Source organism: Manis javanica, chromosome 12 (genome assembly GCF_040802235.1).
Source record: "Manis javanica isolate MJ-LG chromosome 12, MJ_LKY, whole genome shotgun sequence".
NCBI lineage: Eukaryota > Metazoa > Chordata > Mammalia > Pholidota > Manidae > Manis > Manis javanica.
The window spans coordinates 62,280,137-62,410,185 of record NC_133167.1 but is presented as its reverse complement, the minus strand read 5'-3'; the positions used below and the strand labels follow the sequence as shown (position 1 = coordinate 62,410,185).

The 130,049-nt window shown below is 36.7% G+C and overlaps 1 protein-coding gene across 3 annotated transcripts; it reads right to left on the bottom strand.

Moving 5' to 3' along the window:
• Window positions 1-11,745: 11,745 nt before the first annotated feature.
• On the bottom strand, window positions 11,746-100,461 carry SLC25A12 (solute carrier family 25 member 12). 3 transcript variants are annotated; one of them, XM_017655970.3, is made up of 18 exons: window positions 100,158-100,461; window positions 99,171-99,224; window positions 84,491-84,633; window positions 76,791-76,906; window positions 68,631-68,770; window positions 55,096-55,242; window positions 52,821-52,959; window positions 52,066-52,159; window positions 51,416-51,500; window positions 42,363-42,444; window positions 40,944-41,102; window positions 37,884-37,936; window positions 37,557-37,637; window positions 18,499-18,639; window positions 16,526-16,664; window positions 13,870-14,028; window positions 13,654-13,744; window positions 11,746-12,379 (listed from the first exon to the last, which is right to left on the bottom strand). In XM_017655970.3, the coding sequence occupies exons 1-18, from the start codon at window positions 100,167-100,169 to the stop codon at window positions 12,181-12,183; spliced, it is 2,034 nt and encodes a 677-aa protein (XP_017511459.1). In that variant the 5' UTR covers window positions 100,170-100,461; the 3' UTR covers window positions 11,746-12,180. The 3 variants fall into 3 exon arrangements, with proteins under 3 accessions (XP_017511459.1, XP_017511461.1, XP_017511460.1); XM_017655972.3 differs by lacking the exon at window positions 100,158-100,461 and adding an exon at window positions 99,493-99,824; XM_017655971.3 differs by lacking the exons at window positions 84,491-84,633; window positions 99,171-99,224; window positions 100,158-100,461 and adding an exon at window positions 72,110-72,213.
• Window positions 100,462-130,049: the final 29,588 nt, after the last annotated feature.

The following is a 130,049-nucleotide window of genomic DNA, read 5'->3' as shown; positions in this document are numbered from 1 at the left end:
AAAGAGAAATCAGGAAAACAATTCCATTCACAATTGCATCAAAAAGAATAAAATACCTAGGAATAAACCTAACCAAGGAAGTGAAAGACCTATACCCTGAAAACTATAAGACACTCTTAAGAGAAATTAAAGAGGTCACTAACAAATGGAAATTCATCCCATGCTCGTGGCTAGGAAGAATTAATATCGTCAAAATGGCCATCCTGCCCAAAGCAATATACAGATGTGATGCAATCCCTATCAAATTACCAACATTTTCAATGAACTGGAACAAATAGTTCAAAAATTCATATAAAAACACCAAAGATGCCGAATAGCAAAGCAATCCTGAGAAGGAAGAATAAAGTGGGGGGGGATCTCGCTCCCCAACTTCAAGCTCTACTACAAAGCCATAGTAATCAAGACAGTTTGGTTCTGGCACAAGAACAGAGCCACAGACCAGTGGAACAGAATAGAGACTCCAGACATTAACCCAAACATATATGGTCAATTAATATATGATAAAGGAGCCATGGACATACAATGGGGAAATGACAGTCTCTTCAACAGATGGTGCTGGCAAAACTGGACAGCTACATGTAGGAGAATGAAACTGGATCACTGTCTAACCCCATACACAAAAGTAAATTCAAAATGGATCAAAGACCTGAATGTAAGTCATGAAACCAAAAAACTCTTAGAAAAAAACATAGGCAAAAATCTCTTGGAGTTACACATGAGTGACTTCTTCATAAACATATCTCCCTGGGCAAGGAATACAAAAGCAAAAATGAACAAGTGGGACTACATCAAGCTGAAAAGCTTCTGTACAGTAAAGGACACCATCAATAAAACAAAAAGGTACCCTACAGTATGGGAGAACATATTCATAAATGACAGATCCAATAAAGGCTTGACATCTAAAGTATATAAAGAGCTCACACACCTCAACAAACAAAAAGCAAATAATCCAATTAAAAAATGGACAGAGAAGCTGAGCAGACAGTTCTCCAAAGAAGATATTCAGATGGCCAACAGACACATGAAAAGATGCTCCACATCACTAGTTATCAGAGAAATGCAAATTAAAACCACAATGAGATATCACCTCACACCAGTAAGGATGGCTACCATCCAAAAGACAAACAACAACAAATGTTGGCGAGGTTGTGGAAAAAGAGGAACCCTCCTACACTGCTGGTGGGAATGTAAATTAGTTCAAGCATTGTGGAAAGCAGTACGGAGGTTCCTCAAAATGCTCAAAATAGGCATACCATTTAACCCAGGAATTCTACTTCTAGGAATTTACCCTAAGAATGCAGCAGCCCAGTTTGGAAAAGACAGATGCACCCCTATGTTTATCGCAGCACTATTTACAATAGCCAAGATATGGAAGCAACCTAAGTGTCCATCAGTAGGTGAATGAATAAAGATGTGGTACATATACACAATGGAATATTCTTCAGCCATAAGAAGAAAACAAATCCTACCATTTGCAACATCATGGATGGAGCTAGAGGGTATTATGCTCAGTGAAATAAGCCAAGCAGAGAGAGACAAATACCAAATGATTTCACTCATCTGTGGAGTATAAGAACAAAGAAAAACTGAAGGAACAAAACAGCAGCAGAATCACAGAACCCAAGAATGGACTAACAGTTACCAAAGGGAAAGGGACTGGGAGGGATGGGTGTGAAGGGAGGGATAAGAGCGGGGAAGAAGAAAGGGGGTATTACGATTAGAATGTATAATGTGGGGTGGGGGGAAATGGAGGGCTGTGCAACACAGAGAAGACAAGTAGTGATTCTACAACATCTTATTACGCTGATGGCAGTGACTGTAATGGGGTTTGTGGGGGGGACTTCATGAAGGGAGGAGCCTAGTAAACATAATGTTCTTCATGTAATTGTAGATTAATGATAACAACAAAAAATACCAGCTAATAAATGAAAAAGGGATAATATAAAAAAATTGAGGAATTTGTTGTCAGTGGAACTGCCTTGCAATAAATGTTAAGAAGTTCTTTAGAGAAAAAAACGATACAGGTCAATAACTCTGATCTACATAAAGAGAGAGCATCAGTGAAGCAATAGTGAATATAAAATGAAAAGCTTCATTTTTCTTATTAATTGATCTAACAGTTAAGTTTTTTCAAAATAAGAGCAACACTGTATTCACCCATGTATGCTTGTGTGTGTCTGAATATGTACAAGGGAAATGAGTGACAGCAATGATAGAGGGCATGAGTGAGGAATTAGGATTATTTTGTTATAAGGTACTCTCTACCCATGAAGTGATATAGTAGTACTTGAAAGTGGACTTAGGTTGTAAATTTATATTGCAAATTCTAGGGCATCCTTTTTGTGTGTGTGTGTTTCCTCTCCTTTATTCTCTACCCTAATTTTTAATTTTGGTATCATTAATCTACAATTAGAAGGAATATTATGTTTACTAGACTCTCCCCCTTCACCACATCCTTTATTTTTATAAAGGTTACTAAAAGTGTAACTGATATGGCAAGAAAGGAAAGAAAATGTAATTATGTAAAATGCCCAACTACGTTTAAAAAATCAGGAAAGAAGAGGATAAAAATAGGAACAAAGAAGAAGAGCAAGGAATAGAAAACAGTAACAAATATAGTAGATATTAATCCAAATATATCAATAGTAACTTTGAGCATCAGTAGTCTAAGTGTACAAATCATAAGATTGTCAGATATGACTGAAGAATAATACCCAACTATATGTTGTCTACATGAAAGCCACTTTAATGGTAAAGATGACATATGTAGGTCAAAAGTAAATGGGTGGGGAAAAATATACCATGTTAACACTAATCAAAAGAAAGCAGTAGTAGCTATATTAATTTCAGATAGAGCAGACTTCAAGAAGTTGTCAGGATTAAAGGCATTACATAATGATAAAGGGATCAATTCTCCAAAAAGACCTAATAAACCTTAGTGTGTATGCACTTAACAGAGGATAAAATGTGAGGCAAAACCCAGAATTTCATAGAGAAATTAGGTGAATTTTCAAAGAAAATAGGTGAATCCACTATCATAGTTGGAGACTTTAACCCCTTCTCTCAGAAAGGGACAGATCCAGCAGGCAGAAAATCCGGAAGGACATAGCTGAACTCGGCAGCACTATCAATCAACTGGATATAATCAATTCCTACAGACTACTTCATTCCAGAACAGAATACACATTCTTCTCAAGCTAATATGAACATTCCCCCAAGACAGAGCACATTCTGGGCCATAAAGCACACATGAAGGAAACTTCAAGGAATAGAAATCATACAATGTCTACCCTCAGACCACAATGTAATTTAAACTACAAGTTAATAACAGAAAGATAACTGGAAAATCCCAAAGTATTTGGAAATTAAATAGTACACTTCAAACAACGCATGGGTCAAAAAAGAAATCTTGATAAATCTTAAAAGTATTTTTAATTAGGTGAAAATACAACTTATCAAAATTTGTGGAATGCAGAAAAAGCAGTGCTTACAAGAACATTAAAACTCTGCTTTAAGGAACCAGGAAAAGAGGATGTTAAACCCAAAGTAAGCATTAAAAAATAATAAAAACAAAATCAATAGAAAAAAAAATCAATGAAACAAAAAAACTATCTTCTAACAAGACTAGTAGTATTGATAATGCTCTAGCCAGGGTAGGGAAAAAAGAAACTAATATTAGAAATGAGAAAGGAAACATCACTACAGATCCTGAGGACACTAAAAGGATAATAAAGTTATACTGTGAATACCTTTGTGCCCACATATTTTATATTCTAGATGAAACAGACTAATTCTTTGAAAGACACTATTTGCCAAAACTAAAAAAGATGAAATAGGTAATCTGAATAGGTTTATATCAAAGAAATTGAATCAACAATTAGTAACCCTCCAAAACAGAAAACACAAGACCCAGAAGGGCTTACTGGTGAATTCTACCTAACTTTTAAGATTTTACACTAATTCTCTACAATCTCTTTCAAAGGATAGAAAAAGGGAATATTTATAACTCATTCTATAAAGCTAGCATTATCCTAATAATTACAAGAAATGAAAACTATAGACCAGTATCTCTTATAGATACATAAGTCCTCAATAAAACATTAGGAAACCAAATTAAAAATGTATTAAAATGAATTATACAGCACAAACAGTTGGGATTTATCCCAGGCATGCAAGACTGGTTCAGCATTCAAAAATCAATGTAATCAGTCGCAACAGGCTAAAAAAAAAATCACATGATCATATAAATAGATGCAGAAAAAATGCCTGACAAAATCTGACACTCATTCTTGATAAATTCTCAGTAAACAAGGAATAGAACTTCAACTTGATTTTTTAAAAAAATCCTACAGCTAACATCATACTTAATGATGAGAAACGTCAAGCTTTCCCAGTAAGAGGAAGAACGAAAGGATGTCCTCTCGCCACTGTATTTCAACATTGTACTGGAAGTGTTAGCTATGCAACAAGAAAAAGAAATAAAAGGCACACAGATTTGGAAGGAAGAAATAAAATTCTTTTTGAAGATGACATGATTGGCTTTCTACAAAACCTGAAAGGAGTGACGAAAAAAAAAAAAAAAAACCCTGGACCTAATAAACAATTATACCAAGGTTGAAGGATACAGGGTTAATGTACAAAAGTCAATTCCTTTCCTATGTTCCAGCAATGAACAAGTGGTATTTGCAATAACAAACGATGTGATTTACATTAGTGCCCCCAAAACTGAAATGTTGAGGTATAAACTCAACAAGATATGCACAAGATCTACATGAGAAAAATGACAAAATGATTAACAATCAAAATAAATAGAAGTTCCAAGCTCATGAATAGGAAGTTCAATATTGTCAAAGTGTCAGTTCTTCCCACTTTGAGCTATAGATTCAATGCAAGCCTGATCAAAATCCCAATAAGCTATTTTGGGGATATCATCAAGCTATCTCTAAAGTTTATATGGAGAGGCAAAAAGGGAAAAGCCAACACACACAATACTGAAGAACAAAGTTGGAAGCCTGACACTACCTGACTTCAAGACTTACTATAAAGCTATAGTAACCAAGACAATGTGGTATTGGTTAAAGAGTAGACAAATAGGTCAATGGAACAGAATAGAGGGCCCAGAAATAAACCTGCATAGAAAAAATTAATGAAACCAAGAGCTGGTTCTTTGAGAAAATAAAAAAATACATAAACCACTAGCCAGACTTATCAAGAAAAAAAGAGAATCAACACAAACAGAACCAGAAATGAGAAAGGAAAAATCACTACGGAAACCACAGAAATACAAAGAATTATTAGAGAATACTATGAAAAATGTTATGCTAACAAACTGGATAACCTAGAAGAAATGGAAAACTTTCCAGAAAAAAGAACCTTCCAAGGCTGACCCAGGAAGAAACAGAAAATGTAAACAGACCAATTACCAGCAAAGAAATTGAATTGGTAATAAAAAAAACTACCTAAGAACAAAACCCCTGGACCAGATGGCTTCACTGCTGAATTTTATCAAACATTTAGTGAAGACCTAATAACCATCCTCCTTAAAGTTTTCCAAAAAGTAGAAGAGGAGGGAATACTCCTCTTTTCCAAACTCATTCTATGAGGCCAGCATGACTAATACCAAAACCAGGCAAAGACACTACGAAAAAAGAAAATTACAGACCAATATCCCTGATGAATATATATGCAAAAATGCTCAACAAAATATTAGCAAACTGAATTCAAAAATACAGCAAAAAGATCATCCACCATGATCAAGTAAGATTTATTCCAGGGATGCAAGGATGGTACAACACTAGAAAATCCATCAACATCATCCACCACATCAACAAAAAGGACAAAAACCACATGATCATCTCCATAGATGCCGAAAAAGCATTTGGGAAAATTCAACATCCATTCCTGATAAAAACTCTCAACAAAATGGGTATAGAGGGCAAGTACCTCAACATAATAAAACCCATGTATGACAAACCCACAGCCAACATCATACTTAACAGCAATAAGCTGAAAACTTTTCCTTTAAGATCAGGAACAAGACAAGGATGCCCACTCTCCCCACTTTTATTCAACACAGTTCTGGAGGTCCTAGCCACGGCAATCAGACAATACAAAGAAATAAAAGGCATCCAGATTGGCAAGGAAGAAGTTAAGCTGTCCCTGTTTGCAGATGACATGATATTCTACATAAAAAACCCTAAAGAATCCACTCTAACTAATATCTGAATTCAGCAAAGTTGCAGGATACAAAATTAATACACAGAAATCTGTTGCTTTCCTATACACTAACGATGAACTAACAGAAAGAGAAATCAGGGAAACAATTCCATTCACAATTGCATTAAAAAGAATAGAATACCTAGGAAGAAACCTAACCAAGGAAGTAAAAAAACCTATACCCTGAAAACTACAAGACACTTCTGAAAGAAATTAAAGAAAATACTAATAAATAGAAACATATCCCATGCTGGATAGGAAGAATTTATCTGTTGCAGTCAGGTACCACAAAAATGAGAAACCAAGTCAGAATGACATTTTAAGCAGAGGGCTTAGACTTCCTCTGTAGACTAAGCACCAAGTCAGTGCTCCCCTGTGCTTTTATTAAGTTACAGCAAGCAAAAAGACAGGCATCAATTAATGATTATAGGATGAGTTTTTTCATCAAGCTAAATAATTGCAAGCTAATCACCTCTAAAGTTTCTCTTCTCTCTCATCAAGTCATCCGGCCATGTGAATCTCATGGTGTGTTCCTTATTCAGGTTTGACTCAGAAAATATCAGAACTGTTTGCAGTTCTTGTCATACTGCTCATGACTCACACCAGATTCCACTCTTAGATTCACTCTTAGATTAGTTTCGGCTATAGATTAAGCTTAAGCAGGAACTAAATTACAGCAAAGTTAACTTCTGGGGTATCTACAATTGTCAAAATGGCCACACTGCCAAAAGCAATCTACAGATTCAATGCAATCCCTATCAAAATACGAAACAGCATTCTTCAATGAACTAGAGCAAACAGTTCTGAAATTCATATGGAACCTCAAAAGACCTTAAATAGCCAAAGTAATCTTGAGAAGGAAAAATAAAGCTGGGGGATTAAGCTCCCCAACTTCAAACTCTACTACAAAGCCACAGTAATCAAGACAATTTGGTACTGGCACAGAACAGACCATAGATCAATGGAACAGTCTAGAGGACCCATATATAAACCCAAGCATATATGGTCAATTAATATAAGATAAAGGAGCCATGGACATACAATGGGGAAATGACAGCCTCTTCAACACCTGGTGTGGGCAAAACTGGGCAACTATATGCAAGAGAATGCAACTCAATTATTGTCTAACACCATACACAAAACTCAAAATGGATCAAAGACCTGAATGTAAGTCATGAAACCATAAAACTCTTAGAAGAAAACATAGGCAAAAATCTCTTGATTATAAACATAAGCAACTTTTTCCTGAATGTATCTCCTTGGGCAAGGGAAACTAAAGCAAAAATGAACAAATGGGACTACATCAGAGTAAAAAGCTTCTGTTCAGCAAAGGACACCATCAGCAGAACAAAAAGGCATCTTATAGTATGGGAGAATATATTTGTAAATGACATATCCCACAAGGGGTTAACATCCAAAATATATAAAGAACTCACATGCCTCAATACCCAAATAGCAAATAACCCTATTAAAAAATGGACGAAGAATATGAACAGATGCTTCTCCAAATAAGAAATTCAGATAGCCAATAGGCACATGAAAAGTTGCTCCTCATCGCTAATTATCAGGGAAATGCAAATTAAAACCACAATGAGATATCACCTCATCAGTTAGGATGGCCAACAGCAAAAATACTAGGAACAAGAAATGCTGGTGAGGATGTGGAGAAAGGGGAATCCTCCTACACTGCTAGTGGGAATGTAAACTAGTTCAACCATTGTGGAAAGCAGTATGGAGGTTCCTCAAAAAACTAAAAATAGAAATCCCATTTGATCCAGGAATTCCACTCCCAGGAATTTACCTAAAGAAAACAACTCAGATTCAAGAAGACATATGCACCCCTATGTTTATTGCAGCACTATTTATGATAGCCAAGATATGGAAGCAACCTAAGTGTCCATCAGTAGATGAATGGATAAAGATGAGGTGGTACATATACATAATGGAATACTACTCAGCCATAAGAAAGAAACAAATCCTACCATTTGCAGCAACATGGATGGAGCGAGAGAGTATTATGTTCAGTGAAGTAAGTCAGGCAGAGACAAATACCAAATGATTTCCCTCATTTGTGGAGTATAGCAATGAAGCAAAACTGAAGGAACAAAACAGCAGCAGACTCACAGACTCTCAAGAAGGGACTAGTGGTTACCAAAGAGGAGGAATGGGGGAAGGTAGGTGGGATGGAGGGAAAGAGGATTGTCGAGTGTCATGATTAGTGCACAGGGTGTGTGGGGGGGATTATGGGGAAGACAGTGTAGCACAGAGAAAGACAAGTAGGGACTCTGTGGCATCTTACTACACTGATGGACAGTGACTGCAATGGGCTATGGGCGGGGACTTGATAATAAGGGTGAATATTGTAACCACATTGTTTTTCTTGTGAAACCTTCACAAGAGTGTATATCAATGATACTTTAATAAAAAAAACTCAATGTATTTGGTGTTTAGTACTGAGGAGAAAACTGACAAGCTGTTTCTAAAATGGATATAAATTAACAAGCAGCCGAGAGCAGTCACAAGCTCTTGAATGACTAGGTGAAACAACTTGCTGTACTATGTATTAAAACTTTCTTTAAGAGTAACGAAAAGAGTGTATATTGGCACAGAAAAGGACCAGTTAAGTCAAAATAAAAGTCCAGAAGTAGATATTTGCATATATCAACCCCTAATATATGAGAAGGCTTTTCAAAGTGGTAGGGAAAGGAAGTTATTTTCAATAAACCGTGCTGGGACAACAAATCAACCATAAAAAGCACAAAAATTACCTCAGGCCACATGCCACAATACTAGGATGAATCCTCAATGTGAGAGAGGCAGTACTAAAATTGTAAAGGGGTAATATATGAAGAACCCGCTGCAGACTATTAAGGAAAATGTACAACAGACTTCAACACACGCCTCAGTCACCAAAGATGAAAGCCCAATAGCCAGTAAACATACTGGCATTCTCATATGCTGCCAATAGGAAAGTTAAAGTCTTTTTGAAGAACAATATGGTAATATATATGGACATTTGAAAAGTGTTTAGCCTCATTTGATAATTGATATAAGGAAAATACTAATTAAAACTCAATGAGATAACATTATACAAACCAACAGATTAGTAAAAATTAAAAAGCCTATATGCCCTTGGAGGAATGTGAATCAGTACAAAGATCTCTGGAAAATAGTTTGGCATGATCTAGCAAAGGTGCATCTAATACCCCCTGTGCCTCTGTGGTTCTGCTCATAGGTATATTTCCTTTTAAAAAGGCGTATTCCAACATAAATGTAAAGAGCAGCACTGTTTGTAATATCCCCAAATTAGAAACAACACAGATGTCTGGAGCAAAATGGAAAAATGAATAATATACAATGGAATATGCAAACTGTAGCTACATACAATTATATGGATGAATCTTACAATGGTAACAAAAGGAACAAGTCTCAAATGTATACAATTTGATTCATACAAATTTCAAAAATGAACTAATATTGTTTATGATGTATATGGGTGTAAAACTGCAAAGAAAAGCAAAGAAATGAAGAGTAGGAATGGTGGTGAAGAGGAGAAGGGGGGTTGTGACAGGACAGAGCATGTGGGGGACCTTCGGAGGCATTCTGGGAATACTCTGTCTCTACCTGGGTGGTCACTTCACAACTGTTTGAAACGTATATGTGTGTCTGTGTCTGTGTCTACTTATATATGTGCCACATGTACTTTCTTTATTCTACAATAAGAAAGTATAGAAATGGCCAGTAAATATAAAAAGACATTCAACCTCACTAGTAATTAGGAAAATGAAAATTAAAATAGTGATCATCTATCATGATTTACCTAAAATGTAAGATTGGTAAGACCCGTTTTTGCTGAAGTTGCAAACAGGCCTTCTCATACACTGTCAGTAGAAAAATAAATTAGTAAAGCCTTTTTGGAGAACAATACAGCAACACATATAAAAGTGTAAAACCCATACATATCAATTCCAATTTTACATATCCTAATGAAAAAGCACATGTACTCAAAATATGTGTACAAAAATGTTTACTGTTCACTACGGCATTGCTTGAAATAGTGGGAAAAAAGTGAATAAATCAATATGGGAGTATTTCTGAGAGGTATTGTGATCTATACAATGGAATACTATGCAGCTATTAAAAATTAAATCTTACAAACTGACATGGAAAGATCTTAAAGACATTTAGTGAACAAAAGTAAGCCACAGAACAACACATATATAGCATTATTCTGCTTTTAGAGTATAACTATGTACATATATTTATATAGACAGATATATGAAAAACAAACTACAAATTTATATTCTAACCAGTCAGCAGTGATTACCTCTGGGGCAGGGAGTGGCAAAAGGAGAAGCAAAGACAGCATTTTCACATCTTACTCTATATACACGTCTATTATACGAATATTTTGTAAAAACATATCCAGATTACTTGCATATTTTTAACAGGTGGTAATAGCAAAACAACTGTATTGCTATTTATTCATTCTAATGAGAACAGAACACATTTGGAAGTAAGTTGCTTTCAAAGCTAATTCTTTTGTTCCTGGAGGGCCCTGAGAGAGCCTGTAGCTGTGTCACAGAGCTGTCAGCCATCAACTGATGAGCCCTGGGTAGGATACTAAGTGAGTTGGTCCATCTTCAGGCTTGCCTCATGAACGTATTTGCATACATTCTCATATCCCAGCTCATTGGCAGTAGCAATAATGTTTTCCCAAAGCACTTTGCTAATATAAATTCTGATGCTACACATCAAATCACTACCATAGCAAACTGTAGATGTGGCTGTCAAGATGCATGTTTAGATCTAAATTAGTAATCACACTCTTGGTGAGTGACTTTTGGAGTAAGTAGTCTGGGTTCAGAAGGAAGAATTCAGACCCTCACAAAATTACAAAAAAGAGCTTTTCTCTTTCGTCTTCCTCCCCTCATTCCACCATAGCCCTTTCCAAATCAAACTATTTCCTATAAAAGCAGGAGAGAGGGAAACCTGATAGTGAATTATTTGGCAATGGCAGCCAATCAAAATAAAAAGCACTACTGTTTTGTTTATGGAGGAAAATCAACTACATGCATACATTTTGGTGTGCACTTTATTTTTTATTGGAATCATATTCATGAGAAGGAAAACTACCAAAGTATCCTTTACTCTTCTGAAGGCCAGGCCCTTGCCATGTCAGAGGAAGGCAAAATTAAAGCAGGAATGCTGCTGACATCCCTGTTTCCATATGCACACTGACAGGAGAGGAGCTGTCTAGGAAATGCCTTTTGATTGATGAACACAGATGGATCACACACATTAAGTACAAATGGAAATACATCAGCACATGCCAGTCATTAGCCTGGCCCTCTAGCATCACTGGCATGCATCTTTTCCAAAGAATCTCTTTTATTCAATGGTGTCAGCACTTGTTCTCAGTTATGCCCCTTATCAGCCAATACCTTTTTATTCCAGATTGGTGAACAAGCTAGGAATTTAATATATACAATATTGATGCTCTATTTCCATAAGTCACCAACAAGAGAATGAATTTAATTTTAATACATTTATTTTTGTGTGATTCTTAATAAAACACTTTCAAAACATTCTGTACATTCAAGCCACTCAGAACTGCAATACATTCTGTAAATGTGATTTGTTGAGATGAGGTGCCAAGACGTCTCTGTACAAAGATGTACAATATGTACAGTCACTGTAAGTGCAAGCTGTGCATAGCAGTCTACAACACTAATTCAGGCCAAGGCTTAGAAAACATTTCAACACAAAAGACTAAAGCTTGAAATTGCATTTGTTGTTGGGTTTTTTTCCTGGACAAATGATTACTTTATAAACAAATATATGTATATGTCGTATAGAAAGAAGTTTGACTCCTCAGCTCAGCCAGCACCATGCAGCTGGCTGGAGTTGCTGGCCTAGGCTTCTCTCCAGGGCGCCCTTTTGCCACACTCAATGGTCTCCTCATCACTGAACTGTGGCCGCCACTTTGGGTTGAACCACAGTGATACCAGGAGATTTAAATTTGGGGAGATAAAGGCCAAACTTGTTTTCAATACCAGCAAAAGTGGCTGTGGCAAGTCTGTATCCACCGATGTGATCAGGATTAACGGGAGGAAGGTCTGCAATGCGTGACTTAGGCGTTGGTTCTGAGCCAGAGGGTTTGCTGTTGACAGGAAAAGGCCAAAGCCAGCGGTTAGCAGGATGAGGACTGAGGAGGACGGCGCGAAAGAACATTTTCAGTCCAACCCATGTGCCACAAAGAAGGGTGTTGACTATTTCCTTGTCATCTACGCTGCATTAGTCATGATTTACAGCTGCTTTGAAAGCAACACATTCACAGATTTGATCGAGACTGAAATGGCCTCAATTTCAATGCTTGTATACAATTATATACAAACAAATCAGAAATAGGTCAGAAAAAAGTACACTTAAATATTAACACTCTCTGAGAAGTAAGGTTATGGATGATTTTTATACTTTTCTGTTTTCCAAGTTTTCAGCACTGATCATAAATTCATCATAAAAACTTTACATTTTAATTTTATTTTGACAATTTTAAAAGCCAAGTTTTGAAACTGTAGACTCATAAAGGTCATTACAAAAATTATCTAAAGAGAAATAGATGCAATTCTTACTTTTACAGAAGTGAAAGCACAGAAAAGCCTGGAAAAGTGTAAGATTTTTATTCTTTCTTTGCAAAAGTCCCTCTACTTCTCGGTTCAACAGCTAATTCCCTACTTGGTCTTTAAGGAGGAAAGCAGTTGACAGAATTCTAAGGTGAAGATTCAGGATTTGGCATCTGATCTGCTGAAGAGCTGATAATTGCTTGCTTTGGATACAACCTCCCCCACCCAGCACACTCAACAGGTGATTCTTTGACTTTCCAGCACAAGTTCCCAGTGGCCTAATTGCTGGCCTAGATCTCACCAGTGATTATGTCCATGGGCATGACCTCTCTTTGAAACTCTCTTTTTATTAGTTCTAAGAACATCTGCACCTATCTAATAATAAAGTATGATGCATAAAGAGATCTTGGTGGTGTGAAAGGTGATTAAATCTTCGAAAGAGAGTTCACAGAAGTGTTCTTAACACAAATTTACATTATTTCTGGTGAAAAGGCCATATAACAAAATCCAAATAATAAAGATCTGAATCCATGAAGCTTAGTGTTTTCTTAAACTAACAAAGACAATTACTTACATAACCTTTTAGTTTGCTACCTGCTTAAACTTTCCCCAAGTAGCTGCTTAATAATGTGGATGATGCTACCCTGTTGGGGTCTTACCCCCATCACCAAAGCTTCTCAAGCCCCCCATTTGTTTTACATGCATCAGTCCTGTAGGATTTCTAAGAGTCCCAAAAATGCCTCTGCAAGCCAAACAGACTTGTTTTGGTTTTGGCGCTTTCTGTATAAAGGAGTTGAAAAGATGCACTTACAGGCCTCCGAAATCAATGTAAAACCACCGCTGGAGAAGTTCGTAGGTGACCAGAGTAACTCCAAACTGGGGAGAGGACCGAAACACTCGAGCTGAAAAAGAGGGACAGGAGTCAGGGTGCTTAGCACCAGGATGGCTGGGCAAAGAAAGATGCCTAGTGCGTCTTGGGAGCAGGCCCCTGACAGCAGCCAGCCACTCCGTACGGCCTCAGCCCTACCTGCAGTCCCTTTCCAAAATGCAGAGGGCCCTTCTTCCCGTAGAATTTTCCTGAAACAGTCAATGACACCACTGTACGTCGTCTGGCCTGCACGGGCAGCCACTTGAAGTCTTGTCTTGATGACGTCAGCCGGAGTCACCAAAGAAGCAGCAGGCACACCTTTCAGGAGAATGACACATTTAATTCATCCAGCGTAAGGGCAGAAATACTGGTAATGTCAAAAAATACAATTAGCAACTTAAACCACTTTAACTCAAAGCTTCTTAAATAGATGTCTGAGCACTAATGGAAAAAGCAATGTATAAGACTATGAGCTGATTCAGCGTGGTCAGGGCAAAATTCTCTTTCCACTCTGAATTAGGGGACTTACACTGTATGAACTCAAAGAATTGTCACAGTAAAAAAAATGCTGCAGTATTACTAAGACAATTCCCACATGTTCCCCTTTAGGTTTCAATTATTTTAGCTCCTTTTTTCCTTAAATAAGATGCAAGTGTTTTCATGTATAATAAGAAATGAGGATAATGTCAACTTAATGAGTTGCTAAATATATCTGAAACCAGACTAGTGTTTTTTGCTGATTCTTCTCACCTTACTGTGTGAGGTGAACATCATATCCACTCACCTGTTTGAGGGGCTAACTTAAAAGCTGACTGTGACTCCTTCCAGATATGCTTACAAGACAGAGCTCACTACAACTGGAGCAGAGGCGGCCAGGCAATCAGGTGAGAAACAATAGGAGAACAGACCATCAAAAGGCTTTACTGTCGATCCCCTCTACCAGAGCTCCCCTGGGGTCATGGTGAGACTGAGCAGCAGCAGAGCACACAAGATCGATTTTGCAACCAAGGAGCAAGACAACCTTCCTCAGGGGGAAGAAATTCAGTTTGGCTCAAGCATCACCAAAGCATCACCAGGTAGACGGAGCTGGCAGGCTCGTGGGGGCTCTGTTAGAGAACGATGCAAACATCCCCCCTCCACACAGCCCTGCACCTTTCTTGGAAAAAACTAGATAAACTGTCTGCCTTTGGAATGTCTATTAGCAAAGCTTTCCTGATAAAAAAAATTAGAGGAATTCATATGTCATTCTGAAAACTGGTATCAGATATCTGTGGGCAAGAAGTTGGTACTGGCAGTTGCATGGAAATGTTTACCTGGTTCCATCGAACACTGGTAAAATGCCTGTCCATGACTGAACTGGTTTGGGCTCTTTTTTGCTACTGAATGAACAGCACAGAGAGATTGAAGGGAAAATCTGATGGCCCCCATTTAAAACTGGGAGACTTTGGTGAGGACTGGAAAGGGGCTGGAAGAGCACATACTGCTTAGATTGGAACAGGTAGCTTTACTGGCTTCCACATGTACAACTGACTGAAGTTACAAACGCCAGAAGATGAGGGATTTGCCAGACCCTAAATTAGGGCTCAAAGTTCCCTGGTAGAGTATCTTATCACAAGTCACTCCCTGTTTTCATCAATGACACCAACAACGTGGTCTGCCCCAACACGCTCAGAACCAAGGGCTCCTGCCACACCACAAATGCCACACTTCAGGAAGGGCTCAAGCCACCCTCCTGCGTTTGGCCACCGCACCAGAAGGAAGCCAGTGGGAGCCATGGGCAGCACCAGGAGCCTGGGCAGGCACTTGCCCTGAACTGCTGGAGGTGGCGCTTGGGTTTGTGTGCACGCCTTCCGTTCCCCCCACTGACTGACTGCAGTGGAAAGCCAATGCGCTCTTTCCATCCCCTGCCGTTTAGGAGCCAAGGATGCCTGGCCCTCCCGTTGTACCCCAAGTCAGCTCCTTCACAACTCTAGAAGGCTAGACCTGTGAGATCAGAAAGAAGCATCTTAGGACCTTTCTGCATTTTTTAGGCTCCTCTTTCTGATAAAATCTCTTCAGTGCTTAATCTGGTATCTTAGACCAAATGAAGGTTTTCATTTTTTCCACTGACATTTATTGAGTGTCTATTATTACTATACTTGCTATTACTATACTGCGGAGGGAAAACAAGGATGAATGGAATGAGACTCCTGCCCTGGAGCGGCCAGTCTAGTAAGGGGATAAAACTTATACAAACAACAATTACTAAAAGACAAAAAGGGTTAAGGGACAGAGAAGAGATGCCAGTCGAGCACTAGGCAGTTTGCTGGGGAAGTATGACTTCCTTTGGTCTAATGAGGATGACGGTAGAAGGAACAGGGACAGTTTCATGAAGAAAAGTCAATTTTGAGCCAAATCATGTAGATTGCAATATACAGAAAGAGAAAGTGAGGGCATGCTAGACTGGTGCATCAGCATGAGATATAACAAAGCAACTGATATGATGAAGAATTCTTCCATCTTAGTGCTTAGCTTGGCTGCACCCTAGGCTCCAGGCATACAGGAGGGTTAAGAAACATATCAGTGACGACAGCCCAATTTAGACGGGCACAACTAGTTTGCCTCCAAGTTGCTAAGCTGCATTAAGCTGTTTATCCACATTATGCAGAAAATTAACTCTCATCAGAATTACAGCACACCCCACAAAAGAGAAAAAGTAATCATATTTAAACTAAAGTCAGATATAAACAATAACCCTTAAGGGAAAAAATACATAGAGAGTCCGTACTTCTTAAAAGAGAACAGGGGGCAGGGAGTTTAAACAAATGGGAGTTACCTGCCATGGCTCCAGCTGCAAGGAGATTCACACCTCCCACGTGTCCATTTTCATCAGCCAGAAGTAGCTTGCAATGAGCATAAACAGGAAAATAGATCGCAGAGAAGGGAATGTCTCGGAGGAAACATGCTTTGGCACCCTGTCACAAGTGAGAAAATAGTGCAAAGCACTTGTGTAAACAGGATGTGAATGCTCACAAGGGACCCTTGGGCACAAGCCTGAGGTGTCACTCAAACAACATTGGGACTGAGGTGGAGGGGAAATGAGGAGATCCAATGAGCCATCAGGGAACCCACGTGGCTCAAAGTTTGGGAAAGGCCAGGGTATCCTGGTGTTCTTAGCTATGTAATGATGTCATTCTGACAACTAAGAGTTTTGCAGCATTCCCAGTATCAATTCAGTTTTTAAGGTTAATAAAAATTCAATTCTCAAACCTCCAGGCTGCTTGTTCTGTTTGGCCTTGATGGGCATGAAGGGGAAGGGGCATGGGTGGACTTGGAAACCTAATGTCAATAGCTTGATTCCAAAGCAACCAGCAAGGGCAGCGCCCACCACCACCCAATCACCCATCCAACCTACATCGCTTTAGCAGCGCTGAAGCGCCAGGTCAAAGTTACAGGCAGCGGCAGTGGGAATGGAAGGTGACTGTCCTCGGGTAGGGGAAAAAGGACCCACCAATCTTCTTTCTCATTCCCCATGTTCTAAACAGCTGAGGACCAGGAGGAACCCAGACCAAAAGCCTCTGCAGGAGGTTTCTACGTGAGTGGAAAGCCACCCAGGGACAGCTCGTCTCAGTGACCCAGGGCTCAACAGACGCCGTCCTTGGCTCGGTCGCCCCCCAACGTCCCCCCCCTCCCCCCGACCCCGCTCCCCGGCCTCCTGCGCAGGGCGTCAGCTCGCCGGCGAGTACGCCACCCTTGGCGCACTTCTTTCCCTAATGGCTTTATGTTTTAAAAGACAAACTCAAACATTAAATAAAATTCCAGGGACTCTCTGCAAGATGATACAGAGAGAAACACTAATGAGTTTAGCTCTCAAAGAGAAGTCCAAAAGGACAGACACTAGGGGCTGCGGGAAGGGCGTGTGCACCAAACGCTCTCAAGACAGACATCCTTGGTTTACTGGTCTCCTAAAGGCCCCGGAGCTCTGTGGTTCTACAGAATTTCTGATTTCTAACGTGCAGCTACAGAAGCCAATTTACACATTTCTGCAATGGTGGATCGATAAGTAAATGAGATGCTGTGGAACCACAGTTGTCCATAACAGCTAAATTTACTTATTCCTCTTGTATACCAGGCAAAAGAATGGAAAGAAATACCCTCCCTTGTTTAAGAAAAATAATAGGTTTCTGCTCCATTACATCTGATCTGTAATGATGGGAGTTTAAGTATACCTGCAGGGAAGGAATCTGTTGACTGGCATTTTGCTAAAGTACAATACACTCTGGCTTTTTTTTTTTAATGGAATTCATTATTGACAAATCCCACCACTTAACTTCTTAAAGACCTGAATGCTACCAAACTCTACTACTGTTTCACTGTGGTCAAATAATTAAGACAAAGAGAAACTCCTACTGAGGAAGACAACAATAGAAATAACTCAGACACAACATAAACATAAGACTGTTTTAAAGCCCTCAACCAGCCAAGAGAACACCAAAGAAAGTTTTCCCAAACCCGCTGTCAAATAAAAGGCTGTGAGCCCGAAGCCAGGGTGTCTGCGGTGCTGGCCTCGCTGCCGCCGGCTTCACGAAAGCCTGAAGCCGATAACAGGAGAGCATGTGCGGATACCCCACTGCCTCTAATAAAGTATCCTGATTTTTTCTTTTTGTTTGATTTTCCTACCCAGGGACTACCCTGCTGAACAAATTGCTTTTTCACTTGTGGGGGAAGTGTAGTTTCCACATCCTTTCACATTTCTTGTGGGTACATCACAACTTTTCTACGGAGGTAACACCAGGGAAATCTACCCACCTTATACAGACCAAAAAGTCCCAGGTCCCTCAGCACGTTCAGGGCGCTGACCCTGGGTCCTGTGGTGATCTCTCCTGCTACCTGCAAGCGAATCTTCACTATCTCCAGGGGGTTAGTAAAGATGACCTGAGAGCCGCCAGCCTGCAGGCAGAGGAGGACAGACGGAAACAGATCTGCAAATCAGAGCCAGACTACTAGTGCAGCCGAGAAACACTCAGAGAAGCCCCCGCATCACATGTCTCCCTTTATTGTGGGGACGGGAGTCTGGCGCTTTGGCTGATGCTGGTGGGGCCCACAGGCACGGTCCCAACCTCTGTCTCAAGGCATTCTATGTTTGGGTTCGCTTCTATTTGTAATGTCAAGAGTGTTTCTCAGACCAGCCTTTCCAGGGTCAACCCAGCATATCCAAAATGGCAAAACTAATAAACACATTTGGAAAACAGAAGTGGAGCCAGATGTGGCAGTCAGAACTCCCCAGTGAAAGGAGATACACAGTAGAAGACTGGATGTTCTTTCACAAGCTGGAGCTAAGATTCAGACCTACAGCAGTTTCTTTCCTCTTAGCAAGCATACTCTTCAGCAGAGCCACTTGCTTCCGCTTCCTTAAATTATAGAGCAATTAACACAACTTTGCCCCAGTGAGGTACCTTAAGTCTGAGGGGAAAGTCTCTTCTGGTTCAAATTCTAAAATGTATTATCCTGAGCAGAACTCCAAGACAGATACACAGCTACTCCCACACAAAAGGAGAGAATTTAAAAAGACAATTTCAGTATCATTTCAAGACAAAACCAGAAAAGCTTCCACACAGAACTGGGAAATGGAACATCTAGTTTCCATGAGTACACCACGAGCAAATCAAAGTCACACTCCACACTCTCTTGTCCTGAGTGAAAGAGATTTGAATTTGGATAATGAGGTTGTATTTGCATCTGAAACCTGTTAATTAGTAGGGGGAGGGCGGAGGTGGGGTGGGGGGAGGAACACTCAACGAAACTGCTACCAACTCCTTTTGGTCTCTGTAAGAAAGAAAATATGTTTGTATATGTGTACATGGATATATAAGAAACACATTTTAAAAAACATATATATCCTCATAAAGTGAAAAAACCTCATTTGCACATCATCACAACTGTAACTTTATATTACATATCATAATTATATAATCATCACTTCACTGCAGTAGCATGTCACACGTGGAATAGGGAATGTGTGCCTCCTCTTTGGAGCACTGCAATTCCACAGGTATAGAAAACCTGCAAACAATACCCACAAAACTCATGTGCAGCATTCAATGCCACTTCAACACTCTATCTTCAATCATATTCCTGTTCATTTTTCTAAAACTCACAGCCCTGCCAGGCCCCCTTCCAGGGCGCAGCAACCCATCCCAGCCCATTCTCCTAACTGGCCTGGGGCTATAACTCGCTCAGCCACTCCTGCTCCAGTCCTGACCCCTTGTTCCTGTCGATGTCCGACTGACAACACCGACACAAGATTCCTTTCCTCTTTGTGGGAAGCTAATTGTCCTGGAGTCCCCAGGGACCTAATCCCCCTTTTGTCCACGAAGCGCAGGGGTGTGGTGATTTGCTGTCTCTCTCTGGGTTTCCCACAGCTCCCAGCTCAACGCAAGCCAGACAACAGGCACATGGGGCCCTGAGCAACAACTGACCCAGTTTTACATGTTGAGTTTGCCATGCTTCTTTCTCTTTTAATTTGTTGCACTGCAGGCAGGAAGAAGTATTTCAATGTTTCAATCTAAGCAAACAACACTTTCAAAAGGATTGCTGGGTGAAAAATTATGTTAAAATGATAATCCAAGTAATTGCTCCCGGAGCCAGTATTAAAAACCAAACCAAGTGAAAAAGCTCATACTTCCCTGAAATCTCATTTAAATAATGGTTACAAGACTGTCTGTGAGAGAATGCACTTTATGTTCTCAAATACTAAAAAGCAGATCTTAAAAAAAGAACAGAACCACAAATTTTTATTATAATCCCAAAAATCTGCCACCACTAGATGATGTCAACCGTGAGTGTCACTTATTAAATGTAGACACTGTGTTTAAATAAATACAAAGCTCTTTCCTGTGTTTAGTCACTAGTAAAGGGTCACATCCTTCAGAGCGGCAGTGCTCCAGCCAGCACTGCCCCCGCCCTACCAGGCCCTCCACCCAATCCCTCGCAGACCCTTTCGGAAATGTATTGAGTTTGTACTCTTTTAATATTTGTACTCTTCAAGTTTCTTTCTCAGTGTACATATAATAGGCTTTCTCATAAAACATGCCAATTAAGGATGAAATGACTACATTTGAAAACATCAACACAGTCTAACTGTTACATGCTTTTAAGATTTGTTACCTGGAATACATACTAAGTCCCAACAATAAATTTGGATGTAACAACAAAACTAAATTCATGTGCATTTATATACATACACACATACAGATACACATCACACTATGTTTTTATATATATAACTTGACAAGTGAGTGTATAAACAATGAAACAATGACTATAATAAAGCATACACTTATGAGTTTCACACCTATGTACTTACTGTATTTCAGGGAGCAAACTAGCAATTACATAGTCTGTATATGAATATACATTTTTTAAACTTTGATAGCCTAGGAATATGTAGGCAAATACTATCTAGAAACATTGAATAATTTTTAAAAAAAGATTGCCATTTAATTTGTCTAAAACTTTGGATATTTTATGACAAACATTTAAATAGAGACATACATGGCAAATATGCACTGTCCTTTTTTAAACTCTGAGGTTGACCACTATTATCTCATACATATTACACTGGGGACAGGAGGAATGGAGAAGAAAATATCATTCTTCTCTATTTTAAGACTCTTGATTATAAGTGACATCATTATTTTAATAACAGATTTTTACAGGGAAAAAGCACTGCCTATAGTAAATATAATCATTGAATATATAGAATTTCAGAAGTGTTAAACTGTGAAATAAAAATATGGTAACTTTTCAATAAATAAAATACCTGTATTTTCACAAACATGCTGATCTTGCTATTTTAAAAAGCAACAAAATTAAACAGAAAAAATTTAAATGCCCAGTAAGGAAATAATTAAGTAGGAGCAATTACATGCTGTTAATCAGGCAGCAAGATTAAGTAATAAAATCATGCAACGAGAACATAAAATATTAGGTACCCTTTCATCACAAATATGCCAAAATTCACCCAAGTTTATCAAAATCAGAATATCTTAGAGACTAAAATTTTGGCTGCCTTCTGGAAAGAGAAACGAATAGCTAGAAAAAAATTTCAAAATATAACCCATTGCGTCTTTTAAATTCTGAATCATATGAATGTAAACTACTCAGAAACAAAAAACAAAACAACTCCCTGACCACCACCAAATAAAAAAAAACAAGCGAACTGGTCTTAGAAACTATGGCTTCTTTTACTGAGTGGGTCCTCTCTCTCACATTCTTCCACATATTTGGTAATTCATATATTTTACATGCATTTTAAATATATTTTAATCAGTACTAGTTATCTGCAGATCCAAAACTTTAAAAAGGTTTATCTACCTAGGTATATATGCACATCAAGAAAATCTAACCAAAATACAGCTAGTGATCTGATTTAAACACATAGATACATAAAATTTCAAATTAAACCATGATGATATACAACTACATAGTCTTAACAGACACTAACTCGACATTTTGCTACTGCTTCTACTGACGCTTATATAAGGTAATCTACCAGCCCGTAAAATGCCTTCAGTGAATTCTGTCACTCACCAAACCACCAGATTAACTCCTACCCTACCAGTTGCTAAATTTCCATCTTCAGGTGGCCACTTATTTTTTTAAAGAGAGGGAAGCATTAACATAAAAACTGACTTAGATGCTTTCAGTTTTCAGCATTATTTTGTCATTTCTTTGTTCTAGAAATGAATAACAAAAGACACACTAAAAAGAAACAAATCTCACTTTGAAGGGTACCTATATATAACAGAAATGAAATGAATGTAAAAACTTCCATTTAAACTTGTGTCACTTATTTTAATGAAAAAATTAATTAACTAAAACTGACATCAACAGTCAGGTGGAGAAGGATGCGATATCCAGGTGTCAGCATGCCCTTGATGCGCCTGAGGCCAAGGGGCTGCCCACAGGCTCAGGGCTCTTCACCCTCCTGTCCTCACAATCTGCCCCAGGGGTAGAGTCCAAAAAGAGGCAGGGGACCAGGCCATACTTGCACCAAGTCCCCTCTTTACTTCCTTCTTTGATCTGTTGTCTCCTGTAGTTTGGAACTCTTTCTCTACAAACATACAACATCCAATCTCAACAGTTCTTTATTAAGTATTACCTTACAGAGACAGTTGAAAATTTAATTCCAATTTAAGGCCACACCAGCAACTTGAACAGATGTACAAAATATGTGCATTTACAATAAGCAGACAAACTAATAAAAGTCACAGAACTAGTTGTCACTAGGACTGACTCAAAAGGAAGAGGAACATCATCACACCCCAGGAACCATTCTTAGGTATTTTACAAAGCAATAGAAAATGCTATGGTTCTTTCTAGAATGATCCAGGACAGTGATAGTTTAAAAGAAATAAACTGCAATTTGTGCACTGCTGAGTGATATATGCCAGGTTGTTAGTATATAAAGTAGTTAAAACTACACACACCCCTAACTAGGGTAAAGGAAAAATCAAAATCCTGTGTACCTATCATAAACCACTTAGACATAAATATGTATGGACTTTTAACTTGTGTGTGCATGCTTGTATGCAAGCATAAAGTTGGGACCATGCTGATTCCTACGGATGGGAGTTGAAGAAACTATTTCCAAACTCTTTAGAGATGTGCAAAGTCAGGTTACTGAGGAAGACACAAAACAGGGAGCTGGCTAGCTACATATCTTGGCTCCCAAGATTAATAATGCTCCAAATACCAAGAGGGCCTCATACTGTACCTATATGAGTATAGCATATGCATGCATGGGTTGAAGGGAGGAAGCATGAAAGAGTGGAAAGATTTTAGGTTTGGAAAGCTATTGACCTATTTTGATATTAACTTTGTGACCTTGGATAGGTCATAAGCTTTCCATTCCTTGGTTTCTTAATGATGATGTGGATCCCAACAACCACCTTACATACCTCACATAGCACTTGTGCACTAATGTGAGAGTGCTAAACTGCTTGAAAACAAGATATCAAGGAAAGGAATGTGTTCTCTAGGAGGAATGTTCCCACAGGTCTAAGGAAACACCTGCAACATGATGGGATTACATTAGCCCTTTGCTGAACAATAAATGCATTTTGAGATTAATGACTTCTATCCATTCAAAATTATATGCTCTCTAAAAGAGGTAACGTGACCTCTGTAAGTGCTCTGGCTAGAATTTAGCAATGTAAAAACAAGTATGTATCAGATGTTTAGAAAATACATATATGGGACTTCCTGAAAGATGGCAGCATGAGTAGTGTGGTGGAAATCTCCTCCCAAAAACACATATATTTTGAAAATACAGCAAATACAACTTTTCCTAAAAGATTGACCAGAAGATACAGTACAACAGCCAGTCTACATCTGGGAGAAGTCAACATCTCACAGAAAAGTGTAAGGTAAAAAGCTGCAATCCGATAGGACCCAAGCATTCCCCCCAATCATAACTGGGAGGAAAAGAATCAGAGCAGGGAGGAAGTGGAAGCACAGGACTGCTAAATACTCAGCCCTAGAAATCTACCCCAGCAGTACAGACCCACATTGCATGGTGCTCTAGAGATTAGCTGAGCTGAAAAGCAAAGGCTGAGACTAAGACTGAGAAAACGTTCCCATAACCGGCTGCCCTGGGACAGCAGAGGCTTTAAAAGTCTTAAAGGGGCAAGGGTTTAACAGGTGGACAAAATCATCATGACACACTAGGCGCAGCAGGTTGGGAACTTTCAGGAGCTTCAGGCATCCTATCCTCCTGGTTGGCAATGCAGCCCCAAGGCCCTTCACCACGGTAAGCAGCCTGGGGTTCCTTCCTCCATGCCAGCACCTGTGCACAAACCAGCTGTTCCTGCCATTGCTGCAGACCAGCTGGAGGGCAGCCCCACCAACAGCAACCACACAGTTTAACGCAGAGGCATCCCCCTGCATGTGGCTAACTGGCCCAGACCCAGAGGCTGCTCTCTGGCATGATTGAAAGGCACAGACAGAGGAGATGGGCGCTGACATGGGGAAGCACAAAAGGGCTTTGTTCTCGTAGCAGACTCCTGCACTGCTCGCCTGTGACCCCCACTAGCATCCTAGGCCATCCCGAGGGATACCCAGCACACAACAGCTTAGGGGATTAAGCCAGAGGCTGCTCCCTGTGCGAGCTTAACGAGCACAGACAGTGGAGACAGGCATGGTGACCGACAAGCAGGAAGGAACTTTGTCCTCCCAGTTGACATTGGCGCCATTTGCCAGTGACCAATCTCATTGCTCCAGAACCATAAAAGACAGAAGAACCTTGTTCAATCCAAAATCCCTCAAACACTATCTAAGGCTTGGTGAGACAGAAAACACTAATTTTCCTGGAAAAGAATTCAAAATAAAGTCATAAGCATGCTGAAGGAGCTAAAGAAAAATATTCAAGATTAAAGGGACGAATTCAGGAGGGAGATAACAGAAATGAAACAAACAATGAAGGGACTTAAAAGCAGATTAGATGAGGTAGAGGAAACTGTTAATGGACAGAAATCAGAGAAGAGGAATACAGAGAAACTGAGGCAGAGAGAGATAAAAGGATCTCCAGGAATGAAATAATATTAAGAGAACTGTGTGACCAATCCAAATGGAATAATTTTTGCATTATAGGGGTACCAGAAGAAAAAGAGAGAGAAAAATGGATAGAAAGTGTCTTTGAAGAAATAATTGCTAAAAAAATTCCCCAGTCTGGGGAAGGAAATAGTCTCTCAGCAATGGAAGTCCACAGATCTCCCAACACAAGCGACCCAAGGAGGAAAACACCAAGACATATAATAATTGAAATGACAAAGATCAAAGACAAAGACAGACTATTAAAAGCAGCCAGAGAGAGAAAAAAGATCACCTATAAAGGAAAACCCATCAGGCTATCATCACACTTCTCAGCAGAAACCTTACAGGCCAGAAGAGAATGGCATGATATATTTAATGCAATGAAACAGAAGGGCCTTGAACTAGGAATACTGTATTCAGCATGATTATCATTTAAATATGAATGAGGGATTAAACAATTCCCAGACAAGCAAAAGTTGAGAGAATTTGCCTCCCACAAACCACCTCTATAGGGTATTTTAAAGGGACTGCTCTAGATGGAAGTGTGTATAAGGCTAAATAGCTGTAATAAGAGAAAATAAAACCAAAGTAAAGGAAGTAGAACAACTAAATACTAACCAAATGCAAATTAAATCAGCTACCCATAAAATCAGCCAAGGGATACACAAAGAGTACAGAATAAAACACCTAACATATAAAGAGTGGAGAAGGAAAAAAAAGAAGGGAGAGAAATAAAGAATCATCAGAATGTGTTTATAATACCATACTAAGTGAGTTAAGTTAGATGGTTAGATACTAAAGAAGCTACCCTTGAACCTTTAGAAACCACGAATCCAAAGCCTGCAATGGCAATAAGTATGTATCGATTGATAATCACCCTAAATGTAAATGGACTGAATGCCCCAATCAAAAGACATAGAGTCACTGAATGGATAAAATAGCGAGATCTATCCATATGCTGCTTACAAGAGACTCACTTCAAACCCAAAGACATACACAGATTAAAAGTCAGGGGATGGAAAAAGATATTTCATGCAAACATTAGGGAGAAAAAGCAGGAGTTGCAGAACTTATTATACCAGACAAAATAGACTTCAAAACAAAAAGAAAGTAACAATAAAGAAGGACATTACACAAAGATAAAAGGGTCAGTTTAACAAGAGCATATAACCATTATACATATCTATGCAGCCAACACAGGAGCACCCAAATATGTGCAACAAATACTAACAGAATTAAAGAGGGAAATAGAAAGCAATGCATTCATTTTAGATTTCAACATACCACAAACTCCAAAGGACAGATCAGCCAGACAGAAAATAAGTAAAGACACAGAAGCACTGAAGAACACACTAGAACAGATGGACCTAACAGACATCCACAGAACACTCTACCCAAAAGCAGCAGGATACACATTCTTCTCAAGTGCACATGGAACATCTTCCAGAATAGACCAGAATAGGCCACAAAAAAAGCCTCAGTCATTTAAAAAAGACTGGAATTGTACCAACCAGCTTCTCAGATCACAAAGGTATAAAGCTAGAAATAAATTGTACAAAGCAAACAAAAAGGCTCACAAACACATGGAGGCCAAACAACATGCTCCAAAATAATCAATGGATCATTGACCAAATTAAAACAGAGATCAAGCAATATATGCAGACAAATAAAAACAACAGCACAACGCCCCAACTACTGTGGGACACAGAGAAGGCAGTTCTAAGAGGAAAGCATACACCAGTCCAGGCCTATTTAAAGAAGGAAGAACAATCCCAAATAAATAGACTAAATTCACAATTACTGAAACTGAAAAAGAAGAACAAATGATGCCCAAAGTCAGCAGCAGGAGGGACAAAACAAAGGTCAAAGAAGAAATAAATAAAATTGAGAAAAATAAAACAATAGAAAAAATTAATGAAACCAAGAGCTGGTCCTTTGAGAAAATAAACAAGATAACCCCTAGCCAGACTTCTCAAGAAAAAAAGAGAGTCAACACACATAGCCAGAATTAAAAATGAGGAAGGAAAAATCAGTACAGATACGACATAAATACAAAGAATTATTAGAGAATACTATGAAAAATTATATGCTAACAAACTAGATAACACAGAAGAAATGGACAACCTTCCAAGACTGACCCAGGAAGAAACAGAAAATCTGAACAGACTAATAACCAGCAATGAAATTGAATCGGCAATCAAAAAACTACCCAAGAAAAAAACCTCTGGAACAGATGGCTTCACCACTGAATTTTATCAGACATTTAGAGAAGACATAATACCCATTCTACTTATAGTTTTCCAAAAAACAGAAGAGGAGGGACTAATTCCAAACTCATTTTATGAAGCCAGCATCACTCTAATATCCAAACCAGGCAAAGATGCCACAAATAAAGAAAATTACAGACCAATATCCCTGAAGAACATAGATGCAAAAACAACAAAATATTAGCAAATCGAATTCAAAAATTCATCAAGGGGATCGATCATACACCATGATCAAGTGGGACTCATCTCAGGGATGAAGGATGGTACAACATTCAAAAATCCATCAACATCATCCACCACATAAACAAAAAGAAGGACAAAAACCACATGATCATCTCCATAGATGCTGAAAAAGCATGACAAAATTCAACATCCATTCCTGATAAAAACTCTCAACAAAATGGGTATAGAGGGCAAGTACCTCAACATAATAAAGCCCATATACGACAAACCCACAGCCAACATCATACTTAACAGCAAAAAGCTGAAAGCTTTTCCTCTAAGATAGGGAATAAGATAAGGATGCCCACTCTCCCCACTTTTATTCAACATAGTTCTGGACGTCCTAGCCATGGCAATCAGACAACACAAAGAAATAAAAGGCATCCAGATTGGTAAGGAAGAAGGCAAACTGCACTATTTGCAGATGACATGATATTCTACATAAAAAACCCTAAAGAATCCATTCCAAAACTACTAGAACTAACATCTGAATTCAGCAAAGTTGCAGGACACAAAATTAATACACAGAAATCTGTTGCTTTCCTATATACTAACAATGAACTAGCAGAAACAGAAATCAGGAAAACAATTTCATTCACAATTGCATCAAAAAGAATAAAATACGTAGGAATAAACTTAACCAAGGAAGTGAAAGACTTATACTTTGAAAACTACAAGACACTCTTGAGAGAAACTAAAGAGGACACTAATAAATGGAAATTCATCCCATGCTCTTGGGTATAAGAAGAATTAATACTGTCAAAATGGCCATCCTGCCTAAAACAATCTACAGATTCAATGCTATCCCTATCAAAATACTGACATCATTCTTCAACAAATTGGAACAAAGACAATTTGGTACTGACACAAGAACAGACCCAAAGACCAGTGGAACAGAACAGTCTCTAGAAATTAACACAAACATATATGGTCAATTAATATATGTAGAGGACCCATGGATATACAATGGGGAAATGACAGCCTCTTCAACAGCTGGTGTTGGCAAAACTGGATTATTGTCTAACCCAATACACAAAAGTAAACTCAAAATGGGTCAAAGACCTGAACGTAACTTGTGAAACCATAAAACTCTAAGAAGAAAACAGGCAATGTCTCTTGGACATAAACATGAACAATTTCATGAACATATCTCCCTTGGCAAGGGAAACAAATGCAAAAATGAACAAGTGGGACTATATCAAACTAAGAAGCTTCTGTACAGCAAAGGACACCATCAGTAGAACAAAAAGGCATCCTACAGTCTGGGAGAATACGGATCTATAAATGACAGATCTGATAGAGGGTTGACATCCAAAATATACAAAGAGCTCATGCATCTCAACAACCAAAAAGCAAATAATCCAATTAATAAATGGGCAGAGGATCTGAACAGACACTTCTCCAAAGAGGAAATTCAGATGGCCAACAGACACATGAAAAGATGCTCCATATTACTAATCATCAGAGAAATGCAAATTAAAACCACAATGAGATATCACCTCACCCCAGTTAGGATGGACAACATCCAAAAGACAAACAACAAATGCTGGCGAGGATGTGGAGAAAGGGGAACCCTCCTACATTGCTGGTGGGAATGTAAAATTACTTCAACCATTGTGGAAAGCAGTATTGAGGTTCCTCAGCATACTCAAAATAGAAATACCATTTGACCCAGGAATTCACTCCTAGGAATTCACCCTAAGAATTCAAGATACCAGATTCAAAAAGACATATGTACCCCTATGTTTATTGCAGCACTATTTAATAGCCAAGAAATGGAAGCAACCTAAGTGTCCATCAGTAGATGAATGGATACAAAAGATGTGGTACATATATACACAATGGAATATTATTCAGCCATAAGAAGAAAACAAATCCTACCATTTGCAACAACATGGATGGAGCTAGAGGGTATTATGCTCAGTGAAATAAGCCAAGTGGAGAAAGACACATACCAAATGATTTCACTCATCTGTAGAGTATAACAACAAAACAAAAACTGAACGAACGAAACAGCAGCAGACTCACAGAATCCAAGAATGGAGGGATAGGGGGACTATGGGGCATTATGATTAGCACACATAGTATAGTGGGGGAATGCACAGGGAAGACAAGTAGTGATTCTATAGCATCTTACTATGCTGATGGACAGTGACTGTAATAGGGTATGTAGTGGGAACTTGATAATGGGGGAGTCTAGTAAGTATAATGTTGCTCATGTGATTGTACATTAATGATACCATAAAAGAAAAAAAAGAAAATACATATATGCAGATTGTCTACAGTTTTAAACTTTCTCCTTTGTTGCCTTGGAAATAAATTAAATTTTTCTCACTTAAGGTTATGGATATTTCTAACAAATTTTACGTGAGCTTTCTCTTTTAAAAAAACCATAAAGGCAAAACTATAAACAAAATGGGTATGTAAGGAATGTACCTCAATGTAATAAAGACCATATACAACAACATATTAATATCATACTCAACGGTGAAAAGCTAAAAGCTTTTCCCCTAAAATCAGGAGACAAGGATATCCACTCTCACCACTTTTATTTAACACAGTATTGCAGGTCCTAGCCACCATGATAATCAGCCAAGATAAATAGATAAAAGGCATCCAAATTGGTAAGGAAGAAGTTAAACTGTCAATATATGCAGATGGCATGATACTGTTTATAGAAAACCTCAAATACTCCATGAAAAAAACCAGTAGAACTAATAGCTGGATTCAGCAAAGTTGCAGGATACAGAATTAATAAACAGAAATGTTACATTCCTAGATCCTAGCAATAAACTAGCAGAAAGAGAAATCAGGAAAACAATTCCATTTTTACAACTGCATCAAAAAGAATAAAATACCTAGGAATAAACCTAACCAAGGAGGTGAAGACCTGTATAAGACACTCATGAGAGAAATTAAAGAATGCACAAATAGAAATCTATCCTATGCTCATAAATAGGAAAAATTAATATTGTCAAAATAGCCATCCTTCCCAAAGCAATTTACAGATTAATGCAATCCCTATCAAAATACCAACAGCATTCATCAATGGATTAGAGCAAATAATCCTAAAATTCACATGGAACCACAAAAAGATCCCAAATAGCCACAGAAATCCTGAGAAAGAACAACAAAGCTGGGAGTATTACACTCCCTGACTTCAAGCTATACTACAAATCTAAAGTAATCAAGACGGTATGGTACTGGCATAAGAACAGACCCATAGACCAATGGAACATAGTAGAGAGCCCAGATATAAATCTATGCATATACAGTCAATTAACATATAATAAAAGAGCCATGAAAGTACAATGGGGAAAAGACAGTCTCTTCAATAACTGATGTTGGAAAAACTGGACAGCTACATGCAAGAGAATGAAACTGGATTACTATCTAACTCCATACACAAAAATAAACTTGAAATGGATTAAAGACCTAAATGTATGACATGAAACTACAAATTCTTAGAAGAAAACAAAGGCAAAAATCTGCTGAACATAAGCATGAACACTTTTTCTGGACACATCTCCTTGGGCAAGGGAAACGAAATAAAAAATGAACAAGTGGGACTACATAAAACTAAAAAGCTTCTGTACAGCAAAGGACACCATCAGCAGCACAAAAAGACAACCTAAAGTATGAGATAATATATTTATAAATGTTTTATCTGATAAGGGGTTAACATCCAAAATATATAAAAATTCATACACCTCAACACCAAAAAACAAATAACCCAATTAGAAAATGGGCCAAGGATCTGAAGACAGTTTTCCAAAGAAGAAATAGAGATGGTCAACAGACACATGAAAAGATGACCCCCATCTATCATCAGGGAAATGCAAATTAAAACTACAATGAGATATCACCTCACACCAGTTAGAATGGCCACTATCCAAAAGGGAAGAAATAACAAGTGTCAGTGAGGATGTGGAGAAAAGGGAACCTTCCTACATGGATGGTGAGAATGTAAATTGGTGCAACCACTGTGGAAAGCAGTACAGAGGTTCCTCAGAAAACTGAAAAAGAAATATCACATACAACCCCATAATTCCATTCCTAGGAATTTACCCAAAGAAAATAAAGTCCCTTATTTGAAAAGATACATGCACCCCTATGTTTATTGCCACATTATTTACAGTAGCCATGAGACGGAAGTAACCACCATGTCCCTCAGTAGTTGAATGGATAAAGAAGATGTGCTACATATACCCAATGGAATATTATTCAGCCATACAAAGAAAAGAAATCCTGCTATGTGCAACATGGATGAATCTAAAGAGTATTCTGCTAAGTGAAATACACCAGGCAGAAAAAGACAAATACCATATGATTTCACTTATTCATGAATCTAAAAACAAAAAAAAATAGAATAAACAAAATAGCAGCAGACTCATGGACACTGAGAAGTGACTGTTGGTTGCCATGGGGGAGGGGTTCAAAAGGGTGGGTGAAAGGGAGAGGGGGACAAAAGGACACAACAATTCTCAGTCATATAAGCTGGTCACAGGGATGGCAGTACAGCATGGAGAATACAGCCAATGATTTTGTAATATCCTTCTATGTTGACAGATAATAACTGCACTAGGGGTAACAATTTAATAATGTGGGTAACTGGTAATATAATTGTTATATACCTGAAAACAACATAAGATTATATAACAATGATAGTTCTAATTTTAAGAACTTATTAAACTCATGTCTAGGATCTGTTTTTGCATTAATTATACCTAAAAAGAAACATATAAGCTGGTGCATAAATTCAGGTGTCAATTTTTTCATTTTGAGTATGTGTTTTGTATATATATTTTTATATATTCATATCATAAAGAAAAAGAAAGAAAAGTTACTAAGAAGTGAATGGGCTCACCTAGATTTATTTGACACATGGAGAAGGCCTTGATTTGATTTCCCAAGACAACATTAGAGAATAAAAGGAACTGGTCTTGAAATCAAAACACTTGGGCTCATATAAAACCTGCAGCATATATTGGCTGTGTAATTTGGGATGACAGAATTAACCCTTCTGAACTTCTCTTCTTCATCCACCTATTTCAGAGGAGATGACAACACTACGTTAATGTACTTTGAAAATTCTAAGTTGACACTATAAGTATTATTCTTGTCCACAACGAACATCATAATTAAACAGTTACATTTATTGTGATATGGACATTTAGTACATCTGTGTATATATAAATGTATGCATTTACACATATTCAAAGAGAGACTTTCTAATAGAAAAATAAAGACATCTGGCCTGTTAAGAATGGTTTACCTATGAAAACAATGGAAAAAAAATATTTGAAACCTATTGTTACATATACACTACACATACAGCATCCGTAACAGATAATATACTGATTAACTGTGTATACATACATGTACTGTTATCCCATCCTCACCTAAAGAAGGATCAAGCAATTATTAAGCCCAAAGCTCAGATAAAACAAAAAAAAGTATGCTAGCACATCTCAATTATCATAAATTCTGAACTGGTAACTCTTTTTTAGAAAGTTTCCATATAGAAATTTTAAAAGTTTGGTTAATGTTCACAATGAAGATATAAAATCTGAAAACACCCACCCTATTTATATGCCTATTCCCAAAGGTTATATTCTATTTCTAAAGTGAGTTCTGCTGTGATTCCCTGCAGCCTTTAGAAAGGGAAATCTGTTTTCATTTCCAGTCAGGAAGTCAGAGTCAACAAAACTTCTGTGGTTTAAAAAGAATGTGTGTGTCTGTGTCTGTGTGCACATGTGCACAAGCAGGTGTGTGTGCACATGAAAACATCAGAAAGAAATACATCAAAATGGTGACAATGAAAAATTAAATTGTTACTTGGTAATCTCTCTGCTCAAGGCAAAAGATCCTAAAAAATTAAGGTTAAAAATTTGTGTGAAAGATCAAAGACCTAAAACTATAAAAGTCATAGAAGAAAACAGGTATAAATCTTTATGATCTTGTGGCAGAAGGGACTTGATAATATGGGTGAATGTTGAAACTACAATGTTGTTCATGTGAAACCTTCATAAGATTGTATATCAAAGATGCCTTAATTTAAAAAAAATCTTTATGATCTTGGATTAGGCAATAAATTCTTAGATATGACACCAAAAGCACAAAGCAACAAAGAAAATATAAATAAATTTGAGTTCATTAAAATCAAAGTCCAATTATTCAAAGGACACAGTCAAGAAAATGAAAATATTTACAAATCAAATATTTGATATGGGACTCTCAACATATAATGAGCTCTTATAATTTAGTAATGAAAGACAAACAATTTACAAGGTTTAAAATGGGTGAAGATTCTAAACAGACACTTCTCCAAAGAAGAAATATGATGCCAATACATTCATGAAAAGATACTCAACACTGTCAGTCATTAGATCATGATAAGATACCACTTCACACCCACTAGGAAAGCTATAGTGAAAAGACAGATAATAAAAAGTGTTAGCAAGAATGTAAAGAAATCAGAACCCTCATATACAGGAATGCAAAATGGTGCAGCCACTTTGGGAAACAGTCTGGCAGTTCCTCAAAAGGTATACATATATACCCAAGAGAAATGAGAACATATGTCCCCACAAAACTTTTTACATTAATGTTCACAGCAGTATTATTCATAAAAGCTAAAAAGTGGGAACAACCTAATGATCAACAACTGATGAATGGATAAACAATGGATGAATGTGATATATCTATATAGTGGAATATTATTCAGCAATAAAAAGGCCTGAAATACAATACATGCTACAACATGGATGAACCTTGAAAACATGCTGAGTCAAAGAAGCCAGTCATAAAAGGCCACATATTGTATGATTCCATTTATATGAAATGCCCAGAACTAGTGACTGTCTGGAGATGGAAAATTTATCAGTGGCTGTATAAAGCTTGGCAGGGAAGGAAGGGAAGATTGGGAAGCAAAATCTAAAGGACACCAGGCTTCTTTCTGGGGTGATAAAAATGTTCTAAAATCGATTGTTATTATAGCTGCACAACTCTGTGAATATATTAAAAATTGCTGAATTGTACACTTTCAAATGGGGGAAACTGTATGGTATGTGAATTATATCTCAATAAAACAGTTATTCAAAAAATTTTCCTGGAACACAGGCATTCAATGAGGGAGAGAATGAATAAATGAAAGAATGAATTAAAGGGAACATATACCAAAAATGAAAAAATATGGATTGGGAGACCAAAGTGGTTTGAATCTCGGTTTTTCCATTTACTAAGTCCTGGATTTTATTTCTTCAACTCTAGTTGGGAATAATAATGTGATAATTCCTATAAAATGTTCATCCTAGTAGGAAAAGTCCCTAATGCTCATTTTAATCTAACAGATTCAAGCTATTTTAAAAGCAAAAAACAGTGTCATTGGGAGTAGTACTATTTGGTTGAGTGACAGGTTCATGGATGCCCTTTTTATTATTACTTTTTATATCTATACAGTCTACTCTTTTGCATGTACCAAATATCACATACTTTTAAAAACATCATAAAACAAAACACGCAACAACAAAACATATACGGCTTTAAGGACTGGATGTTTTTACTTCGTGGTCACTTCGCGATCTAGTCGGTGCACACCATTCTCCCTGAAGGGCAGCGCAGGCATTTCTGCAGCAGTGAAACTTCTCTCCCATACACTGAGAACTCAAGGCCCAGGTCTTAGCTGGGGAAAAAAACTATAGAGCCAATATTGACCACTCACTTTGAGCCATTTCTTCTGAATTACCCCGCATAAGGTTAACACGTTAGGTCTGTCTTTAAAATGGAGTGACTTTTGGAAGACAGCAGCACTCTTCTCCCCTGAGGGCAGGGACAGCGTCACCAAATACCCCCGGCTGCTGCGCGTTCTAGCACCCCGCCACGCAGGATAGAGGGGGTTCTCGTGGCCAGGCTCCCCCGTGTGTATCTAGTGGCTGCTTACCAAGTCTCATTTCAGTAAAGATACTACTTCTATGTTCCACAGGACCTGATGTTCTATAAGAAAGGCTCATCCTTTTTGTTTAAGGCATTATTCTCTGTTGAAATACATAGACTTTTGGGAGAAGTAGAGATTATGGTTTAACAATCATTTACACTGTATTGTGATTGAATTCATCAGTAGAAACTCAATAATTACACATTTTCTTTCCTCCCTTCATGAAGAGATTTAGAGGGAAGAGGGAAGCAGAAAATGTTCAAGGTGAAGAAGCGCAGACAACCTAATCATTCTGCCTAGAGCCCAACCTTTTTTTTGTGCTGTCAATTTCTGGCTAGACAATCCATCAAAGCTTCCAGAAATGAGTCATGACTAAGGAAGAGATTTAGAGTGTCAGCTAAACCCTCCAGGCACCCCAGACTTCAATAGAAATTCCCAAGGTTCAAACCTAGAAACAGGGTCCATTCCTACGAAGAACAAAGAAGCCAAATATTCGATTATGCTTTAACCACATAGGTCACATGCCAGACTAGGGAACAGATCAGTTTCATGGGCAAATACCTCTGAATACTACAAACAGACACAAAATAATTCACTCCATGGAACAGAGAAAGTATGACAGATTTCTGGCAAATGTATACATGTGCTGTGGCGAAACTCAGGAAACTTCTTAACCAAACTGAAATTAAAGCCATTGAGAAAAAGAACATTTATTACTTATTTGCAATGATTCTCTCACTAGAAGAGAACAATTACAGAATCTAATTGAGGTAAAGGAAGAGAAGAATTTTTGGTGATCTGCATTTTTGGTGATCTGCCTAAACAAAGGCTTTATTCTATGTCCATTATTTGTCCTTTGTGAAAAAAGAAAGTTAGCCAAAGAGGCAAGTGTCCTCCTGAGAATGCACATGCTCATGCAAGCAGGCACACGTGCAAATGCACATACATAAGTACACACACACACACTCCCCAAGCCACCTCTTCCATTAGAACTTTGGCTGCAGAAAGGTGAGGACCCAGGTATGCACCAGGCTGACAAATCTCAACAAGAATCCAGAGCACCCTCTCTCTCTGACCCTTGGGGCATCTTCTCTGAAGTAAAAGCTGCAAAGGTCATCAACCTCATCACCTACAGTTCCACAGGCAACTGAGGAGGGTTTAGCCAATACTGTCAGCCAATTCAACTGGAAGTTATTAAGTGTTTCAGGTACAAAACAAACTAAATAATTAGTCTTATACAAATAATATATTACCAAATGTGAAATGAACACTACATATAAAATTACTTGAGCTGCAAACATACTTAGATCTGAGAATTGGTCTAAATCCAATGTCATGCTCACACTTTAAATTTAGAAACCTTTATGCTCTAAGTAAATATAATCTGAATCTCTGCATTCAGAATTGTTAGTAGCCTCAGCATAGGTAAGCTTACTCTCTGGTCCCTACAGAAGGAAAATTATAATGCCACATTGGCCTATTCAATTCCACACCTAAAATATAATGGCTCAATTTGCCAGCCATCTCACACTTATTTGAAAGTTCCAATCAATATAAATGTTGGGTAACTCTACCCCTACTCTATTTTCTGTGATTCTTAAGAAGAATTAGAACTTTAAAAAGTGTGGATGGTATTGCTTTAGGAGCTTCTAAGAAACTGACCTGACATAGACACTACTCTGTTCAGTTGGATTATGAAATGAAATTTAAAAATCATTCCATATGATCACTGAGCAATCTCAGAATCCCTTGAGTTCAAGGGGAGTATCACTCAGATACTCTATCTAATGTGAAAAAAGGCTAAAGGAACATATTTGGTATGAGAAATATCCAGTATTAATACTTACACAACCTCCAGCAAGGACTTCAGCTAGAAGTGGAATGGAGCCATCTCTTTTGGTGAATTTGTCTCGGACAAAATCATTAACCTAATTAGAGAGATAACACCAGTTTATCAGAATTCCCAACCATTTCCTCTACTGGCACATTATTGGTTTTCTAAGGCAGCAAAATACCTGGCTTGTGATCAAATTAAAAATTATCAAATGTCTACATATAAATTTAAAATTTTACAAATGCCTTGATAGTGTGCCACTCTCAGCAGTATCAGTTTTCATTTTTGGCTTACTGGTGATCTAAGCAAATGATATAAATTCAATGAGAAAGAAACTTACAGTCAGTTTAATGGCTTTTTCTGGGGCAACCCCTATAAGTTGTGGTATCAGACCTAGGTAAATTGAGAAAATTGTTAGCAATATCAATGCACTAAAAATGAATACACAAGCTCAACATGAAACAGCTTTCCCCATATTTTTTACCCCAAACATTTTAGGGGTTTCATTAAAATGGGAAAAAACAGATTACCCTAAGAACGCTCTATATGAACGTAATAATTATTTATGTCAAATATAATTTTATGTTTTCTTGAGGCTATAAATCCTTTTCTTAAGCATGCTTCTTTAAAACTTGGTTATCTAACACCTCCCAAAAAGTACATGAGGAAGGAATGGAGCTCATGGACCTTCTCTACTCCTAGAACACTGTCACTAACAGTGTAACTAAATTCCTTCCCTTTCCAACCAACAACATACAAACACACACAGACACTTTAGAGAAGCCATGTTCTATGCTTGGAGAAGCTCTGCAAAGCATGCTGTTAAGCAGACCCAAATTTTGCCATAAATGATGCCACCCATGTAACAGCCTACACAGGCTTGGTTTTTATAGAATTCCAACTCCCATAATCTTCTCTTTAGAGAAACCCTGAATTCAGTACTCATTTATTTAAAGGGAAGCCAAAACTGCAGAGAAAAATGAAATTTTAAGTATCATTTAATGTATGTCTTCTACAAGCAAAAACATACGCCTACTGTATTCCTATTTACTAATACATGTCAAACTTAAGACATTTCAAAAGAGTTCTTTCGAAACAAAGGAAATCATTATTGTTAGAAAGCTACGTTTCCGCGGCTGGCTGAAAACCAGAAAAGAAAAAATATATAAACAATCCAACATCTGTAGATACTCATAGGGATCGGCTTTCTAAAGCACACAGATTATCCAAATTGTTAGCATACATTTTTAAAGATGCTAACAATAAACATTTTACATCCTTTAAATCACCCAGCCAAGGGGGGGTTATGTATGTGTTTTCACGCTTACTGCTGATCTTAATCCTACTTTAAGGATACTGCTGAGTGATTTTCTATGAGTTGAAAGCCAGCAAATAATCTTACATACAGGCTACTGTCAGTCAAACTGAATTATCAGTGACAAACACAAACCTGCACACACCTTTAATGGGTAGCAGCCTGATTTAAAAGAATAAATCAGCAGATGGCAGTCTTAACTTTCTAACCCTCATGATTACCAGGCCCGATTACTTTCCCATACAACAATGTCAGCATGTGTATTTGTTTTACAACCTGCCTCAATAAAGCTCATGGAATTTTAATGAAGTACTGATTTAAATAATTTTATCATTTTCGCCTGCAAAGAAATTTAGGCTAATCTGTCAACAATTTTGTCTGTCATCTGACAGAATAATGGACCAGTTCTAAGCAATATAGGACAATCTCAATAATCATAGTGTTCACATACAGGACTCCTACAATCTTCTCCCTAATACAAGAGTCTCTCATTTAAAGGACTGATTTTATCAGCTCACATCCTGAATAAAGCTAAGAATCCCTCTGCTTCCCCTCCCCTTCAACCTGCCATAGCAGACCCTTTTAATTAACATGATATCTCTCCCAAATGAAATCTGTGAGTGCCCATACATTGAGGAGGCTATACTGTGCAGTAGTAATCTAGGTTTCTTCTAACAGAAGACAGTCTCTTTAAAAGTATATACCAAGGAGGAAGAAAGGCCATTTATTCAACAAAGAAAGACTGAAGATGGCAAAGAAAAAAACAGCCTCGTACCATATCCAACCCTCAGATTCCCTATGAAATAAAATCTACATATGCAGGGATTACTATACTTTAAAACAAGCATTCACATGCACAGATCTACATTCTGGACAATGCACACCTCTTCCCATGGAGTACAGCTAGAATTTAGAGAGGACAGAGTTCTGAATATCTGAGCAAAATTAAATTACATTCATTCTCAGGAGAAGGGTATTTGAATCTAGCTTGATTTCAGAACAATCCTCCTCTCTTTTTCTCTATATATAATGCCAAAATTGATCATCATCATGACCATTCCCCTTCCTTCCAATATAAGTTACCAGAACTACATTTTTCACTTGAATATCTGCACATAATGCTAACCAAAGGTGTATTTCTCCTGTCCATGAGCACAAAGCTTTGTTCAGGTCCAGTCTTTCTTTCGAAGGAGGAGGTTCTAAGCCAAACAGTCTACAGAGCTCAGAATGAGCTAGGGATTAATGAGACTGTGGGCAAACAAACAAGTACAGTAAATTATGTAAACGCTCTGGACTTGAGCACGTAAAGAGTATTTTCAAAGAATTCCAAGTGGCGCCCAAAGGGATTAAAAAATTAATCTTCCTCCCAAAGGAAACCCTAAATTCTAATGTGAAAATATGTACATGAAAGTCACTCCCTCTCTAAAGAGAACAAGTTCCTACAAAGCCAATGGGAGGGGGCCGATTTCTGCATGGGGCTGCTGCCCTGATGCTGACAGCACTGTGCTCAGCCTGGACTTGGTAACGTTCTCTGCAAAAGAAAATCTCTCTTTCACTCAGTGCCTCTCAGCTAAGGGGAGGAAAGGAGCAAAAATGAGGCGTGTAGCCAAAAGGTTTTCTTTTATTTTTTTTTAAACTTCAGATGACTCACTGGAAAATGGTCTCCCTGGAAGAGAAAAAACACGTGATACTTCTTTCAGTTAGAACAAGTGGATGGAGGGTAAACTCACCTTCAAGTAGCAGCCTGGTTTCTGTTTCATAGAGAAGAGGTATCATCCTCGTATTCCACCTGCACACATGTGCCTTACTTTGTAATAGCACAGTGACCATAGAACCACATTGGGACAAACCCAGGACTTCAAGAAATACAGATAGCACCAAGAAGAAATGAAGACACTGTTGGCAAACTAATATTGCTAGTTACCAGGAAGAATGTAACCCCGGAAACGAGCAATGAGACAATAAAAGGAGAGAAAAAGCCCTAGTTTGACTGGGCAGGCTACACACTGATTTTCATGAATGAGTTAAAATCTGTTGCTGGTGAGATCAGTCACTAAATTCAGGAAGTAAGATTTGCTTACTTACCCCGGTAGAGTCCAAAGAAGCCCTCATAACGCAAGACTTTCTTAAAACAGTCAAAACTGTTCTTGTACATCAGCTCCCCAACAACAGAGCCACTGCCACGCTGGTTTTGCATGCGGGTCTTCACCAGATCTATAGGATATACTGCAGTGGCTCCTACAGCTACAAATAAAACAATTTGTAGGCTTAAAAGAGAGCACAATTAAATAAAGAATCTATAAGGACAACAAATCTCATCTCAAAGGACTAGAAAATAAAACACAGTATCTATTCTCACAAAAGAGACTTGATGTTATTTCTCCATCACTCCTACACAGCTGAAGGACAACAGGCCGGCAACACTGGGATCCACAAACACAGCTGCTACAGAGAACAACTGCAGGAGTTTTTCAAGTCATCACCAACATTAAATAATCAACACTTGATTTTCTATGACAATATCAAAATATTATATAACATATTTCTTTATATTTTCTACTAAATGCTTATATATTATACCAGTTACCCCTTAAAAATGACTATATATGTACATATACAGGTGGCTATGATTTTAAAATTTAGTTCACTAAAGCATTTTGGTAAATAACCTTAGTTAAAACCATGATATTGGAAACAAATCTCAGTGTGACCCTATCTCTATATACAGAATTTTGTTTTCTTAAAAAAAGACCAGGCTTTAATATTTCTTAGGGACTGAAAAATTTATAACATAAAATATAGTTTTTGACTGTTGAAAACCAAAACATGCTTTGCAACTTCTAAAATTGAGACTGAAAAGAAAAAACAGTAGTTTCATCAGTTCAGGCTTGTTTTGAAAAATCATATTTTAACCACACCTGTGAGGTTCTTCTCAACAAAGCAACTTCAGATTCTACACATTTTTTATGGAAAGACTTTTAGCAAAAATAAATCTCTCAAATTTTGCCCAAAGCAGGGAGGAGAAGTTTTTAGCAAAATCAAGTAGAAGTCTAGTAATTCTTCAACCAATGAAAGGGAAAGGGGGGGAAAAAAAACCAAGCAGAAAAGCAAAAAGAGGTGGTTTTATCTCATAACCTTCTGGAATTTATACCCCAAATCTTGATTTCCTACCTATCCTCACCCCCAACACCACACACACAGTCTTAACTCTCCACTTCTTCATACTAGCTTTAACCAGTTTCATTATACTGGTTAGTGCAGCACTGCCTCCAAGATTTTCATGTTATCACAGAGGTTTTGTTCTGAAGACGGACTGGCGCCAGAAGGGCTGTGGCCATGCCATGACAAGTCCTCTGATCATAGGTATAAATAAAGAACACTTCAGAAAGCCCTGTAGTCATGACCCACGGGAACAATGAACTGCACCTTTACCAATCTGTCCCAGCCTAGGAGATAGTATTACATTAACACAAGTTTGGAACAGCACATAGGCAGGTCACTCACCTCCAGCCACTGAACCCAGAGTGAATCTATAAGCAGACTCGGCAATCTGGAGCCAGATAGGCCTGCCTAAACCATGAGATTGCTGGTGGGAGAAAGAAAACGTAAAAAGTTTTATAAAAGCTTATCAATGAAAAAAGCTACAATTTGGCTATTTTAAGATTTTTAAGTAGATACCTCTATTACTAGCATTTTAAAACCATAGCCAGCTAAACTGACACAGTTGGGTTCCACACACACACACACTTTTTTACAATCCTATTTTGTTTCATTTATCTGCTACTATTAAGGAATACATGCTATCATTCTACAGAAGTGAACCTTTCAGGTAAAAAAAAATTACAGGTATAAAATCTTTCCTCACTTCTTTACTTTAACCAACAGAAAATCTTTAAATGTTTCTAAAATGTACAAAAATTATCTTCATTCTCAAATCAGAATACTGATCATAATTACTACCTCATATTCATATGTCCATCAATTACTGCATCAAGATCTAATACAGCTGATGTACTATCTTCCCATGCCTTGAAGCTATTGCATCTTTTACCAATAGCCACCTAATTTGATTTTGCCACCTCTCATCTGTTAGGGCTGGAGAAATCACAATAACTAGGATTGTTAGAATTGTATGTAAAGTAAAGTCAAGGACTTCTCTTTTGAGCTAAAGTGAAAATTTTTAATCAACTGTTTCAAGGGTTCAGAGTCTTTGCTCCCTTATTTCTGGCTTTGCAGTTCAACTACTGAAGTTATTGCTACATAAATATAGTATTTCTGACCTAATAGCACTTGGTCCCTAGACCTATGTATTCCCCAAATCTACCAATGCAACAAAATCAACTAAGGAGCTTAAAAAAATAAATCCCTGGAGCTTATGTGTTTTTTAAAGGCCTCAAATCATTCTGTTATGTAATCAGTTGGAGAATCACTGTCCTAGCCACATCTAGTTCTAACATAAAATCTTTGATGATAATAAAGCAAAGGGAAAAATCCGTTATGATTCAGAATTTGATTTCATGGGTATCCCACCGCATGAGGAATCCGAAATAATTTGTATTGGTGTGTTAGTCTTGTTCTTTAACATTTTCATTATGAAAATAGTAGTTATACTATATAGAGTCTGAAATGAAGAAACAAACCATTTATCATAAGGAAAAATTGAAAAACATTAACTCGTAATGAGCTTTTTAAAAACAGAAATTATTTAGATAGTCTCATTGTAATAATTTAGAGGAGAGAGAATCCAAGCCTAAAATCTAGAAGGAGAAAAGTAAGCCAGTCTATTCTGATTGACTTTCATCTGTACAATCTCTTCAAAGCTCAATTAACCAAGCTAAACATGACAAAGTCAGATAGTTACAACTTGTGAAGCAGCCTACTGAAAGGTTTTATCTGCCTTGTTTTCTAAATTTTTTACCACAATTAGCACCATTTCTGTTTTAACCAAAGCATCAGATATCTAAATATTTAATGTTTGATTGTAATCGCTGTAGATAGACATTTTTTAAAAGCTCATTAGGCTTGCCATAGTGCTGTGGCTCAATAAATTCTATAGTAAAAAGGAAAATAAGTAATACTTGATGAAAAGTCAAAATGAAACCCTTAGAAAATCTGGCGATTAGTAAAACACCATTACTTCAAATAATATCACTACATATTTTATAAATGTCAACTATCCTAAATAACAACTTTATTATAATCAAATTAGGTGAAAGCATATGTCTGTTACATCCAAAACTGAATTCAAAACATTGGAAGAAGCCATCATTAAAAAAGGTGGAAATTTCACACACTACAACATAATCATGATCTTGTAGGGGATACATTTTTTTCTTATCAAGTTAGCCCAAGCAACTAAACAGCCATCCAGTAAATTGGATTTATATGCTGTAACAAAAGTGAACAATTAATAATTTGAAATTGACATTTTTATCTGAAATCTAATAAGGGAAAGAGCAGGATATTTTAACAAAACCTTGTATATAATCCTAATTTTGACACATTCACAGAACAGTAAAAAATGTGCCATCCAAAGAGATAATTACTTTTCATTTTGTTTACTACCATAATAATAATAATAATAATAACAATAACAATAATAATAATTTTAGTCTGCTTAGAGATTTGCTGTCTCCCAAAGGTGAAAATACTTTACCAGCACCCACGACCTGTACCCTATGCAGCCCTCAGGGGTCCAATGTTTTTCAATCTCCTGTAAATAAATTCCCTTGTGAGACCATCAGGAGGATGCTGACTCAGCAATTTCTACACAGTGAGATAACACTGTACTAGTTTGTCAGTCAGTCCACTGCACATGCAAAGGCAGGGTGGCCATACTGTGGACAGGCCAGGTGACTTGCCAAATGTCTAACTGTGAGATGAGGAATAAGCAGAGTGACGGCCCTGGTCACCCCACTGCATTCTCCACCATTCTTTAAGTTAACAGTCTCCAATAACTCTTTATGATTGAACACTCTGGTCAGGCAAAGATTTTAAGGACTTACTCCCCAAATATTATTCCATTTATAAATTATATGCATGTTCTACTGTACTTGTTATATATAGAAAGATTTATATAAATATACATATATTTATCTAATATATATTACAAAATTACATATAAATTTTAAACATATACAAAAATAGAAATTATAAAAGAATGAGATTAAGTTATTTCTAAATTTTTACTTTTCATTCATTAATTCAAAAACCTTTTTGGTATCACTTTAAAGTATTATATTGACTGAATATGCTTCAGTTAATTTTTTAAATGTTGCTGAACACAGTGAGGCCAACCAGTTCTGATACTCTGTTTTAAAAACAACAATAGCTGAAAACACAATCTGTATCTTCAAGGTAAAGATGATGTATTTACATCATCCTTCAAGGTAAACAACATGTATTTTGAGGAAACCAAGTTATGATTTTGTGGCTTAGGTTTAAATTTTATTTTTTTAAAGAATGTGGCTGTTATGCCACCTTTTAAACAGATAGCCTACATGTTTTTAACATGTACAGAAAATTTTTTTCCAAAACTCAAATTACTCAGTCACACAACTGGGTGAAAATAAACCTCATTCTCATAGATTATAAATTATTTTCAATCATGTTCCATTTCAAAAGAATATGTTGAATTAAGACACATAGAATAAAAGGGCTGTAATGCCAAATAAGAATCAGGTAACCACTAATCATGATCTTGTAGGGGTCATATAAATCCTTATTCATGTAAAAGGTTTCTCCTATGTTCAACATATATTTACTTTATCCTCTCTTCCTTTAAAGATTATTTGTTAGTCCTACAAAATCCTCTGAAAACTGAAGGATTATACTGTGCTTTAATTCTTAGCTAAAAACATTTCTAACTATAATACCCAAATCCCTTTTGGCCTATGCCCTTATTAAATAGTACTTAATTTAAAAAATATACAATATATGGCTACTAAGGTTTTTTTCTTTTTTAGGCTTAGCTATCACTATAACTTACGGTTCACTTGTATTCAGGTATGTAAATGAATGTAATTAATGCTATGGATCTCACTTCATGAATATTCATAACTAGAATGCTATTGTAGCTGTCATCCCTATTAATGACTGTGTACTGCATTTTTAGCATTTAGGCTGAAAGAAAATACTCAGCACTAAGACCGCCTACCGTGAGCAAATAGGCCAAAGGAAAAGGCACTCTATCCCTTAAAGTTATGATTATGATCATGAAGGTGATATTTAACAAGATTAATTAAGTGTTTTTCAAAGCAAAATAAGAGTTGAGAATTTTAAATGACTTTTAACCTGTTCTCTAAGCATGTATATGATAGGAAATGACTTGAGACCTCACTGGGATAAGACAAAGTTCTTTTACTTTTGTTGCTGAAATGAGAATATAAATCTCTATGAGAATTAGACAAGGCAAGACTATGCCACTTAACAAGGCAAGCGGCCTGCCCAAACCGAGATGTCTCATGTAGGATGCTGACCCAATAAAGAGAGCTGCCTTTCCAAATGGCACACTATTAATGGCTGGAAGAAAAGGGAGGAAAAGCTGACGTCTTTCATACTGAACACAGGAGTGGTGAAAAAAGGCTAGATTTTATACCAACTAAAATGTATGACTGGGATGGTAAAATAAGGCTAGAGAAAATAAAATTATTTTGTCGGCAAATCACATCTATGAATTTAGCATGCCTAGATTTGAACTCAATATTCTTGGCCTTACAAACAAGATTAAACCCAAAGGCATGAAAGTCTAGGAGATGGAGGTTAAAAAAAAAGAAAAAGGAAATTTCTCCCAAATGCTAAACAATACATACTTTTCTCTCAGTAAAGAGGGGAGTTAAATTAAGACTGTAATAAGTCTTTAAAACTAATAATTTAAATGAGGTAAGTGGCTAATAAAACTAATATATAAACCCAATTTCCTCTTTTTTGAGACTAGACTTCCATTTTTGGTAAAATTATCACAGGTGAAAAAGTAAAAAGTTCCCCAAAAAGGGAACTAGTAAGTGAACTGTAATGCTTTCTCTTTACTCGTGAATCCAAAGTTCAAAGAAGGTCCATGAGAATGCAAAATACACAAAAGAGATAAAGTCCTATGTTTAAGGAATATTATACATGAAATAGGAAAATCATTCTAAGAGTGTTTTAGCAAAACCCAACCCAGCTTACCAAAAGTTCTTTGTGTGAGTGGTCTATAGCTTGAGTACAATTTTCCACACAAACAAAAATTTTTTTCAAAGTATGTATATGCCCAAGGAGGTCTATCACAGATCACTTATCCCATACAGTTGAAAAAGTAATTATGTGATATACACTAAAGAAGTTTGTTTACCCATTCCCTTTGACCTGGTTTTAACCTCCAAAAAAAAGACCTTCATGCTCCAAAAATGTCACACCCTCTTCTCTCTGAAACCAGTCTCCTTTATTTAACTCACTTTTCCCAAATGAACATTTCCACTTTTCTCACTGGTCATCCTACATTACAACATACTTACCCATTCTACTGTTGAAGAATATTGGAAAATTGTTTTCAGTTTTTTGCTATTGCAAATAATGCTGCTATACGTATTTTCGTATATGTCTTTTAATCAACATAAGTCATTCCTGTTATACCCAGGAAAGGAACTGTTAGGTCACTGGGTATATGTATTTTTAACTGCAGCTAATATGCCAGATAGTTCCCAAAGTTGTGATGCCAGCAGTTTATGACAGTTACCAATTCTTCCACCTCGTGAACAACACTTGCCATTGTCAGTTTAATTTTGGTCAATCTGAGCAGTGTAAATAGCATCTGATTATAGTTTGAAAGCATATTTTCTCTCTTTACTTAATGATATCAAAATTTTCTTTCTTTCTTCCTTTCTTTTTCTATTTGGATATCCTCCATTTTCCTTATGTGTAGCTTATTTTTTCACCCTTTTAGTAATAGGTTTTAACAAACAAAAGTTTGTACATTAAATGAAGTTCAACTTATTAATCTTTCAGCCAGATAAAAAGATGTAATTTCTTCCTTACTTTCTATCCCCTTCTACCTAAAGAATGTAGATGTAGGAGATTCTCAAGATGGCGGTGTGAGTAGGGTGGCGGAAATCTCCTCCCAAAACCATATATATTTTGAAAATACAGCAAATGCAACTATTCCTAAGAGAGTGACCAGAAGATACAGTACACGGGCCAGGCTACATCTCTGGGAACCCAACATCTCACATAAAGGTAAGATACAAAGCTGTGACCCAGCAGGACCCGAGCATGCCCCTCACCCCAGCTTACTGGCAGGAGGAAAAGAATCAGAGTGGGGAGGGAGTGGAAGCACAAGACCCCTAAATAACCAGCCCTAGAAATCTGCCCCTGAAGCACAGACACACATGGCATGGTGCACTGGATATTAGAGGAGTGGAAAAGCAAAATCTGAGATTAAGACTGCAAACAGATCCCCACAGCCAGCTGCCGTGGGACAAAAGCAAAGCAGGGGTTTTAAAAGTCTTAAAGCAACAAGGGTTTAAATCATCCTGGCACACTCAGCCCAGCAGGCTGGGAACTTTAAGGAACTTCACATGCCCTGACCCCCTAGATGGCAGCACAGATCCAAACACCCACGTGGCTATAAGTAGCCTGCTGTTCCTTCCTCCCCACTGGTACTGCAAGCAAACTGGCTGACCAGCCATTGCTGTGGAACAGCCAGGGAGCAGCCCCGCCTACAGCAACCACACAGATCAACAAAAAGGTTTCTCCCTGCATGTGGCTAACTGGCCCAGACCCAGAGGCTGCTCCCTGTGCACAGCTGACCAGCACAGACAGTGGAGACCAGCACAGAGTCCAGGAGGTACAAAGGGGCTTTGTTCTCTAGGCAGAAGATACGCCACTTGCCTGTGACCCACGCCATTGTCCTGAGGGCTGCCCCACCCACCGCAGCTTAGGCAATTAACCCAATCTTCCTGAAAAAGAATTCAAAATAAAAGTCATAAACATACTGATGGAGCTACAGAGAAATATGCAAGAGCTAAGGGATAAATTCAAGAGGGAGATAACAGAAACAGAAGGATTTAAGAGCAGACTGGGTGAGGTGGAAGAGACTGTTAATGGAATAGAAATCAGAGAACAGGAATACAGAGATGCTGAGGCAGAGAGAGATAAAAGGATATCCAGGAATGAAACAATATTAAGAGAACTGTGTGACCAATCCAAATGGAAGAATATTTGCATTATGGGGGTACCAGAAGAAGAAGAGAGAGAAAAAGGGATAGAAAGTGTCATTGAAGAAATAATTGCTGAAAGCGTCTGCAATCTGAGGAAGGAAATAGTCTCTCAGACAATGGAAGTCCACAGATCTCCCAACACAAGGAACCCAAGGAGGACAACACCAAGACATATAATAATTAAAATGACAAAGATCAAAGACAAGGACAGAGTATTAAAAGCAGCCAGAGAGAGAAAAAAGATTACTTACAAAGGAAAACCCATCAGGCTATCATCAGACTTCCCAACAGAAACCTTACAGGCCAGAAGAGAATGGCATGATATATATTCAATGTAATGAAGCAGAAGGGCCTCGAACCAAGAATACTGTATCCAGCAAGAATATCATTTAAATATGAAGGAGGGATTAAAGAATTTCCAGATAAGCTAAAGTTAAGGGAATTTGCCTCCCAGAAACCATCTCTACAGTGTATTTTAAAGGCACTGCTCTAGATGGAGGTATGCCTAAGGCTGAATAGCTGTTACCAGAGAAAATAAAACCACACAACAAAGAAAGTAGACCAACCAAATACTAACCAAATGCAAAATAAAATCAGCTATCCACAAAATCAGTCAAGGGAAACACAAAGAGTACAGAATAAAATACCTAACATATAAAGAATGGAGGAGGAAGAAAAAGAAGGGAGAGAAATAAAGAATCATCAGACTGTATTTATAATAGCATAATAAGTGAGTTAAGTTAGGTGGTTAGATAGTAAAGAAGCTGCCCTTGAACCTTTGGTAACCATGAATCCAAAGCCTTCAATGGCAATAAATACATATCTATCAATAATCACCCTAAATGTAAATGGACTGAATGCACCAATCAAAAGACACAGAGTTACAGAATGGATAAAAAAGCAAGACCCATTTATACATTGCCTACAAGAGACTCACTTCAAAACCAAAGACATACACAGACTAAAAGAGAAGGAATGGAAAAAGATATTTCATGCAAACAATAGGGAGAGAAAAGCAGGTGTTGCAGTACTTGTATCAGACAAAATAGACTTCAAAACAAAGACAGTAACAAGAGACAAAGAAGGACATTACATAATGATAAAGGGGTCAGTCCAACAAGAGGATATAACCATTATAAATATCTACGCACCCAACACAGAAGCACCTACATATGTGAAACAAATACTAACAGAATTAAAGGAGGAAATAGAAAGCAATGCATTCATTTTAGAGAGACTTCAACACACAATTCACTCCAAATGACAGATCAACCAGAGAGAAAATAAGTAAGGACACAGAGGAAGAGATTTCCTACCAAAACTTCCCAAATGAACCATACTCACATACCTTGGTCTTTCACTAGCACACATGGGTATTCACCAATGTGGCAGCAATGAGAAAAGTGGACTTGGGCTCCTCTTTCCATGGCATGCCCATTGAGCTTCTGTTCTCTCTTTCCTTGTCTCCTGTTTCCCTTCTCCCTCTACCCATGCCCTCCCCATGTCTCCTAGCCTCAGAGGGCACCACAGTCTCCTAAGGAAACATGAAGGACACAAGTCCCATGTCTATTAGAGCAGGGAAATACCAGGACAGGATTAGCCCTCCAAACCTTCACCCCACACACAAAGCCATGTGACCATCACTACAACTGAAGCTTCCTCCAAGTGCTACAGAAGTAGGGATTTCTTTGAAACAAGATTTTTTTTAAAAACTGCTCTATTCCACACTTCAAGGTAATATCATAGGATTTATTTTCCTATCAAGATAGCATTTTTGAAATCAGGAATGGGACTGAACTAACTTTATAAGACTCTGAAGCTATTGTTTTAATCATCCTCAACATTAAAAGTTTACTAATATTTTATCAAAAAGGTAATAATAGTCACAATTTTCTTTCTGGTTCATTAATTAGATAGTTTCCTTGTGTTACTGTTGGAATCTATAAGCACAATCTCAGGGAAGGATTTATTTCATTAAAGGGATATCTGCTATAGTAAAAATCCTACAAATACAGTTTAATGATACAAAGTGAATTTAACACTAATCTTTAAATGTGACTAGACAAATGAAAGGACAAGACTGCTACTTCTAGCAGAAAGAAAGCCAAGTCCATGTATGTTTCCACTTTTATTTTCCTTATCTTAATAAGATAAAAGGAAAAAAACCCACAAACAAATCTAGTTACCCCATAAAAATACTCTATGAGGGTGGGAGTAACAGTTCTGTAAAGGTAATCTTTGAGCTAAGCATTAAGTATTTTTCTGGAAAGTTGTTTTTAATTTTCATAGCACTCAGAAACTCTATCCTGTCAGGTACTGCTTCAGCATTTTTGAAGGTGATTCTATTTATGAAATTCTTCCTACCTGTCTCTGAAGTTCCGCCAGGTTGTAAGGTAAGGCCCCCTCAGCCAATGGGGCTATTCTCTCAATATCTGCCAAAGTTAGGCGCCTTCAGGCAAATATATGGGAAAGAAAGAACTGTTAGACAACAACAAATTCCTCATACCAAGATCAACTTTCTTCAGAAAAAAAAGGTGGGGGTTCAGGGGAGCTACGATTTAAAAGTATGATTTCCCTATTCACACAGACCATTTTAGTGAGGAAAAAGAATCTCCAGATCCTGCTTGCCACAACAAAAGCAAAAGACTTCAGAGAAATAATGTAGAGTATACAAGTTTAATAAGACTCGAATAAAACATATTAAAATTAAAGAAATAATTCTTGCCAAAAGCAAAGTATAGATGTTGACAGTTCATACATACTGCACTTATCCCTTTAGCATACATATGTAATGCATTGTTGCAAGTACCTTGAGAAGGATAAACACAAAACTGATCAATACTAGTTGCCTTTAAGGGAAGGCACAAGGGTAAAAGGGAGACTTTTTTACAGCATGCTCTTTCTTGGAGTTTATATAATGAATGAACTATTATTAAAATGAACTGAAAGCCCACACCACTGCTTCACAGATTTGTCCTATAATAAACATTGTGAGGAATTATTGGAATAGTTACCCTGTGGCGTTATATAAGTCTGCAAGCTGGTACAGGATATCAATTTCTAGTGGGGTGACTTGTCCATAGCGTATGGCACTCTGGGCAAATTCCTCTGGAAGAAAAAGAAAATATTTAAAAATGTTAAAAGATTCTTCACATAAAACAAACTTCTATCTTAACTATAATGTGGAAGCTAAAGGCATTTTAGTACTATTTAAAAAATCTAAAACTGAATTTAAGTGCCTAAGTTGAACTATGTAACTATGAAATTCTAAAAGTTGGCAAAACATAAAATGTTAAGATGACTGAAACAGGAAAACCAGATAAAGATAAATTAACTTCAAAGATAAAAAAATGTCTTCAGAATCCTCTCTCTTACTTATTCATTTTGGTCTCCAAATAAAAAAGTTGGCTATTCTCCAGTCACCTAAAACATCCTAGTACAATTCAGCAAAAGAAGTAGGCTTGCTCGGCTTTTTGTGGCAACTTCTCACTACTATAAACAAGCTGCTGCCACAGTGCACTGATCTGTTCCACAGACTGGGCCAAGGTTCTTTTAAAAACTGTCAAAGCCACTTCTCCATTCCTGACCTCAGCATCCCATTAGATCCACCTGGATATTTGGAGACCATTATGGCCCAAGGGACACATATGCACATGGTAACATTTCTAGATCTGGCTTCAGAGTAGTGAACTTAGGTCAACCTCATAGCCTAGACTAAGAAAAGTTAAGATGCTGAGATCCAAAGCAATACAGATTTTCAAAATCTTACCCTTTGTGACTTCAACATCTTTCCTTGTGCCAGCTAGAGTGCTATATATCTTACGAACAAGCTCCATGTTATTCAGTAAGGAGTTAAACGCATTGAAGTAGGAGAAGCTAACCTGATGTGAGATACTTCCTCCAGCTGCCTAGAAATGACAATAAAAAAGTTAAAGAAAAACCAAAACACTTTTACGGACACTGTACTTTTCTCAAAGAAGATCCAAGGGAGTGTTCACTGTGATTAACCACCAGTCCATACAAGGCAATACCACACTGACACAGAACATTTCATGCCCTCAGGGAGGTCTATGTAGTTTAGGTTTTAAGGAAGAAAGCAACATCTGGAAGTCGGGCTTCATGGTTCACTACCTATAAGGTCAGAAACAATAATTATAATTATCATATATCAAAAGCAATGGTTATTCAAACAGGATTTTCAAGATCCTCAACTATGAAACTCCTGCTATCTCTGGATAATCTAAACATCAATGTACAATATAAGAAGCATTTTTTAAACTTGCCTTTTTCTCCCACATACACAAAACCAGTGGTAACTTTAAATTTTAAGACTGTTTCACAATATCGACTTTCCTAATCTTATTTTTTAAAGGCCATTGTTATAATTAAGATATTTAACAGTCTGTGCTGGGCTCTGAATCTGTATCATGAAAGGTACAACTACCAAAACTCCAAAAAATGTAGAGCAAATCCAGGGAAGACTTATTTATCATTAGCTCTGTCATCAGTGGAACAGCACAAAAGAGGCTTTCTAACGTCTTGGGGGATGGGGGACCAAGTGGCTTTCATTACTCTGTAGGATGGAGGTAATTTCTCCCTTTGCCTACTACTTGGGCATAAATTCCAAAAAGACTATTTTTCACAGTTTGTAAAAGTCTAATTTCTAAACCAGGAGTCAGAGGAACCCATACGACTGAAAATTTCTCTAATAAAACTCAAAAAAACACTTATGGTATACAAGTGTGAGAACCTTAATCACAAAAGATTTTTAAGAATAGTGTAGGCAATACTATTACCTACAAATATATCCACCCTCACCACGCCTCACAAACAGGCCTTAACCCAAATACAGATGATATTTTATTAGTTTGAATTTGGTTCAAAGTGATCCAAAAGCAGGACTCAAATTATTTAATACATTATTCCAGGGGAATGAAATGGTGTTAGATAAACCGTGGCAATAGCAGGTCTATCTAACCCAACTGGAAAAGAATGAATGGGTCTCCTCACCACAAGGCACCAAACATGACCCTCTCACTCGGATTTTCTTTCCTTCTTTTCTCCTTCCCTCCCTCTCTCCCTTTCTTTCTTTCCTTCCTTCCTTTATTTTTTTGGCTGGGTATGAGGTGAGAGTGTGGGAGTGGGAGATGGGTGTCAGGGAGGTGAAATGTGTAGGAGAAAGTGACATGCTCCATGTTCAAATTCACTGAAGAAAAAGAACAGAAGTTGATCTTTCTACCCCATCTAAATCAGGGATAATGATCTTCAGCTGAAACAACAAATGCACCCATTGGCTTCCCTCCATTTAAAACAAGCAGCAATCAAAAACCTACACTAAGTACAATGTATGAATAAGAAAACTGGTAAGTGAGGAAAGTTTCACCACTCTTTGTGAGGAAGTGGATGACATCAGTTTGCTATTGGTCCAGTTGATTACTTTACAGAGATTAGCAGTTTGACATAACAAAAAACTGTCTGGTCCATGTAGACTGAATGCATAGGTGAAGGGGCAGAGAGAGAAGTGAGCCACAGAGGCTGATGCACATATTTCTCTGGCACCTTCTGCCATGACCATGGTTATTAAAACAGTGTAGAGGCCAGTGATGATCCCTCTAGCACACAGCACCCTGCGGGCAACAACAGAAGGAGCCATCCTTACAACCTGCAAGGCTTTGGGAGCCTGGTGGGATGGAAAAAGGCAAGGTGAAAGCATTAGTATCTGGGAGAAGTACTGCCCACTGGAAAAAGTAATTGCATACTCTTGTCTACAGACTCCCTTGGTTTGTTTAGTTGGACTCCATAAATGGAAATAAACAACTTAGAAATATAAGAGAGCAAAATGGTGGCTCTGAAAAAGCTATGTTTTGGGAAAAAACTATTCACCATGACCCCCACCTCCCTTAACCACTCCTGTTTACCTTCCACCAAGGCAAGTATAAAGTTAGAATAGTTGACAGTCAGATGGGCCCAGGGATACAATCCAGGACCTAATAATTCAAAATGTTCAAGGAAATAGAAAGTGGAAGTACTTGGTTTTTACTTACTGAAACTAAGTTCTCCTCCACAAAGGGAGTAAGCATGTGAGACCGGATGGTGACCATGATGTCCCTGAAGTCCAGACCAGAGATCAGGCCGCTTTTGCTTTTGTCTTTGAGTGCAAAGGCTTGCCTTGCATGTTCCAACTGTAGCTCCTGGAGGGAAAAGTCAGAAAAAGGGCATTCGGTTGCTTAAAGCACATCCCAAGTACATGTTTTGGAAAGAAGGACAACACATTCTTCACCTACAAGCATTTGCAACGGAAATGAAGTGTGCAGCACTGAATTTACAACGAAACTTTAAATTTCTTTTGAAAAGCACATGCTTTCCTAAAACGTACTACACACTTCTCCTCAGAAAGAAGAATGAATCACAGCAAGGCAACAAAGAAAAAGGAGGAGGAAAAAAATTCTTCATTTACTTGAAAACCTTTCATCACTGAAAACAGAGTATGTTTTCAGGTTTATTTCAGCCTTTAAAATAAGTAGTAATTTATTCTTTCCTGTTTGAAGGGATTCTTGTCCCCCAAGAGTACTGTTTGAATTAAAAGTTTAGATTGATTTTCAGTTTTTTAAATTTTAAATGTTGCAATCAAGCTGTCTCTCACACTCTCCGTCAAAGAATTAGAGACCACTTTTCAGTCAGTGAGAAAGTCTACTGACTGGTAAATGCAACACTTCATAATTCTAACATGAAAGTTATGAATAACAAACTGCATAACCAGTATTTAACTATCACCACATCTGGCTCTGGGCACAGTTACTTATAAACTTAAAACAATCTAGGATCTCTCTGAATTTTTGAACTGCTGAGCAGCCAAAACTTTGTAGTAAGTGATATCAATAAAAACATAAAATGTGGCATTAATACCCTAAATACTATGCACAAGTCAAAATTAGAGCATTTCTGCCCTGAGGACCCATGACATATCCAAATAAATCTGTTAACACAACATTATAATGGTGCTATTAGATGCTATTGTCACACTATTTCCAACTCTTGAAATAATATTCACATTTAAATGTAAAAATAGTCACAGATAAAATTAAATATTGCAACTCATTACCACTTACTTATGAAAGCCTATAAATCAATGTTGTTTTATCTTTCTTGTGACATTTAAAATAGCTTTTGGTAGAAGTCTCACTATTTTACTAATTTATTTAATTATATTTTTCTAGGGACTTGTGATATCTTGATGTAATTCAAAGACATTAAAAAGTTCCTCAGCAGGTGTTTGTCTTATGATAATTCATTAAGCTATACCTTTGTTTTATGGCTTTCTGATTTGTATTTGACAATAAAACAAATCTGAAAGTACTTTTTCTTAAGATTAGAAGGCTAGAGACAAGTATATCAAACCTACTAAATCAATAATTTTAACTTTAAAAAATTAAATGACAATGAGGAAAACATCTGAATATTTTAATATCTACCTTTCAACATCTAAATACAGGCATACCTTGTGGGACTGTGGGTTCAGTTTCAGACCACCACAATAAGAGGAATCCAATGAATTTTTTGGTTTCCCATTGCATGTAAGTTAGATTTACGCTTATTCTGTTGTTTAGAGTGTGAACAACATCACGTCTAAAAAACAATGTATATACCTTAATTAAAAAATGCTAACCATCATTTAAGCTTTCAGTAACTCATAACCATTGAACACAGAGCACCACAAAAAATATAACAATAATGAGAATGTTTGAAATACTGCAAGAATTACCAAAATGTGACACAAAGACATGAAGTGTCAAATGCTGTTGGGAAAATGGCACTGACAGACTTTCTCACTGCAGGGTTGCCACAAACTTTCAATCTGTAAAAGTCACAACATCTGCGAAGCACAATAAAGTGAAGCACAGTAAACTGAGGTATGCCTGTATTTGGATTTTCTAGCAAAGAGCAATACAAGTATAAAAACTAAAACCCAACTGTAAATATGTATGAAGAATAGTACAAAATAAACAGTTACCATGATTTGACAAAGTTTTCTCTTCCCCCCACTTCTACTTTTTAAAAATTTCAACTCTCTTCAGCAAATGACAAATAAAATTGTGATATATTTAAACTGTACAACTTGATGACTTGATATATGTATACACTGTGAAAGGATTCCCACCATCAATTAATACACCCATCACTTCACATATATATGTATATATTTTTTTGATGAGACCGCTTAAGTTCTACTGTCAGTTAATTTGTTATACAATGCAATTTTATCAACCATTGTCACTGTGTTATACATTAGGTCCTCATACCTTATTCAGCTTACAACTGGAAGTTCATACCTTTTTTCCAGTTTCTCACTTCCCCAATCCTCCAGTCCCTGTCAACCACTATTATTCTACTCTCCATGTGTTCAACATATTTTTAGATCCCACATATTAGTAATACCATGTAGTATTTGTCTTTCTCTGTCTAGCTTATTTCACTTGGCACAAAGCCCTCCAAGTTCATCCAAACTGTTGCAAATGGCAGGATTTCCCTCTTTTTTTAGGGTAAGTAATATTCCATTTTGTGTGTGTATGTGTGTGTGTGTGTGTGTGTATGCACACCACATTTTCTCTATTCAACTGTCTGTGGACACATGTTGTTTCTATACCATGGCTATTGTGATAAGGCTGCAATAAACATGAAAGTACAGACACCTCTTTCAGCAACTTTTCATGTACTTGTTGGCCATCTGTATGGTTTCTTTATGGGGAAAAATGTTTCTTCAGGTCCCTTGCCCATTTTTTATTTGGGTTACTTGGGTTTTGTTTTTGGTTTTTTTGCTGAGTTGTATGAGTTTTTTGTATATTTTGGATAGTAATCCCTTATAGGATATGTAGTTTGCAAATATTTTCTCCCATTTGCATGCTGCCTTTTCATTTTGTTGATGGTTTCCTTTGCTGTGCACTTCTCAGTTCTGATGTCATCCCACTTGTTTATTTTTGCTTTTGGTGTCAAATTCAAAAAAATCATTGCTAGAAATATCAAGGAGCTTACCCCTATGTTTTCTTCTAGAGGTTTAAAGTTTCAGGTCTTATGTTCAAATTTTTCATCCATTTTGAGTTAATTTTTCTGTATGGTGCAAGAATCCAGTGTTATTCTTTGGCATATGAATTTCCAGGTTTCTCAGTAACATTTATTGAAGAAACTACCCTTTCTCCATTATATATTCTTGGCTTCTCTGTCAGAAATTAATTGATCATATATGCATGGGTTTATTCCTGGGTACTTTATTCTGCACATTGATGTATGTGTCTGTTTTCATGACAACAACACCATAATGTCTTGAATACCACAGCTTTATTGATAGTTTGAGGAAGTATGATGCTTACATTCTTTTTCAAAATTGCTTTGGCTATTTGGGGTCTTTTGTGGATCCATACAAATTTTTTGATTTTTTTCTATTTTGTGAAAACTGTCATTGGAATTTTGATAGGGATTATGTTGAACCTATAGATTGCTTTAGGTAGACTGGACATTCTAACAATATTAAATTGTTACAATCAATGAACACTGAGTATCTTTGTGTTTCTTTGTGTCTTCTTCAATTGCTTATAGTTCTCAGTGTATAGATCTTTCACTGATTACATTTATTCCTAAGTATTTTATTCTTTTTGCTGTTATTGTAAATTGAATTGCTTTCTTAACTTCTCCTTCTGATAGTTCATTGTCAACGTGTAGATATACAACTGATTTTTGTATAATGATTTTGTACCATGCAACTTCCCAGAATTTATTTATTCTGACATTTTTTTGTATGTGGAGTCTTAAGGGTTTCCTGTATATACTTTCACATCCTCTGCAAACAGAGACAATTACTTTCCAGTTTGATGCCTTTGTATTTCTTTTTCTTGACTAACAGCTCTGGCTAGAACTTCTAGTACTTTTTGAATAAAAGTGGTGAGAGTAGGCATCCTTATCTTGTTCCTGACCTTAGAGGAAAAGCTTTCAGCTTTTCTCTGTTGAATGGGATGTTAGTGGTGGGCCTTTATTATGTTCCATCCACAAGTAATTTGTTAAACATTTTTATCATGAAAGGATGTTGAATTTTCTGAAATGTTTTTCTGCATCTATATCTATTGTAAGATCAGATGGTTTTTATCCTTCATTTTGTTAATGTGGTGTATTACACTTAATGATTTACACATGTTAAACCATCCTTGCATTCCAGGAATAAATCTCATTTGGTCATGGTGTATATCCTTTTAATGTGCTACTGAATTCAGTTTACTAATATTTTGTTGAAGATAGTTGCATCTATCTTCATCAGGGATACTGGCCTAAAATTTTCTTTTCCTATAGTGTCAGGGCAACACAGATTTTATAAAATAAATTCAGAAAAATTGTGTTCTCCTCTGATTGGGGAGGAAGAGTTTGGGAAGGACTGGTATTAATTCTTCTTTAACTGTTTGGTAGCATTCACCAGTGAAGCCATCTTGTATTAGTCTTTTTGTTGTTGGGAGATTTGTGATTACTGATCTGATCTCTTTAGTAGTAATTGGTCTGTTCATATTTTCTATTTCTTCATGATTCAGTCTTGGTAGGTTTTAAAAAGCCAGCTCTTACTTTCATTATCTTTTCTATTATCTTCCTCCTCTTTATTTCATTTATTTCTACTTTGATCTTTGTTATTTCTTTCCTTCTACCAACTTTGGGCCTACTTTATTCTTTTTCTAGATCCTTGAGGTATAAAGGTAGGGTATTTTTCTTTGAGATATTTCTTTTTTCCTAATGTAGGTGTTTATCACTAAAAACTTCCCTCTGAGAAAGGCACTGTATGTACCCCAAGCAGTACTCCACCATACCCCCTTTGTAGTTGTGTTTCCATTTTCATTTGTCTCAAGAAATTTTTTTTCCCCTTGATTTCTTCTATGACCCATTGATTGTTCAGGAGCATGTTATTTTATTCCCACATATTTGTAAATTTTCACTTCTTCTGATTTGATCATTCTCCCTAATTAACTCCATCTTCCTATCACCTCAACTCCAGCCCACACCACCTTTCAAATGAAGTAGGAATTTTTGTTCTTTATTTTAACCTTAAAATATGGTTGAACGTTTTCCCCACAAAAAGGATATTCCTGAACAGCATCAGAAGTAGACACAGGTCTACTCTCTACCATATATATATTTCCCCTTCTTTACTCCCTTTTTCCCTCCTTCATGTCTTTGTATTCTCTTAGAAATATCATGTCTTAGCCTCTCAGAGATATCCAGCGGCAACCATCAACATACTGGCTTATTAATCAGTCTCAGTAATATTAATGTGACTCAGTACTAAAGAATATGTGGACCTTTATATTAAAGACAAGGCAGAATTCTCACTGCAAAAGTAATGTTAGAAGAATAGATTTTCTATTTTTACATTAGGTCAACAGTTGAAGTACTCTTATTTTCCAAGTACACAACACAGTGGTTCAACATCAACAGTTAACTATATTACTAAATCCCCACCCCAACTAGTACAGCTACTATTTGTCAATATAGGAAGATGTTACAGAATCATTGGCTATATTCTCCATGCTGTACTATCATCTCCATAACCAATTTATATTATGATTGAAAATTTTGTGCCTTTTTATCACCTTCACCCTCCCTCTCCACCCACCCACCCTAACTTTCTCCCCATGGTAACCACCAGTCACTTTTGGGATTTATAAGTCTATTGCTATTTTGTTCATTTTGTTTTGTTTTGTTTTGTTTTGTTTTTAGATTCCACAAGTAAAATCATATGGCATTTGTCCTTCTCTGCCTGGCTTATTTCACTAAGCACAATATCCTCTATCTAGGTCCATCAATATTGTTGCAAAAGGCAGGATTTCTTTTTTTTATGACTGAATAATATTCCATTGTGTATATGTACCACTTCTTTATCCATTCAACTACTGGTGGACACACTGGTTGCTCCCATGTCTTGGCTACTATAAATAATTCAGCAATAAACACAGGGGTACATACATCTTTTCGAATCAGGGATTTTGTTTTCTTTGGGTAAATTCTTAGAAGTGGACTTACTGGGTCATATGGTATTTCTATTTTTAGTTTTCTGAGGACTCTCCATACTGCTTTCCACAGTGGTTGCACCAATTTACATTCCCACCAACATTATAGGAGGGTTCCTATTTTGCCACATCCTCCCCAACACTTGCTTTTTCTTGTCTTTTAGATAGTGGCCATTTCAACCGGTCTGAGTGTACAACACACCAGTGGTTCAACTCATTGTGGTTTTGATGTGGAGCATCTTTTCATGTGCTGGTTGGCCATCTGTATTTCTTCTTTGGAAAAATGTCTGTTCAGGTCCTCCAGCCATTTTTTAATTGGGTCATTTAATTTTGGTGTTGAAGTGTATGACTTCTTTATATATTTCTGATGTTAACCTCTTATCAGATAAATCATGAAACAATTTATGAACATATTCTCCCATACTGTAGGTTGAATTTTTGTTCTGTTGATGGTATCCTCTCTTGTACAAAAGCTTGTAACACCAGGCACAATAATACCAGTTATTGAAGAGACTGTCTTTTACCCATTGTATATTCATGGCTGTTTTACTGTATATTAATTGACCATATATACATGGGTTTATTTCTGGGCTCTCTATTCTGTTCCACTGATATATGAGTCTATTCTTGTACCAGTACCATACCATGATTACTGTAGCATTGTGGTATAGCTTGAAGTCAGGAAGCATAATACTTCTAGCTTTGTTCTTCTTTCTCAGGATGGCTTTGGCTATTCAGGGTCTTTTGTGGTTGCTCATGAATTTTAGGATTATTTGCTCTAGTTGAAAAATGCTACTGCTATTTTGATAGGGATTGCACTGAATGTGTAAATTGCTCTGGGCAGGGTACCATTTGACAATATCAATTTTTCCTATCCATGAGCATGGGATTGGTTTCCATTTATTTGTGTGTTTAATTTCTCTCTTGAGTGTCTTATAGTTTTCAGAGTACAGGCCTTTTATCTCCTTCATTAGGTTTGTTCCTAGGTATTTTATTATTTTTGATGCAATTGCAAATGGAGTTGTTTTCCTGATTTCTCTTTCTGCTAGTTCATCGTTAGTATATAGGGATGCAACAGATTTACATGTATTAATTTTGTATCCTGCCACTTTGCTGAATTCAATTATTAGTTCCAATAGTTTTTTGGTGGAGTCTTTAGGATTTTCTATGTATAATATTATATCATCTGCAAATAGTTACAGTTTAACTTCTTCCTTACCAATTTGGATGCTTTTCATCTCTTTATGTTGTCTGATTGCTGCGGCTAGGACCTCCAGTACTATGTTGAGTAAAAGTGGTGAGAGTGGGCATCCTTGTCTTGCTCCCAATATCAGAGGAAAAGCTTTCAGCTTTTCACTGTTAAATATAATGTTGGCTGTGGATTTCTCATATATGGCCTTTATTATATTGAGGTATGTGCCATCTATAAGCATTTTGTTGAGTTTTTAACATGAATAGATGTTAAATTTTGTCAAATGCTTTTTCAGCATCTATTAAGATTATCATACAGTTTTTATCCTTTTTGTAATTTGTGGTGTATGATATTGACTAATTTGCAAATATTGTACCATCCTTGCATCCTTGAAATAAATCCCACTTGATCATGATGGATGATCATTTTTGTTGTATTTCTGAATTCAGTTTGCTAATATTTTGTTAAGGATTTTTGCATCTATGTTCATCAGCAATATTGGTCTGTAATTTTCTTTTTTGTGGTGTGTTTGTCTGGTTTTGGTATTAGAGTGACGCTGACTTCATAGAATGAGTTTAGAATTCTCTCTTCTACTTTTTGGAATACTTTAAGAAGAATGGGTATTAGCTCTACTTTAAATGTTTGGTAGAATTCAATTGTGAAGCCATCTGATCCTGGTGGACTTTTATTAGGAGTTTTTCGATTACTAATTAAATTTTGTTACTGGTATTGAGTCTGTTCAGATTTTGTTTCTTCCTGGGTCAGTCTTGGAAGGCTGTATTTTTCTAGGAATTGTCTGTTTCTTCTAGATTGTCCAATTTTTTGGCATATAATTTTTCATGGAATTCTCTAATAATTCTTTGTAGTTCTGTGGTATTTGTTCTGACTTGCTTTTTTCATTCCTGATTTTGTTTATTTTTGTACTCCCTCTTTTTTTCTTGATTAGTATGGCTAGGGGGTTCCCTATTTTGTCTATTTTCTCAAAGAACCAACTCTTGGTTCATTGATTTTTTTTTTCTCTTATATTATTCTTCTCTATTTCATTTACTTCTGCTCTGATCTTTATTATGTGCCTCCCTCTAGTAACTTTTGGATTCATTTTTTCTTCATTTTCTAGTTTCTTTAATGGTAAATCTAGACTATTTGGTATTATTGTTTCTTGAGGTAGGTTTGTATTGCTATGTACTTCCCTCTTAGAACTGCTTTTGCGATGTCCCATAAATTTTGCACTGTTGTATTTTTATTTCCATGTGTCTCCATGTATTGCTTGATTTCTGTTTTAATTTGTTCATTGACCCATTGATTATTTAGGAGCATGTTGTTTAGCCTCCATGTGTTTATGAGGTTGTTTTCTTCATGTAATTTACTTCTAGTTTCATACTATTGTGGTTGCCTGAAACAATTACAATCTTTTTTAATTTATTGAGGCTTTTTGTGGCCTCATATGTGATCTATTCTGAAGAATGTCTCTTACATGTCTTTCAAAGATATATATTTGAGGTATCACAGATCAAACAACAGTGTATGGGACTGGCTTTCAAATTATGCACTGCGGGAAGAGTGGAGAGTATAGATAAAGCAAGATTGGCCAATAGTTCATAATTGTTGAAGTTGGTTGATGGATACATGGGGGTTCATTATACTGTTGTATTTTTAAATATAGTTACAGTCTTTCAAAACAAAAATATAAAAAATTAAAATTAAGGACTTCAAAATGAGAAGCAAAACAAATAAAAGAAGTTTCATATATAAAGCTCCCATTTTATGCAGTATAATTAATACCAGGGTAGAATGGATATTGTAAAATATCTTCTTTAAATGAAAGAAACCAACAATGAGAGCAAGTCCTCTTTACAGAAATCTTTCAAGTATGGGCATTTTACAAGGTCAGACAGCTAGGCACTAAACAGTGAAAGTGTTAGAATAAGCACTGCACTTTACAAACAGCTATAGCTAAAGGATATAGTTTTATGTGACAATGCTCATAAGGAAAAACAATACTCTAGGCTTATAAAAAATAAAATAAAGATTCTCTAAAAAGATACTTCACCTGAAAAGATACAATATTTTAAAGGATAAAAATAAATCCGCTTCTGGAATCAAAGGGTAGGTAGGGGAACTGAGGGAAAGGGAAAAGAATGGAAGTTTGCTAAAGCTAAAGATCTTATGCACTTGGAAATGTGTTTCATCTAACTGTGAGGTAAAAATAGCAGAGCTTCAGAAATAGTGGCTTTCTATAGACTGAGCTACTGGTACATTTAACTCTGCTGTTTTCCAAAACTCTACTCTCCATTACAATCACAGCAAAAAACTTAAAAACAAAACAAAATAGAAACTCAAGGACTAAGAAAACAGAAAGGAGAAGATAGCAACTATTTTTTAAGATTAGACAGCAGAAGGGCAAGTGACAAATGACTCAGTATGCCCAAGAAAATTGGTAGAGAAAGCCAAAAAAACAGACAGCTGACCCCCTACACTTCCCCAGCAAGTGATTTTGGGATGGGCTTTCACCTGGAGGTAAAACTGAAACCTGGTGGCTTAGATGGCAGTCCGTTTAAAAAGTAGTTACCTGTCTTACTGCACCATAGTGAGGCCTCTGGCCCTTTCTCAACCCTGGCAAAAGACTAGAGCTCACTGCCTGAAGAGTTTAACAGATTATCTCTGGAGTAGGGAAGAACAGCACAGTTGAAGAGGTAATTAACTGAAAATCCATCTCCATATTGAATGCTGATACCTACAACCCTCTTGTCTTACTCAGCAACCAGAATATCAAAAGCCAGATCTAATATACCAGATGGGAGGTCACATGATTATTATGATTCCCCAACCCAAAGGAAAAGATCTGAACATAAAGACCTTAGAGGGTCCCTGTAGGGAAAATTGAAGTTCCTATGGCCAGGATCCTCACCTGAATGTAAATTACTTGATGATGTAATCGGCCTACTGCTAGGCTACTGCTTCCACACCTGTAGGCAGTAAGTCACTATTGACTGAGTCACTATAAAAGTGCTCTGGGTGGAGGCAGAGATGAAGGAGGATTATGGACCTGCAGACTGTTGGATGCAGAAGTAATTCCAGTGCTCGATCTATCATGGGGAGAATAAAGCTGGGTAATAAACTCTTTCACCCCAAGAACGTTCCATTGTTATTGCTCGGTCTCACTGAATCCATAGTGAACTTGACCAGGGCTGACACTCATTGGCAAGACGGTCCCAAATAAAATAGCCCAGCCAGTGAACTTTATAATAAGGTCCAGAGTTATTAAGTCCTATCATGAACTGAAAGCTCCAAAGAAGCTTCAATCCTAAATCTGAGCAGAGGACCGAGGACCAAGGACCACAAGTCATAGGAGAAAAGCCATTGACATGAAAAACAGAGACCCAAGCAAAGAGAAAGATACTTGGAGGAAACAGACATTCTTCAGGAAGAAGAAAAGTTTTTAGAAAACAAAAACAAAAACCCTGTCTTTAAAATCTTTGGAGAAGTGAGAGAAAATAATACATATATGAAAGAAGAACAGAATACTATTCCTTAAAAAGGAATATTCAGAAAACCTAAAAGAACTCAAAACTTAGAAATACAGTTAAAATTAAAAAGAAGGTTTAGAAGGAAAGTAAGAGAGAAAAGAAAACTAAAGGATCATTCACTTACTAGATTTAAATAGTTCTAGAAAGGAAGAAAATATAATTAAAGAAGTAATAAGAATATTTTCAAGAATTGAAGGACAGAAGATTTCAAATGAAAAGAGCCCACTGAATGCCCAACACAATGAATAAAAAATGAGCTCCCACCAAGGAATATCACCATGAAATTTTAAAACACTGAAGTAAAAAAATCTTAAAACCCTCCAGAGTAAAAAAAATGTTTCAAAACAGAATGAGAATGGCACTGAACTTCTCAGTGGCAACAGTGGAAGCTAGAAACAAAAGAGAAATGTTTTCAAAGTTAGGAATGTCTTGCCAATGGGTTTCAGCCCCAGGCAAGTTCGCTATGGATTCAGTGTGACCAAAGAAAATGACAGCAAAACGTTCCTGGGGTGAAAGGGTAATACCCAATTTTATTCTCACAGTGGCAGGTCAGTCACTAAAATCCCGTTCACTCAGAGCAAGTCTGTATGCAGCAAGCTGGTCTCTGCCTCTGGGCCTCTCTGCCTGCACAGGCATCCCGCAGTCATCCCACACAGCCGTCCTCTGGGTCTCTCTGCACAGTCATCCCACACAGCCGTCCTCTGGGCCTCTGTCCTTGGCACTGCCACCTCCAGCCTCTGCTCTGCTCTCCTGCAGCCTTGGAGGCCTGCCACCGTCACCCGCAGAGCACTGGGTGGAGCTCCTTTTATAGAGTAAACAGCCATGTATTGCCCACAGGTGTGCAGTGAGCTAGCCAACCAGGGCCACAGGAATTCTCATTTTATCCACAGGAAGAAAATTTAATTCCCACTAGAACTCTGTACCTAGCCAAACTAAGTGTAATGATAGAGAAGAGGTTTTCAGATATGAAAAGTCTCACAAAAAACTATTGTACTTTCCTCAGGAAGCCCTTTCAGGAAGTATTCCACCAAGAAGAAATAAACTGTAATAAAGTAAGACATGAAATCCAGTGAACAGGAGATTCAATGTAACAGAAAGGCAAATGGGTTCCCCAGGATAAAAGTGAAGGGAGATCACAGACTAACAACTATGCAACAGGTACAATGTCCATCCCCCAAATATGAAGCAGGTCAGAAAGTTCTAGGAAAAATGTGCAAAGGCTGTGGAAAAGAGTCTGGTGATTCCTCAAAAAGTTAAACATAAAATTACTGTATGACCCAGCAATTCCATTTCTAGGGATATACTCAAAAGATCTGAAAACAGGTATTCAAACAAGTACTTGTACACCAGTGTTCACAACAGCACTATTCACAGCAGCCAAAAGATGAGAACCCACATGTCTGTCAACTAATGAATGTCTAGACAAAATATAGTATATCCACATATGGAATATTATTGAGCCATTAAAAAAGAATGGAGTACTAATACATGAATAATCCTTGAAAACCTTATGCTAAGAGAAAAAAGGCAGATACAAAATATCATATCATATGATTCCATTTACAGTAGTCTCCCCTTTATCTGTGGGGGATATATTTCAAGATACCCAGTATGGATGCCTGGAACCACAGATAGTACTGAGCCCTACATAAACTCTATTTTGCCTCTACATGCATACCTATGATAAAGCTGTTTATAAACTAGCTCCAGTAAGAGATTAACAACAATAAAATGAAAGAATTACAACAATATAGTATAATGAAAACTATGAGAATGTGTTCTAAGTATCATACAGCAACGTACTCACCCTTCTTCTTGTGATGATGTGAGATGACAAAATGCCTACGTGATGAGATGAGACAAGGGGAGTGACACAGCACTAGACTACTGCTGACCTTCTGATGCTATGTCAGAGGAGACCTTTGGCTCCTGGAGTGAGGCTGACCACAGGTAACTGAAACCGCGGAAAGCGAAACCGCGGATGAGTGGGGATGACTGTATATGCAATATCCAGCACAGGTAAATCCAGGGAGACAGAAAGTAGACTGGTGGTTGCCAGGTTTGGGAGAGAGGCAGGAATGGGGAGTGACTGTTACTGGGCACTGATTTTCTTCTGGAGCAATGAAAGGTTTTGGAATTAGAGGTGATAGCTGCACAACACTGTGTACATTAAATGCCACTCAATTGTGCACTTATACAGGGTTAATTTTATAGGAAGTGAATTTTACCTCAATTTTTTTTAAAGAGAAAGAAAGCTCCTGGAGAGCTCCAAGAAGATGGAACTGATAGCATCTAATATATTTTAAACATATTAAAATGAGATTTTAGTAACTGAAGCAAAATTTGAGAATGAATTACTATTAATATATAGAAAATGAAACAAGAAAAACTAGAAACTCTAAGTAATCATTTTAGTCATGTATAGTGTCTATAAAATTATAGTAACTCAAATACAATTACTGACCCAAGCAGAATCATGACATAATTACACGGAGGTGGGGACAGAAAATGCCCTACTCTGTGATAGAGAAGGAGAGGTGAAGGAACTAGCTTCACCTAGTTGAAATTCAATAAAAAATATCCAAAAGTAAAAAACTGAAAAGTAGAAGCACCAGCACAAGTCTAATATTTAAAGCTATGGAAGTAAACACTGAAGGAAACAAGTAGAAGGGTTTAAAGAAGTTATCTCTGAGAGTGGGAAATGAAAAATGGGGGTGAAATGCCTCAGAGAATTGTTACTTTTTGTAATAAACTTAATAAAACCAAAAGAGAAGGAGGTGGAGGAGGAACGGCATATTTACACCAGTTATGAAACCTATGCTTACCTGGAGAAACTGGGTGAATTCTGTGTAGTTAAGATGCTTCTTCCGATTATGCCCAAAATGCAGTCGGATAAATTCACAGTCCCAGTTAAAAGGGATATGATGATGAATAATAGTCTGTCCAAAAATTTCTTTGACATTTTCTTAAAAGGGAAAACAAAAATAAATAAATTATATCTGGAATAAGTAGTTTAGTCCACTGCAAAGTTCCTACAGAAAAAAATTAAGAGAAATTTTTTAAGTCAATATTATCTGCTCCTATTAAGATTAGCTGCAATTTTTTGTGCCCAGAAACCCATGCACAGGAACACAATTGATACAAAATATAATTTTACACTTAAGATTGTGTACCATTACATATAAGGCCATGAGATTCTTAATTTCTCTTGATTTAATTTTAATTAGGAAGTGATTTATATCTTGCACTATAAATGGCTGCTACTTTGCATTCCAGTATAAAATCAATACTGTTTTCCCAGTTCCTCAAGGAGTCGAATTAAGCCCTTTATCAGAAGCATGAATACCTAAATTACAGTACAAGGCAATATTTGTCATACTAAGTATGGTTTGATTGAGGCTTGATTATTACATTCACACTAGTCTGAGTATGTCTATTGAAGATAGGTATAAGAAATACTACCAAAAGCGTATTATTAGCTCAGCAGCAAGCACCTTATTAAAAGCTTCTGATATTGTCAAAAATATGGTCTTGACACAAAGCTTCAAAATCCCCATAAAAACCATGATTATTAGTCTCAACTATTAAAATGTTTTAAGATAAATGAAATTAGTGATTCACTTTTAAATAAAGTACCAAACACAGTACACTAACTTTTATATAGGAACCAATCATGGTGTAAGCATGCCAGACCCTCTGACAGCTTGTCTTCATGCACTGTCATTCACTTTCTTACACATTTCTACACTTACTATAAAAGTCAATTCACAAATGACTGGTACTTTAACAAGCATAGACTGGATAGACAATTTAGAAGCTCATGCCAAAAAAAAAAAATTAAGAAATTAAGAAAGCAGGAAGCCTGTTTTACTGATGTCTTAAGAACAAAATTATTTTCAAATTTAAGCCAATTATATTAGTGAAAAGGTTTTACCATCAATAGCTATAAATTATACTAAAGAATTAGTAAATACAAGTTTAATGCTTTATAATCTCCAACTAAGGTATTTTCTCTAATTTCTGCAAATTCTTTGAGCAAGATATGGATCTGATATTAATGGTTTAATGGATTCCCTTCAGTTTTACATCTTTTTTTCTGGATAAAAGCATTGCTATGGTGTGTGTGTGTGAATCCTAACTAGAGATCCTACCTGCCTGGGCTCAGTACATCAGCTCTGAATAGGGCACAACAATCAGTAAGTTGCAAGAAGGCACTGGATGTCACTGGCGAGATGGGATTCTCGTCTTTTCTTTCAAATGGAAGGGAGCATTTTTTCTTCCCTAAGTCGCAACAGTACTTCAGAGTTTTCAAACCATGTCAAATTATTTTCACCTTCCATAAACACAAATTAAGTAAATGGAATTTTGTTTCTAAAAGCAAAGAATTAACTCAATAGCAATACATGGGATCTTGTCTTCTAATCAACAAAAGATTACCCTTAAATCTATATGAAACATCAACAAGTTATAAAATGTTAGTTTATGGTAATATTAAATTAATATACATGGATTAATTCATATTAATTAAAATAATGGGTTGCAAAAAATAGAGCTAAAAATATGGCAGATCAATAATTTTTTAGGATTCTAATTTAGTCACTTCTATTCCAAATTAGATTTCTTATTTGAAAATCCTAACAAGGTGTTAGACTAAGCAAACATGAAGAAATTTTAAAAGCCAAATAGGACAACTTAAATTACTACATACATTTAATTTAGTAATATTAAGATTATTAAAGGAATAAATTATTTTATGATAACCTTTATTTTAAAGATCACAACTTCTAAAACTCAACTACTTGATAAAAAACATACATATTGCTACCTAGATACATTTTATATAATCGTAGAACAGAATTCTCTTTATATGAAACATCAGAATCTTTATATGAAAACATCAGAATCTCAAGTGTGAAACTATGGAAATTTTAATTAACTATGAAAATTGCTTTCTATAACAAAAGGGATATTTATAAACAAAAAATACAATGTATAGTTTGCATTCAGAAAAATAGCTCCCTAATACCCTAACTAAAAGCCTATTTTGTAAACTTCCTAGCTACCTTTAAATAAGATCTCAGAATATCTTTGAAACAAATGATGGCCTAAATTATTCAGTAATCTCCCCAAATATTGAAGGGTCATTTTCCATGAGTATATATTTGAACATTTCCTACTTCTCCCAAAGTGGTCAGTTGACAACTTTGCATATGGTTTTATTATGACCATTATTATATACTGTGGTTTATTCACTACCTCCATGCTTCTAATCATTTTAACCATGTCACAGGCTACAATTGAGTTTCTAGGACTAACAAAATTTCAAACCTACTTCAGTACCTCTTGATGTACCCTCCTGATATCCTGTTGTTATTTCCACTACCAACTGCCTAAGGCTAACTCGGAAAGCTTATAGAAACAATTAGTCCAACCATTGTTTTGAAAACCAATTCATAACTATCACTTTACTTATACCAGGGTGTGCTTATCAAAAAAAGTTGTACAAAAGCTCCAGGACTGAAGAGCCTATAATTTTGTGAGGCAATAGCTCAAATAGCTGATGTTTTTCTTATCTTACCCAGTTTCATCAGGTTCTGCATGACATGAAAGGCAACCCTAGTAATCTCAAATATACCCAATACAGCTAACTGAAACTGCTTAGCAAGTTTTCCCCCAGAGAGAATCCCGTCTTTCCAGTGGCAAACAAGGGTCTTTAGCTCTAAACAGTACTCCTTGGAGTGCTATTTCAGTGGCTGTATTTCTGGCCTGGATGAAACGAATATGGCAGTCACATCTTACTGGCAGCATGATTATGATCTTGTGTTTTGTACTAGGTTGGCATGCTAAGAGAAATAGGAATCCATTCGTTTTCTGACATATAGAAAACAATAGACCACTTTTTCACTTCCTGCAGAGCATGGGCTTAGAAAAGTGATGTTTTAATTCTTTTCAGAAGGGAACTGGGGCAAGATACAAAAGTAGCCTGTCATTATGTTCTCTTTGCTCAAAGGAGAGGAGCACAATGATTTGTCAAGGCGGCAGGTAATGGTCACAACTATGATTAAGTTAAAATGTTCACAGATGTGTAACATTAGTCAGTTTAGCTCTATCAGTCACTTATGATGATTGGACTAGATGAAATACACACTGAAGCAAATACATTAGGTAAATACGTCTTAATAGAGATTGTAATTTCCCCAGAAGCCCACACTGTGTCTCCCCAGCTCATCCACCCTCACCCTTCCCCTGGTCCTTATGGGAGCTTCCTACTGGTCTGGTTCACCTTTCTGCAGTACAAAATTACCTCTGACCGGGGCTGGCACTCTTCTCCAAGACTGCCGCCATGCCTGCTCCATGAATGAGCCTGGAAGGAGCTGCTGTACCAACGGTGTGGCCAGAGAACTCCTCCTGTAGGTATACAAGCCATCAGCCCTGTGACACAGCCCACCTACCATCAGCCCACGACATCCTGATTCCGGGATTCCAGCCCAGCAGGAGCCACTGCTTCCGACTTAAAGGCTTGAGACCAAGCATGTTTTACTGTGAGGGGGAAAAAGTCCTCAACAGCTGAGTTTCACCTGCATGGTTCTTAAAGTGAAGTCAAAGAGGCTTTTAGAAGGACTTCCACTATGAACAGTGAATATCCTTAAGTGTAACTGAACAAAAACAATGGCAAGACTTGTAGAAGTAAAGAGTTTTTCAGTGAAGAAAAATTTAGGGGGAAAGAAGAGGAACAACTAAGAGACCAAAAAAAGAAAACAAAAGGAAACAAGCAACAACAAAAAAAGATTGATATCCCCCTCTAGGAGGACGTCCCAGCAGGTGTGGCACGTCGACTCTGGCCGACTTCTAGGCTTTACTTCCAGCTGGGCCAGTAGCTTCATGGGCGACCACCTGCGTCTCTGCAGGCAGGCACTTCTGCTAACCCTTTACCTACCTCCAGAAGGGACTACTGCACAATCAGCCAATAGAGCAGTCCTGCTGCCAAATTCATGTAAAGGCCCATTTCTCAGGTAAGGTGAGTTTACATTGAAAGGGCATCTGTTACTAAAGAAATGAATGCTGCACAATCTATCACCAAATGGCATCAGAACTGACACCATATCCTTTTTTTACCTCAAACTCTAAGCTAGTTCAGTAATCTTGAGTATTACTATGACCTTTTCTGTGATATCTGAAAGGAGTCTCACAAATTCTTCCTGATTTAATTTGAATGCCCAGGTCAAGCTCTAATTCTTACCAGATCAAACTAGATATTTATTACCATTGGAATGTCATATTATTCAATGTCTAGAGCTTTGTTTCCACTGACATAAGGTACAACATTTTTCATACACAGACTTCCATTTCCTGAACCTCTTAATAATAGCAATGATCATGCCTACATCACCCCAATCAATTCTTCCATTTAGGGAAAAAGAGTGCATTTTAGAGGCACAATCAGAAGAAAATTTATTTGCCATACATAATGATGGCCAAACATAATACAAAATCAAAAGAAATCCCTGCTTTTTGAGGGTTCTACAGTCAGAGAATGACGATATACCTTTGGAATAGGTCACGTGGAGAGTTGCCATTTCCTAGGCAAACACTTTGGAACCCAATGTTGATGAGATTTTAATAAGAAACTTGGAATATATGACATGTTTTATATTCATTTGTTAATTAATAGATAAGAGATTGGGTTTCATTTTGTTTTGTTTTGTTTTAAAATGATTATATCTTTGTTAAAACAAAAGGCTTTTATTATTTTTAATTTGGGACAAATCTATAGCAGCTATTGACAACACAATGTAGTATAACTGGTTATCTAGGTTACCTCAGCCTAATTCTACCAAACAGAATACCCAATACACTCGTGGATAACATTGAGACCAAGGGAAGTGTACATTGTTTCTAGCACACACCAGTCATGCAATGGCCTTTATAAGGCTCATGCCACCAGGCAGTAACAGATATACAAGCCATTAAAAGTAATTATCCACAGCATGCATTAGAAGTTTTATTAAAGGAACATTAAAGAGGAAACTAATGGTTTCATTCACTCCTTTAAAAACTCCAGAACCCTCTCCTGAGCTTGTATATTCTGAAATAGATTGCCAAGGTCTCAAAGTAAGCCCTTTCCCTGAGAGTAGAAGCATCTCCAATAATGAAAAAAAAAAACTTGTCCAGCCCTCAAGTACATGTTGTTCAATACTGCTACTTATATAAACACGTACAAAGATGCACACAATTCAAATATATAATTTGATGTGTATAAAAAGCATATCTAAAAAAACAAAAGCACAGATGAGAATATATACAAGTGCACAGATAACATCATCATTATAGTCCATGAGAGATACCGTTGGCATAACAGTCTCCCCACTCTATTACAACTTGCATCCAATACTTTTTCTCCCACCTTTCTCACCTGATGTGCACAAGAGAAAACTATACTTTAAATGAGCTTCAAACTAGAAAACATAAGGCCATTTGGTGAAAAGGATTTAGTTAGAATAGATTTAAATTTACCTTTTATCTAAACATATGTCTATAAATACAAAGTACAATTCACTTTATTAAGTGGGTACAAACATTAAAACTGACCTTTATCACAGATACGAAAAATTCTATAAAAATAAACTCCAAGTTAATTAATTCCTTAAGCTGAAATTCTGAAGTCCTGAATATAGCCTGAAATGAGTGGGCCTTAAAAATCATACTAAATGGCATCTCTACCAGTTTCAATGCTTTACCTCTTAAGAATATAAAATGATATTTTCTCTCCCTCATTATGATACTTTTCATTTTAGTGAATAAAATTTGCCTAAAAATGGACCCTCAAAACTAGGGAGGCAGGGGAGGAAGGGGAAACAGCCAAGGTCCCCAGGAAAAGAGTGAGCACTGTCAAGGAACCATGCAGCTGGCCGGGGATCCCAGAAACAATGCTAGAAGGGATTCAGCCTTACCTTATTCTATAGGAATCTTCCTATCTCTAGATTATGGAGAAGAATGAAAGTGGAAATCTGGAGGGTTTACATGCTCTTCAGTTCATACTAGGTGCTATAAAACTGAAACTGGTTTGTTTTGCTCTTAACCCTAACTATACTTTCTTGAAATTCTAACTCATAAAGTCACAGTCTGAGGGAAAAACAAAAAAAATTATAAAAATGCTAAAGTTGGAATCTAATAGCTACAAGCTTTCAACTAACCACTCAGCTACTTCTTACACTCATTTTAATCTAGTAATCAACATGGCATGAGTCTCTACTGTTAATCTATTAGATGAACTAACTAGAGTGACTTATTTTTAAAAATAGAAATTGTGAAAAGCAATCAAATGGAGGAGGCACAAGGAATCATACCAAGGTAGGAGGAACAAAATAAATTACAATTTGGTTTTGGGAAATATAATTCTTTAACAATGGATACATTATAAAGCGCAAGTATACTGTCACTAACACAGATATTATTTCCCAAGCATTTAACTTTTAGTTAAGAAAATCTGTCAAAAAATGGATCCTCAAAACTAGAGAAGCAGGGCAGTAAGGAGACAGTCAAAGTCCCCAGCATTTCCCAAGTATTTCTGCTCTGCATTTGGAAGTGAAACATATGAGCATGTGTGATGATCTACTGAAAATCAAATATGCAGCATTATTCCTAGTATAAAGTTAATGCCGAATGATGAGATAGTAAAGGTTGTATAGAATCTAGGTGTTTTGAAGAAATTCAGCATTCTTTAGGAGGCAGAATGACCAGAACTTGCTCCAAGGCAGGGAGAATGCCAAGAAACATATAGAAACCTAAGGAGCTCTGCACAGGTATTTCGAAAAATTGTCTTATACAGAAAACACCTGGGTCAGTGGGCAGAGAGAAGGAAACAATCAACACCAAGGTAGAAAATATTCCCATTAAGATCACAGAAAAGGCACCTCTAGTCCTTCTGGATACCTGTACTTTCTCAACATCCTTACCATGGCAGTGATACTTCTTCCTTTAGGTTTAAGTAAAGGTTATTTGTTTTATAACAAACACTACAGTGAATAAATATTTAGCACTGTGGTTCAGGGAAAGACTGATTTTAGAGATTCTCTACCACATATTGATGCCAATTGGTACCATAAAGCGGGCTCAAATTCAGTTTTACAAGATAAAGTTCTGTTTCAAATCAATATGAATATGCTCAACTGTATACTTAGAAATGATTAACATGGTAAAGTTTATGTGTTGGTTTACCACAATTTTAAAAATCCAAACACAAAAAAAAAGGGAGGAAGGCTCAAGGTCCTCAAAAACACTTCTTTTATTGGAAAGCCTGTTGCAGGATTTTAGCTAATACTTTTACTAAACACAAACTAATTTCGGCAAATAAGCATCTTTAAAAACTAGCGCATCGCTACATTTAGAAATTCTGGTTCTTATGCATATGCAACATTGACAATGTATTGTATATAATATGTGCCTATCAAAGGATTTAAATCAATTTTTTACATCCAACTCAAATGGAAATTTTAATATTCTAGCCTTGTTTCCTAAAATCCAAAATCCAAAGTGGGAGTTCAGAGAATGCTAACTATTCTTGCCTTAATTCTCTCCTTCGTTCCACTCTTAATGTTAAAATGACAACAGTAGCACTTTTCCAAAGATGCTACAGAAAAAGTTCTGAACTTTCTATGAAATCCTTTAAAGAATGAGATGTTGTTCATGGTCTGCTTCATAAAGAATTTTGCCCAGGCTGGCCCAGAACAGGAAAATTTTATACCACTTATTTTAGCAATGTGAATGAGCTGAAGAAACAGCTTTCTAGATTCCTTAATTGTTTGCAATAGTCTAAAGCTTTGCAGGAAATAACACCATTTAAATTTTATCTGTGTAAATCCTTTTAGGAAATTAACACTTCACTTATTGAGAAGCTCCTACATAAGCAGCAATCTATATGTAGTTAAAGACTGGGCCAGCCTCACTAACTTCATTTATCACTTGTAATCTTTTTTTTTCCTTACCAAATGTCACCTCTCCATTTCCACTCTTGTCAAACAATTGGAAAGCCACTATGAACATGGAATCTGGAGCACATAAAACAGATTCAAATGCCAAAAACTCTTGATAGGAGATCAACCTAGAATTTAAAAACATAAAATGTTATTGGCTGGTAAAGAAAGGAGAAACATCAGGTATTTAACATGCCTTTACTGCATAAACTGTAGCTCAGGGTAACCAAATAATTGACAAAGGGGAATTTCTCTTTATAAAGGTATTTCAAATAATAAAGAAAGAGGAATGACAGAATTAGAATATATCCCTTTTATAAACCCCTAATAAATTAATGTACCTGGGCAATAAGCAATAGCTCCTAGCATCACAAAAAGAGAGAAAGCTATATAAAAAATAATTAAGCCTGAATCTGATTAAATCATAGTTTCTCAAATTTGGCCCTCAATAGTGCCATTTTAATACGGATAATTCTTTGTCGTGGGGGCTTCCTGTACATTTTATGTTTAGCAGCACCCCTAGCCTCTACCTACTAGATGCTAAAGCACCCACCATGCTGAGAACCACTACTCATAATCAACAATTTACAGAAAATACAAAGGAGAAAGAACATGTTAAACATCACCACAGAAACACAATCAGCAAAAATGCAGACTATAGAAAACTTTTAATTTTATCTGTGTAAATCCTTTTAGGAAATTAATACTTCACGTATTGACTAGCTCCTAAATGAGCAGTTATCTATATGTAGCTACCAGATTTAGCAATTAAAGACTGGGCCAGCCTCACAAACTTCATTTATCACTTAACAATCTTCTTTTAAGGGCAAACATTCTGCAGTTGTAAGAAAAACAACTTTTAAAGAAGATATGGAGGACAGCCTATTACAGACCTAAGAGATACAGCAATTAAGTGTAAGATACAGATCTTATTTTGATTCTCATTCAAGGAAAGTAAAAGAATTTTTTTCTTAATTTATAAGAAAATCAGGAAATGGAAATACTGATATAACACAAACACTTGATGCATTGACAAATCAATGTTAGTGTTTTTGAGGAAGTTTTTGTTTTGTTTTTGGTAATTTTTCTTATCTATTAAGAGTTACACACTTAGACATTTACAGACAAAATATGTCATCTGGAATATGCTTCAAAATAATCCAAAGGATGGAGGAATGGGTGGAGATACAGGTCAAACAAATTTAGTAATTATTTTAACAATTATTTAAAATGGGGGAAGAGAATATTGAATTCAGTACACTATTCCCTATTTTATATATGATTGAAATGTCAATAATAAAAAAATTTTAAGGAAAATTCAGAACAAAAATGGGGAAAACTAAAGCTTATTGAACCCTACATACTCAGGATTGTGAAACTAGCCAGTGGCTAAATTACACTGAAATTGCCTTCAATAATCTCATGGCACTGTCACATACAAGTTTAGAAGCTCACATCTTCCATAGTGAGCTTGCAACAAAAATTCCACACCATATCACTGCTATTGGTAAGTGGCTAGTATCCAAGAAATGGCATTATAAAATGTTTTACTCTTTGCAGTAGAGGCTGCCACATTTTTATTCTCAAATAACCTGGTTTGAATGATTCATTTACAACCACCCTGTCTAAAGGAACAGACTGACGTGACTTCTAGGCCCACAGGATCTGACCTCTGCATACCTCCCCCTTCCTCCTTACACTCCAGCCCACTCATTCTGAACATCTAAAACAATCCATGCTCCTTCTACTCAGGACCATCACTCAGCAATTCATTTTCCTTGGAATGATCCCACCATCTCCAAACTTTTGCCCATTTAATTTGTACTCAATCTTTACATAGTTCAGCTCAAATCTCATTACCTCAGGAGAACCATCTCAGAATCCCCATATGACTTCAGATTTCCTTTACACCATTACAGTAGCCCACTGTGGTTTTTTTATTGCCCCTTGAATTCTAATTAAAATAATTATGTAACTCATTGTTTAAAGTCTAATTCCCCACCAAAAGGTAGGCTGGTCACAGAGCACAGGCTTGATTCAGGGTAGGAACTCATAAATATTATTGAATAATCTCAATTTAGAATACGCGACTTTTTAGAAAGACGTGTTTCCCAACATGGTATTAGGAAAACAACTACATTTTGCATTTTATTTATGCCTCGGTTCATCTAAGACACATTTTACATTCAAAGTTTCATTTTCTATTGCTTAAAACACTTTGAAATATGTTTAAATTACACAAGTTACATTATATCCAAATCAATGATGTACACTAGCCTTTGCCCTTCAGTGAGGGAAAGTCTTTGTAGAGGTGTTATCCAGGGCACTGAAGACGTGCCTCCACTGTGCCCATGCTGAAGACTCCTTGATGAAATTATGAGCTTGAGTACCTAATAAATCCTGGGAGGAACAGTCTAATAGTCAAAACTGATTATCAGGCCACATGTGGTACTACACCACAGGCATTGGTGAGCTACTAAAACACAGGGTAAAACTCCAAAGTGTAGTTATCATTATACAAATTTTAGGGTAGTAAAAGGAAATGAAGTTACAACATATCAGGTATCATCATGACTTTCTACATACACCTAAAACACAGTGAGTAATATGTGGGTTTAAGCTCTGACCGTAAGATCAATGGTATGGTTAGTCTGAAAGTATGAGAATGTATGACACAAATACAGTAGTTATCTATGCGAGGAATTAGAGAACTTCACTTTCTACATTATATATTTCTGATATATTTCTACATTATCTGTTTCTGAAATTTTTATAATGAAGAATTAGCCTTATTCTTTTTTATAAGAGAAATTTCATAAATTTATAAAATCTTATTTTATATTTTAAACTATGAGATTATGAACTTTATAAGATTATAAGAATAATTTTAAGAATAAAACTTAAACATAGGTAGGCTACTGATGGATTTTTAAAACCCATAACATCATGGGTTTTCCAAGACAAGTCTTAAGAATTTATACATCAAAAATACAGTTACACTGAAATACAGAATATGTACCTTTAAACCATATTTTATGCTCAGTAGTAAAACGTTCTGTATTTATTAGAAGAGGTCAAAGATTTTTCCCTTAACTAGCAAAGGTCATAAAAATGGTCAGCTGGCAGGCTGAATTTGGCCCATGTGCGTGTTTTCTTGGCATGCTAAAATTTGTTTTTAAGTTACATTAATTGCCAACATTAGGAAATCATAAAATTTCACATAAATAGCTGGTTTTCTGGTTTCTCTTATTAAATTGCAAGCTTGGGCAACAGGCTTATGGTCCCAGGTAGCACCAGCCCCCTGGAATCAAGCCAAAGCTGTCTCCTACAGAGAAGACTAAGGCTCATCCGTTATCCACGTCCAGCCCCTGCAGATTTGAGACTCTTGTTGTGTATTTTCCAACTAAGTAGCACTTTAAAATATAAACTTCATGGATGTTATTAAATATCTAAATTTTGTCCCTCATTATATTCAAAAGGCAAATCATATACTCATGCAACTTCAGAGATATAAGGACCCCCAGAGGGCTCAAAGAGGTCAGGTGATCTGCTCACTCAGCCACTCAGCATGCCTGCTCAAAGATCCTCAACTTCTGCCTTCAATTCCGCATTTACCTCCCTGTCCCTCACCCCAAATTTAAAGTTACAGTTGAAAAACAGAAAGGGTATCCAGTATAGCAAGTAGACAATTACTATAAGAAAGTATTAGGGTAATACTCAGAGTTAAACTTTGTCATATACAGTGTGGATTGATACAAAGAGGAACAGATACATGAAAAAGGAAGTATAGAAAGACATTAAAGGCAGAATCTATGAGATAGGTATGAGGATGTTTACTGTAAAATTCATCTTCCCTGAATGTCTGAAATTTTTCATAATAAAATATTGGGAGGAAATGCTGGGATGAGGAGAGGCCATTGAATCTCTTTAATATGCTCCTTATCTATTTTTAGTTCAAGGCATTTCATACATTATAATGTACATCATACAATACTTTTCAGCAAGCAAGAAACAGTTTGCTTATCAGCTGCCATAAAGGAAACATTTTCCAGAGTGATTTTTAAAGCTCTTTTCCCTTTATCCTGCCATGGATTCTCCTATTGCTAGAAGGACCTAACCAAGACTTTAGAAGGACAAATGCAAACCACCAGCCAATAACCAGAGGGAAGAAACCATTGCTTAGTTCATACTTTAAGAGTTTGTTTTTCTTTTAATAAGGACGAAGAAGCACTCTACCTTTTATATAACTGCTATTTAAATTTTTATAAAGAACATGTATTTATTGTATCAATTTGAAATACTAATATTTTATCAAATTGATGTTTTAAAATTTTTCTACAAAGTTACTTTTTAATTTACTGAATGGAAACTATTAAAATTTCAAACTATTATTGTTAATTTTGAAATTTTAAAAGCAACCAGTATTTCTGCATAAAAATGTTTTTATATGCATGCAGAATATTAAAGGAAAACATGTGAAAAAGTAAAAGAGAAGAAAACTAGTTTTTCACATTATAAACTACAGCCTCCAGATGAAATTTTGACTAGAGCTAAATACAGAAACTATGGTTCTGGAAGATACAGTATCAAACAAGTAACTGTCTAAATATTTTAGGTTAGATCACACAATAAAGCCAGAGATCTGCATTTGATGCATAAAATCATTTTGCTTTTCATTATATAACCAGAACTTCAAAGTTTAAGCCACAATCTCACAAATAATACTTGGCTAATGGCTTTTACTTTTAGACAACCCGTCATGCTATTTATAACATATAATGTTGTTCCTACATGGCTCTCCACAGCAAGTACTTTTATTAAAACACCCCTGCTTATTTTACTAACAGAGGAAAGGGAGTGGGGAAGAAGAATATATGGAGACAGTTTACATGCTAAGAAAACATGGGACAGGGGACATAGCAGGTGAGCAGAGCATAAAAGGGCATGGTATTGAAGACTCCTAAACCAGCTTTTCCTTCATACCTGACTAATCACTTAAACTTGTCAGTAACAGTTCTGTTAATTCATATTTGGTCTTAGATAATTATACAATATTAGGTGATGGTATTTCAAGTTACACACTTTTCAGGACTCATCATCAAAAAACAATAGAACCAAGGAATACCTCTTGGGGCTGATCACGGCTCTTGGGTAAAAGGGTGGGAAACAGAAAAAGAGAAAGGAGAGGTGTTTTTTTTGATGATTACAAGAAGAAAAATGGAGTAAAAATTAAGAGAACTAATTTTATTATTGAGCAAGTCAATCAACCTTGTGGGCCTCATTCTCCTCAAATGTGAAAATGAGGAAGTTCGACTACTTGGAATAAGTATCTTGGAATAATCAAATCTTTGATTATCTTGAATTAAAAGTATTAAGGAAACTTTAACAATGATACTTAACCTTTTTGAAGTCATAGACCCTTTTGAAGTTCTACCCAGAAAAATGCAGATACAAATTGACTCACTTTGCATTATATTTCAGCAAGTTCAGGAACCTCTGAAGACCATCCATGAACAGGAAGTTAAGAATTGCTTTGCTTCTTTAAAAATTCCACTTTTATCTGCTTTTAGAAATAATCTGTACGTCTCATGAACTTGTTTAAAACTTTTATGACTTAACTCTATGAATCAGATTTCTACCCAATCCCAGCCTGACTCATTCCAGAGAAAAAAGCAAAGTTTTAAAATTTTGAAATAGAACAGATTTACCTTTAAAAAGAAACAGGCTTGCGTGCTTTCTTAAACACTATTCAACATTACTAGATTCCTTACTAGCCAAAACCCATCTATTCCACTCTGGCAACTTAAACCCTTGATTCCACTCGACCCCACTTTAAAATGCACCTGAGTCTGGGAGAACCACCTGCAGCTTCAACAAAGATACACTACTGAGATGGACAGAGCAGTCACAAAAGGAAGCATCTGGAAAGACAGATACTCTGAAACAAGTGTCTGACCCAGTTAATGACAATAAATACTGTTAGTTTCTAAAAGAGCTAAATGTATATGTTACTTTCAATAATTTTGAAGAAGGAATCTGACTAAATACAGTTTTCGTATGTCTTACTGTCTAATTAATCACTATTGAGAGACCCAAAGACTAAAAATGGTCCACAGTAACTTATGAGACTCAAGACAAAATATGTACAAGTTCCCCAAAATCTGCCATTGATAAACTATATAAAATCTTTCCAAGATATGAAACACTTACAGCACATTTTATGCATTGCGCTAGATCTTGTGAGAAAACACAAGTGAATACAATACTAACCCTGGACTCAAAGAACTTAGATACCAACATTTCTACTTTAACTATAACAATAGCCTCCTAAACCCAGCAGCAAGCAAGCCACATCCTACTCTAACCTACCTTTTTTCTCAAACCTGACTGTATCTGTGGTAACGGAAATAACTTTTAAAGACTCCTTACTGCCTAGTTTTACAACATCTATCACAAAGCACCTCTACAGATGGAAGAAAGAGCCTGGGGCCTCAGAGGCCAGGGGTGTGGCTTGGAAGTCACACAACATGGCAACATTTTCTTTGTAAGTAATAAAAATATTCCATTTGCTCCATGATAGTCATATGATTTTAATATAAAAATGGTGTGCTTTTCCCCTTTGATTTGAGTAAACTGACACTGTAGGAATATGTACCTTGTTATTTCTGTATTGCCAGCGCCATACACTGCTAGGCTAAAAATACCTCCAAGCTGAGAGTCACGAGCCCACAGGATACAGTTAAAGCTTAGCACACAGACGCTCCAGCTCCACTCTAGCCATGACTCCAACAGCAATAAAGTGATGCCACAGCCACACCAGGGCACTTATAACACAGCCTCTCCACTGTCAGTCCCCAAAACACATGCACACACACACATGCCCTGCTTCTCCTTTTCCTGGAATTCTCCTCCCTTTTGCCCGACCACAGGCAAGCTCCTATTCACCCAGCCAGATTTTACTCAAGAACTGCTTCTTCTATGATACTGTCCTGACCACCCTAAACAGCATTAACCATGATTTTTCAGGTCTCTCTCCTTTGTACCTTTCATATACTTACTTCTCTTAAAGCACCTTATTCCTGAAGAATTACTTTTTTCTTTGTTTACTAATACTCCTTCTAAGCCATGAGATTCTTTTTAAGGCCAGCATCCCCATTTTATTTGTTTGTATTTCTGAGACCCAAAGGTGCTTGGCAAATGGCGATTGTTCCATAAATATTTGTTAATACATGAGTAGACATATAAGTGAATAAATTCCACTCTCTAAATTCTTCCCTTATTTATTTTTTCTTCAGAGCACTTATAACCTCTCAACAAGTTCTAATTTCCTTTTTGTTTTTGTGTTTACTGTTTTATTCATGGATATAATTCTAGCACTTAGAACAATTCCTAAAACATAATAGGTACTCAATATTTATGTAATCAATGAATTAGTGAAATACACTTAAGTTATCTGAAAACCATTCTGTTCAGATTATTCAACATAAAAGGTACCTTTTCACATGACACTGTCTTTCCAAATAAAAGAAATAAATGCTAGTTATGCCAAATCCTTGATAATGGCAGTAAATAACATTTTATAAGCTTCTAAGAAAAGGCGTGATTTCTTAATATTAAAGATCTAGATGGTCATAGGTAAACTTACAGTTTTCCTATTTCTTAATAAGATATTGCAGAACATTAGTTTTCGAAAGATGTGTAAAGGTTCTTACCCATCCTTGGTTTGATCAGCTACTCCTGCCAAAAGCTGCACAATCTTTGGATTGCTATTTGGGTCATTATACAGTCCAAGATAGCGCTGGACAAAGTCTTCTGGGGTCATGTAATGTTCTCCATCAACCTCGGTACTGGCATACTAGAAAATAAATAAATAATGTGTACATAAAAATTTAAATTATTCAACATCATTTTGTAGCTAACAAATGTTTTATAAAAAAGTAAATTAAAAGCCAATCTCAAACCAAAACAAGGATAATGAATGCAGAATTTCTCTCTGGACAGTGAAAAAAACAAACACCCAGAGCTTGATTTAAGAACACTGGTAAAGAACTGACAAATCTATAACATGGATGAACCGTGAAAACATTATAAGTTCAAGAGGCCACATATTGCATGACCCTTCACATGCAACGTCCGCAGTGGGCAAATCCATACTGACAGAAAGTAAAATAGTAGTTGCCAGGAGTTGGGAGGAGGAAGAAATGGAGAACAACTGCTGTAATATGTATGAAGTTTCCCTTTGGGAGTGATAAAAATGTTTGGGAATTAAATAGTGATGATAGTCATACAACAGTGCAAATATAATAAAAAACTGAATCATATAGTTTCAAATGGTTAAAATGCTGAATTTTTCGTTATATGACTTCTACCTCAATTAAACATATGTATATATGTAAGAGAAGAAATATGAGAAAGACAAAGAAAGATGAAAGGGCAGCCAAGGTGACCAGGACCTGAAAGTGCGCGCACCTGTATACTCGCAGCGACTTCGGCCTACGGAGTAGGGAGCTGGGGGAGGCGCTGCGCCTGCCTAACCTTCAAAGTGAAATGAGTGAGAAAAGCATAACAAACAAGACCTTCCATCATAGGTATTCTAAGTTCCAGTAGCTGGAAAAAAATAAATAAAAATGTTCTCCATTTTATGTTGAAAATAATTACTTGAATATTATGGTTACTAGACACCCCCTATTATCAAGTCCCCCCCACATACCCCATTACAGTCACTGTCCATCAGCGTAGATGCTATAGAATCACTACTTGTCTTCTCTGTATATACTGCCTTTCCCATGTCCCCCCATACTACATTATGTGTGCTATCATAATGACCCTTTTTCTACCTTATCCCTCCCTTCCCACCCATCCTCCCCAGTCCCTTTCCCTTTGGTAAATGTTAGTCCATTCTTGGGTTCTGTGAGTCTGCTGCTGTTTTGTTCCTTCAGTTTTTGCTTTGTTCTTATACTCCACAGATGAGTGAAATCATCTGATTCTTTTCTTTCTCCGTCTGGCTTATTTCACTGAGCATAATACCCTCTAGCTCCATCCATGTTCTTGCAAATGGTAGGATTTGTTTTCTTCTTGTGACTGAATAATATTCCATTGTGTATATGTACCACCTCTTCTTTATCCATTCAACTTCTTATGGATACTTAGGTTGCTTCCATTTCTTTGCTATTGTAAATAGTGCTGCAAAAAACATAGCAGTGCATCTGTCTTTTTCAAACTAGACTGCAGCATTCTTAGGGTAAATTCCTAGGAGTGGAATTCCTGAGTCAAATGGTATTTCTATTTGGAGTTTTTTGAGGAAACTCCGTACTGATTTCCACAATGGTTGAACCAGTTTACATTGCCACCAGCAGTGTAGGAGGGTTCCCCTTTCTCCACATCCTTGCCAACATTTGTTGTTATTTGTCTTTTGGATGTTGGCCATCCTAACTGGTGTGAGGTGATATTTCATTGTGGTTTTAATTTGCATCTCTGATGATTAGTGATGTGGAGCATCTTTTCATGTGCCTCGTGGCCATCTGAATTTCTTCTTTGGAGAAGTGTCTGTTCAGCTACTCTGCCCATTTTTTTAATTGGCTTATTTGCTTTTTGTTTGTTGAGGTGCATGAGTTCTTTATATAATTTGAATGTCAACCCCTTATCAGATATGTCATTTATGAATATATTCTCCCATACTGTAGGATGTCTTTTTGTTCTACTAATGGTGTAATTTGCTGTACAGAAGCTTTTTAGTTTGATATAATCCCACTAGTTCATTTTTGCTTTTGCTTCCCTTGCCCGGGGCAATATGTTCATGAAGAATTTGCTCATGTTTATGTCCAAGAGATTTTTCCCTATACTTTTTTCTAAGTGGTTTATGGTTTCATGTCTTACATTCAGGTCTTTGATCCATTTTGAGTTTACTTTTGTGTATAGGGTTAGACAATAATTCAGTTTCATTCTCTTACATGTGGCTGTCCAGTTTTGCCAACACCAGCTGTTGAAGAGGTTGTCATTTCCCCACTGTATATCCATGGCTCCTTTACCATATATTAATTGACCATATATGGTTGGATTTATATCTGGGCTCTCCATTCTGTTCCACTGGTCTATGGGTCTGTTCTTGTGCCAGTACCAAATGTCTTGATTACTGTGGCTTTGTAGTAGAGCTTGAAGTTGGAAAGCAAGATCCCTCCTGTTTTATTCTTCCTTCTCAGGATTGCTTTGGCTATTCGGGGTCTTTTGTGGTTCCATATGAATTTTAGAACTATTTTTTCCAATTTGTTGAAGAATGTTGTTGGTATTTTGACAGGGATTGCATTGAATCTGTAGATTGTTTTAGGCAGGATGGCCATTTTGACAGTATTAATTCTTCTTACCCAAGAGCATGGGATGAATTTCCATTTATTAGTGTCCTCTTAAGTTTCTCTCAAGAGTGTCTTGTAGTTTTCCGAGTATAAGTCTTTCACTTCCTTGGTTAAGTTTATTCCTATGTATTTTATTCTTTTTGATGCAATTGTGAATGGAACTGTTTTCCTGATTTCTCTTTCTGCTAGTTCATCGTTAGTGTATAGGAAAGCAACAGATTTCTGTGTATTAATTTTGTATCCTACAACTTTGCTGAATTCAGGTATTAGTTCCAGTAGTTTGGGGGTGGATTCTTTAGGGATTTTTATGTACAATATCATGTCATCTGCAAACAGTGACAGTTTGACTTCTTCCTTGCCAATCTGATTGCCTTTTATTTCTTTGTCTGATTGCCATTGCTAGGACCTCCAGAACTATGTTGAATAACAATGGGGAGAGTGGGCATCCTTGTCTTGTTCCCGATCTTAAAGGAAAAGCTTTCAGCTTCTCGCTATTAAGTATAATGTTGGCTGTGGGTTTGTCATATATGGCCTTTGTTATGTTGAGGTACTTGCCCTCTATACCCATTTTGTTGAGAGTTTTTATCATGAATGGATGTTGAATTTTGTCAAATGCTTTTTCAGCATCTAAGGAGATGATCATGTGTTTTCTGTACTTCTTTTTGTTGTATACGATGTAGTGGACGATGTTGATGAATTTTCTAATGTTGTCCATCCTTGCATCACTGGGATGAATCCAACTTGATCATGATGGATGATCTTTTTGATGTATTTTTGAATTTGGTTTGCTAATATTTTGTTGAGTATTTTTGCATCTATGTTCATCAGAGATCCTGGTCTGTAATTTCTTTTTTTGTGGTGTCTTTGCCTGGTTTTAGTATTAGAGTGATGCTGGCCTTGTAGAATGAGTTCAGGAGTATTCCCTCCTCTTCTCCTTTTTGGAAAACTTTAAGGAGGATGGGTATTAGGTCTTCACTAAATATGTTGATAATTTTTAAAAATATAATAATAATACCCACCCATCAAATAAATGACTCATTATTTTAAGAGTGTTATGTACCATGGCATGACCAAACACGAACAAACAAAGCCCTCCTCTTTGGGTTGCAGTTGATCAAATTAGCCACTTCAGTCAAACTATCAAAGTAGTAACATCAGAAAATTTCTCAGAATTGAAGAATACAAGGGCCTACTAAGTGCCAAGCATGGAAAGTTAAACAAAACAAAACCCCACACCAGGGCTCATCATCACAAAACTACAGAACATCAGAATAAAGAGAAAATCCAACAGTTTTCAAAAAGAAAAAAACAGGTCTCATATAAGAAATTATGACTGATGGCATCTATGTTTTCTCAACAGAAACACTGGAAGCTTGAAGACAGTACAGTGCAGGCCTTGAAAATTCTAAGAGAAATAATTTTTGCCTATATTTCTAAATGGAGCAAAACTTTCAACAAGTTGCAAGGGTAGTTTTGTAAAAGTACTTTGAGGGATCCATGCTGTCAATACTTTCCCTTCATGTACCCTTTTTCTCAGGAAGCTATAGGAGAAATTGCTCCATTAAAAAGAGGGTATTGATCAGGCGGAGAAAACAAGTACCAAATGATTTCACTCATCTATGGAGTATAACAACAAAGCAAAAACTGAAGGAACAAAACAGCAGCAGACTCACAGAACCAAAGAATGGACTAACAGTTACTAAAGTGAAAGGGACTGGGGAGGATGGGTGGGAAGGGAGGGAGAAGGGGATTAAGTGGCACTACAATTAGCACACATAATATAGGGGGGGCTTATGGGGAAGGCAGTATAGCACAGAGAAGACAAGTAGTGACTCTATAGCATCTTACTATGCTGATGGACAGTGACTGCAATGGGGTATGTGGTAGGGACTTGATAATAGGGGAAATGTAGTAACCACAATTGTTGCTCATGTGAAACCTGAGCATAACAACAATACCTGAGTAAAAATAAAAAATAAAGAGGGCATTGAACCAAATAAGAGGAAAATATGGGATCCAAGTAATAGATGATCCAACCTAGGAAAGTGGCCAAGGGAAATCCCAGGACAATTGTCCTGCACACTTCACAAGTACCTAGTCCTGGCTGGGACAGACAGAGGCTCCAAGAAGCAAAAACACTGGAGAAAATGAAATGTCAGGTTATCCAAGGCATTTGGCTATGTAGAAAATAACATTGGGAGGAGTTTATCACCTTCTCAATGAGATCCACTCTTTTCACCCTATTTTGAATTACAACCGTACATCTGTATATAGATACAAGTATCTGTATTTATAATCTCCTGATTGGAAGAGTAGTTGCTCTGCTCTAACATACAATATATTTTACTTCTTTATTACATTTACTGTCTATCTTCCAACTACAATGTGTCAACAAAGAAATCTTTGTTTCTCTGTTCATTGATGTATCCCAAGCACCAAGAAAAATGCCTGGCACATAGTAGGCACTCAGTAAGTATTTGTTAAGTTTGTGATCCAATAATGAATTTGGTAATAAGTACACAAATTACTAAGAAAATGAAATGTTAGGAAACTTTTAACTCTATGAAAAAGTAAATTCTGAATGTATTTTGTTGCACAAAAATAGGAAATATAATACATGACTTGCCTCAAAATAAACATTTATAGTCATAATAATAGAGATACCAAATATTAATTTAGTAACAATTATACTGAGAGGAGTGGAGGGAGAATGGGGAAGTAGTGTAAGGAAGCTAAGTCCTCAACTACTGTAATAGAAAGTCAATAATGCCGAGAAATAACAGTATATAAAAATGAAAGGAAATACCAAAATAAATAGCCACAAGAATTATAAGTGGTTGCTTTTGGGAAACAAGACAGGGATGAGAAGTATCAGGGCAAAGGACTGTTGGTTTGGTTTTTGGTTAAGCATTTCCTATGTTCTTATTTGTGAATCTAACTAAACTGAACCACCAGTTCTTTCAACAAGGAGAGAATTAAATAGAAATTGTTTCCTTTGTCATATTCTGAAAAACACTACAGAGGCTATTACAGGAAAGCCTTTATCAGTCTGTAAAAAAAGTAGCCCATGGTGGACATACTTTTACTAGGTGATGCTACCAAAAGCACCTAACAAATGCCACCCCAAAATAAAGTCATATTCTCCTGGCATGCTATAAAGTCATGCTTGAAAGCATCCTGAGTTTAAACCTTGGCTCTGCCACCAAGTCGCTATGAGTTCTTTCACAACTCCATTCTCCCCTCAGGGCTCGAGATGTATCACACCTCTACAAAGTTAACAAGTCTTTGACATCACAAAACGGTAATTATGCAAACATAGGATAAAGAAAAAATAAAATGTATAGTATTGATACTAATAGTGAATTCTGCCAATTCCCATCAATTGTTCCTTCTCCTCCTTGTTCTTCAGTGTGTAACATATTCTGACACATTTTACCGAGATCAGAAAACCACCAGAGTGAAGGGGAGGAAGGAGAGGGAAAGGCACGGAGAAGAAGAATCAACACAAGGAGGTCTAAAAAAAGAATGTAAAGAGACTGACAAGTCAACCACAAACATATGATGCCAAACAGCAGTCTAGGAAATGTGGTATGAGAACCAAAAAGAATTGGTTCGCTCAAAGGACAAGTGGGATGGGGTTAGCAGGAGGGAGAAAGTAATGTTTGGCATAGGTCTTGAACGTTAAGACTCAATTTCAACTGCAAATGGAAAGAAAGAGTATTTCAGGCTAAAAATAAAAGAACAAATACAGGAATTTAAAAAATATATTTTTGGGGAGGGGAGGGGAGAGAATTAGTTGGAGACAGAAATGTTAGGAAAGAGAGAGTATACCAAGACTCGTAGAAGGTGACACTGAAAAGGTGTTTGAGGCCAGGCGGTAGAAGTCTTTGAATGCTGAACTGAGTAGTCTGGACTTTATTCTGTGGGCCATGGGATGACACTAAAAATTCTAGGGGAGGTGAGAGGGATGACTGACCTGTATTCTCTCTGGTGGCAATGTGAGAGATGGACTGGAGAAGAGAGAAACTGAATGGGGGCAGGGAGATCAAGCAGTGGCTACTGCAAAAATCCAGGGGAAAGAGGTTGAGGCCTGGGCCAAGGCAGTGGGAGTAAAAATGAAAAACAATGGTTACTTTCACCCATTGCTAATGGCTTTTTATTTTATTTATGATTTTAATAGTGTTACATTTGGAGCATTCAAAATTCAAAAGGTACAAAAGGATATACAATGAAGTCTTCCTCCCACCTTGTCCCCAGTCACTCAATTCCCTATTCCAGAAGCAATTTCTTGTATATCCTTCCAGAGATGTTTTACACATAAACAATTATATATATATATATATAAAATTTTATGCTAATATACATACACACTTATGTATATGTGAATATTCTTATCCATTTCTTTTTTACACAAATGGTAACATACTATTTATTGTATTTCTTTACATCTTACTTTTTTCAAATCAGTACTTTTGAAGTGATTTAACAATACATATGTACACACACACACACACACACACATTTTTTTTTTAAAGAACTATAAAAATGCTCATGTCCTCTGACAAGGAATCCTTGGCGTGATGCCTGTGAAAATTGTGAAAGAAGGTAGAGCTAAACAAAAAATACAAAATAAGAAAATACTAGAGATGGGTAAAGGTGATCTTTGTTCTCTCTTTCCACAATTGTTTCAGTGTTGACTTCTCTCTTTAATAAGAAGATATCGATTCTCAAAAGAGAGAATATGAAAACACTTTACAGTATTAACAAAATTTGACAATTGTCCATTTCTTTTTGCCACAGAGGTATCTAATATCTAATACTAATACCTGAATTTGATTGCCAGGACTACCACCACTACACACACACACACACACACTTCAAACTATACTGTACTTACTGAATCACCAGGGTTTCATAACGTTCTTGACTTTTAAACTAACAGGAAATAGAGGGCAGCCTTAGCGCAAACCACCAAGCACACATCAGCCAACAAGGAAAACAAACCCTTTTGTTGACATGCAATGGAACAGGCTTTGCCAGTATCTGGAGTTACAAATGATGCCAGAGAATCGCTTACCCTGAGGTATTTTGCTAGTGTTTTCCCCAACCCTCCTCATCTATTTTAACTTTATTTTAAATGAAAAATAAAGTGGACAGCTCAGAGGAAGAAAACACGTCTTCTCATTCACAAAGAGTCAGTACTTGACTTCTACAGAAAACATTTAACTAATTAACTCATTAAATTAGGGACAATTACTTGGCAATGTCAGTGAGCCTGTTGCCTGAACAGACAAAACAGAAGGAGTTTAGAACTGAAACTAGAATCTACCCACAGTCCCATCAAGATGCTAAAACACTTTATGTTAACAAAGAAACACAGGTTTCTCAAAAATGGGTGATATATTTAAAACAAAAGTATTTCTTAAAATACTTTAAAAATAAGAATGACCCATTTGTTTTAATGAATGTTTATTTTAAATGACTAGATAACAATCAAACCCAAAAATGTAAACATGGTCTAAAGTAACACATAAGGCTAGAAATAAAAACGGTTAGGTGGCCTTATTGAGATCTCTTTCTGCTAATCACAATGACTTGCATGTTTATACTAAAATTGAAAAAAGTAATTAAAACAAAGTTCTGGGTCTCCTAGGCTAATGCTTATGCTAAAAATTTCATATCAAGTAATTTAGTAGTTTCATAATATCATTTCCATTTTGTTTTTATCACTTCAAAGGGTGAACTAAAATGATTTTAAATGAAATTAACTAAATATTGAATCAATGCTCCAAATAACTTTAGAGTTAATCATTTGCCATTTCAAAGACGTCTCTTAAGCAGTTGTAAATCCTTCTTGGGCAAGAAGTCAAGGACATATGAAAGACAGACAAGAAGTAGCTGACAGTATCTGAACAAAAATAGTTGGTCTATTTGATTGATTAAACTTTTTCCAAAATACAACTCAAATACTTGTAAAAGTGAACATAGCTTTGACATTTCCAGAAATATTTAAATTAGGTTGGGTATAGGTCACATATGCTTGAAAAAGCCTTGACATTCTGAAGCTTGAGAAATAGAATGGATCCTAATGAAAGATTAGAATCTTTATACATTTAACCAAAATTATGGCCTGTATAGGATGGTAGCGTTTCATCTATAGATATATGTTGTACTTACACTGAACTATCTCCAGCTCCAAATGAGAACATAGAGATGTTTTGCCTACAAGCCAACAAATCAGCATACCAAGGCCTCACCTGGCTGGAATAAAATGGACAGTAGTAACTCCTTCACAATTTACTGAGTTTTAACTTTAAGTGACCTTTAGAATGTCAACCTATATCAGAGGTTTACTATAAAGTAGACTTTACAAAGTTTACACAACCCTAAATTTCCTGGTAAGAAAAAAAAGGATTACGTAAAATTCAATGACAAGAATGAGTAAAAAACTCAGAAACTCTAAATGATACAAATTGCCTATTTAAATGGGTTAGGTTCAAAAGCAGACCTTTTTTTTAATATTTCTAAAAAAGATTTCCCAGAGACTATATAGGAAAATTTTGATCTCCTGTGACTAGAAAGCTGGTTATTTTTTGAAAATTATAGTGTATCAAGATAAAAGATTTTCTTTTCAGGTATGTACACCAAAACCATACATATGTAATATATCTAGAATCACTACTTTTAAGCCAAAAATCTGCTGAAATAAAATCTTTCAGGTTATTTCACATTCATAAAAACATTTATTAAGCACCAACTGTGTGCTGGGCACTATGCCTGGTACTAGCAAAAAAAAATAGTATCTGCCCTCAAATAGCTCTGAGATGATGGCATGATGGATACTGAAACCAGGGTCAGAAAACAGGTTCTAATTCCCTGTACTGTTTACTGTTAACTAGCTGAGATTTCTTGAGCAAAATACATAGCTTCTCTATGCCTTTTCTCTAGCCAACAAAAAGTTACAGAAAGACAGTTGTAAACTCTTGTTGTAAGTGAAAATAATGAGATCTTGAACACCAAACTACTTGGAAATTATAAAGCAAATGCATATTGAAAGAGTTATTCTAAAATACTTAGAAACACTGAAAAGTACAGAATCCTAGTATCCCTCCTTTCTTCTTGATTTTTTCTGTTTTTGCCCCAACATGAAAGGAACTATTATTCTAACTCTTCATCTTTCTCCACATCAAGATTTCCGTGGGGTTGCTTCCAATATTCTTCAGTTTACCAGGAGATCAGTCCTAACTGGTCTAGGCAGCTTCAGCTCTGCTTAATCCAACGTGTGACTGTAATATGAGTCAAAACAAACTGTTCCCCACAACTGTTCTGACTGAGATGAACTGACATTTTCAGATCTTAACATTCTTTCAATTTTAGTATCTCTTGAATGGCAACATCACAAAATTAGGTAACTATAGATATCACACAGAGCATTTCCCATATAGAATGAATTACATGAACAATGGAAGTGGAAGACATAAACCAAGGCAAGAGCTAAGTATATGAAGCTAATCCTCATGCTGTCTTTCACTATTACTGCTCCTACTCCTAAAGGAAGCCAAGTTTAGTCAGGAATGCATGCCCTTTCACTACACAAACACTCTGCATAATATCTGACACACAACATATCTGACACACAAAAATACTTCATGAGAACATCTTTTTTCTCCACATTCAGTTTCAGTAGATATTATCATTTTTTTAAAACTTGATAATTTTATTTTAACTTTAATAAGTGGAATATATCCTATGCTTTTAAAAACAGCCCTTATGTATATTCCAACAAACTGGAAGGGTCTCCTGTTAAAAGCCCTGCTTACTTCCCTTCTTAGCCCCAGGTTTCTGTCAAAAGTAAGAAAATACATAATATGTAAACAAATGTTGATTGAATCAAAGGACATTTCTTTCAATTAAAAATTAATACATTATCATAAAAACCCTAAGGAAGAATCACTCTTTGCTTTACGTTAGCAACCTGTTCTTCTACTTTTTCTCTAATCTAAAATAACAAGACAGAAAAATATTCATTTTCATAATTTTATATGAAATATGATCTTCCATGTTATATTGGTAATAATGAGAAATAGAACAGGATCAAAATAATACTTGAGTTCTAGATTGCAGTATACTTTTGGTCTAGCATATATAACGGGACAGTCTCAACAGGTATTGCCTTTACCATACAAAAACACATTGATAAATGAACAAAGTCTGTCAACTAAAAAGATCTTGAAAAATATCATTTACTTAGAACAGTTTGATAAACCTACTTTGCTACAAAACACAGACCAGATGTAACTGTTCATTTTGAAATTTGTCAGGCTTACAATAGCCTGTGACATTCCTGTTGTCCTCACCTCACGCCCCTCTTCATTCCTTCTATTGTTGCCTTTTGCTATTGTATACTTCTGATGTAGCAAAATTGGGTCAATGACAGTGTGTGGGTGAAAGAGGTAGAAGAAAGAGATAATCAAGAAATGATTGTTGTAAAGGTAATAATAGTAAAATCTTAGCTTGACAACTGGTTGTGAATTTATAGCACTCTAATACGTAAGAATTCATTTGTTATACTTCAATTTTATGAACTTGGGGGCAGAAAAAGAAATCCTAGTAAATATTGGTTTTGTTTAGCTAACAGAAAATATAGCTCACCAAAATTTGAGAAGCAATGAACACAGAAAAAATAAACTTATTTCCTTATATTGAAATGAATACTTGTTTCACTCTTATAAAGTTCTTCTCACAAACTTGCTCACATAATTCCATTAAACAAAGATACACTAGCACTTTCAAACGGGAATATTTTGCTATTTACAAAACAAATGACTTCTGAGCCATACCAACTATTTTTGAATTTAGACAGTTAATGCCAAAGATCTAAATTTTATTAAAAAGAACTTTCAATTATATTCAAAAATTAAATCTTCTCTGAAGTTTTTTACTTTAATAACAGAAAAATTTGTTTTAGTCTTTGACTATATTCTTTTTGTGAAACTCTAAACTGCCGTGGGACCATTTTCCCTTGCTCTCCTCTTCCTTCCCACCTCAACTGTAGATATCACTTATAAATAAGTTGTTTACTCCCTTTCTTGCTTATTTTATATTTAATCCCCCTAACCACAAGGATTCATCTATCACACCTGTATGCATTTGTACTGGGACACATTTATTACCAACCAAACTTAAATCCCTCCTCTCCAAAATTCCCCAAATACACGCCTTATCAATTAGTATTTATTCTAAAGATGCCAGACTCATTATTCCTTCTTTACCTCCATATGTAATACCAAATTCAACAGATTCATCCCTTACAAAGTCCCTGTATTGTCCTTCCTATTTCCTCAGCCACTCGCACACGTTTTATTTCAATACCCTCTTAGCTGATGGTTCTACTCACTTCCAACCTCTCCACACTTTATCCAACATATGCAAAGAGCTGCCAGAATTCACTTCAATTTGCCCACTCAGAAACTCACAGTGCCCCCCTACTGTTTTAAATCCAAACCCCTTGGCCAAATGCTCTAGGTAGTGTAAAGGCACTTGTGTTTTTCATCACCCAAGTAACCAGATTTTTTTAACTTCTTAACAAACATGTGTTACTAGCCCTTCACACACCTCTAGCTTTCAAAAATAAGCCCATCTCAAGATTTCACAAGCAGTATAGCATAAAGGTTAGGAGTATGAGTACTGTAGTTTGATTTGATTCCAGCCTCTACTACTTATGAACTAAGTGACATTAACCAAGTCATTTAACTTCATCTATTTAGCAGAGACACTAACACTACCATCTAAGGTTTTTATGAAAATTAATATAATACCATTAAAGCACTAGGCCAATACCCAGCACACTATAGAATGACCAATAAATGTTAGCTATTGCCATTATTACTATACTACCAGTCTGTTCTAGGTAAGCCAACTTGCTCTACCAGAAGCTATGCATTTGCCCTCACTGTTCTTGACTCCCTCAACCACAAACTGTTAGATGGAATGGGTCTGAGAGAGGAGCTAGTCACAGGCCCATTACCACTGAAGTCTTGGCTCAGTCCTTCCCTTTGATCAATCAACTTATTGTCTACTAGTAAATGAAGTACAAGCACACACATGGCACACAGTAAATAGTCCTTAGTAAATATTTTTAGGTAAATAAGTGCTAAAGAAGTGCGCAGTTAGGATATATTTGTTGTTTACTATTATCTCTAAAATATTAATAAGCCATATGCATCTAAAATAAAACTGTTTCTAAATAATGCCCTATAGCTTCAAATAACTGTAGTTTGAAGTATTCAAGACAGGAATAAAAAAATCTATTATGTTACTTGGTAACTGTCCTCAAACTGATTCAACTATATTGTATCTTGCTAGCTGTTTTATGCCTTCCTGAACGTGTCTATGTTCTCCTATCAATCAATAATTCTTGGGTCAATGCTTTATACTTACTGCTGAATGCAGTTATGAATTCCACAAATTCAATATAATAAAGTAATCATCAAAATAATGCATAAAAAGATAATAAAAGTTGTCAAAAAGCTAGGCTAGGCATAGTCCCAGCTCTTTCCTTGTACATCCATCCTCTCCCCCAAAAAAACCAAATCCATACAGAATCACAGATTTTTTTCCACAGAAATTTTAAAGATGGAAGAACTGCACCCCACTGAGTCCCACAAAGAAGAGGAAGCGAGGAAGGCCAGATAATCAACCTGTAAGTACAACAACCAGATAGAGACAGGTCTGGGAATTGAATCCAGTGCTCCTGTCACCTAGTTCAGTGAACTTTTCACTAAATTATGCATCATTCCAACTGATTTCTTCCATGCCTCCTTAATCTAGAAAATAAAATTAACTATACTACATGAATTCCTCAAAACAATTAAGTATAATCATATGATTTGGTTAATACTGACATATTTTTGGCTATCTTCAAGAACACTTATGAAAAATAAAAGTTACAAGCCATAAATAGAGCATTTCTATTACTTTTGTGTCAGAAATAGTGCTTCCCTTTATCAAATTTTATATTTAAGATTCCTATTTTCACTAACTCTTTTCCAAAAACTATGCATATGTATGGTCACCTATGCAGTCTGCTCTCCAACAATAACTTAAGCAATCCACACGTCTCAGATAAAAATGTTATCTCTTCCAGGCTGATCGGCGTATGTTAGAATCTGTTCCTAATATAGAATCATAGACTTTTAGAGTTGGAAGGAACCTTGGAGATCACCTCTCATTTTACAGAGAAAACTAACACCCAACAGGGACCTGCCTAAGGTCAAAGTTTCTATATAAGAACCCACATCCAGAACAGAAAGTTCTCAAAAGTTTTCAGAGAAAAACACATTATTAGTGGAACACTGTAGCTTGTCTCCCTTTGCATCTACTTAAGTACAATTTCATGCATGAGGAACTTTTGAAATTTAAGAAAAGAAAGCAAAACAAAAAACTAAGCCAACTTTTTTTTTAAGTCTACAGCCATTCACTCTTCCTAAAAACTTACAGGTTAAGGTGGATCTTTGCAAGAATCACAGACAGTAACATTAATAACAAAATCCCAAAAGCTATGGATATAATATAAATAAGGGGAGGGAGAAAAGACACACACACACATTAAGAACAGCTATTATATTCTTATCTCTGTAACAAATTACATAAAGAATTGCTTATAGGTAGGAAAACTTTATAAACATGCAACTTTCAAGGAAAATTTTAATCACCACACCTATCAATTACACAAGAGTCTCAATACATTCTAAAACTTTACTTTGGTCACAGTGCTTAAAGGAAACTGGAAATTCTTTTTAGTGTTCTTTCATGTCTTAAGTCACGTAAAAAAAATAACGATGAAAATATTTTATAAAACCTTAATAAAATGAAAAACCTTTATTCAAACTTTAATAAAACAAGAATTATAAGCTATATTATCTAGCCATGTTTTTAAGAATAAAGGAAAATAGAACATTCCTGAAAGTTAAGGCCTGAAAAGTACTAGATTTACACCTCTTTTTTCTCCCAGTGTAAAAACACACAACATAAGCCAATTTACCTGTAGGAATATGTTTCTTAACTCATGAGGATCACCTCTCCTGGTTGTCTGCACCTGTAAGAAAAAGAAAAAAAGCCAGTTAATGCTGCACTAGAAACCACATAATCTCTTCAGATTAGAGTTCGCAGATCGCTAACAATCATTTAGTTTCAACCAACCAAAAGTACTAATCTTGATAACAGTTGTCAAATTGATCTGTTACACAGGGTAAAAAGACAGGTGCGAAGAGCCTAAGATATACAGCAAGTCTACAAGGTTTCCTCTGGGTCGGAAAGAGAAGGCAGTGAAGATCACCCTATCTAGCAACACGCAGTCCACCCACCTTCAATTCAGAGGCCCGCGAGGGCAGAGCACCCGTAAAGTTGAACATCCAAAATAACCGCACCGCCTCGCCTAGCAACCTTTCTTCACGATGTAAAGCAACCCAGGATATAATTATCTCTGCGCCCCTCTCTTTCTCCACCCGACCTAAAACATCAAAGCTGCTACGACGGTTCCAAATACTTTCGACATTCCTCCACCTGCAGCAGAAACGCCAAATCCTTTGGGCAGAGGTGTAGATACGAATGCACCCGCGGCCCCTCTGGGGCCCAGACCACTCGGTGACTCGCCCCCTCCCCCACGGCACTACACAGACGCCTTCGGTATCCCTGGTTTTTCACGCCCCTTCCCCCCACTCCCTTTCTGACGCCCTCCAACTCCGGGCTCGCAATCCCGTGCACCTAGGTCAAGATACTCGTCCTCCTTCACCGACCCGTGGTCCTTACAAGCCCCTCCAACTCAGAATCCCCCTCCCCCCCTCCCCCGGCCGGGCATCCTCTCTCCGGTCCAAGCCCCGCACAGCTCTCCCAGCCAGGGCGCTGGAGCCCTAGGACACGCTATCCAAGAGCCAGGCAGAGCAGGAGAGGGAAACAGGTGAGGGGCTGGAAGCAGGGTCCCCGGTACGTCTCTGATGCAGTAAAGGCAGCTGTCGAGAGTTGGAGTCACCTTGACCGCCATGCTGTGCTCGGAAGCCGGGGACGAGCGAGAGTGAGCGAGCAGGGCCGAGCTGTCAGGGCGCGCGCGCGCCGCCTCCCCGGCCGCGCCCACCGCTCGCCCGCCGGCGCCGCGCGCGTCCTCGCGCAAAGGAGCCGGGCGCGGGCGCGGGCGCGGGCGCGGGCGGGGCGGAGGCGGCCCCGGGTCCCGGCCAGGAAGGAGTCTGGCCCGAGGACGGGTGTGGCGGAGGGAGGGGACGCGGCACCCACGGCGGAGACTGGAGTGCCAGCCGTGGGGTTCCGACGGTGGCGGGCCGCTGAGTCGCCGCCCGTGAAGCCCCAGGTTTCTTAAGGCCTCTTGGTGTGGCTTTGGGCACCGACTTTGGCCAGAGTAGTTTTACCCTGAGACTTAAAGGAACGCCTGGGGCCTGGATTGAGCAAGATTTAGAAAAATAAAAGAACATGTGCCATTAATAATAATAAATGAATGAATTTCGACTAATGGCAAATACTGGCAATAAAAGAGATTGAAAAACACTCACTCCAGGGAAAACCTAAGTAAACATAACTTGAGAAATATGACCCTAAATTGGCATAAAATGTATATGCTTAATATTTTTGTTTCATGTCCGATTATAAAGCTTTATTAGTAGACTCTACATTCCTAGTCTTCCAAATCCTTTGGGCAGAGGTGTAGATACAAATGCATATGGAAAAAAAAATACATTTGTTTTCGACAGGGCTGGCACTGAATCCTGGCCCTACTTGAGCATGCATAAACATTTCCAGCCCATCCTAAGAAGTAGTACTACCCAGAACTAAAATGTCTCAAAATTGTATTATGCCATTATGACTATATTGAGCCACAGACTGATTCACTCAACAAACGTTTACTGGGCATGTATTATATGCCAGACACAGTCCTGCTTGTGAAGAATACAAAAACAAATAACATATAGTCCCTAACCTATAGGACCTAACCAACAGATGGTCAGTACTTCCCCAACCCTAATAACCGTATTTTTTCATGTGTGTGTCTTGAAACCAAGCATGCTCCTTCAAAAAAAAAAAAAGGCTAACAACTCTGAAGATTTGTCTTAATCTCACTTAGCTCTGTAGTCTCTCTCCCCCCTTTCACATTTCCAATGTTGAACCACACAGGAGGCTTTTCAGTTTCCTCTACTCTCTCTAATCATAATATTTGTGGTAAGTATCCAAGTTAATAGAAATGAGGAAAGAAGAATGGCAAATGGAAATCATTCATAAGGAATGCTACATTGCTAGTACTTCTAAAATGAGCTTTTCTCCTGCAGTTGATTTTACTGTCTACCATCAATACATCTTCTTCAATCTGTTCAAAATTCTTTCAACATTGTGAATATACATAAAGGTTTACAAATTCATATTTTGTTCTACTAGTACTGTATGTCCCTGATACTGTTCTCTTACTTTATGAAGTTTCTCTAAGTGAGAATCTCAAGATGTTTATTTCATGTTACTTTATAAGAGAAGGCTATCTGTTTAGTAGCCCAAACTCCCTGAGACTGAATAAAAATACTTGAGAGAAAGAAGGCATTTTTTTAAAATGAAGGGATTATTTTCTATTGGAACACATTGTTGACCAAATCCATACTGTTGGAGTAAAAATTTAGGGTGAGGCTGAAAAAATCCTAGAGAAGAAAACATTACATTTAAACAGAGCCCACCATAATAATTCATAGGTGTAGGTACCAAGCCACAATAAAAATTTCTTGAATAAAAAATAGTCAATCTTTGAGCAAGTTCAAGGACTTCACTAATGTCAATCTAGTTGAGGTGGAGATGATAAAATTTTAAACTAAATAAAGCTGCTATATGGAGAAGAAGCTAGAAGAACTCAGCTCTCCTAAATGTAAATTTTGCTAGATTTTTCATCTGTTCAAATATAATAAACAATAAAATGGACAAAGGTATTAAAAGTATGTACTGTAGGAAATAGGTTAAGTATTGAAAAGAATACAAAACCATATGAGTTACAGCTCTTGCCCTGAAAAACTTTTCAATCTGTCATTCTATTACAATGATTGGCTAATAGTATTATCAGAATTTAAATTAAAACTTAGTTTTACCTCAATTATAGATGATCAGGGTTGAGGAAAATGTACTAATTAATAGGATGGCAAGAGACATACCTGTCAAATAAGATTCACAATATGTTAGGGAAAGGTGGTGGAAGTGATTGAAAACTTTTCACAACTTTTAAAAATGATATGCCAATATAATAATTTATAACTAAGTTTCAAAAGATATTTGTAAGCAAGAAATAATTTTAGAATTGTGGAACAACTATGAGTTGAAAACTTGATAATCAAGCAGTCTATAAAGACTGATATTTCAGAAAGCAAAACTGGAATTAAATGCTAAGAGACAAGTGTAGTGATAATATATTGTCATTAATAGCCACTTTTTAGAACTGGTTTCATAATAGATTCCATGTGTAGCTTGAATGAGCTGAGACTTTAAATAAATATGCTTGTGAAGTTGTTATCCATGAAAAAAATATATTACCTCCAGATGCAAAACCAAAATATGGGCTTACTAGACAAACCCACAGAAACATGTCTCCAACTCCTGGGCAGCTTACATTAATTTGAAGCCAGCCAGGCACTCTGAGTCAAAGGTAGAAATAAACTAATGCATAGTACTCTAATAAATGAGTAATTATTTAAAGAAGAGTTAGTTTAACTATTTAAAAAATTAAACTAACGTATAGTACCCTTATAAATGAGTAATTATTTAAACAAGAAGCAATGAGCGTGTTTCCAATGAGCATGCTCTGTCACAACTCCTAGCCCTCCTTCTGTCTTTAACAATATACCATTTCTTTTTATTTTCTAACCTCTTCTAATTATTTTAGTGACATGAATATATTTTTGTTCCTGTTTCCATGTCCCACAGAGCTACTATGTATGTCATCATACAAGAAGTAAATCAAGGTGATGTACACTTAGTAGAGAACTAAGATGTCATTGACTAATTAAACCAGGAACAAAGCTCTTTCTGGGTTAGAGGTACACATGCCCTTGCTGTGACGAGGAATATGCTGGATTTTATGACTCCCATCAAGCTTTAGCTCACTTAAAATATTTGAAATAAGTGGTATGACCTGACTCTGGCACACACACACATACACAAAGCATATTTAAACATCTGGAACTTTTAAGTGTGCATTGCTCTTGGTCTATACCTAGCATTATAAATTGGTTCTTTATATTTTAACAAAATATTGCAAAACTTAGAAATTTATAAGTTGTGCATTTATCTCCTTCCTTGCTAAGAGTCTATATTGGGAAATGGCACGGGGTAGGCTGGGGAGAAATATAAAGGGTCCAAGTTTGAGCAAATTATGTTCTAGCTGAAAATCAATAAATCAAAAATTACCATTTCAACCCAAGTCACTTATGGTTGGGCACTAATTAAATGACAGACTTTAGGGCTTTCTTATACTGTACAAGTATTATACTTCCTGTACAAATATTTGCTATAATTGAAAAAATTCTCATTTTAGTGGAGAGGGAAGAGTCTGATATAAAAAATCAGAAGAAGTGATTGGACTCCTGCAATTACATCTTCCTGAACTGCTCTTCCTCATAGTCTAACTCTCAGACCTATAAGTTATGCAATGGGAATGACAGTGATCTTATTTTTTGGACCACAGTCATCTTTATTCCCTTGTGGAAGCATTGACAGCCAGTTTTGTTTTCAATGGATTTTGGAAGAAATTCATGGAATGAACTGCTCTAGATGTTTAATACTACGAGTGCCCTATCACTGTACTAGTCATGTACAAGCTGGTATTTAGTGGGAAACCTAATGATCAGATGGAAGATTGAACTAGATGAACTTTAATTCTTCTTCTAACACCCTAACATTATGATTTGAAATTAGCCAAATTTTAGTTAATAAACATTTATTGAGTGCCTTGTGTTTGTAGTAAACTCACTGATGCTGCTATAGGAAATATAAATAAATCAGTAATATGATTATGAAAGTATGGAGAATATTTTACTGTAGCAACTGCTACTATTCATATTTTATTGAATAAAGTTGAAAGAATGATACCAAAACATTTTCATATGCCAAAGGCCAGTGCAGCTTTAGGTAATAAGAATGTAAAAACTCTGGTTTGTTACATATTCCCATTTCAATCAAAAGTGTATAACTGGGTGAAAAAATATCTGCCACCTAGCCCTACCATACCCCTGGGGGTTTACTTAGATATGGTTTTTGCCTCCCTTCTATTTAGGAGTCAATAAGGACAGATGCTTTGGATCTGATACAAGGTAAAGAAAAAAACTGCACTTTAAAATTCATGCTGGAAGAAATGCAAAAGCCCCAGAATATCCAAAACAAACTTGAAAGATAACAAAGTTGGAGGACTTATACTACCCAACTCCAAGTTTTACTATAAGCTAAAGAAATCAATACAGTGTGGTACTGACTGGCATAAAGATTGATAAATAGATCAATGGAACAGAATAAAGAATCCAGAAATCGATACAAAATTATAAAGTAATTTGATTTCTAAAAAATGGAGCAAGGAGTCTTTTCAACAGAAGATATCCTAGATATCCATGTGGATAAATAAATGAACTTCTACCTCTACCTCAAAAAATAGACCAAAATTAATTTGAGATGAATCATAGACCTAAGTGCAGAAGCTAAAATCATAAAACGTTTAGTGGAAAACACAAGAGTATCTTCATAACACAGGGGTATAGGTAAAGGTTTTTCAGTCAGGACATAAAAAAAGCAATAACCATAAATTAAGAAATTGATAAATTATATCTCACTACAATTAATTTCTAATAAATTTCTACTCATCAAAGGACAGCATTAAAAAAATGAACAGGCAAACCACAATCCAGGAGAAAAATAAGCAAAACGTCTAAGGACTGATATCTGGTATATAAAGGACTGATATCCAGGATATAAAGAAATCCTAAATCTCAATGATAAATAAACAACCTAGTTAAAAATGGGAAAAGACCTGAACAAACACTTCACAAAAGAAAATGTACAAACAACCAGTAGGCACATGAAAAACTGCACAAATCATTAGTCATCAGGGAAATGCAAATTAAGTAAGTAAAAAAGCACTACACACCCACTAGGATGGTGAAAATTAAAAGAACTGAAAATAACAAACGTTGGCAAGAATGTGGAACAACCAGAACTCTCATGCACTGTAGTGGGAATATGATACAGTATCACTTTGGGAAAAGATTTAGGTTTTTTTTCCCCCTACTAGCAAAGGATTTTTTAAAATTATGATGTCATTGATATACAATCTTATGAAGGTCTCACATGAGCAACACTGCAGTTTCAACATTCGCCCATATTATCAAGCTCCCCCACCACACCCCATGGCAGTCACTGTCCATCAGCATAGTAAGATGCTATACAGTCATTATTTGTCTTCTCTGTGCTGCACTGCCTTCCCCTTGACCTACCCATATTGTGAGTCTAGCAGGTTCTCATAAAACTAAACATACACTACACTATGACCCAGCAATTCTACCTTTCAGTATTTACCCAAGAGAAATAATATTATGTGTGGATAAAACTATTTGCACAAGAATATTCATGGCCACTTAATTCATAAAAGCCAAAACATGGAAATAGCCCATGTGTCCCTCAATAGGAAAATGGATAAACTATGGTATAAACACAGAATGAAATACCAGTAGTTTTGCAATAAAAAAGAGCAAACTACTGATATATACAGCAGCATGTATGAGTCTTAAAAGTATCATGCTAAGTGAAAGAAGCGGCATATAGAATCATAAAGTATAAAAGATTATATACTCCATGATAACATTCATGTAAAATTCTGGAAAAAACAAAACTGATCTGTGGTGGAAAAAATCAGAACAACAGTTGCTGGGGGAGAGGAATGGACTGGAAAGAGACATGAGGGAACCATCTGGAGTGATGATAATAGTCTATGTCTTGCTAGGGGCTTAGATTACAGGTGCATGTATTTTCTAAAACTTAGGGAATGTTCATTTAAGGTTTATATACCTTAATTTGTGTATATATTTCCTCAAAAGAAAAAATTTGTGAATAAATAGTTAATTCTAGCTAATGACACAAAGAATTTAGGGGGAAGAATACCTGCATCTTAAATATGCTTTGAAATGCACACAGGAAATAAGATTGATGGATAGATAGAGAGATGGATAGATGGATGGATGGATAGATAAGTAGATAGCTATGTGATACCTAATTGGGAGGGAGACATAATATGGGAATTCGCCATAAAATTTTCAACTTTTCTGCACATTTGTGATTTTTCATAATAAAACATTGAGGCAAATTGCACTGAGTTTTTGTGTTGCTAAAGATAGCTATACAAGAATGTAATTCTGTCATTTGTCTAGAAGTTGTAATGGGACTTGTTTCTTAAACACTGATAGGTCTCTGTGCATTACTGAAGAGTAGGGCAAAGAAACAAACTGCTTGACAAGTAATTTGTCTCTGTTATGGGCTTGGGAATCTGTGAACACTATCATTGAGGAAAAAAATGTTCTCCTTAACATGGATTCAGACAGTAATTATATGTCCTTCGGAGTTGGGTCTGTGTGTATGTGTGTGTTTGAGTCTAATAGTTACTCATAGGAAAACTAGAGGAAGAATGTGGAGGTATATTTGCATAACATACTAGCAAGAATCTTGGAAGATACCAGACTTGGAATCTGAAGGCTACCCTAGAACTCTCCAGCTGAAGCACATCTAGGGTGTAAATCTAGACTGAGAAAATCAAAGACTTTGGTGGGAAATACAGTGCAGTGGTTGTATCCTTGGATTGTCCTATTGAAGGAGAATTGATCCTGAGATGAAAACAGCCCCAGTGAATAGGGAGTTTCCAAAAAGGGGAGGGCAGGTTTGTAATAGGAAACCTAAAGAATGGACTCATTAAGGAAGAGAGAGCCACAGACCTCAACACAAAGAAGGTAGGAACAGGGATGTGCACAGGAAGAAACTCCTTCTGAGGAATTGCTATAAAGGAATAATATAATATAGATCAGCATCAAATTGTACTGATCAGAAGAAGAGTCAGAAAGTTTAAGTTAGGGAGCTCTGGAGAAACAGTAAGAAATAGCTAGACCTTGTGGAAAGAGACAAGTCAAGGCAGAATTGTGGAGTGTTCAGTATTCTTTTAATGTGAAGAGGACAGAAGCTGAGAACAGAGAAGGAACTTAACTAACATCAAAGATCTCAGTCAAAATTGTACTCTGCATATTCCATTCCCAGTAGCCCTGATGATAGGATACCATCTTAAGGTAATAACAATATACAGAGGAAAAGCTACATAAAAATGAAATAAATGGGAATTAAGAGTTGAGTCATAAGAGGTCTTCACCATAGCACAAGGTCTTTGTACTGCAAAAGATGCAAAAAAGATTAAGAATTACACTTATGTGTAAAGTTACCTGTAGCTGGCAATTCTGAGGAAGTTTCTGGGTAATTCAGACCTGCTGCTTCTTTCCCAACTCTGGTGAAGTCATCACAGGAAAAAATCATGGAGTAACAGATGTATGTTGTCTTGCCTGTAATATAATATCCCTCACTATCACTGCTTGGAAAGACACCAGAGAAATAGTCACTGTTCACCATGCTCTTCTATCACCTGGATGGGTGGGCTTACCTGAGGGATGGGGATGGGGAATAAAATAAAATAAAGAGTTAGCAATGATATTTCCTTTAATCATCCCCAGCCCTTCAATAAAGCCTTACATGTGAACAGCTTTTGTATTGGTGGTGTGGAAGAAAATTAAGACAAAACAATGGCAAGTGTAGCCTTCCTAATATCATCTCTTCACTGAGATCCACAGGGCAGTAACAGCAAAACCATTCCATCAGAGACAGTAGGCACAGCATTTCAGGTGGGGAACAGCAGCTAGTGAGCACAGACCAAGGCAAATCAAATGGTAATGACGGGCATGGATCACCCAGAAGAAAGTACTTAGTAGAGACACATCCCTTTGCTTAAACATACAGGACAATCTTGAAGGGATGGTAGGGCATTTCATCATACAGAATTCCATATGGCTATGAAGTTCTAATCCATCTCAAACAGAGTTTGTCTTCCTATTGATATCTACAAACAGAAGAAATGAAGGGAACATAATTATTCCTCTCTATAAAGATCTTATAGTGTATTGAGAAGACAAAAACATAAGTAAAACCATTAATTAACAATGCATACAGAGGGGAAAGATGGCAGGTGAGAAGTGTGGTGGAAATCTTCTCCCAAAACCACACATATTTTGAAAATACAGCAAACACAACTATTCCTAAAAGAGTGACCAGAAGTGGGGTTAACATCCAAACTATATAAGGAACTTACACACCTCAACACCCAAAAAGCAAATAACCCAATTAACAAATGGGCAGAGGATATGAAGAGACAGTTCTCCAAAGAAGAAATTCAGATGGCCAACAGACACATGAAAAGATGCTCCACATCACTAATCATCAGGGAAATGCAAATTAAAACCACAATGAGATATCACCTCACACCAGTAAGGATGGCCAGCATCGAAAAGACTAAGAACAAATTCTGGCAAGGATGCGGAGAAAGGGGAACCCTCCTACACTGCTGGTGGGAATGTCAGCTAGTTCAACCATTGTGGAAAGCAGTACAGAGGTTCCTCAAAAAACTAAAAATAAAAATACCATTTGACCCCAGAATCCCACTCCTTGGAATATACCCAAAGAATAAAACTTCTCAGATTCAAAAAGACATATGCACTCCTATGTTTATCACAGCATTTTTTACAATAGCCAAGATATGGAAGCAACCTAAGTGTCCATCTGTAGATGAATGGATAAAGAAGATGTGGTACATATATACAATGGAATACAATTCAGCCATAAGAAAGAAACAAATCCTACCATTTGCAACAACATGGATGGAGTTGTAGAACATTATGCTCAGTGAAATAAGTCAGGCAGAGAAAGACAAATGCCAAATGATTTCCCTCATTTGTGGAGTATAACAATGAAGCAAAACTGAAGGAACAAAATGGCAGCAGACTCAGAGACTCCAAGAATGAACTAGTGGTTACCAAAGGGGAGGGGTGTGGGAGGGCATGTGGGGATGGAGGGAGAAGGGGACTGAGGGGTATTATGTTTAGTACACATGGTGTGGGGGATCACGGGGAGAACAGTGTAGCAGAGAGAAGTCAAATAGTCAATCTGTGGCATCTTACTACACTGATGGACAGTGACTGCATTGGGGTATGTGTGGGGACTTGAATTGGGTGAATGTAGTAACCACATTGTTTTTTCATGTGAAACCTTCATAAGAGTATATTTCATTCATATCTTAATAAAAAATTTAAAAAAAAACACTGACCAGAAGTAAGAGTGCATTAGCCGGTCTACAACTGGGAGAAGTGAATGTCTCATGAAAAAGGGTAAAGTAAAAAGTGACCAGCAAAGAGAAATCAGGAAAACAATTCCACTCACAATAGCACCAAAAAGAATAAAATACCTAGGAATAAACCTAACCAAGGAAGTGAAAGACCTATACCCTGAAAACTATAAGACATCCTTAAGAGAAATTTAAGAGGTCACTAAGAAATGGAAACTCATCCTATGCTCCTGGCTAGGAAGAATTAATATCGTCAAAATGGCCATCCTGCCCAAAGCACTAAACAGATTCGATGCAATCCCTATCAAATGACCAACAGCATTCTTCAATGAACTGGAACAAATAGTTCAAAAATTCACATGTCACTGTCAAAGACCCCGAATAGCTGAAGCAATCCTGAGAAGGAAGAATAAAGTGGGAGGGATCTCACTCCTCAACTTCAAGCTCTACTACAAAGCCATAGTAATCAAGACAATTTGGTACTGGCACAAGAGCAGAGCCACAGACCAGTGGAACAGAATAGAGACTCCAGACATTAACCCAAACATATATGGCCAATTAATGTACGATAAAGGATCCATGGACATTCAATGGGGAAATGAAAGTCTCTTCAACAGATGGTGCTGGCAAAACTGGACAGCTACATGTAAGAGAATGAAACTGGATCACTGCCTAACCCCATACACAAAAGTAAACTCCAAATGGATCAAAGACCTGAATGTAAGTCATGAAACCATAAAACTCTTAGAAAAAAAACAGGCAAAAAACTCATGGACATAAACATGAGTGACTTCTTCATAAACATATCTCCCCAGGCAAGGGAAACAAAGGCAAAAATGAACAAGTGGGACTATATCAAGCTAAAAAGCTTCTGTACAGCAAAGGACACCATCAATAGAACAAAAAGGTATCCTACAGTATGGGAGAATATATTCATAAATGACAGATCCGATAAAGGGTTGACATCCAAAATATATAAAGATCTCACACACCTCAACAAACAAAAAGCAAATAATGCAATAAAAAAATGGGCAGAGGAGCTGAATAGACAGTTCTCTAAAGAAGAAACTCAGATGGCCAACAGACACATGAAAAGATGCTCCACATCCCTTGTCATCAGAGAAATGCAAATTAAAATCACAATGAGATATCACCTCACACCAGTAAGAATCGCTATCATCGAAAAGACAAACAACAACAAATGTTGGCAAGGTTGTGGAGAAAGGGGAACCCTCCTACACTGCTGGTGGGAATGTAAATTAGTTCAACCATTGTGGAAAGCAGTATGGAGGTTCCTCAGAATGCTCAAAATAGAAATACCATTTGACCCAGGAATTCCACTTCTAGGAATTTACCCTAAGAATGCAGCACTCCAGTTTGAAAAAGACAGATGCACCCCTATGTTTATCACTGCACTATTTACAATAGCCAAGATATGGAAGCAACCTAAATGTCCATCAGTAGATGAATGGATAAAGAAGACATGGTAACATATACACAATGGAATATTATGCAGCCATAAGGAAAAAACAGATCCTACCACTTGCAACAACATGGATGGAGCTAGAGGGTATTATGCTCAGTGAAATAAGCGAGGCGAAGAAAGACAAGTACCAAATGTTTCACTCATATGTGGAGTATGAGAACAAAGGAAAACTGAAGAAACAAAACAGCAGCAGAAACACAGAACCCAAGAATGGACTAATAGTTACAAAAGGGAAAGGGACTGGGGAGGATGGGAGGGATAAGGGTGGGGAAAAAGAAAGAGGGCATTACAATTAGCATGTATAGTGTTGGGGGGGGATACGGGGAGGGTTGTGCAACACAGAGAAGACAAGTAGTGATTTTACAACATCTTACTATGAAGATGGACAGTGACTGTGAAGGGGTATGTGGGGGGGACTTGGTGAAGGGGGGAGCCTAGTAAACATAATGTTCTTCATGTAATTGTAGATTAATGGTACCAAAATAAATAATAATAATGATAATAATAAAAAGTGAGCAGCAGGACCTGAGCACTCCCCCAACCCCAGCTCACTGGTGGGAGGAAAAGAATCAGAGAGGGGAGGAAGTGGAAGCACGCGACTGCTAAATACCCAGCCCTAGAAATCTAACCCGGGAGCACAGACCCACATTGTATGGTGCTCTGGAGATTAGAGGGGTTGAAAAGTCTGACCAAAGTCAGAGACTAAGACTGCAAAAAGGTTCCCACAACTGGCTGCCCTAGGGAAAAAGAAAAGCAGGTCCTTTAAAAGACTTCTCAACAATCAGGAGGCTGCTGAAGGGGCAAGGGTTTAGGAGAAGGAACAGGTGGACAAAATCGTCCCAGCACACAGCTCAGCAAGTAGGGAACTTTCAGGAGCTTCAGGCGCCCTATTCCCCCTAGTTGGCAATGCAGCCCCAAGGTCTCTCACTGTGAGAAGCAGCCTGCTGCACCTTCCTCCCCACGAGCACCTGAGCACAAACCTGCTGTCTCTGCCATTGCTGAGAACCAGCTGGAGGGCAGCCCTCCCTACAGCAACTACACAACTTAATGCAGAGGCTTCTCCCTGCAGGAGGCTAGCCGGCCAAACAGCAGTGACAGGCATGGAGACTGGGAAGCATGAAAGGGCTTTACTCTCCCAGGAAAGCCCCCATCAATCTAGGCCATCCTGAGGGCCAGCTGGCCCATAGCAGCTTAGGGGATTAACCCAGAGACTGATCACTGAAAGCAGCTGACCAGCACAGACAGTGGAGACAGGGAAGCACAAAAGAGTTTTGTCCACATGACACAACCTGTGCCATTTGCCTGCAACCCCCACCATCACCCTCGGCCATCTCAAGGGCGGCCCTGCCCAAGGCACCTTATGGGATGAACCCAGAGGCTGCTCCCTACATGCAGTTAATTGGCCCAGACCGTGGAGACAGGCACTGCAACAGGGAATCAGGAAGGGACTTTGTCCTCCCAGCTGACACCAGTGCCACTCACCTGTGACCACTTCCATCACTCCAGGACTATGAAAAGGCAGAAGAACCTTGTTCAATCCAAAATCCCTCAAACACCAGAAAGGAGCCTTAGTGAGACAGAAATCATTAATCATCCAGAAAAAGAATTCAAAATAAAAGTCATAAGCATGCTAATGGAGCTACAGAAAAAATATTCAAGAGCTAAGGGATGAATTCAGGAGAGAGATAACTGAAATTAAACAAACAATGGAGGGATTTAAAAGCAGATTAGATAAGGTAGAGGAAACAGTAAATAGAATAGAAATTAGAGAACAGGAATACAGAAGCTGAGGTCAAGAGAGAAGAAAAGGGTCTCTAGGAATGAAAGAATATTAAGAGAACTGTGTGACCAATCCAAATGGAAAAATATTTGCATTATAGGGATACCAGAAGAAGGAGAGAGAGAAAAGGGGATAGAAAGTGTCTTTGAAGAAATAATTGCTGAAAACTTCCTCATTCTGGGGAAGGAAATAGTCTCTCAGGCCAAGGAAGTCCACAGACCTCCCAACACAAGGGACCCAAGGAGGACAACACCAAGACATATAGTAATTAACATGGCAAAGATAAAGGACAAGGACAGAGTATTAAAAGCAACCAGAAAGAGAAAAAAAGATCACCTACAAAGGAAAACCCATCAGGCTACCATCAGACTTCTCAGCAGAAACCTTACAGGCCAGAAGAGAATGGCATGATACATTCAATGCAATGAAACAGAAGGGCCTTGAACTAAGAATATTATATCCAGCAAGATTATCATTTAATCTTGGAGGAGGGATGAAACAAACCCCAAATAAACAAAAGTTTAGGGAATTTACCTCCCTCAAACCATCTCTACAGTGTATTTTAAAGGGTCTACTCTACATGGAAGTATTCCTAAGGCTAAATAGATGTCCAGAGAAAATAAAACCACCGCAAAGGATGAAGACGAACTAAATACTAACCAAATGCAAAATTAAATCAGCTACCCACAAAGTCAGTGAAGGGATACACAAAGAGTATATAGAATATGACACCTAACATGTAAAGAGTGGAGAGGGGAAAAAAAGAAGGGAGAGAAAAAAGAATCTTCAGAACTGTGTTTATAATAGCATAACAAGTGAATTAAGTTAGACAGTTAAATAGTAAAGAAGCTGCCCTTGAACCTTTGGTAACCATGAATACAAAACCTGCAATGGCAGTAAGTATGTATCTTTGATAATCACCATAAATTTAAATTGACTGAATGCACCAATCAAAAGACATAGAGTCACTGAATGGATAAAATATCAAGACCCATCTATATGCTGCCTACAAGAGACTCACCTCAAACCCGAAGACATACACAGACTAAAAGTGAAGGGATGGAAAAAGACATTTCATGCAAACAATAGGGAGAAAAAAGCTTTAGTTGCAGTACTTGTATCAGACAAAATAGACTTCAAAACAAAGACAATAACAAGACACAAAGAAGAACATTACATAATGATAAAGGGGTCAGTCCAACAAGAGGACATAACCATTATAAATATCTATGTACCCAACACAGGAACACCTACATATGTGAAACAAATACAGAATTAAAGGTGGAAATAAAATGCAATGCATTCTATTTAGGCAACTTCAACACACCACTCACTCTAAAAGACAGATCAACCAGACAGAAGAAAAGTAAGGAGACAGAGGCATGGAACAACACATGAGAACAGATGGACCTAACAGACATCTATAGAACACTCCCCCCTAAAGCAGCAGAATACACATTCTTCTCAAATGCACATGGAAATTTTTCAAAAATAGATCACATACTAGGCCACAAAAAGAGCTTCAATAAATTCAGAAAGATTGAAATTGTACCAACCAACTTCTCAGATCACAAAGGTATGGAAATAGAAATAAATTGTACAAAGAAAACAAAAAGGCTCACAAACACATGGAGTCTTAACAATATGCTCTTAAATAATGAATGGATCACTGACCAAATTAAAACAGAGATCAAGCAATATATGGAGACAAATGAAAACAATATCTCAATGCCCCAACTTTTGTGGGATGCAGTGAAGGCAGTTCTAAGAGGAAAGTGTATAGCAATTCAGGCCTATTTAAAAAAAAGAACAATACCAAATGAGCAGTCTAAATTCACAATTGTTGAGACTGATAAAAGAAGAACAAATGAGACACAAAGTCAGTAGGAGGAATATAATAAAGATCAAAGAAATAAATAAAATTTAGAAGAATAAAACAATAGAAAAAAGTTAATGAAACCAAGAACTGGTTCTTTGAGAAAATAAACAAAACAGATAAACCCCTAGCTAGACTTACCAAGAAAAAAAGAGAATCTACACATATAAACAGAATAAGAAATGAGAAAGGACAAATCACAATGGACACCACAGAAATACAAAGATTTTTTAGAGAACACTATGAAAAATTATATGCTGATAAACTGGATAACCTAGAAGAAATGGACAACTTTCAAGAAAAATACAACCTTCCAAGAACGACCCAGGAAGAAGCAGAAAATCTGAACAGACCAATTACCAGAAGCAAAATTGAATCGGTAATCAGAAAACTACCCCAGAACAAAACCATCTGACCAGATGGCTTCACCGCTGTATTTTATCAGACATTTACAGAAGAAATAATACCCATTCTCCTTAAAGTTTTCCAAAAAATAGAAGAGGAGGAAATACTTCCAAACTCATTCTATGAAGCCAGCATCATTCTAATACCAAAATCAGGCAAAGACAGAGCTTATCTAAAATAAGAAAATTACAGACCAATATCCCTGATGAACATAAATACAAAAATACTCAACAAAATATTAGCAAACCAAATTCAAAAATACAATAAGAGGATCATACATCATGATCAAGTGGGATTCATCCCAGGGATGTAAGGATGGTACAACATTTGAAAATCCATCAACATCATCCACTATAGCAATAAAAAGAGGGACAAAAATCACATAATTATCTCCATAGATGCTGAAAAAGCATTTGACAAATTCAACACCTATTCATGATAAAAACTCTCAACAAAAAGGGCACAGAGGGCAAGTTCCTCAACATAATAAAGGCCATAAATGACAAACCCATAGCCAACATCATACTTAACAATGAAAAGCTGAAAGGTTTTCCTCTAAGATCAGGAACAAGACAAGGATGCCCAATGTCCCCACTTTTATTTAACATAGTACTGCAGGTCTTAGCCACGGCAATCAGACAACACAAAAATAAAAGGCATCCAGATTGGTAAGGAAGAAGTTAAACTATCACTGTTTGCAGATGACATGATATTGTACATAAAAACCCTAAATAATCCACCCCAAAATTACTAGAACTAATATCTGATTTCAGCAAAGTTGCCAGATACAAAATGAATACATAGAAATCTGTTGTATTCCTATATACTAATGATGAACTAGCAGAAAGAGAAATCAGGAAAACAAGTCCATTCACAGTTGCATCAAAAAGAATAAAATACCTAGGAATAAACCTAACCAAGGAAGTGAAGGACCTATACCCTGAAAACTACAGGACACTCTTGAGAGAAATTAAAGAGGACACTAATAAATGGCAATTCATCCCATGCTCTTGGGTAGGAAGAATTAATATTGTCAAAATTGCCATCCTGCCTAAAGCAGTGTACAGATTCAATGCAATCCCTATCAAAATACCAACAGCATTCTTCAATGAACTGGAACAAATAGTTATAATATTCATATGGCACCACAAAAGACCCTGAATAGCCAATACTATCGTGAGAAGGAAGAATAAAGCAGGGGGTATTATGCTCCCCACCTTCAAGCTCTACTAAAAAGCCACACTAATCAAGACAATTTGGTACTGGCACAAGAACACATCCATAGATCAATGGGACAGAAAAGATAGCCCAGACATAAACCCACATATATATATGGCCAATTAACATATGATGAAGGAACCACAGACATACAATGGGGAAATGACAGCCTCTTCAGCATCTGGTGTTGGCAAAACCGGACAGCTGCATGTAAGAGAATGAAACTGGATTACTGCCGAACTCCATTCACAAAAGTATACTTGAAATGGATCAAAGACCTGAATGTAAGTCACGAAACCATAAAACTCTTAGACGAAAACATAGGCAAAACTCTCTTAAACATAAACATGAGCAACTTTTCCTGAACATATCTCCCTGGGCAAGGGAAACAAAAGCAAAAGTGAACAAGTGGGACTACATCAGACTAAAAAGGTTCTGTTCAGCAAAGGACACCATCAGTAGTACAAATATGCTGTATGGGAGTCCTACAGTATGGGAGAATATATTCATAAATGACATATCCAATAAGGGGGTTATACCCAAAATATATAAAGAGCTCACACACCTTAACAATCAAGAAGCAAATAACCCAATTAAAACAAGGGCAGAGGATATGAACAGACACTTCTCCGAAGAAGAAATTCAGATGACTTACAGGCATGTGGATAGGTGCTCCACATCACTAATCATCAGAGAAATGCAAATTAAAACCACAATGAGATATCACCTCACACCAGTTAGGATGGCCAACATCCAAAGACAAGCAACAACAAATGCTAGCGAGGATGCAGAGAAAGGGAAACCCTCTTACGCTGTTGGTGGGAATGGAAATTAGTTCAATCATTGTGGAAAGCAATATGGAGGTTCGTCAAAAAATTACCATTTGAATTACTACAGAAATACCATTTGACCCAGGAATTCCACTCCCAGGTATTTATCCTATGAAAACAGGATTCCAGATTCAAAAAGACATATTCCCCCTATGTTTATCACAGCACTATTTACAATAGCCAAGATATGGAAGAAAACTAAGTGTCCATCAGTAGATGAATGGATAAAGAAGAGGTGGTACATATACACAATGGAATATTATTCAGCCATAAGAAGAAAACAAATCCTGCCATTTGCAACAACATGGATGGAGATAGAGGGTATTGTGCTCAGTGAAATAAGCCAGGCAGAGAAAGACAACTACCAAATGATTTCACTCATATGTGGAGAATAACAACAAAGCAAAAAGTGAAGGAACAAAACAGCAGCAGATTCACAGAACCCAAGAATGGACTAACAGTTACCAAAGGCAAAGGGTCTGGGGAGGGTGAGTGGGAAGCGAGGGATAAGGGGATTAAGGGGTATTATGATTAGCATACTTAGTAAAGGGGGGCATGGGGAAGGAAGTACATCACAGAGAAGACAAGTAGTGACTCTATAGCATCTTATAATGTGGATGGACAGTGACTGTAATGGGGTATGTGGTGGGGACTTGATAAGAAGGGGAATTTAGTAACCACAATGTTGCTCGTATGGAATCTGAGCATAAGATTGTATATCAATGATACCTTCACAAAACAAACCAACCAACAAAAAACAATGCATATGCTTAACTGTGTGGTAAATTTATGTAATACAGGTTTAGAAAAAGAAAAATCAATTCAACCTGGATGATGCTGAGAAAGTTTCATGGAAACAATAATTCACCACTTTTGAATTCACTATTTCTTTGTGTTCCTTCCAAAGCATGTCTAACTACACATCCTTCTTTTTCATCCACACCCTCAGTCCTAACAGTTATCTCAATACCTGACATTAGCTATATAGGTTCTAATTAGATGTTTATTGATTATTCCTAGCTGGCACTCTAACACTAGCCGTTATTAGTCCTCTTGAATTTCCTTAGTGAAGACCATTCCATTGCTTTATTTGCTCAAGCCAGAACATTGTGTATCAGAGTCTTCCTTATCCCTCACATCCAAATAGCCACCCAATCTTATGTTTTCCATCCCCTTCAGTGCTTTTTAAATCTCTTCTCTTGATTTAAGTAGCCTTCATTATGTCTTCTAATTGGTGTCCAATCCTGTTCTCCACTTTCTGCCTCCTGTCACTATCCTGATTTCCATTCTCCACAGTGCAGTCACGTGTTCCATCTAAAACATAAATTAAATGTTGTCATTTCCCCATAGTTCAGTGGCTCTCAACAGACTGCAGTATAAAATCCAAACTCCTCAGTATGTGGAAGAGTGGAAGCTTCTTGATCTGGCTTCTTCCTCTCACTTATACCTTGTATCTTACTACTACTATACTTCTTCCTTTAGTCGCAAGAATTTTTGAGCCTTTGTGCTATTTCCTTTGTTGGGAATATTTTATTTCACATTTATTCCTATCTGCCTATCCTTTGAGATATAGTTCAAGAATCTCTTCCTCCAGAAAACAACCCTTCACCCCCTTTCCCCACCTGGGATATGTTCCCCTCTGTGCACAGTATTTCTTACACTGTGTTGTAATTCCTTTGCTTATTGTCTTTTTCACTGGTGGCTTTCAAACTTTAGCAATCCAGACCTCTATAGTAAAAATACATTTATGATTATATTTAATAACCCCAGTACACACTGAAATGAAACTTTCATGAAGCAATATTGAACTTTACCACATGCAACACACTCTGGTATTTACTATTCTGTACTATTTCTTTTTTTCTAATTCTGGTTTCAGCATATTGAATTGATTTCATGAATCATAGTTTAAAATCTTCAGTAAACTGTGATCACATGGTAGATGCTCAATGTAAGTAATTAATAAAAAGATAAAACAAAAATCACTCTTTCCCTAGCAATTAGTACAGGGCTAGGACCATAGCGGTAGTCAATAAAAATACGTGATAAAAGAATAAGTACACACTTCTAGGGCAGACCATCTTCATCAATCTTTTCCCCATGTTTTTCTTTTTAAGGGTAATAGCTTCTTACAAGACATTAAATTAAGATGAAAACATAGACATAGCACAGTTACAGAGATTGGTAAAACTGGAGAAGCAATTTTAAAAACTGTTGAGTTTGAAGTGCATAATCATATAGAGAGGCATCTATCTATGATGTTGCTGAAGGCCAACATTAGGTCTCCTAAAACAGGCCTAAGTAGGGATCTGGTCATTAGTTCTCGAGGTCAGATCACTTGAGCTAACCAAATTCACAAGATACTGATGAAAAACTAATATTTATTACTGGATACTTACTATGTGTCAAGACAATATTCTAAGTACTTAATATGAATCTATCCTCAAAACAACCCTGTGAAGAAGGTTTAGGCCATGTTATTATTACCATTTCAAAGATGAAGAAACTGAAACTGAGACATTAAGCAACTTTTTATTGTAATAAAAATGTTTTGAAAAATCAGAAAGTAGAGCAATACACAAAAAAAGGGAGGAAAATACTTAAAGAACTAATCTAAGAGGCCCAATAATTAGGAGTTTCAGAGAAAACAGATTTAAAATGATAGGAGAAGAATTATCAAATAAATAAATATTAGAATTTTCCATGTCCAAAAGACTCAAAGTGTCCTCTGTGTATCCAAAGCAATGAATGAAAAATGTTCTATACCAAGGCACATTATGAAATATCAGAACATTGGAGATAAAAAGAGAATCTCCTGTAGCCAGAGCACACAGACCCATGAACCAAAAGGAGGTGGTGAAAATGGCCCTTCTCACTATCACACCAAATAATCCATGAAAGAAATTTTTGCCTCCCTTTCCCACAATCATAGATTCTGAGGTCCTATATGTAAGGAAGGAATGCTTGCATCAGGAAAACACCTCCAAGGTTCAGATCAATTGGAAACTGAGATTGTCCCCTGGCCATTTTGTGTTCCTTAAGCTGTAGAATGGTAGACAAAGGGGTCACCATAGCCATGTGATGATTAATCCCCATCAATGAGGGGAGACTAGGTTGCTATGTCTGATACTCAAGGATGACTATGTCTGATACCCAACTGAAGCAACTAAACCCAACCCAACAAAGGTTAAGTCCATAATGGACTCAGATCATTTGGAAATTAAGGTTTAGGCAATGTACAATAACGAATTAGCCATAATCAAGTTGCTTAGAGGGATAAGGGGCTATGCAAGGAAGGGTTGAAAAAGGAAGTTATAATTATCAGCTCAGGCCTCATGGCCACCTACAGAAGGGGGTTTCAATAGCAGCTACACTTTATATTATTCCTACTCTCCATCTCACCCCAACCTTATACAAGAGCATTAGCACTGGCTAACATTTTAAAGTTCATCAAGCTGTGATGATATGATAGTTGTTAGGACCATGTTTGCCCATTCTGTTAGGCAAGCTGATTGCCACATAAGAGATGATACATAGATTTCTTATAGGTCAAGTGACACCAGGGAGATATTGGGGTTTGAATTGCTTTTGCAGTATTCCACCAAAAAGGGAGGCCTATTAACAAGGAGACATCAGCAAGGAGCCAGAATTTCCTTGTCAGGGAAATGGTACTACACAGAGGCCCCTCACTGAAGAAATTAATAATGTGTCCTATTTGAGAAGCAATATGAGTACTAATGACAGTCAATGTCAGATGGAGAAGCAGAGTTGACCAAAACAGAGAGTAGTTAAGCAGCAAGATTCATTTCTCCTATATTCCTACTTCTTGTCCCCAGTACCAGAGGAGTTAGCCATGAAAAAGAAAGAGAAAAAAATACCCTAAAACTAGATGCTCTCCTGATTCCCATCTTTAGGGACTTGGAAAGGGAGGATGAGTAAAAAATTAACTATAGTCCCTTCTCATTTCAGGTCCCTGTGACTACAAATCTGAACAACCACAAGGTTTTAAAATACTATAGTGTAATTTTAAACCAGGCCAGGCTAGACTTTGAAAAACTTAAAGGACCATAAAACTATGGGATCTGCCCAGGAAAAAAGGGTATCCAACATAATAGGAGCAGTGACTAGAGAAAAATAAAAATTTTATGTTTATACTGCTACCAAGCTCAGATTATTTGGTAACTTGGTCACATAAAAGTCAAAGTAGTATGTAGTTTACGATATAATGTCAAATGAGTGAATCAGAACTTGAAATTGTACGTATGTGGCAAATACAGTTGTATGAGTAATCAATATGTTAAAGTCTGGAACAGATAATTGAATTTTCTGTAAATTACAATTTTGCATAGGGTTAGCAATGATCATATATATGATTAAACCTACTATTATACTTTTATGTCATTTATTTAAAAAGTAAAATATGTTTATTTGGCAAGATTGTTTTTCCCAAAGCCATGTTGGATGATGGATATTTGGCCACCCTTTGTGGACTTGTAAATTATGGGTTTTTCTTGTTGTTTGTTTTGGTTGTTGTTTTTCAAAGATAATGCCATAGTATTTCAAAGAAGACTAAACAGAGTGTAATCTCTCAGTCCCTCTCTCTTTTCCATTAAAAATTGAGTATTATGCTTGACATTTTCCATTATCTGCAATCATTCCAGTTTGCATGGAGTCCATACATACAATTGTTAACAGCACAGATATTTTGGAGAACAGTCTTTGAGCTCTCAAGTGAAGACTGCTTTAGGCCCACCTGATGTGAAATCATCTACCCTAACTTATTCTATCTCTGACTTCAATTTCTATAGCATAATTGATAATATTTGTGTGATGATTCTGTCTTTCTCCCACATATGAATATTTTAGGACACTTGAGCAGAATAAGAATCTCCTGGAATTATTTGTGGCATATTGATCTCATACCTAGGAATGCCCTAACCCTTCTTAACCCAAGCCTGGTAAGAGATAAAAAATTTATGGTTATCTTTTTTTTTTAGCTCAACCCCATATGACCCAGTGGAAAACATGTATGAGCAAGATAGCATAAAATAAAGTAAGTCTCACCAAAAAATGACCTTTCAAATGACAGCTATTGTTCTTATTTGTCACAATAATTTATAGGTATTTGTTTACCTTTGATAAATGGATAAAGTGTTGCAATATACTAAACATATAACTACACAATTTTCATTTGTGCTTAGATAAGGCTCAGATACAATTAAATCTCCTAATAGTGAATAAAATTATTGTTTGAAATTTAAACATGTTATGTAATTTATTTAACAGAAAGCAAAGCAAAACCTAAGACAATTAAATCATACTGCTCCTATTTGAATGATTTGGACATTTGTCATCTCCCTGCTGCAGTCCTTCTGTGCATTTTACTCAAAAGAACAATGTGACGTCCAAAATCTGAGAATAAAAGAACTTGAGAGTCTACTTGAAAAGGAAAAAATAGCAAAAACCTTTATGAAATGAAAGGAACATACAATTTTGCTCAGCAGGGCTTCTACATATCCAAGGACAATATAGATGTGCAGCCACAATTTTTTGAAAAAGGAAATTTCTTCCCGGTCTTTCTTGTGATTCTGGTTTAACAAAAGTTACATAAAACAAAATGTTATAATTATTTATTGAAATTTTAAAATATTTTAGGAAACTTCCAATTATTTTTGCAAATTGTTTTTGCTTCTCCAAGCACTTTTTTTTAAGTTTTAGTGGGAATTTTTTTTTATTGATGTATTGTTGATATACAATCTTATATTGGTTGCAAATATACAACACAGTGGTTCAATAGTTACCCATATTATTAAATCCTCACCCCCTCTAGTGCGGTTACTATCTGTCAACATAAAAAGATGTTACAGAATAATTGACTATATTTTCCATGCTGTACTACTATCCTCATGACCAACTTTTATGATTGAGAACTTCTATGCTCCTTTATCCCACTCACCCACCCCAGTCCCTACCCCAAAGCTATTTATAGATTCAATGAAATCCCTATCAAAATACCAACAGAATTTCTCCAAGCATTCTTCAATGAGACTATCACATTATTTTTTAAAGTTAACATTCAGATTTTTTAGATAATATTTAATTAAATGATACTATAACCCAGTAGTGCAATACATAGATAATTCCATGTATATAGGAATTGTCCTCAAGGGCCAGGCAGAGAGGGGAGGGAGATAAACCTGAGAGTGACCCTAAGAAGAGAGGATACAGGCAAGCTTAAATATTAATGTATTCAATACAACAGTTAATCTGAAAAAAAATCTTTAGTAAATGTTAGTTAAAATAATTTATTCTCACTTCAAGTAAGAACTCAGGGATGAAGATAACATAGTTCCAGCCCTGGTGGAGTTATAAATTAGAGGTAAACAAGAGTGGAGAAGGTGATGATGCATAATTATCCTTTAGGAGGGCAGATCAGAAAGTGAGGCAATCCTTCTGTGGTAAATAGGCCCACCCTGATGAGTGAACACAGTAGGCCTCAGTGAAGCCAACAGGAGAGAAGGAAGGGAAGAGTATAAAAGCCTTACTTGGGGAGAAATGTGAAGCTGTTGTAGGGAAGAGCATGGGCTTGTTCCTGTTTGTTGTGGGAAACCAGGAGAGGAGGAAGGATATTATATTCACTGTACCATTTACCCAGTACTTTTCTTTGTCTCTAAGTATATTCCAAACAGGACCTGGGTTTGCTGAGAGAGCAGTTTAATGTCTCTATGTTTGGGTGCTTAACTGATTAAAGGACAGAGAAGGAGGTGTAGAGGATTAGGGTAAATTCTTGATGAGGAATAGCTAGGCTTTCTTAGAGCTCTGTAAAAAAAGCTAGAACTTAATCTGAATGAAAATTCCCTAGGTAAACTCACGAGTACAGTGATCTGGGCTAGTCTGTAAGAATATACATGTATCTCAGTGATTCTTATCTTTGGAACCACTGTACCAAGGATAAATTTACTTTGGCAAAAGAACATTTGTTGATTACTCACCTCAGGCCAAAGTTACTCTGTTAACAATCCAAAAATCAATTTAAAGAGAGAAGGGCCTGTGTTGCACACATAATGGCTTAAATGTGGATGAGGTGGTTTTTAGCATTTGGTTCTAATGACATGTTCAAGGATGTTTTAAAACAAAGAAACTTAGCAATTTCCAATCTCAAGAATCATGAGGTGCTTGAACAAAAGTGGAAGCTTAAGTTGCTTTGGTGGGGGAAATTGTGTTCTTGATGGTTGTCTTGCCAATGGGTTTCAGCCTCGGGCAAGTTCACTATGGATTTAGTGAAACCGAGGAGGTAAAAGGATTTATTACCCATCTTTATTCTCCTGGCGATAGGTCAAGCACTAGACTCATGTCTGCATCCAACAGTCTGCAGGTCCATAATTCCCCTTGGTCTCTGCTTCCGCATCCTACAGTCTGCAGGCCCATGATCCTCCTTCATCTCTGTCTCCACCCAGAGCACTGGGCAGAGCTCTTAATACAGTGACTCAGTCAATAATAGCTTATTGCCTATGGGTGTGGAAGCAGTAGCCTAGCAGTAGGCCAATTACATCATCAAGTAGTTTAGGGTCCAGTGAGGATCCTGGCTATAGGAACTTCCCCACAATGGTATTGCTGTAAAGTCATTTAACAAACTTCTAATAGGTGTCAGCCATGTGCCAGGCATAGTGACTTTCTCTCTCAAGTAAAGTATTTCTTGAAGGAACTTAGCCCTTTCTATAACAAGAAAAGGAAGAAAAAGTAGGAAAACATAGGACCATATAGAAAGTTTTGGATCCATAGTATCAGCTCTTACTGGCTGAAAAATCCTCAAGCAAGAGTGTGGGATTAAGTCAGGGATCTTCAAGGATGCACAGGTGATCTACTGGAATAGAAAATATTAAAAAATAGTATTCACATTCTTTTTTGTCTAAAAATAAAAAGTTTATAGTAATATTTAATATAGGAATTAATAAAAATACATTACATAAATTTATAAGGAGAAATGAAATGTTTTTCTGCATATGTATACCAAATAAAAAAGTACAATGACTAGATTATCTGATTTCCAAAATCATTTTGCTCTAAAATTCCTGATTCTACATCATTCAAAGTACCTTAGTTTCTCTTAAACTATATTAAAAAGTCACACCATAGCTATAAGAACATAAACTTCCTTATATACAACAAAATATAATTTTACAAAGATATTAGAAAGTACACTTTTATTCTTATGTCTTGCCGATGGGTACAGCTCTGGGCAAGTTCGCTATGGATTCAATGTGACCAAAGAAAATTGACAGCAAAATGCTCTTTGGGGTGAAAGGGTTATACCCAACTTTATTTCCAGGTGGCAGGTCAGTCACTAGAATCCCATTCACTCAGAGTGAGTCTGTATACAGCAAACCAGTCTCTGCCTCTGGGCCCCTCTGTCTGCACAGCCGTCCTCTGGGCCTCTCTGCACAGTCATCCCACACAGCAGTCCTCTGGGCCTCTGTCCTCGGTGCTGCCACCACTCCAGCCTCTGCTCTGCTCTCCTGCAGCCTTGCAGCCCTGCCACCATGTAGCGCCCAGAGCACTTGGCAGAACTCTTTATATAGAGTCAACAGCCATGTATTGCCCACAGGTGTTGCAGTGAGCTAGTCAACCAGGGCCAGGTGAGAATCCTGGCCACAGGAACTCTCATTTTATTCACATCTTAAAAGGCATACTAACCCTATCGACACATCCTTCTTACCTGATGAAGCAGGTTCTCTTTGTATTATATGGTGGTGCCAGTTGGCATCACCCTTTCTTCTTAGCTCATTCAAGAGACTGGCAAAGGGACTCTCTGAGAGCCCTGTGTTGATGAGATTAATGACAATCTTAAACGTCTGGATTTCCTCAAGCAAAATTTTCTGAAAGAATTCTTTTAATTTTACTAATTTGCACAGTGACTGGTTGGGTTAGCTTGTTAACAATTATATATATCCTCAAAATTCTGATTTGTAAAATAATTTAGAAGAAACTATTATAAAGCCAAATTTTACTTTATTTTGTAATTATTTTAAGGAACAAGTTTATGAACTAAACACTTTAACAGCATTATACAGCTGGTATAAAAGCTATCTTCACTTTGTGTGTCTGAGTCATAGGAAGTTATGGGTCTTGCTGTGTATAGTGATATGGGTAAATAAGCTACAAAACAGTTGGCTGAAAACCAGTGCATTAAAATGACATCTTTCACAAGAATGTAAACATACTTAACACTACTGAACTGTATACTTAAGAATGATTAAGATGGTCAATTTTATGTAATGTTGTTTTTTACCATAATCAAAAATGTCTGAATGACTGAAACAATATATCAGCTTAAAATGAATATTTCTAATCATAATTTGTACAACTTTTTGGTCTTATTTCAAAGTAGTTTTGATAAAAAGTTTTATTCACCCTCCTTACCCTGAAAACTTCCACATTAAGAAAACATAAAACAACTGCAAATAAATTTAAGACAGAAGAGTAACGGTCATTTTTGTTGGCTAAAATTGAATAAAAGAGTATTTAACTCTTGAAACTCTTGAAATAGCATTTTAACTATGGAATGTAAAGTATCATTTAGCATTTTGTTTTCACCCTAATACATAATTAATGCCATTCTTATGAATTATAGTGTCAAAAGTAAAGCAAGCATCACTTGATAGCCATTTTATAAATAAGTATAAGCAATTATAGTGTACTTCCCTCAATTTTGACCAATCTTTGCTTGTAAGTAATGATGGGATACAAAACTAGAAATATAATTTTCAACTAACTCTTCCTTGTTTCAGTTAGCTGCTTCTCTTTGATTCTGTGTATCATAATTTACAGAATGTAAAGAAGAGGGTAAAGAATTAGCAGCCATGTCTAAACACCTCCAAAAAGATCAGGAAATTTCTATGTATGAAAGCTATCAATACATCCTCATTAAAAGAAGCAAACAGAATTTTTTTAACAATTATGGAACTAATTAATAAATTCAAGATCCAGTACTTAAAGAAAGTAAATAACACAATAGATAAAAACCTTAGGTAATCTAATTTTAAAAAGGGCAGGGGAGAAAACACAAATTTAGGGTTTAAAGGGAGACTAGCTTTACATTGTTCAAATTTCTTGGCAAACAGAATTAAAAAAAAAAATCCTTCATTGATCCCCATCTCCAAATTACCCCTTCTAGAGGCAGCCATAGTTAGGTATGCTTTCAGATGTTTTCTATGTTTATATCAAAATAGTTTTTTAGGCAAATAAAGTAACATTACAATGTGTAATTTATTTCTTAACCTATTATTTAATAAATATTTTCCCAAGTCAGCATGTATCAGCCATCTCCTTTTGATAAATGATTAGGCTATTTCCAACTTTCCAGGAACATTAATGTTGCATTGAACATCTTTGTTCGTATATCTTTGCATTCTTGTGCAAATAGTTTTATAGGACACTTTAATTTATTTGTTTGTTTATTTAAATTAAGGTATCATTGATTTACAATCTTATGAAGGTTTCACATGAACAACATTGTGTTTTCAGCATTCACCCATATTATCATGTTCCCCCAGCCCCACCTCACTGCAGTCATTTATAGGATAAATACTTTTAAGTGGAACTACTACTTTAAAAGATACACAAACTGAAAATTTTGTTAAATTTGTTTGAAACTGCTAAACTGCTTCTCAAAAAGTACTAGGTAGTGTAAGAAAGTTGAAAAATGTAATGTGCCAACTATTGGTAATACATGTTTAGGTTATTTTGAAACAATAGTTTCCAATATGAACTCATCTATTTTTTCTTTGTTTTATCCCATATCAAAGTCATGTAAAGTGGGCAGGGAATTCTGGATAATTGTTCTGGGAACTGAAACTCCTGTCCTTACCCCACCCTCCCCATTTATAGCACTATAAGCAAAACAAATGAGTTAACTAACTATTCTTACTTGTCTGTAGAGAGGTATACATTTTGAAATAGACACATTAAGAACCTGCACTTTTCTCTTAGATCTCGAATTTCCTATATCCACTTTCTGATAACCCTCTTTTTAGTACCACTAAAAAAAAATCCCTTCTGGAGGTTTCAAGACAGGATGGCAAAATGTATTAGCCTATATGCACTTGAACCTGTACCAGACAGCTTGCACTTCATTCCTAATAGTGTAATTCGGCTTTATTTTTCTGGAGAAAAATACCTTTTCCAGACCTCCTGTTCTAGAGTAAATATTATCAAACTAATACCACCTTGAATTAACAGAGAGAGTTTATATTACATAGAATGCTTTTTCCTTTTTGATACTTTTCCTATTACCCTTTTGAAAGAAGTCATTCTTTTATCTTTTAAGTAAACTATACCTAAACTTGTATTCTGTGACATTTTAATAAATCTGTGAACAGTTCTAAGGACAATTTAAGACTAACCACAATTCTACAAACATATCATAGTAACTGCTAGTCACACGACATATAGGCTTCATCATATTTCTTATTCATATTTTTTTGCTTCAGGTAATTTTTACTGAAATATAGTTTATATATGATATTGGTTTCAGATTAACAATTTAGTGATTCCTCAATTTTATAATTATTAAATTCTCACCATTATAAGTGTAGTAACCATCTGTCGCCACACAAAGATATTACATTATAAGCTATTTTCCCTTCCATCCCTGACTAAATTATTTTATAATTTGAAGTCTGTACTTCTTTATCCCCTTCACCCACCCACTCCCTCCCTCGCATGGTAGCCAATTGTCCATTCCCTGTGTATATTTATTCATATCATCTTATTTCTTATTCATATTTATCACATATGGGTTTCATGCTATTTCTTCCCTACAACTAACTGTAAAGTCACAGGACTAATCTGTTTCAGAATGGGTGCATTTAAAACAAATTCTTCAATTTTTCTGTTATAAGGGTCATAATTGCTGGTCAGCTATTGAACAATCTATAGAGAAGATGGTTTTGGAAAGAAATGATTAGACTTGCCATTTTGAAAAGATTATTTTTTAAAAACTCTTTGCCTTTTTGATCCATAATGTCTTTAATTGCATTGATTTCAGTTTTCCTAACATTGTGATTATAATTTCTTGTGTTTCATTAAGACTTAAAGGGATCAAAGCATTCTCTGTACCTTTTCTGATCATTATTTTCAGGAGAGCCATTTCCACTAGTTGAACAAATACTGGACTGAGTATCTGGAGAACTGGACTCTTTCACTGGCTGTATACTGAGTCAATTTCTCTTTATACATGTATACATGGTCAATTTCTCTTTTCTGGGCTTTAGTTTCGTAAACTAGGAGATGGGGGGTAATAATCTAGACTATTATCTCAAGTGTCCATTTTAGTTGTAGCATCGTCAAAATACAATCTATTTGTTGAGCCGTAGCATTGCAGTGCGTAAACAGCACTGTGGAAATTGGATACCTAAATAGTGGCTTTTCCTCAAGAACAAACCGTTTCAAAACTTACTAAATACTAATAAGCCCTATGGCTCAAATCAGGCAGCATCCTGTGACGTGACTCAGGCCACTAGGACTGGAGACATGTAGTACCAGATCAGTTCAGTTGGGGTAGTTAGGTAACAACAGTTGTGCACTCAGTGGTTGCCTAGTAACCTTGAGCGTGAAAGAAGAGTACCTAAATATCACACCGTATACCGTTAAAAAGCATGAGAGAAAATAACGATGTTAAACAAGTATTTTCGGCAAAAACAGAAACAAAATGGTATATTTCTCCCGCAACTACAACTCAGTCCCTACATTTTTACCTACGAAAAACCAGGCCTTCGGTGTTTGGATCTACTGTCCAAGCCAACGGGTAAGTTTTCTATCAGTCTCCAAAACATTGCAAGGGGAAAACAGAAACAGCCTTTAGGTATCTACATAATTCAAATGCACCCCA

What these genes read in the sequence shown, in the direction of transcription:
- SLC25A12 (XM_017655972.3), bottom strand. Translation starts at nt 99,540, where the DNA reads ATGTTCAACTTTACGGGTGCTCTGCCCTCGCGGGCCTCTGAATTGAAG. An exon ending in TAAGAAACATATTCCTACAG is followed by an intron (nt 84,634 to 99,170) that starts GTAAATTGGCTT and finishes TTTATTTTCTAG; the next exon opens with TATGCCAGTACCGAGGTTGA. An exon ending in AAAAAGCCATTAAACTGACT is followed by an intron (nt 37,638 to 37,883) that starts GTAAGTTTCTTT and finishes CTCTCTAATTAG; the next exon opens with GTTAATGATTTTGTCCGAGA.